Raw genomic sequence first — 144,179 nt, 5'->3', positions numbered from 1 at the left:
TCAATTTTTGAAGTTTGTACACGTTTGTCTTATACACACAAAATAGCATCGAACTAACTGGCTACTATAACCAAACAGCGTTGGCTTGTGTTTACGTTCTTGATCAAATCGAAAAATTACGTCATAAAGTATACATGGAAAATACATTTACAAAATTAGTACATAATTACAAATTCGGGTCCAAAATGTTTGTACGCGTTTGTCATAGACACACGAAATAGCATTTAACTAACTGGCTACTAAAGCCAGCGTTGGCGTTTGTTTACGTCCTTGATAAAACTAAAACATTACATCTGAAATTATACATGCAAATACATTTAAAATTATAAAATCTTACTTACAGGTTGTGGCCCAACAACTGCTGCCTCTGGTTTTAAAGTTGGAACCGCTCCATGTTTTAAAAATAGTTTCTGTGAGAATCCGGCATTGAACTCGTGTAGATTCTGGAAGCTGTCTTCCGTAAAATGCGCAGCACAGAGAGCTAAATTAGGATTGTAATTGTCAGGAACATGATCAAACATAAATTTTAACCATTGCTGACGAACTACAGCGTCCGTAGGAAGCCCGAACACAGAAGACCTGACAGCTGGGTGAAAATAACACCGTTTCGACGGCATGGCTACAACTCTCCACTATAACTCTTCCTCTTCGACAAAGCCGCAGAACATGGCCTTGCCCCCTTTTTTGCATATTCCGGAGGGAGGGGTTTGATGGGTTTTTTACGTATGCAACCCAGGAAGTATCTCGTTGTAGTCCCATAGGAGTCGTTTTTGTAGGCATTAAACTTCCTGATTTTTAAAAGACGATATCTCCGCTTAGGTTGAACTTTCAGCGCCTCAACTTTGCAGATACTGTTCATGCACCAACAGCAACATTACACACTATTTAAAATGAAAAAAGTGAAATCGCAGTAAACCACCCCTTTAAAATATAATCAAGTATTAAAATATATATTTCAAAGTTTTAGCCATTCATTTACACGACAACAGCATTTTGGGGGCCTAAAAAGCTGAACTTTTGAAAAAGGGTTTCAAAGTGCAAGTTTTTGAAAACTATACCAGTATCGTCTCTGTGTAAACTACAGAAATGTGAATTTGTGAAAACTGTAACATGGTGCACATGCCTATTATGTGTTCAGTCTATAGCGTGAGTACTTGACAACCATAATACAGCGTTTTTAGCTATTTTCAACCTACCCCTAATCCTAACCCAAACCCATTTAGTTACCTTATATTACCAGTACTTTCTTAGGTATGTACACTTTCAGTACACTGTAAGTACATGTAAGTACACATACTGTAAAATAAAGTGCAACCGAAATGTTACATAAAGTAACTTACAGTTAGAAGAATAACTAGTGGACTATTGGGGGCGGGGATATGTAACTTTTTTTTTTTTTAAACGTCACCATCTCCAATGTCAACAAATTTGAAAAATAAGAAGCTTTCAATCGAGAATTTAAAGAATTTTGATAATAACATCCACTTTTCAACAGCCCAAAATGTAATTAACTTTAAGTATTGTCCTCTGCATATCAAAGAGAAAATAATCAGCCTGATCTTCTCCGTCACGCTTGTTGAAAGACATTACGAGGGCTTGCAAAAAAAGCTGATGATTTTTCAGAAAATAACCAAACAAAACCTTCTGCTTGTTTTTCTGAAACTATAAACCTCTTGCTAATCATATCTAGCAATATCAAGCACTCAAGACCATGTAAAATGCATTTTTAAGTAGCATCCTCCCAAGGGTGAACAGCTATACTATGCATGAGTACCTGCCATTCTTCATTAATTGCTAACTCTATGACGGCAAGTGCCATCATTAAAATCTATTCATGTCCTTGTCATCACACCTACTGAAAATCAGAATATTTTGTCCAAAGCTCAGCAAAGGTTCTGTTCTCTCTCTCCAGGCTCTGAGGAATCCTACTGGAGGTTTAATTATAGCCTTTAAGAGCTGCGAGATGAAGCTGAATCCGTTATGAGTATCGCTCTGAACCCCCTGTGTCTTGAGAGCAGGGAACCAGTCCACCTTGTTTCCTTCTTTCCGTGTCAATCCTTCTTTCTACAGTGAAATTTATATATCCTAGTTCGATACTCTGACCCTGAGAAATGTGCTGTTGAGGTCAACAGAGAATTCATTAAAGATTCATCAAAAATGTTGTTTCATTTTGGAAAGGTTATCTGAGAGCTGTGTGGATGGGCACGGGCTACTTGGACGAGTCTGGAGTAGCAGAATTGTGAGTTACTGTGGCAATGGAAATGATTGTATTGTTGAGTATGACATGGTGTGATTATATCACAGTGGTATAAAGGTTAAGCAGGTTCTTGTGACTTTAAAGATCAATGAACAGTTTCCTTTCTGTGGTAATGTGAAGGAAAGCCTGGGCTAAAAGGGATATTCAACATAATATATTTTCAACATACTGATAAACAGAGAGAATACTGTAGAACCTTGTATTCTGTGTTTTTGTCACATGTATTGTAGTCGTACAATAATACACTTGTAATGTTGGACTTGTACACTCTAAAAATGGCTGGGTTAAAAATAACTTAACTGCTTGGGTGACTCATTTTAACACAACAGGCTGGGTTCCTTGTATATATATATTAGGGACCATTCGACAGTTCAATATGTATGTTGTTTTTTAAGTCAGTTCGAGCACTGACATGAATTTTTTAGCAAAATATGTTATGTTATGAAATGTTAAGAATGATCTTTTTCTAAGTGGAGAAATATCTGGTTATGAGTTACCAAAGTAAATCATATTTCAGAAGTTTGCATCATTGGTCATTAACAAAAGTAACAGAGTAACAGTTTTAGATGATCATAACATTAATAAAATGTTTAATTTATATAGCGCCTTTCCCAAGCTCAAGGACAATTCACAGTAACAGTAGCAAACAAACAATCATTTCATACATAATCACTTAAATGGACAGTTGGTCCAAGTCCAAGACATGAGCGACTGCAGTAGTAGTGCAAACATCCAAATACAAACAGAAAAACATAACCGTTTTTAAGAAGAACCACATTATGACAGGTAGTACCGGTTAAACAAACTGGCTTTGAGTTTAGACTTAAATTCATGCAGTGTGGATATTGTCCTTAGAGACAGTGGCAAAACAGAGAAAGACCTGCCTCCCATAGACGATAGACGAAATCTCGGTACACAAAGAAGCTCACTTCCAGATAATCGAAGTGGTCAAGAGGGAATATAAGGAGAAAGTAAGTCAGACAGATAGGAAGGAGCAAGACCATAGAGTAACATAAAGGTAAGCAGAAGAATTTTGTAAATAATATAAGACAACACAGGTAGCCAGTGAAGATTAAATAGGAGTGATATGAGCAGGCCGTTTAATGTAGGTTAACATTCTCACAGCAGAGTTTTGAATATATTGCAAATGGGAGAAAGAGTACACTGGTAGTCCAGAAAAAAAAGAGAATTACAGTAATCGAGATGTGATAAATGCATGTACTAATGATTCAGCATCTTCTGAACTGACACAGGAACAGACTTTGCCAATACGGCAAAGTTGAAAATCGTAGCTTAAGTTTACTAATATAAGCATCTAGGGCCAGTGAAGAGTCAAGAATGATACCTAAGTTTTTGACGGTGGCAGATGGAGTAATTGATGTAGCTTCAAGGTCAAGTCTGGGAGCATTAGTTACATTTTTTGTGAGAGTTCGGGGACCAACGAGTATGATTTTTTAGTCAAATTCAAACTAAGAAAACTGGAGTTTAGCCAGGTCTTTAACTCATTGATACATGACGATAGTGATGCAGGCTGGTGAATAGTGTCCGGTCAGCAAGCAATGTATATCTGAATATCATCGGCATAGCAGTGGTACTGAAAACCATGGCAGCAAATAATTTCCCAAGAGGCATTATGTAAATAATAAACAATAATGGGCCGAGAACTGAGCCCTGTGGAACACCGTTTGAGTAAGACAGTGGGAAATTTATAGTTATGCATGGTGATGTAGTATTGTCTTTCTGTCAGATAGGAGGAAAACCAGGATAACGCAGCTTCTGACATGCCAAACTCTGAAAGGTGCACAAGTAATAACATGACAGACATTATCAAAAGCTGAGCTGAGATCGAGTAATAAGAGTATGGAACGATTGCTCAAATCACCAAAAGTAGGAGGTCATTGATAACCCTTACTAAAGCAGTTTCAGTACTGTGATGCAAGCAAAAACCAGACTAAAATATATCAAACTGATGGTTGAGAGCTAGAAATGCAGATGAGTGGCAACAACTGCGATAATTAGCAAAGTCAGTTGGGTCCAGATTTGGCTGTTGAAGAATCTACTCTTAAGAATAGAGTAACAGCAGCAGTCTTGAGTGAAACTGGAACAGTGGCAGAAACAAGAATGGAAACAGTGGCAGAGCTAGGAACGGTTTTCCAAAATATTACTGTTACATTTTCATTTGATCACATTTTAAAAGATTAATTAATTAATTAATTAATTAATTATTAATTAAACATGATTTTTGATTGCAAAAATGTATTTTAACCATTAAAACAGAATCCAAAAAAAAAAAATAATAAAGATTTCATATGGCCCATACACATGCATCTGTTATAAGTGTATTTTATTGTGCATTTACTCATTTGAGAGATTAGTGGCAAATATTGTATTTTTTTTACTGAAAGCATGCAACAGCTGAGGTCCACAGACATTAGGTTTGAAAATAACATTGAATATCCTTTAACATAAAGTCGCACTCTTCTCTTTGCTCCAGGACAATGAAAAGATTCCTGACTTCAGCGAGGGAATGTCGAAGTGGAAATGTGATACAAACCTGTGAGCTGGCATTGGAAACAGACGGCTGGCTGTTATCGAATCCCGAGAGGGTTTGTGCATGAGAGTAGTAGAGTGTTGTGAGGTGGCAGTTTTGCTTTGCCACCAGAACCGTCAGGCACAGCAGAAAGACTATAAAGGAAGTGGTCTACAGGCTTCTTCCCACAAGAGAGAACATACCGACTGCTCTGGAGAGGATGCCAGCTCTATTTTCTGCAACCTTCTGCTTGATTTCACATATTTCATCTCATCATTCTTCTCCTTCCATATTTCTCTCTCTCTTTCTCGCTGTGTCTATGTCACTTTCTCTCTCTCTGGCATCAAACTCCGATCACTACGAACTGGAAGGCTTTGATCACTAAAAAACAGCGCTCGCCACTCAGTATATCAATGCCCTGGAGTCACAGTCCTCTCTGTGTGTGTGTGTGTGTGTGTGTGTGTGTGTGAAAGCAGGCACTGACACTTGAAATATAATGGAAGAGCAGCCAAAGAAGCATCAACTCTGTTATCCAGTGTAGATTACTCATTGGAAATATGTGCTTCCACCTACATTTCTGCAAAGCTCGTACGTCATAGCAAAAAAACTTACCTATGTGTATGAATTGCTGCAGTTTCTAGTTGAAATTAACACTAGACAGACAACTATTCCTTTTCACACATATTATGATTTACAGGGCCAGAGTTACCATTACAAAGCCTAATTTTCACAAAATTCCTTGCACAATACTATGGTATAACTTCAAAACAATTTTAACATACTGCAAGATCTGAAAACTGATACTTGTGAACGTTAACATCACATATTCAGCTTCATTTGTATGGGTTTTCTAATTCAGTAGGTTTGCTTCAACAAAACAACTCAAACATGCGTATAATTTAAAATAGCACGGTTGCATCAACAAATGTATTTTTATATCACTTCTGCTTTCATTAACAATATTGGATAAGTTTAGAGTTGGGTTTGGTGTATGTTATTTTCTAACACAAAAAGAGCATTAAACTTTTAGCGACACTACCCAGACATTTGAATTCTGAACGACCGTAAAAAATACCATATGTAAGCAGTGTAATAAAAATGCCAGTGTATGTGCCTGTGTCACGGACCAGTCAGGCCCTACACTTCACCAATCACAGCGTTCCATGTCACCAGAATACTAATCACGCGCACCTGCACCCGATCACAGCCATCATCAACACAAGTACTTAAACCCTCACAGCAAACACTACCGCGTCCAATCTCGTTAATTGCAACGTGGACTCCTGCCTCAAGAACTAAACTCCCAGAGATATCCTTCTATTGCAAATACTTACCTTGTGTACCTTACCTGCTGTCTCTAACATCTTGTGTTATACTCTCCTTCCAGATCGTCCTTCGTCCGAGTGTGTCTGTCGTGGTGGATCCCCTCATCTCGTCACCCCGACAACACTGTAAAGAGAACTCTGTAACTATCATCCCCATACGCCTGGAAACAATCTCAAGATTGCCTACTCACCTCAGGATCTCCTGCTCACCTCTCACTTGCACCAACCTGTTCAATAAAATCACTTATATTTATCACTTACCCTTGTGTCTGGCCCTGACTGTAACAGAAGATCGGACCGTTTACCGACACGAACAGGATGAGCACTCCAGATCCGTTTCAAGAGCTGGTGGATTCCATAAAGAAGGTTCTACTACAATCGCCCACACCAACGGCACCACCAGCTCCACCATCACCATCACAACCCTCTCACAGCACTACTAGCACTCCTTCACCAATCGTATTCGCCAGTCCCATGGTCCGACCAGCGCCCTTCTCTGGTTTGGCAGAGGAATGCGATGGCTTCATCATGCAATGTACCCTGACGATAAATCTTCACCCCCACGTATTCTCCACAGACCAAGCGAAGATCGCATTTGTTGTTACCTCCCTCACGGGTTCCGCTCTTAAATGGGCTGAAACCATTCTCAACCAGGCTGGACCCGCTACTCACACCTTTGCCAATTTCATTCACCATTTCCAGGAAGTCTTCAGCAGTTCGCCGGGGGACTCTTCCGTGGGGGAGAGACTGTACCAACTTCGTCAGGGTACCATGACTATTCATCAGTATGCACTGCAATTTAGAACCCTAGCAGCGGCCAGCGGCTGGAATGAGCCATCTCTCAACACAGCATTTCGTCAGGGGCTCAATCCTCGCTTATGTCTCATCTGAGTGCATATGATGACACGTTTGGTTTGGAAAAATTCATCCAACTAGCCATCCGATGTTCCAACCGTATCCAATCCTGCTCCATTGATCCATACACAGCCATCGCCACTCCTCCTCCACGCCGACCAGAGACGAATGACCCTCCAGAACCAATGCAAACGGACTCTACTCGTCTATCCTTACAAGAACGCCAAAGAAGAATCAACCAGGGATTATGCCTGTACTGCGGTGACAATGGTCATCGGATCTTGGAGTGTCCCCTTCGCCCTCGTCGAGCCTTGGTGAGTTCCGTACTTCCTCCATTCAATAAACTCAAGCCTCTGTCCACCCGTGCTCTGCTTACTGCCAGCTCCTGTGTCCTTTCAGTTACTGTCTCAAGCATGCCTTCACTAGCGCCCCACTCCTCGCACACCCCGATCCCAGCTTACCATTCATTGTGGAAGTAGACGCATCCACCACGGGGGCCGTCCTATCGCAGCAGCAGGGGAAGCCTCCCAAACTCCATCCATGTGCCTATTTCTCCCGGAAACTCAGCCCGGCGGAAAGAAACTACGACATAGGCAATCGTGAACTTCTGGCCATTAAACTCGCCCTAGAGGAATGGAGACACTGGTTGGAGGGGTCAAAACATCCATTTTTAGTCCTGACAGATCACAAAAATTTACAATATCTCCGCGACGCTAAACGACTCAACCCCAGACAGGCAAGATGGGCTCTGTTCTTCACAAGATTCCAATTTAAGATTTCCTACCGGCCCGGTACTAGGAACGTCAAGGTGGACGCCCTATCCCGTATTCATAACCCAGATGACAGCAACGATGAACCCGAGACCATTCTACCTTCCAAAATCATAGCCAGCCGCATTCAATGGACCTCTCCACCAGTTGCCTCAACCACTCCACCAGCTAATCCGCCGGGCTGCCCTCAGAATCTTCAATACTTTCCCAGAACCCAACGTACTCCGTTAATTCAAACCACCCATACTTCCCTTGGTACTGGTCACCCAGGGGCCAACGCAACTCTCTCGCTGCTACGAGATCGCTTCTGGTGGCCCAATATGGCCAGGGATGTGAGAAGGTTTGTGCGAGGCTGCCCCGACTGTGCCATCTCCAAAAGCTTCCATCATCTTCCAGCCGGCAAACTCCATCCACTACCCATACCTCAACGCCCTTGGTCACACCTAGGAGTCGACTTCATCACAGACCTACCTGCATCGGATGGAAATACCTGTATCCTTGTCATCATTGATCGATTTTCCAAGTTTTGCAGACTCATTCCCCTCATTGGCCTTCCCACGGCACTCCAAACCGCCGAGTTATTATTCAACCACGTATTCCGCTATTATGGCCTCCCGGAGGACATCATATCAGACCGAGGACCCCAATTCATTTCTCGAGTCTGGAAGGCATTCTTCTCCCTCCTAGGTGTGACCGTAAGCCTCTCCTCCGGATACCACCCACAGTCAAACGGGCAGACCGAGCGCAAGATCCAGGAAGTGGGACGCTTCCTGAGAACCTTCTGCCATAGCCGCCAGAACTCTTGGAGCCAGTTTCTAGGGTGGGCCGAGTACTCCCAGAATTCGTTACGCCAAAACTCGACTGGACTCACTCCCTTCCAGTGCGTACTCGGTTTCCAGCCTCCCCTGTTTCCCTGGTCAGGTGAACCATCCGACGTCCCCGCCATCGACTACTGGTTCCGAGAGAGCGAGAGAGTCTGGGACGCAGCACACCATCAGCTCCAGCAGGCAGTGTGCAGACAGCGAATGACAGCCGACGTCCGAAGATCGACCAACCCCAATTACCAACCAGGGCAAAAGGTTTGGCTGTCAACCAGGGACATCAGACTGCGCCTGCCTAGCAGAAAACTTAGTCCCAGATTCGTTGGCCCTTTCACCATCCTGGAACGCATAAACCCGGTCACCTATAAACTACAACTACCCCCACAATATAAGATTCACCCAACATTCCACGTATCATTACTCAAACCCTTCTCTCCTCCTGTCTCCACAGGGCCTGACCAAGACGAGGAAGCCCCTCTCCCGCTCATTATGGATGAAGGAGCTGTCTATCGGGTCAAGGAGATTCTGGAGTCCCGGCATCGTGGTGGAAAACTTGAGTACCTAGTGGACTAGGAGGGCTACGGCCCTGAAGAACGCTCTTGGGTACCCAGAGACGACATCTTGGATCCAACACTGCTCGAAGAGTTCCATTCAACACACCCCGATCGCCCAGCACCCCGTGGACGGGGCAGACCACCACGACGCCGAGGGTGGCCCTCAGGAGCGGGCCGTGGAGAGGGGGGTACTGTCACGGACCAGTCAGGCCCTACACTTCACCAATCACAGCGTTCCATGTCACCAGAATACTAATCACGCGCACCCGATCAAAGCCATCATCAACACAAGTACTTAAACCCTCACAGCAAACACGACCGCGTCCGATCTCGTTAATTGCAACGTGGACTCCTGCCTCAAGAACTAAACTCCCAGAGATATCCTTCTATTGCAAATACTTACCTTGTGTACCTTACCTGCTGTCTCTACCATCTTGTGTTATACTCTCCTTCCAGATCGTCCGTCGTCCGAGTGTGTCTGTCGTGGTGGATCGTCTCCCCGACAACACTGTAAAGAGAACTCTGTAACTATCATCCCCATACGCCTGGAAACAATCTCAAGATTGCCTACTCACCTCAGGATCTCCTGCTCACCTCTCACTTGCACCAACCTGTTCAATAAAATCACTTATATTTATCACTTAGCCCTGACTGTAACAGCCTGTACCAACATAATAAAAATGTGGACATATTGAACACACGTTTTAGTGCCACTTACTGGACAATTCACTTTGAAACTGCAACAAAATGTGCGGTATAGTGATGCAGAAATGTTGCCACAAGTGTGTATTTCCAATGAGCCTGGGTTGAGTGATATGGAAATATTTAGATTTCACTTTGTTAAACACATAAAAACAGACAAAATGGGGTATTTGTCAAAAATCACCTGACCAAACCAGAAAAAAAGGTTTCATCACATTCACGTGTCTGGACTTCCATATTCCACTAACCTAGCTAGTTGTTTTTATTGTTAGCATTTCATTCAATTTAAATATCAGAATGTTATTGAAAAGACCAATACAAATAAATAAATAAAACTTTTACATATAAGTGTGCATATGTGATGGTTATGATCATCTTCGGTATCTCCTATAAAGGCATTTTAAGTATAACAGCTCCATATTTACCAGGCTATTTTAGAGATATCAGTGGAAGACTAGAAACGCCACTTTAAAAAAAAATGAAATGCTAGAATCAACTTGAAATGCATTAATTAAAAAAAATAAATATAAAAGTAAATTAATAAATCACTTTTCAGATTGAATAATAAATAAATAAATAGACAAAGCTAAAACTGTTACTTAGGTTTTAATTTGATATTTAATTTGATATTTTTAATATGTTAAATGCAATATAAATGTAATGCTAAAATATTCATAACTAAATATTTACAAAAAATGTTGTTAAATGTAACAGATTGGCTCTACTTTCAAAATGACTGATAAATAGATGTTAAAACTGTTATTTATTTTATTTTTTTTAATTTAATACTTACTTGACTTGTAATGTAATAATAAAATATGCATTTTTAAATTAAACTTTTACATTGAAAAATGAATTAAACCATTTAAAATTCAAGCATTTATTTGTCAATTTAATTCTTGAATCAAAATATGAATAAATGATTACTTTACTAAAGTAGCACTCATTTTTCACCACCGTCAATAGGTTACAATAAGTAATAGCAAGTAATTTCATAATTGTTTAGCTTCTGTTTTACAGAAAGAAAATAAAAATAGTATGTGTAAGCTTTGAAAGTTTGAGTTTATGACAGTCATATTATCTGTGTGTGTTTTTCAAGATAATTCAAAGATAATTAAATTTCACCACACCAAGACTGATCGACTTCACCCTGCATTGCATGTACCACCTGGATTTCATTTATTAATGAATTTGCTATCCAGTGACATCCAGTATTATAGGAGCTAACAGAAATACATTTCAGGTTTTATGGTGATGAAGAGACGATGGGTACATACTGTACAAGAGGAATCACTGCTCTAATACACTTTTTAACAAAACATTATGGAGATCTGATTAAACATCTGCGTCTCAAAACCAATAAACAAAAGACATCTACGATAATGAAGACGTTCCAAAATAAGCCTGTCACCATCTCAAATCGGTCTTCTACATCTTAAAGCAACAAAGCTTTGATGTCTTCTAGATTTAGCTGCAGGCAAACCCGTTTTCTCAAGCTGGATTAGAGGAGATGATGTAATATATTTCACAATATCATGAATGATGTATCAATTTGACAGCAGGATCTCTGAATAAAGGAAACCCTCAGGGGGAGCTGACACATGATGTCACATGAGGGGTGTGAATTACCATCTAGGGACCACCTAAAACAATCTTTATTCAGATGATGATGCAGTCTAGGCTTCTAGAATCACTGGACAGATTCATTTGCATCAAATTAAGCTCAGCGATCATTTTCCATCACATTATATTACTGAAGTAAAAATGGTCAAAGTTGACATTTGTTTTTCTTTTGTTTTAACTTGCGCTGAGTCTGAATATGCCTTCTTCTATACTATATAGTAAACGAATACAGTATGCATATGTCCAAATTCAAAGTAATCAAATCAGTATTAAATAAAATAAGTATTAAAGTACCCGGACGACCAAATACTTCCACTGAGATTATGCAGCGCACAGTCAATGGACACTTTACTATCCCATAAGGCCATAGAAGATGCATTGTAAATGGCAGTGGAACTATAGATATGTATAAGTAGAATCCACATTCGACCACTCCAGACATGTCGACATGTCCGCCATCTTGGAATGGTCAAAGTGTCATCACTCACAGTTTTCCAATCAATAAATGTTCCAATGACCTTACATACAGCAGCCCGAAGAAACAGCCTCTAATGAGGCATCTATGTATATACCTCTATGAATGAAATGACGCAACTGACAGTGGTAGGTCATACAACAGTAACAACATGGGGGATGTAGTGTGTCCAGATTCATTCATACTATCGATCCACCTATTATCTTTTATATAATATATTGAATTATTTGAATGCTTTTGTATTCAATCAGAAAGGTTTTGCGTTTCCCCAAAAAACTGCATTTTCTTGCAAAGGTTTTGCATTCCCTTGTGTTCACTCATAGAAGCACTGAAATAGTTTTTGCTCCCACCTCATATTATTTCCATCAACAGTTTTGTGAACAAGCACAAAAGTTCTGCCAAATGTAGTACAAAGAGATCCAAAAGAGAAGCCTTAATGTAATCTTCCCAAAAGTATTTAGAGAACAATGTTTTGGTGGTGAATGACTATATGTCAGTACTGAGTGACATTTCTTTTTGAGAGTAGGCCTATTTTGCATACAAGAGCTATTGACAACTGCTGATTTCACAGGAGGGAACGTGTTATTAAAATGTTCCACACATTGACCTCAGTATAAATGTGACAGAATAACTTCAGAGTATATAACTAATAGCTGACAGCAAACACACCCACAATCTCTGGACATCACGTCTTTCGTTCTGTTTTTGTGGAGTTCTGTATATGTAAGTGTGAATGCGGGGGCTAGGTGTGATAATACTTGTGATATAGACAGTTGAAACGATCTGTGGGAGGCCATGTTTTGCTCCCACTGTTTACTTCCTCTTTAAAATTGCATTTTTTGTCTCAGTAAAGTTTCCTTCAGGGAGCGAGTCGTGTAATTAGCCATGATTAACTAGATGTCTAATGTGCATGTAATGACACAAAATAACCAAAAAATGACACTGAAATATTATGTGCTTAATGGGCTCCTGAAGATCGTTAAACACCAAGAAATGTGGGTAACGCTTTAGACTACAACCCGCAACACACCGAGTAAGTAAACAGAATTTACAGTGTAACTTTTCTGTAATTATAGTGTACCTATTCAGTACCTCCGTGTCGGTATAAGGGAATAATATGTGAAGTTTGGGGAATAAAGGGGTAATAATCTGTAAAATGACAAATTATTTCTACTGTAAGGATTTTGAAACTAAGTGGTACCTATTCTACGTGGTATGTAGGCTATACAACAATCTTATATTTGCAAGCGATTTAGCAAAAACGTACACTGTGTAGGCCTACTTTTTAAACACGCTAGGTTATTGTTTCAATCCAAAAGCTCGGCTGAGACTGTTGCGTTAGGAAGCTGACTTGATTAAATCAAATTTGTGTTGATATCAGTAATAAAAGTAACCCGACGGTCCTGGGTTAGGAACAGTGTTGCCAAGTCTGCGGTTTTCCCGGGGAACCCCCCTCGAAATGCTATTGGGCTAGTTTTGAGTAGCAATTGGGTGGGTTTTGTTATGAAAACCTGGCAACCCTGGTTAGGAATGTGGAGGTTCAAACGCGAATGGTTCTGTGTGCGACGAAATCTGTTTATGCAGTGCTGAAGATGGAAACGTGTGGAAAATAGGAAAAAAATTATCAAAGCACAGACGAGGGACAACTTTGAAACTGTGGTCGTTTAAAACTGGAGCAGTGAATGTGGTGATCAGGAACTGGAAACAGCTTGAATGGCGCTTGAGACGAGTTTATCCGTGTTTGCGGTGCTCATGACAGGAATATGTGTCGAAAATACAAGAAAACTAATCGAAGCGAAGAGGAGAGAGATTTTTGACACTGACTGGAATGTGTTTTTTTTTTTAAACTGGAGAGTTTTGTCCAAGTATGTTCTCACAAAATTGAGCAGTAAAGCCGGGAACTGAAGTAAGTCAAAATGGTGCTTGAGGACGTGGATCACAACGGTAAAATCAAAGACGGTAAAATCCCGTCAGTTCGCTATAATACATAGTTTAATATTGACTTTCAGTGTTTACTACTGTGTGTTTATTGACGTGATGGTTTGGCCGTAATAGTTTAACTTCGTCAGTGGGTGAAAAACATGAACAAATTGAACAAAATCTTAATTTTTTTCTTAAACAAACTTTTCAAAAGAATTTGGTTTAACTGTATAAGCTGTATAAGTATGGATTTGCTTTGCTTTTTCTGAACTGGTGTAATACATTTTTATCTTTTATTATTTGTTGCCTGCGTTGTTACTGTTGTCATATTGTGTGATTTTCATTTAAAAACCCAAATTTCAAATAATGTTTGAATTAAATAAAACAGTCACCATGTTTAATGATATATTACCTGATATATAATGTATGACCTACTGTATAATCAATCGTTTTAAAGCAATTTGTTGTAGCTACTTACCCTGTAACTACATGGAATAAGGGGGGAACAAGCACCACTTAAATTTACAGCCCGCAAATGTTGTATTTACACTGTAACTACATGGAATAAGGGAGGAACAAGTTGGGCTTAAACACAGAACAAGTGTATATTTGCACAGTAATTACAGAGAAAAATATTGCACTAGTTTTAATTTAATTGTTTGATGGCCAAACTAAATCCAATTTCTTTTTTTTTTTTTTTTTTTTTGCTATAAAAACATCACAGTATACATCCACTGAAATACAAATGTTGTATCATGCATTTTTTTCTGCAAACAGCTGGAAAGAGGTAAGCTTGTTTTAAGCTGCATTGAACCTTGATGGTATATCATGCAAAGTTATTTGGTGATAGTGGTGTTGGGAAGTTGTTGGTGTGACTCAGCTGAGATCGACGAATAATCTTTCATAAGGTAAACTGACTTGTGAATTATGAATCATAGCAGAAACTCATTAACTAATTTCACTAGATGTCTAGTTTTGTTGTTCAGTAATCATCATGTTAATTTTACAGGTTGTTACCTCTTTATTCCCCAAATGTTGCATATTATTCCCCTATACCTACATTATAAGTACAAAAATGTTACGCTGCAGCTTCAGTTTACTTACGCAGTTCTTTGCAGGTTGCATATCTGGTTGTTACCCCCTTATTACCCAAACGTAACATAATACGTATACCTACACGTACGTTCTTTATAGGTACACCATAATTACAGAAACGTACACTGTAAATTCAGTATGCTTACATACTGTAGTTCTTTGTGGGTTGTAATCTAAACCGTTACCGAAATGTGTATTCATAATGTTATTCATAACCAAATCATTTTTGCCAGCTGATTTTTGAGGCTACTCCAGCAGTCCGGCTACACTGAAGTGAGCCAGTGCCAGGGCTATAAGCACCATAGATATGAGAGTTTTCTCATTTCACAAGATGATCATTGATTGAGTGGATTACTTGTGGATTAGTGTGATGTTTTTATCAGCTGTTTGGACTGTCATTCTGACGGCACCCATTCACTGCAGAGGCTCCATTGCATAGCAAGTGATGTAATACTGAATTTCTCCAAATCTGTTCTGATGAAGAAACAAACTCATCTATGTCGTGGATGGCCTGAGAGTGAGTAATTTTTCATTTCTGTGTGAACTATTCCTTTAATGCTCATTGGTAAAAAAAAAAGAAAATTATAAGAGAAAATGTTCTCTTATAAAATGCTTCTGAATATTCCCAAATTTTACAGTTTGATCTCTTCATGGGATTTGTGATTGTTGACATAGTTCTTATTTAAAAAAATAATAATAATAATTAAATAATTGTCTTTATTAAACTAAAAATGGACAAACCACATAAGCGTGAATCACAAGCACAAGCATCAACAAATCCACAACGATAAGTAAGAACTGTCCATCTTGACTGCACTTATTTCACTCCTTCCCTAACTGAAGCCGCCTACTCTCGTCTATTTTCTAAGCAAAGTGTTTGCCATCTCAAATGAGCCTATGGATATGGCCTTGGTCAGCGCACAAGATGGATTCTCTTGTGAATTTCCAGTGCTAGGCAAACAGCATGTGTCATCTGCACTCAGGGGGCGATATACAACATAAAACAGGCCTATATCCTGCTCCTTTTTTCTCTCCAACAGAGGCCTCCTGTGCAGCTCCCCTGGAGTTTTAACACACACACACCCTGCAGAGAGCACACACTCTGGCGTCTAGGAGTGACCGTTCCCTTAAAGTGCCTCCAATCACCACTGCCAGCCCCCCGCTCAACAGCACCCGAACAGTAAAGTTAGAGAGGACAAAGAGGCATGAGCTCCATTTGCTCCATTAGAGTACTATTTTAGTCCCAGAGCTGGAGATAATGTCCACTGTTCAGGCCAGCTGGCTGAAAGAGAAGCTGTTGAAGGAAAGGCCGGTGATATCTCAGAGATGGAGCTCTATTTATGGGGCGGGGGCAGTGATTTGACCCTGAGTGGGGCTGTGAAGGGTTGTAATATAGTGCTGATTACAATGCCTTCTGAATAACGGTCACCTTCGGCCCCCTCTCTGTTGGGCCTCCATGTTTTCTCTACATCTTCTACCCTGTTTCCTTCTGTTCAGGTGTTTTATTTCCATGTGTCAGTGTGTGTGCTAGCCATGTCTGCTTTGTGAATGAATCTTTATTTTGAACTTGTTCTTTTTTGTGAACTGGATGAACCAGTTCACTAAATTGGACTGAAATGCCTAAAACAGTTTAGCACAGAACTACAAGTCACTCAATCAAAGCTCACTTTTGGACATGCCTGACAGTCACTCAGACTCAAAATTAGCCAAGAACTCAGAAATATCCCAGAGTATGTGATCTTGATGCTGCTATTTCCCCAACTCATTCAGTCCAACAGTTCTCGAGTCACCATGCACTGAACTGAGAAAATAGTCTGGACTCAAATGACTTGAATGAGGGGGCAAAATAGAAGATTTTTATGGTTTCCCATGGTTTATGTAAAAAGGTGAGTTGATTAAGACTAGTTGATTCACTTCATATGCTCTAGACATGTAAATCTGCGTTTCACATCATTGCATGCTTTAATGATGAAAAATTGCATATATGTGACGTCATTGTGTGATTACGTAAACAAACTGGTGATTCAAATTGTCCAAAAGAAGCAGTTTGCTGAAAAATTTCCCATCACTAGCATGTATTACACCTGTGCTTTTGCATGAAATATAAATGTTCTGCTCCATTGTGCTGAGGTTTTGTTGAAACATTTACCAATACATTGCATTTTCCAATGCTGGTTGTAGATGTCACGACGTTGGAGAAATGTCAGATAGAAGAAATTAAAGCACTCTAAAAGTGTTCTGAGCTTGTTTCAACCCAAACCAGAAATGCTCAGTAGAAATACGGGATAATTTGACATGGGTCCTGACACGCATTATGAGAGAGTTCTGCAACAGCTGGAAAATCAGTTGTTGGAACAAACGGAATTGTTAAGCAGCATGAGACAGGAAGACAAGACACTGTGAAACATCGACAACAATATATTGAAGCTACAAACATCAAAACCTAGCGCTGTGACTGAACCAGGAGGGATGTAACATGTCCACATTGACAGTGATAATGCTGCAGGGTATAACACATTCACAGCCCATCAGAATGTATTTACATTTTTATATTTAAACATAATGTTAAAAGTATTTCCAACCTATTTTAATTCTGTAATGTGATATACTAGTGAATGAAACAGAATTTCATTACCTAGAGAACTGAGCATACATGAGCTGCCTTGAGCAAAGATTCAAACTGCATTCTTTTCAGGCGTACTGCAATGCCATTTACATGTATGGGAATGTTAATTGAAATGAACAGAATGTTAATGCCAATGTTTAGTTTGAAGTGAAGTCCTTAGTTTGAAGTGAAATGCCTACTTTTAAAGCAGTTATTTACCAGGGCACGGAGAGCTAATAATCTAATTGTTAGACTAATTGGTGTTATTGCCATAAACAATAAAATACTGCCTTAATAACTGGCAAGATTTTACAAAACAATGCCTACATAGGCCAGGTTGGCCAGGTTGGCCAAATGTGAGTTGGACTTTGGCTCCACTGTTCCGCACAGATGAATCTGATGGTTTGAGGATAAAAAAACAATTGTTAAATAACAAAACATGGAAATCTGAAAAATGTCTTATGAGCAGGTAAGTAACATATATGCCGCTGTTGTTTTGGCTTATTGAAAACAATTGTTTTAAACAGGCCAAAGTATTAACAAGTTTAAAGACTGGCACTGTTACCAACATGAACACTCATTTGTGAAGACAGACAATGTAGCAAACTAAACATTTCTGAAAAGCTAAGCCGTTGTTTCATTGTTTTCCCTTTTTGCTTGCAAACTCTTCGCTTCGAGATTCATTTTTTATGGCTTCAAAGTACTACGAAACCTTCCACTGCACTTAGTAGTAGCCTGACCATTGTTTTTTTTTTTTTTTTTTCGGATACGACATAAACACTCACAGACAAATGACAGAAGTATGCAGTTTCCTTGCTAAATCTGTCCCAACAGCTCTAAAATATAAATAATTACTAAAGGTTTACTGTAGTGATTCAGGTTAAGGCAATAACATGGTTTTGAAGATAGATTTATGATGTCCTCACTCATTTCAATTTTGTCCATTTCAAAGTTACAGACTGTAAACTTACTTAAAAAGAAAAATTTTGTATGAACAATGTACACTGATGAACCATTCACAGTAAGTTCATGTCTTATTGTATATTAACAAGGCAAACAGGGTCCATTTTAATGTCATGTTGACTTGCAATTAGGGTTAGGTCAGTGAAACAAAATTAGCCCCTTTGTTATTCAAAGCTAGACCAAAACTAGCCCAATTGCATTTTTTCCTGCAGTTGTCCCCTCCGTCAAAATAGTGTTCAGGGGCTGGGGGCGATCGCTTTATTTAAAAATGGACTTAGAAACAACCCGCAGCAGCAGCCCGAATTGGCAACCTTGACTTTCCTCTTAAAACATACTACATCATATGTAGTCACATGACTCCGTCCAGTCAGAGGCATGGATGAAACATAAAGAAGAACTCAAACACCGATTCACCTGAGCAAAAGGATCAGCTTAAAAATATGCTTTTTTACATTAAAACGGAAATGTGACTTTTTTCATAAGACGTTTTCATTTCAAGAAATGTTGCTTTGTTTTTAATTGTTCGAAATATTCAATAAATAACCATAGTTTGTGTTTTCTTCAATAATTTTAAAATCACAAATATATAGTTAAACATATGCAATTACAAACATAGTCAGTAAACTATGAGGGCATGAATACATAAATAAATCGTTCATTAATCAAAATTTTGATTTTAAGTCATATCGTCCAGCCCTACAGTTATTTGGAGAGGGATTTTGGATGAATGAAAGTTCACTGTGGTTTGGGACTACCAATCACATTGCCACTGAAATGGAAACCAAGTCACCATCAAAATAGTCATTATGCCAGGTTACCACAGTATTGATTTCCAAAATTGATTATTCCTCATTGTAGTCTCATGCAAGGTCTTTCTATTGCCGTAAGTGTTGCACAAATTTAAAACGTTAAATACAATGAAAAAAAATCCTGCAAAACTCCTATGCTCTCCAACAAAAGCACTGGCTTCCTCAGATCAAACATCTCTCTGAGTGGTTCAACGGGTCGCCATGACAACTCCGAAACTGATGTTATCACAGGACTGTTGGATCTGTCAGAACGACGTCAGAGCCCAAATTGAGAGGTAGAGTATGAAATCTGAGTCAAGAGAGAAAGATTCAGAAAATACAAGAACAGAACAGAGCATGTGCATCGCTTACTTCTGAAATAAAGGGACTGATTGAGTCTTCTTCTCATCAGACAAATGAAACATCAATGTACCGAGGACAATAAAATTGAGCACCACAGAAGAGAGCTACAAACAGCCTGTCCGGAGAGGCACCATCAGCGCAATTAATGCTGTCAACACCCTGTTTGTCAGTGCAGATCGAAGTCAACATAAATAACGCCTGACTGCATCATAACATGATGCACTTTCATTGCAACACTTTCAGATGAACTCATTGAGCCGATACACCCACACACGCTTAAGTTCTAGAGTTTCATCTTGGATGCAAACCACAATAGGCAGCCTCCTTACAGCAGCCTTTGAGAATATAAAATGCAAATGATATGCATATGTAGTGATTCGTTATATCCCGACTAGAAATACAGCAACATATGGCGATGTTTGCTTATAGCTATCGCTCGAATTATCTCTTTATTAACGAATAGATTAGAATTGATATCTGAGGCCATAGTGCATGACTGATTATGTGTCCCAAGAACAGGAGTTTTGTTGGGGCAACCTCTTATAATGGATATTGGATAGATACAATTTGCTCCAGCAACAACAACAACAAAACCTCTCCAATCCCAGAAGCAATTATGTCCCGATTCTCAAGAGAGACCAGCATAGTTATATGCCGTATTTCACAATATTTCAGTTAAAATGATTTTTCTCGAAGTAACCCGACTGCTTTTGAGTGTAGACAATCTTCCAGTCCAGTCATGTCCCTGCCGTTTTGGAAAACCTCTAGAGTCTGCAGGCTTTAAGTTGTGATGGCGTTTGGGAATTCTTCATCCTCTTCTGTGCATACTAATGCTGAGTTTTCTTTTTAAACAGCCCAGATCAGAATGAATCAATCCCATGGTGCAGTCTGTGGTGGCTGGAGCCAGGCTGCCGTGAGGCCTAATTGGCTTTCATCCCTTTAATAAAAAAAAAAAACTTGATGTGTGCCCGGCAATGGGAACCCAAGCAATGCAAACAGACCCGGGACTCTCTGGATCGATCTGGATGCCCACGCAGTATGCTTTTCCCACCATCTATTTAATTATTCACTCCGGCCAGCTGCCCCTCCAGGGCTTTCCATGCAGTGTGTGGAAAGTCAGAGGTACAGATACAGAGGCAGGCCTGCCTATTGCAGGATGTATCACTGCAGCACTGTGGCGGTACAACTCTCTGGAGGAGAAAAGCGACACCACATCACGTACACAGCTAACAGGCAACAACATCATCTGTCATTTTTCACTCACCCATGTCTTTCTCTTTCATCCATGGAACACAAAATGTCAATTTTTGACACTTTTTCGACATAATAAAAGTGAATGGAAATTGGGCCGTCAAGAAGATTCAGTCAATGAATGAATCATTATTAAGGGCTGCATCTGAATCGCACTAAAGTATGTTCAATATACAGTAGTATAATTATGCACACTGTAAAAAATCCAATTAACCAAATGTTGGAAGGGCAAAAATAATTAAGTTGAACTAATTTTATTGCTTGGTCTTAGTTGAGAAGACTTATTATATTAAGTCTGCACAAATATATTTTAAAAACATTAAATGAATGGTTATTTTCAATTCCAGTCAACATGTTGACTGGAATTGAAAATAACCATTCATTTAATGTTAAATGAATTAAAAACTAATAAACTAATAAAACTAATAAAAACAAATCCAGCTAACACCAAGATCATTCTGCACGTGCACACGCCTGAGTGACTTCGTGGGAGAAACAGCGCCGCCATCAAGTTCACGCCTCAGGTAAGTTGCACTAAATAAATGGGGGTTTTTTTAGATTAAATTTAACGAGAAAATCATGCAACATATTCGATTTTTTTGAGTGGACATTTAGAAAGTGTTTTATGAGTTGTATCCAAAGAAAAGTGGATATAAGACAGTTTATGTCAAGTTCAGGCGTCAGGTAAGTCAAGCGCTGTCGTTAGACTGAATTTATCAAAACGTATATTTAAAAGGTGTAAATGTTTTATTTAACATGTATATATTTATACACAAACGTACATCATATATAAAAACATCAAATAAGCGTTGTATTATTTGTATGAGGGAAATTTAAGTGAAGGGAATGTGGTCTTTCACCTTGTTTAATCCATAAAACACTTAATATCAAAAGCTGTGTTACTATAATGAATTTAACCGCAATCTATGAAACACAGTAATGCGCTCATTTGAAGTTAACAGGGGCGTGTTGAATGGGTTTTTGCATGTGTAAACTTTTGCAATTGTCCCGTGAAGTAAAAAGACTACATTAAACGTGACTAACAACAAGCCATGGTGAAATGTATGTCGCTCTTTTCAAACGGACACAGCGTTTCTAGTCTCGTGAATGGTGCTTTGGAAGAGGAGTTCGTTGTTCCGAACGAAAATGAACAACTGAATCGTTTCATAAAGCCGTTCAAAGTGTCTCAGTCAGTTCCCTAGGTAGTGAATCACTAGATCGTGCACACGAGTCTGTGCACAAGGAAGTATAGTGGCTCAGTAAACACAACTGATCAATCAATTTTTAAAACGTCACCACTAGTATTTATCAACAGTGGGCAGAACCGTTATATTTTGATATTATATTTATGCTATTTGAGGTAACTTAGCCCTATAATATGAAATGTACGTTTTATTACAAATCCAGTCAGCATCAACGCTCCCTGTTGTGCAATGAAAAATAAAATAAATAAAATTTTACAGTGCATAGTATGAATGAAATCGGGACATTCATTCATTATGTTGTCATTAGCTATGTTTCCATCCACCTCTTTTTATGTGCATTTTGGAATATCACATAAAATAACCATATGCCAAGATGCGCATAAAAAACATATGCACACATTTGAGTAGGATAAACTTTTTATCCGATAAGAAAAATTGTGCATAAACTATGATGGAAACATGTTTACAGAATAAATTCCTTCATGTGCATCGAAAAAGGCATGTGACTTTGCACTATGAGATGGGATAACTTGACTAGCAGCGAACCGATGTCATTCACAGCATCTATATGTTGTTTTGGTCATTCTGAAATGCCTGAGTGCCTGTGCCTGAAATGCCTGTCTTACATGACTGTATTCCCAAACAGCTGGCATCCACCTCCGAAAGCAATGACTGCATTTATTGTGTTTCGTCTGCTCTCTCTAAGGCGCACGCAATTCAGGATATATGAAAATTATTATATTCAGTGGCTTCTCCTAGTTTTCTTATTGATATTTAGTGCCAATTTACCAGGAAGAGACGATTTTGTTGTCTTGCGACTGGTTGGATGGAAACGGTGCTTTATTCGCAAATGTTTTTTGCGATATTCCAGTTTTGCGTATAAGTTTAATTCGAACCTTTGGATGGAAACATAGCTATCGTCATGTGACTCTGTCATGTGGCATCGCTTCACTGTCATTCACAAATCCTCGCCTGTGGCCTCATAGGATAGTAAACTGTCTGCACTTTAGAAATAGTAGATCATCTGGGTATTTGTGGGATACTGCTTTGAGAATAATGTGAATTCGGACATACTACTCTTTTCACCTACTATATAAAGTAGGTATATTTGCGCGCAGGGTTGGATTTTTTCAACGAGTCAGTCTGTTCCTCTTCACAAAATTGGTGTCAATTGTTCAACCATGTATCCATGATTTAATGATCTGGTCACTGAATGAATCATTCACTGAATTGATTCAGTTTGCAAAATCGATCTAAATGGACTTACTGACTGATTGATTACATAAATTTCAGGCTGTTCATTACACAAAGCAATAGTTTGGCATATATGAAATCACTGAAATAGCAAAAAAGTTATATGGACTACTTTTATGATACGTTTAATACTTTCGTGCTTTTAATAATATACCTTTAATACTTTTAGATGGCCACCGTATTTTGTGTTCATTTTGAATCTTGAGAGTTCACATTCATTGTAATTGCATGGAAAAGAGCGACAAGGACATATTAAAAATTTCCACTTTGTCTTCAGAAGAAAAAAAGAGACACTTTGATGGTCCTTGTCACCAAACCCACTGATGCAGAGCTGGTCATACCTGCACAGCCTTATGGGTCGCCTCACCACTGCAGTTTTGTATGCTTAAAGAATGAGGCATGGGTCACAGAACAGAAGTGCAGCAAAGCATGTGGTGGAAACATCTCTACAACACCTGCCAAGTGCTTTCCTGCACAGTGTCTTCAAAGTGAGCTCCAGCTCTCTGTAGAATGCTTGTCTTGTCTTGTCCTCCAAGATTTTCTTTCCACGAATCTGTTTTAAGGGTCTGGCTGAAGCTCTCTGAGGTTTTTTCTGTAACCCCTGCCCCAAGCTACTGTTACAACTCTTATCTCGGCTCTACAAGCCTGTATTTCCCCATTTTTGCTGTCTCTGTCTTTCTATCTCCCTCTTTCTCACTTACGCACTCATAAATCTATGTCACATATATCCAGCCCACGAGTCTCATTTATAAAACATTCTTGTGAACTGAAATTTCATCTTATATAAAACTCAACAGAAAAAAAGAGTGCTCTACACAAGTGCTTTTATCTGAACAATCTTTAGAGTGTGTGAACTACGCCGCTATGCTTCGGAGGATTGTTGGAGTCTTTTTGTTCTGACCATGACACTGCTGAATCACATTCAATGGAAATGATTGCCAGTGTAATCCTCAGCAAATAGATCAGATCTATCTTCAAATTTAAAGCCAAAGCCACACACCAAAGCCACACACTTGTTCTCTACAGTAAAATGTGACATTTGGTTTTGATGATCATTTTTCCCCACCAGCTTTAACCTACTTAAAGAAAACTAGTATGGAGGCTTTTGGATGTTTTCAATAATGCACATTATATAGAAGACTACAGGGAAACACAAAAAATGAATGCAGTTTAATTTATTCAGTTTCTAAATACAACATTTAGAAATTATAGCCACATATAGTCCAATTTTTAATTAACAGCATGTCACAGATGCTGTAGATTGAGCTTAATAAAGAGCATTCATTTAAATAATTAATGGAGAGTTTGAAGACACATCTAAATTATATATTGCACATTCATACCTTTGTATTCATACCTAAGTTTATAAGTGGACCTAAAGTTCATCAGGTTTTTTATCAAATGCACCATTAATTTACATGTCTCTAGACTCTACAATGTCTTCTAGCAAGAAGAACAAAAGTTACTTTTACATACTGTGTGCAATATTTCTCTCATTTTGATAGGACATTAAAAATGTCTAAGTACATGAAATTTAGAATAAAGAGGTGGCATTTGAGGCTTCAGCCAAGATCCCAGAGCTGTTGATGCAAACCTGTGACTTCAGGCACACAGCAGTCTTAAAAATATGTTCTTCATTGGCATCTATGGTTCCATGAAGAACATTTAACATTCAGGGACCCTTTCTATTGCACTAAAGGCTCTTTATAATGGAAAATGGTTCGTTAGATTAATAAACTGTTCTTCACTTTAAGAAAAAAAATGGCTCTTCACTGTTCACCGAAAGGTTCTTTGGGGAAGCCAGATGGGTTCTTCTATGGTACTGCTGCCTTTTTTTTTTTTTTTTTTAAAACACTGCACTGAAAAATTTTCAGTATTTAGTATAGTATAAGATCTCACAGCGATAAAATCTAGATACTTCTGACTGATGTACTGTAGTGTCACAAATCTAATCTCCATGCAATGGACAGAAAAATAAACTTCTGTCACAGAAAATTCCAACCATTAATTCTTCTCAAATGGCAACAATGCAAATTCAGTCAATTGACTCGATTCATCCAAAAAGAAAAGAAAAGATTTTTGCATGTTCCTGAGCTCGCTGGTGTTTAACAGCTGTACCCAACATGTTTTGCCTTGGCAAGTGCATCCATTCTAATAAAGCAAAACCTAATGGTGCTAATTCATCATCAAGCTAGGGGGAACACAGCGACGGCTCACGTGATGAGGCCCGTCAGGAAACATATGTTGCCCAAAATGAAAACAACCATTGGTGAATGCAGTTTTGCCAGCCAAATGACATGTTTCAACAAGCAGACTGGTTGAGACAACCAGAACCGGCATTTACAGCCTCAACCCCAAAACAATCAATCATTCCAACACTCAATGCTAATGAAGCATTGCACATGTGCTACAGTATCACCTCAGCCCTAAGTTCAATTAGAATATAACATCTGGATTAATCACTGTGTCGTTTTAATTGGATTAATATAAATTACACCAAATGAGCAACTATGACATTGTGTGACATTTAGTGCCTCTTTTTATGTTATGTAGTGAAAGAGACATTTTAATTTGCCCTACTTCAAATATTCATTTTTTAATGGCATATTGCATTACTTAGATTAGTAAAATACTTAGGCGCTGAATATAAAGTGGCTTTAGCTGTCTATATATATATATATATATATATATATACACACGTATGTGTGTGTGTGTGTGTGTGTGTATATATATAAATTTACTGTATGTATATATATATATACACATATATATGATCAATATCACAACAGTAGACGTGAGACCGCAGGCCAGAGACGAGACCGCAGGCCAAGTGCCGTAGGTAATCACAGCGTGCCGATATACAGCCAAATCTCACGTCTACGAGTGTGATATTGCATTTATACAACAGTTCGACGGCATAAGTGTGTAAATATATAAACAACAACAACGAAGTGTCTTTAAAAAAAACCTCTTTTGTGCAAACTACTTCCTTCTGCCACAGATTCAAATCTCAGTTTGACAGCTGAACAGCTGAACCCAAGCCTCCATTACTAATTCCAAAACGTCACTTTAGAACTAGTAACAAAGGAACATTGAGTTGCTTCATTAAAAGCTTATTGTATTACTGTAGTAAAAGCAGTGTATTATGTATAGAGATGGACTGAGCAAGTGTGATTTCCTGCATCTGATACAGCACTCATTCTTCAGCTCAATCTCATATTCACAATAAAACATTTGTTTGAATGTCCGATCTCGTACTATCCTTTCATCTGTTATGGGTGATTTCTGATGACAGCACTGCTCAGTGCATTTGTTGGCTGCGTACTGGTGACTGCTGACTCGGAAAATAGTCTCTTGTCACCATCTAATCACAGAACAATGTAACTAAAATCACCATCATGAACACACACACAGACACAGTGTTTCCTAATACTAAATACTATTATTTATATAAAATATTATTTATTGAATAATAATATTTAATAAACAACATCAGCCATCATAAATGTTGCTGGGCAATTCAGTCAAAAGAACAAAGGCAGCGCTCTGATATACAGCATTGAAGTTACATAAACATGATGAGATTTTGCCAAAGTTATTTGCTCTGGAACAAATAATAGATTAATGAGACCAAAGACATCAGAGACATCAGGGCCAGTGATACATTTTAATATAACTGGCCAAGGTGAGGCTGCTCTCGGCAAGATTATGAGCATGGTTTTGTGAGCCCTGGAGCTCACATCTCTGAAAATGTCAAAGCAAATTTTCAAATAGTTATCTTTAGTAACAAACCGCATATTTGAAGTCCAAACAAGTACATTCTTCCCTAAAAAGCTCTTAAAACTACATTCTCTGACACAAAACAGTATTATTTTTTAAATTATAGTGGATTTGGGGGTCCACTATGACACTCGCTGCGAGAAATACGGCAACTTCGGCAAGTGGGAGTGATACTGTTGGAGTTGGACTCTAATATCAACACTCTTATCAGCCAATCAGATTTGCGGGCCAGAAAGATCTGTTGTGTGTGTATAATTTAGGTGCTAGTTGATTAGTTCTAATAGTATAGAAAAGTTTATTTACACTAAATATATGAACAGGTCAAGATATGGTTAGTTTCTTATTGTTTTATTTGATTTTATTTATTTTTTTAAATATATTTAAATGATACATTAAAATAATTCATCAAATTATTTTAAGAGAGAGCAACCCTATTATTTTAAATTAACAACCCTATAACAACACTGAAATACTTTTACTAAGTTTAAATCAGCTGAACCACATCACTGGTTTTAAACCCAATAGTGTCAAACTCCTTACATCCACCAGCAATTTATAAATTCTGAGACTCATTATGAGACCATCTTTCCTGTATTCCAGACCGGACCTGTCTCTTTGGTGCTCTTGAGGCAGTCTGCATATATAACCAGGTCCCTCTACGCTCCACTAGCTCTCAGTCAGGTATGTGTCTGTGTGTGCAACTGTGATGAGACAGACAGAAGCACAGGGGCGTCCCACTGTCCCACACACATCCAATTCTGCCACCACAGTCGGCATTCTTTTCAGTTTCACGGTCTTCTCACTCAGCCCGGAGCATTTATCAGCTCGAGAAAGAGTCCACGCAGCCAGTCGCGTTTGGTCAATTTAGCCACAAAGAACAGGAGCCAGATCCTTTTTTTGACAGAGAAAGGAAGAGATTCTGCACATGAGTCAAAGCCAGATGGAACGGAGGAAGTGCATTAAAAGCCAATTGGATAGCAGAGAAATAGAAAGTTGATTGAAAGAGTGACTCGTGTTTGTCACAAATTAAGGATGCACATCAAAGAGCCATTAGCGATTAAGAGTGATTAGCACAGACTATGCCTGGAAGTTCACAAGTCATTAAAACTATATTCTCTGGCATAAGGTCTGATCCATTATTCTGGCCAAAAGCCACCTACTCTACTTAGACAGGAAGCAACTAAAAGCCAACACCAGTCACAAGTCTATGGTTTGCAGTACATGAACCTGAAATCTCAACTATAGGTACAGGTAATTATAGATTGGTACACAAAGTTTTACAACAGCAGTCTTCACTTAAAAAGACAGTGCACCCAAAAATGAACATTCTGACATAATTAAGTGACCCTCATGTTGGTTTAAACCTGTATGACTGTCTTTTTTCTGCTGAACACACAAAAAAAGACGACATTTTGAAGAATTTTGATAACCTAACAGTTTTGGTGGCCATTGATTTCTATTGTATGGCCAAAACCACAAAACATTTCTGAAAATATCTTTGTTTTTTCCACAGAGGAACAAAAGTAAATGATGATATAATAGCCTTTCAGGTTATAAAGACACATCAAAGAAGTTAGTAGGTCCAAACTTTTTGACAAATCTAGATACAGTTTCACATTGTTGAAAATGTACCTGTGGGAAAAATTTTTGCAAGACGCAAATATGTAGCGTTTTCGTGACATATTCGATGTGAAATGTCCACTGAGTGGCACTAAAAGAGTGTTCAGTTTTTTCCCTGGAAAACATGAATATACATAAGGTACATTTTATGTGACGCTGGTTTTGTATGTGTCACCCGGTTCTGACTTGAAAACTCTGTTGAATGGCAATATAATTCTAATGCTCCGTGACATTTTAAAATAATGTACCATCTGCACTACACCTAAACCTTCAAGATCATACGAACAAAAGCGAATGTGACGTAAAAATGCAATCATGCTGCTTTAGCTTGTTTTTTTATCTCTCATCTTTCAGCTCTTTCATTGTGAGTCATATGTTTTTCACGGGATCCGTACCCAAGGATTTCGCATCCTAAGTCCAAATCCGTGCCGGCTGAGCTACCGAACAAGCTTGTCAAGTCTGGAAAGCGAAACATATGGAGCTGTAATCATAACTGTGTACGAAAATGATTACAAGTGTTCGCAGTTTTACCACCTCTAGTGTTTATTTCTGTTGGAAACTGCAGTGATATATACAGTACTTATTGGTACGCATTTCGCGTTTTGCGAAAAGAGTTCCCACAGGTACATTTTCGTCATGAGATCAGGTTGGTAATACTGCAATAAAAACTTTTTACAACTCAGGCTCATTGTAATATGTACTTGTGGCAAAATTTCTGCAAGACCGATATTACATATATCACAGTTTCAAAGTGAAACATAAATTGAGTGGGGATTTTATTACATTGCTTCAGGTATGCATTGCGGCAGTTGTCCAGGAGTGTCGCTCGTACTCCAAATACCCCCTACACCAAACTCAACACAAAACCTACCAGATATTCAATGCAAAAGTGATATAAAAATGAATTTGTTGATGCAACAAAGCTATTTTAAAGGGGTGGTCTAATGGATTTTTTCAAAGGCTTGATTGTATTTATGGGGTGCACAGCAACATGTGTTCATGCTTCGTTTTTTAAAGATCGCATTATTTTTCACATATTTTACCTGTATTGTACACTGCTTTTCAGCTAGCATAAAAACAGCCAGTTGATTTCCTGGTTCTGTGAAGGCCCTCCCTCAGAAATACACGATGGGCTCAGATTAGTTAGCTGGTCCAGCGTGTCTAAACATCCCGCCCCTCACCTCAGCGGCATGTGCTCCGGTTGTATTGTAAACAATGGCATCATCTATATTGCTTATCAGTTTGAGCCCGATTAAGACGCAGAGGATATTAGTGAAGAGGATCATGCAGAACAGCTATTAATGGTAGACCTATGTTTTTTGTTTGTTGTTAGATACGCTGTTATTATGCTACTGCTTATGTTAGCTTTTAATATACGGTTTTATCATGATTAAAGCTTTAATACAGTACAGCAACCGCATGCCCAACCCATGTTTAACGCTTGGCATAGCTATGTGAAAATGAGTGTATAAATGGAACAGTTCATTGTTGGAGCAGCTGAGCTGATCTGAATGAGAGAGAGACAGAGATGCAGAGCGTGTGGAGAGCAAGGGACGTGAGGAACAGGGTTAAGAACCGCTGCTTTAGAACATTGATTTTGAAACTTGTGAATCCATCAGAATTGTTAGAAGACAGAATCGCAATTCATACAGTATATGAATAGATTTTTACCTGCACCCCTAGTTTTCTTCCTCTTCTCTAAAGCAGCGCAGCATGGCCTCGCCCCCTTCGTTGCATGTTCCCAGGGGCGGGGTTTATCTGGGTTTATGATGTCACTTACCCCGGAATTATTTTGTTGTAGTCCTTTACCAGCCGTTCGCTGTAGGCGATGCTATGCTAATTCTGTAAAAGACAATTTCTCCCTTTGCACTGAACTTTGAGCTTCGTAACTTTGCAGATGTTGTTTATGCTCACACAGCTACATTTCACACTAACAAAAGTTAAAAAGGTGAAATCGTATTATATGATCCCTTTAAATTCCTTACAAGTTGGTTTGAGCTGTTTTGTCAAACTGTAGTTTCACAGGATAAGTGCAACATAGCTAACATTAAATTGAAAGCTGATTGATTCACTAAGAATAACCAATCATAAGAGTCGTTTGTTTAGGAGTCAGGCATATTGGTCCCACTGTATATTTTTGATTCACTAAAGAACCAGCTCATAAGATTCACTCATTACGAATTGGACTACACAAGAATGTACAGTACTTGTGTCCCAATTAGTGTTGTAAAACAATTAATCGCGATTTATCACATTCAAAATTAAAGGTTTTGTTTACATAATATATGATTGTGTACTGTGTATATTTATTATATATATATATATATATATATATATATATATATATACAAACACATGCATGTATATATTTAAGAAAAATATGCTATGTTTATATATTAACTATATGTATATATAATATAAAATATAAAAATATAAATGTATATACATGTAAATATTTTGAATATATATATTGTATGTGTGTGTATTTATATGTAAACAGAAACTTTTATTTTGGATGCGATTAATCATTTGATAGCACTAGTCCCAATCCTAGAAACCAGCCAATAAGATTTGTTCATTTCAGCCAGTTCTTGCCATCTGAAGAGAATGAAGCCTACTTATTGGACAAAGTACACGGGGTTTGCGGTTCACAGAAGCAGAGCATGTTTTTTCTGCTTTAAACGCCATTGTAAAGAGTGAAGTAGCAAAATATTAAAATTAATATTTGACAACCGACAGTAACATCCAGTGATGCAAACTACTTGAATTTTTAACCTCGAATTTTGCTGTTTTGAATTGAATTTGGTATAATTTATATGATTCATGCAATTTTTAACTGGATGTAACGAGACATGAAACGCTTTGCATTTTCGACATATTAGGCATACAAATAATAGTGAATGTGTGCATATTTTAAAATGATTTGCAAATAGTTCAAAATGATTACTTCCCAACTAGAATTAGACCTAGAATTTCTTACTGTTTCTTTATACTTTATAAAACTAATGTAAAGTGTTCAAGACATGGTTACGGCCTACAGTAATTACCTTGAATCTGGACTTAAAAACTTGGTTAATCAATACTAATAAGGTCAAGCTGTATCTTTAAAAGAGACACTAAAGTTTCTTCAATGGAATATAGAAAGTCATTAAAAGGTCACACCCAGCTTACCAAATAATGTGTTCAATAACAAAAGAATTTAGCTTCCAGTCTGACATGGATTTGTAGACAATGCTTTCTAAAATCACTTATAAGAGAAAACAATCAGTAGAGTTGAGTGGCTCATGAACACACTCGCTAAAATGATTCACAAGAGAAAGGCTCTTCTGCTTCAAATCAAAATGAAGAAAACTCAGGCTCTCTGCCGGCATGGCAACCATGACCGAGAAAATGAACAATTGGATGAAGTTATTTACGGCATCTCTGCCACGTCCATCAGAAAAACCAATGAAAAGCACCAGTCAGCCATACTGAACAGCTATTTGTGAGAGACTGAGGCAAGATTGACAATTGCCATGTGTCTGCACATGTTAGAATACAAGGAACAAGGGTCAGACCTCTGAGGATCAGAAAAATCAATGTTCCTTGTGATCATAACAGCTCAGGCCGGACTAGATCTCCGCTGGGGTTTCCAAGGTTGCCACTGCCTCCGCTTCGAACACCAATCGTTCTGTGATCCTTATCGGCGACGACAACAAAAAGTCTGTTTCAAGAAATCTGTTTTATTCTGTTGGTTTGAGTTTTTTCTTGTTTACTTCCTCGGTGCTTCAGTGGACTGCATCTTCATGGCGGACAGTCTGTTAAATATGTTTTTGTCATTAGAGTGATTGTCGAATGTGGGCAGGCTGTCGACATTGCTCACCTCAAAGACGTCCTCTTTGCTTCCAACACTTTCTCCATTCCTCTTGTTTTTTATATAAAGACAGTTTTTTTTCCTAGCAGCCCCTCACAGACTATCTGCAGAGAGGCTTAAAAGTTTCAAAGCCACCCACTCAGTTCAGTATTTAGCAGAGTGCAGCGTGAACCGAAGGAGATATTAAGGGTTACAAATTGGAGAAGTGGAGCACAAGCAATGCCACCTGCCTGCGAAGCATCATTGTCCGCTGCCCAGCATAGCAACCTGGAGAGATTGCTTAATGTGGGAGAAAATAAATCCAAGGTTCAGGATACTCTTAAGGAACCTTGAACCAAACGGCAGAAGTTTCAGAAACTGTTGCGTAATATGAGGTTCTGTGAGGCGGGAGAATGAAGCATCATTACTCAATGGATCACTTGTAGTGGTGAATGATATCCAGAAAGTTGTTGTTGGTTCAAACCCACAAGGTGCTATCCATAAATCATTACCTTTCAGTTAACCCAGGTTTCTCCAGGGGGAATAAATATTCTGTAGGTATTTTGCATAAAGCATCAGCTAAATCACCTCATTAGCAGGCAGGCTATTAAAAATCTAGCTAGCTAAGCTACAAACCACTCTATAGAAACTAGGCATGCCATTCTCAATATAATATTGAACCGTTCGATACGACAACCACGGTTTAAGACACACTTGTGAATTATAATTTTTTTTCTATTTCTCTCTGAATTGGCTCTGTTTGAGCGTGCCCATGAGTCTATGCCTCCCTACTAATAACGTGTGTTTGAAAAAACAACACATGCCAAACATCTTCCCTTGTAATGACTTGCAATGTGAAAGCATTTCTAAACCTGTTGTCCAAGAGAACATTGTATCATGTTTTTACTCCACAACATCAGTCAGGTGTTTGAAATAACTTCATTTTGTCATCTGATGTGGCGTCTTATCATAGAATGGGGCAGAAAATATATTCTATACTCTATTATAAAATGGTCTGTCTGAATACTCGATTCTGATTGGCTGCCAGGTATGCATTAAAACCGTTTAATGCACAGGTAGTTCCAAGTCAGTGTAATCACTTGTTACTTGTAAATGTGATCTTACTGCACTTTTTCATCTCTGTGTCTGATTTGAAGAGGGCAGAATGCTAGCGCTAATGAGCCGTAACTGATGAAAATAACCGTCATTTTTACCCTTCCGGTCAATTATTGCGCTGCAAACAATATTAACAGCTTTAACTTGTCAATGTTGGCAAATAACCATGCATGGTATAAGTGGGATAATGCATGGCTATCTGTGCAGTTCTCGTCAGGTGGTTCTTGGCCTCCACGTCGTGCATTAAAATCGTTAATGCACAGGTAGCCATGCATTATCCCTTACGTAAAGACTCGATTAGCAATGGATTATACATATACTTAGCTATTATGAAAGATGGCTTGAAGAACACAGATAAACCATATAGCCTACTGTCACAGTTGAGCGTTTATTGTCTTCGTGTTTTAACTTTCAAAGCACTTCTTTCTTCTATTTATCCAGCTACAGCAATAGCTGGTTGCCTTTGTCCATATAAGGGATTTCCTAGAGCGTCATGAGTCCTGTGATGCATATGTGGAGTTTCTGCACAGGGGCACCCTCCGGCTTCCAGTATGAATGAAACAGACATTACCCACACATGTGTTTATAGCACTCAAATAATGCCAACTCCAAAAAAACACTCTGATGTGCCAAGCCATTAGAACCAACCTGAAATCAATGTTTAAAAAAACCATGATTTGTTTTGAACCGTGAGCTAACTGTATTGATGTATCCCTAATGGAAATATTAGCTAAATATTAGTTACTTCACACTGTTTTCATGTTTTATATAGCAAGACGTCATTTAATCAAATTCCTGTTTATTGGCTCTTTCCCTGCCATTCACAAAATTTTTCATCAGACAACGCTTTCCCGCCATTGATGGAATTTTCTGTCTTTCTGTGTTTTCAATGGTGTACAATATGAGGCACTATTACACATCTTCTGAAAGAGTACTGAACATTTGAACCGACACAGTGAAGAAGAAGCATAAACAAGCAATTGTGTATATACTGTAAGTAGATGCATATGTAAAATAACGCGATCATCAAAAATTAAATAGCACATAAATCAAAATGTCACCGAATGAAATGTCGAGTCAAGAAGTGGTATAGGACCGTGTGAGCTTTGAATGTGTCGATGGAAGCAACTGACTCCATCTATGTTTTGATCACCATTTTCAAACACCATTTTCTCATCTATTAATTCAAAATGTTGTTGTTGTTTTCATGACACGTACCCACATCCAAGTGTTGATAAAAAAGATTGCATGAAGCAGTCTTTGTTTTGTGTTCTTTGTTTTGACATATTGCATTTTCAGATATTCATACAACAGAATATTATTGGTGCAATTAAACTTTTGTGAAAATGTTCAAAAATGCTGGCATTGGCCGGCAACTAAAAAAAAAAAAAAAAAAAACACTGTTGGGGAAATAGTTAAATATATATATATATATATATATATATATATATTCTATTCTATTCTAAAGTTTTTAATCACCTTTTGGAGATGTTTAGAATTTGGAATATTATATTATGTTATATTATATTATAAATTATATTGTAGTGTATTGTATTATATTATATTATATTACAACGCAGAACACAGCGGATTTTATGGACATCAAGTGAAGGTCGATAAAGCAGTTTAGTGTTGCTTTTGATGAAAGCATATCTCTGTGATCAGACAGCAATGCTCCTGATAAAGAAAACAGATGCTCAATGTTCCCATTGTCGATAGCGCTTGAAAAATCTTGAACTGCGTGTGGTGTAATCTGGCTTCCGCCTTATCCAGCTACAGTAATCCCAGCCTTATCTCACCCTCCCCGGGTAAGGGTCTTTCTCTGACAGGTTTTTGATGCCTGATCACTGTGACAGGGATTTTAATGAGTCAAACAGTAATTACTCTAAAATCACAGTAATTACATACAAAAGACAGGTCGTAATTTTTATTTTCCTCGGACTCCAGAGAAGAACAGTGAATCACCGTATCTGGGTGATTTGAAGAGCCGACAGGAGAAGGAAATGGCTCTGAGAGATCTGTCCCCAGGTACACGCTGACATTTCACACTGCCGGTTACCTGTATCGTGATTGGCTGCAGAAAGCAATCAATCATCAAATATCACGCCTCCCACAATGCACAGAGAATATGAAAGCAGAGGGGATTCTTTGCATTGTGAACCGTATTGCAGGTATGTTTGCGTTTATCTTGGGTAATAATACTGGTACGGTCTCTGGTGGCAAATGTAGACTGTGCGTTTTAGATGCTAGTGAATCTTATACTTTACAGTATTAACAAACCATAAAAGAACAAAGCAAAAGGGTCTACACCCCAAAGTGCACCTGAAAAACATCACAGCGCTTGTCTTTCTGAAGGCTCTCGAAAGCACAAATACAAATCAACACAAGTTTGATCTTTGCGCCACATCGCTTTCAAGCTTCTTTTGAAAAAGATGTTGAATAATTTAACGCTTGCGATTAAAATCAGGACATGTCTAGTTACAGTAAAAAAAAAAAAGAAATGCTCTTCACAAGCAAGCAACGCTCTTGATCACACAACTATATGGATTGTATGACAAGCTCAAAGTGATTCTTGGTGCCAATTAGAGATTTGTGTGTGTTACATAAACAGAAAGTGGGTGGGTTGAGCGTTTTAGATTATGGGAACATTAATATTTACATTTATAGAAATAACCAAATGAATTGTTAATGTGGCATGAATGTTGAATGAAGAAAAATGGTAACAGTCTCCTGTTTGCACAGGGATTGCTTGGGAAGCCACTGCCATATTATGTCCAAAGTCATCATAACGACATATGCACTGGAAGAACATCTCATTGATAATGAAAGAGGTTAAACTGAAAGACCACCATGTGAACTGCCACACTGGGTTTTCATTTAGTTTACAAACCGCATAACCATCACACAACTAGTCAGAAGTAATGGAGTCTTTGGCTGGACCTTTGAATGCAAACTTGGTGAAATCCATTATAGATTTAATCTGCTGATCCTTCTGTTTGTCACTCTTTGAAAACAGCTCTCAGCTCTATATGTGACGAGAATGCCAATCGAGGTCTCTAGGGTAAATGAAGCTCCTGTTTCATGAAACCAGTGGAATCATGTTGATGCCCCGTCCTCCTGTTCAGACTGATGTCAATCCCCACATCCTCTTTACTTCGAGGCATTCATTCTAACTCCAGGCTCTCAAAGAAAAGAAAATGCTGGTTTTGTATGACTCATATAATAGAAGAGTACTGGAGATTAGCCAAAGGATTTCACACTTATTATTCATTGGTATTTTCACTCACAGTTTATCCTCAAAGGGTTCTACAAATCAATATTGTCCACTATTTATCAATGGCATGTTAGCAATACATGCTGGAGTAGACAGGAAAAGGATAAATGGTCCACAGGTGCAGGCGGTTATAAATCACCCGTGAACAAATGACTTCTCTCTCTTCCTTTATCTGCAAGTACCTTCAAATCAAGACAAATCATCCTGGCACAAATAATTGCACCTATCCACAGAGATTTGTTTTCATTTAAACGCAATTAATCATCTCTTAGGAATCTGCCTCATGTATCATCACTTTTGTACAATGGAATTCAAATTTCATTTTTTAAATAACATCTTTATACTTGTGAACAAAAGACTGCCGCTTCCAGCATGCCACTTTGATCATAAAAATAAATATTCATTTGAGTGAATTTTTTGATGTTTGAATCAGTCGCAATTACATAGCTGATCAGTTTTCTTTTATATTGCACGTTGCTGGAATTGTAGGCTAATATTCATACTGTACTTACAAATCAAGAAACTGGAAGGAAATTTTACTGCTGTAATTACAGTTAAAATCTTAAAGAATATAGAGTTGCCTTCTGAAATGTAATGTACAGCTGATTACAAATTACAGAAATTAATATTGTAAGATGGCAAGATAGTATTATTTATTTGGTGTTGTGTGAAGAAAATTAAGTATTGTTTTTCATTGCATGAAAAAATTACGAAAAATTTTCATCAAAAATTTGTACAATAATCCCAAATAGCCATCCTTTCGTTCTAGTTAGACTACTGAACTAGGCAAAGACTGCATTTCAGCGATATTTTGCATGCGTCTCCTTGAAAGTTATTTCTGCATGTGGTCAAATGAGGAACGAGACAGCTCTATCTTCAAAGTAGCTGCTGGGATCATGTCTCTCTGCTCCCCTTTCAAAAATCTCATGAAGGTCCGCTGAACTTCTTTCAACCTCTGGCTCAGGCAGCTCTTTTAAAATTTAGGGACAGGATCAGGAAAATATGAATTAAAATAACCAACTTGATGTCTGTAGTCAGATTACATAATCCAGATACGGTTAGTCCATTTCCACCCAACACAATATTACAACAAAAATGCATGTTGCATCATTTAAAGCAGAAGTAGCCTAATACAGATGCAACCCAATGCTTCTAATCTACATTCAGTTCAGTTATGAGAGACTGTTTACACAGGCAATCAATCAATGAGTGCAGCTACTCAATACAGCTACTCTTCAACATACAGTATAGACTCTGTTCAGCCCGAATGTTCAATGAATACGAGAGCAGAGCAGCAGAGCATATTGTGCATGCATGCGCCACAGATGTTCCAGCATCTCCACAGAGAAAAACACGTGCATTTACATGTATTCCTTACCAATAATTCAAAACTGTGAACTTTTGCATAAATGAATCCATCTTGTGTAAGTAAGAGTAAGAGAGGCAAATGAGATGTAGAATTCACAATACTTGTTTATGCGTATTCTCTGCGTACAGTACAGTAAATGAGAAATTATTAAACAGTTTTAACACTTTAAACAAGCAGCATTATGTATTATTCATGCATACATTTGTTGCCTGGTAGTGGCCACTGTCCCCACCCATAACCAAAAACTTCCTAATTCATAAAAATCCCCTTGCAAACAAGTACAAATGTACACGCATGCAAATAATCTTACATGTAACGTTTATGCGTTATAAACGCATGCTTTTTTTGTTTTTATGCTCTATTGTTACACGCAACGTTTGAAGATTCTATTCATTAGAGCGCCATTCCCGACAGAATTATAAGTTTTCAGTTAACTTCTCAAGGTTGAATAATCCTATGAACGAGGCTGATCTAGGATTTATTCTGGCAGAGGCGTGAACGCACGCGCATTTTTTCTCCCCTGCTGTCACACCGGTCGCCGTTTTTTTCCTACCTGCACGAAACTGTGATTTCCACTTTGGTGGCGGGGATGTTCCCCGTCAGCGGGTCGAACTCGTAGACCGAAGCCATGTCCTCGAGTTTGTCCATGATGTCTCCCTCCATAAGCGCGCGCGGGTCGGGGCAGTTCCACGGAGCCCCGCGGAGGCTTTCACGGTCCCGCTCGGACCAACCCGGAGTTAACAAGGCCAGGGTATTAATGAAGAGCCCCCCTACAACTCAAGAAACTTGAATGGGGTTAAAGTCGGGGGAAAGTCTCTCAAAACTGTGCTGGAGAATCGGGTGGTCAGCTGCGGTTCATCACCAGAGAGAGAAAGATCTCCTCTGCACATCAAATGCTCTACATGTGCGCTCGTTAAGAGCATCCAGCGCTCTCCAGCCCTACCCTACTATCTCCAACACGCCCATGCGTACTACTGCGCTCTCCACCACACTCAACATACGCGATTCCTTATAGCGCTGCGTGGGGGTTGAGTTACAACTGAATAAAAGCCTAATCTAAATCCTGTTGTGCCAAAAGACACCATTCTAATGTATATATAACATACGGGGCTTTTATTTATTGTTCTTCGGCACTGGTGGTAATTTTTTTTAAGGACTTACTGATTCAGTACTATTATTAATATTTGTTTAAATATCAGCATTAAATCTTTAATTATAAAGAAAATAAATGAAATAATTTCTTATGTCGTATAGTTGCAATAAGGTTGCCATAGCAACTCGTCACATTAACACAGAATTCAGCTGATGTTTGGTCAGGTGGTGGTGGTGGTGGTGGGGGGGGGGTCAATCTGCTCATCCAATCGGAATTTAGAGATGGATCTAGCCAGATTTTTTTCAAACTCGGATCTATTGCTCCCATGGTGTTCGCCTCTGTATCCTCTACATTATTCTGCATATACATTACATTATAATCTGATGCAAACCCTCCACTAATGAGGCTGATTCTGTGCTAAAGCTGATGAAAGTGGTGGAGTACCTCTGTAATATTCACCCCTATTCTCTATTGCACAGGACAGATGTGTAATTCTCCCAAAATACATCCACAATTTTGGGAGAGAGAGAGATAGAGAGACTGAAATAATGAGATTATTTTTCCTTTTTTTTATTATCATATTGAATGCATCAGGGTGTTAAGAAATATGTAGCACTATCCATTGCATTAGTAATCAAAAGCATCAAGTCACTTGTCCGACAAAGATCCATTGTGAATTCCCATTATTTTATTGTAAAAATGCAAAGCTCTGACATATAATTGTAGGAATGTGTGTAAATCCAGCACCACCGATGTGTGGACAGCTCCCAAGAGCCAAAGTGAACAAGTTCAGTATGTTTCCCAAACGGCAAACATTTTGAATCAAAGTTCAACAACAGAAAAGTCAGCTATTATGTGCAAACGTGTTTACTGTTGCCTAAAAGCCCAATGTTCAGTGTTTGTTTAAAAATCTTATGCAAAAATTTTACGATGTGGCTAATCTCTTACTTTTTAATGGGGACTGTAAAAAAGCATGCAATTAACGTGCCCTTTCTTCCTTCTTTTATTTTGACAGGAAGGTAGTGCACATTGTTATTATTTTCAGTAGTCCGACTGCAGCAGCACTTTTTAACCAAATAACCATTTCCGAGAAACATCAGCGCACAGAACAAACGTACTAATGCGGTAAAATCACACAAGTATTGCTATTCTATATTTGTTGCTCTGAGTAGCGGCTGAATCCTTGCAGCCACCTTTTTTCTCCCCCAGAATGCGAGTCTATTAAAAGCAATTGTGTTCATCCCTTTTTCTTGGATGACTTAAGTAGAGTGGTCTTAAGCTCCCGGGTGAGAGGCAGGCGCCACTTTGGAGATCAGTGAGCACGGAAACAGCCTCACACTGGCACCACGACCACCCTCGCCTCCCCTTCCCCTCCGGAGTGAGTCATGATTGTAAAGGCCACGTTAAAGCAAGCAGGCATCCGGATGGGCGTGTGGGTGGACGTGAGGATGCACAGATGTGCTCCTGATTTTGAGATTTAATTGTGGTGCCTTCAGAAGAAGAAGTGGTGCCCGTATTCAACTTTGACCCCGTAGCACATACTAATTACCACCCAGTGCCAACAAAACCACTTGAGGCGATGTGAAGTCAATGCCAGGGTGAGGAGGGGATGCAAACTGGATCTCTGCACTGGTAACCGGGACCAGTAAACGCACCAGATGGGAAGGCAAAGCTGCCACGTAGAACAAAGACAGGAAAAAAGAATGTTTTCCATAATGTCAGCCAAACTGCACCATTCACTGTGATTTGGGACTTTAATTACTGTGTTTCTCTCACATTGCGTCAACGGGGCCAGAAATAGGCCTATTTGGGTGCAATTAAGTGGAGGGAATTGAAGGGGTAAGGTCCAAATGAAGACCCTTGCGAGGTCTTGATAAGATGATTAATACGGGTGCAAAGAGGTCCGGGGGGTCAAATACAGACAGGCTTATACTTGCCATCCTGCTCGGCGTCTAAGCCAGAATTTGTGTGACATCACTTCTATTGTGGTGCCATCTTTTAAATAGGAGTCTAAGATAACAATCTAACAGCTCACAGGTGCTCAATAGGCCATCAGCTGCTGGCAAACGCTCATGAATAAATTACATCTCCACCACCAACAGCAATTTATGCATCTTTTTTCCCTCCCACCAGTGTGTTTTCCAGTCCCTGGCAAAGAATAGAGGTGGTTGAGGACTTTTTCAAAGCAGTCCGTTCCTACGGCCTAATCTCTGCCAAGCACAGCGCACTAGACTAATCCAAGCATGTGCTGGAAGCTGGGGACTCTCGGCTGTCTCCTTTCATGTATTTGATGCTAATACTAGCAGCCCTGCAGGCGGCTGTTGGCTCCTTCTCAAACTCCATTAGAGAGTAAAGGTCACTCTCTGGAGGCTTCCTGATGTTGGGAGAGGAACTTGGACTTCGGTCTTTGATAACATGCCTGCACATGTTATCTCGGCAAGAAGGTAATGTTTTACCTCAGCTGCTGGATGAAAGGTCGAAGGAAGGGCCGTCATTATATCGCGTCCCCCACCGGCTGCGACGCAGTCATACGTGAGACGGCTCTCGAGAGTTGGCACCATGGTAGAGCTAGCTTTCTACCCAGCCGTGGCGCTGATCTATTTCTTCGGCGTGTTTCAGGCGAACAAGGACGGCCGTGTGGATTTGCCCGACAGTGCTTCGGTCAATGTCTTCTGCCTGTTTGTGCTGATTCAGCCGTTGTGTTTGATTATAGGTGGATACACGGGGATGGCCATGTATTTGATTTCTGCGTACATATCCTACAATGCCCTGCCCTGGAAAAAGCCGTCAGCCGGTCAGCAGGAGGATACGGAGAAAAAGAAGAAGAAAAGGAAGGCAAAGACTAATTAAGACACTCTTAATTAAGACTTCAAACAACAGCTTTGCGTAGGCGGGAACAAAGTGCAACTGCGAAGCCATGTGCTAGATATCAAGCCTTTTCCAAGATCGCTGTACTTTTTATGAAGAGGATAATGATTCATTTACTTAAGAAAAGGCTTTGCATTCCATGCATGCATACCAGGATGTTCATTGTTTTTTGTTTTGTTTTGTTTTTTCCTCAGCTGTACATTTCAAACTTTGATATAAAGACATTTGATAAGCAGAATCTCTGCTTTAAGGAGGAACAGGAGGGATGTGAGTGCTGGTCTGAGTTTGTGTCTTGTTGATTGACAGCATTGGATCGATGGACTGGCTGCCTCTTTAAATGCCACATTCACAATGTAGTTACACGCCAGCCTGAAAAGACTCTCTCCAAAAGAGATTGTCATTTGGAACATACTGACGACATCGATTTCTGGTCAAACTGCAAACTTTTTTCCACACCTGACCTGAACTTGTATATGATGAATGTAATTCAGGTTCGATCGTGATTAGCTTGCTCCCTGTATCATTCATGCTTTGGTGCACAACAGTTAAAATCAGTTTGTTGTTGTTCTCTATGAGTCTCTAAATGTGCCAGAATGAACAAAATTAGCTAGTCAGATTTGGATTGTGTGCTAAATTAAAACGATTTTATATATGTAAAAAAGGTTATAAAAGGTTTAACATAATAAAAGTTCAACTTTCAAGTTTCACCTGCATATACTGTATTGTTTGTATTATCCTCAGTGGAAAGTTGGAAACACGGTCAAGCAGTTGGTAATAAAATAAAATAAAATAACTATTAATATAACAAAATATAACAAAACAATATGAAAACTGTGCAAGTTGGCAAGCAGTTGTAATGTAATCCACCCGCCTCCCCCTCCCCCCATTGCATTGTGTGGCCTTCTTAAGCATCAGTACATGTTTTCACCTTTTGTAATAGTCCCTCGATTGTCCTCAGTGTTAAAAGATGGATTTCAAAATCATACAGTCAATGTTGGAAAGGGTTCAAATATGCAGAAGTATCCTGGAAAATCAAAGAATGTGGCAGAGCTGGAGGATTTTTCTGAAGAACAGCAGGCAGTTGAACTGCTTAGGACCAACAAGGGACTCATGAACAACTATCACAAAATATAAAAACAGTCATGGATCATCCAGAAAATGACACATATTAAGATTCAAGGGTATATAAACTTTTGAATTGGGTCATTTTTATAAATTCAGTTATTATTTTGCCTTGTGGAGTATATGTAAACATCTGTTATGTGAAATAGCTTATTCAGGACAGTACTAAATAAAAAATAACATGCAGTTTTCATGATCCCTCTTAATTTTGTTTCAATTATTAACATTTTGTACATTCTGCAAGGAGTATGTAAACTTATGAGCACAACTGTATGTGTAAATATATATATATATATATATATATATATATATATGTGTGTGTGTGTGTGTGTGTGTGTGTATGTGAGCGTGTGTACACATACAGAATATTATAGATTACTATACATACAGATATATTATTTACTATAAATAAATTACTAGAAGTATCTTCATATCACAAATCCATTGTAGATTTCTATTCATTTCCACCATTAGACTAGATAACTCTGGTAATGCTCCAGCATATAACAGATTGCCATCCATCTCTATCATTTGTATCACATTAGTTAATAGTCAAGTCAAGTTAAGTCAAGTCACCTTAATTTATATAGCGCTTTATACAATACAGATTGTGTCAAAGCAGCTTCACAGTGTTAAACAGGAAAATATGGTGTCAATACACACTATTCGATACAGGGTCCGGATTCATGTACATGATATACTGATTCACGAGCACAGGAGCAGGGTTGCCAGGTTTGTGTAACAAAGCCAACCAAACTGATATTCAAAACTAGCACAAGCCAAAACAATAACAGTAAAAAGTAGCCCAATTCCGTCAGTAGTCCCTCACTGCAGAACAAAGATGTAGGGGGCGGGGTTGGATCCATATCTAGGGGGTGGAGATGGTAGGTTAAAGGGGTGGAGATGGGTATAGGTTTAGGGGTGGAGATGGGTGGGTTTAGGGATCAGGGGGTGGAGACGGGTAGGTTTAGGTATATGTAAAGGTGGGAGGAGATCTCAATTCCGTGGGAATAAAACTGACTTGGCAACACTGCTCATGAGCTAGGGAGCTAACTGAGAAGAGTTGTCAAAGGAAAAAAGCAGAATATAGTTTTTTTGCCTTCTTTTTCTTCTTACAATGCCTAACCCTATAGGCCATACCGATTAGGTGGCCTGTGTTGTAATCTTATTTCACTTTAGATGCTTTTATCCAAAATCTCTCCTCCACAGCCTTTTCCTCTTTCACCGTGTTTCTCTCTAACACTCACTCACACTTTTACACTACAATTTTTTTGTTTTACTTCCAGCTTGCAGCTTTGTTTTCAGTAGAGAAGTATCTTCCAAACGGTGTAAAAGCAGGTCATCAGCACACACCCAGCCTAGTACAGAGCAGAGACAACGGTCCCCCTGCGGTGAGCTCAATGAGCCCTGGCCTCTCTGTACCCAGTGATCACAGCGCAACCACGGCACCCACCGCCTCTGACACAATCTCTCATTATCACCCCTCGGCAGACTCCGCAGGAAGCAGTGGTGCCCCTGAGAGCACAGGGAGTGAAGACCGCCTCAGCACCGCAGCTCGAGGGGTTCAGAACCGCGGCCAAGGGGTGGGACCGCCAAAAAATGGCAGATGTGCCTCAGCAAGATACACAGAGATGAATGAAAGGCTTGTGCTAACGTCTGCCTGCATGCGTCATGTCTCCTCTGGAGCATATTAAGCATTTCCTGGCAAGTCAGTCGTAGACTGTAGTCATGTCTTTTAAGCATAGTAACAGCTTAATAGACTAGTTTCCATCTTATTTATTTACCCATATGTCAATCCAAACGAATGGGGATTTATTTTACTCATAGAGCTCAGAATGATTGAGGAATGAGCTCTTTTCATGAACCTGTCAAGCTCTGCTATGGACTACTTTTAGGATACTTTACAAGTGCTTTTTTGTCGCATTCCAAACATTCAGAAGCCTAACAATAACTTTGTGTGGCAAATAGAAAATTTTAAAGTGTCATTTACCTTCTGCATTGATTCAAAAATGGTGACATAAAGTGTTTTTAGTCAATGACCATTTAAATTTCAGTCTGTTCCAGTGTTAATCTCGTCAATCTCATTCACAGATGAAAATGTTTTTTTTTATGTCAGTGATAAGGATGTGCAAAATAAAGCTGTATAAACTGAAGTGCTTTTCTAGTGGGTTATTTGTTGCCTTCACGAGCTATTGAAAATGTCCTACTTACCACTTCTGAAGTCATAATTACAAGTCTGTCGTGTTCAAGTGCTTTATTGTCAGAAAGAATAGGAATCATGGATGACACCAGGTTCATTTCTGACTATTTCTAGGGGAAATCTTATTAAAGGCTGAATGTACTGAAGGTATTCAATCAATTTCCAATGGATTTTGTCTAAAATGTAGTGTCTCATTCGTCCACAACCTTACATTATTGTATACATTCACCACATTATCTAGATAGTCATTTTGCTAACAGTTCAAAAGTTTCAGTTAAATGCTGTATTTACAGAGTAAAATACATCGAATTTACATCAAATTATTATTTATATGCATAAACATTCATGATTGTAACAGTAAGAGAAAGCAATGTAGATGCAATGCTAGTCAGAAAGTCACATTTCAGTAACAGCACATTAAAATAGTGTAAAATTAATTCTCAAGGACAGTTTTCACATGTTGCTTTTATTAAATGTTTAATTTCATACAGAAATTCATCCCATTTTAGTCAAAGTGAAACTATATATATAACATGAAGAAACATTGACAAAATTTGATTGATATTGTTGTCAAAAACTAAATAAAAGATAATGAAATGGTAGAACACACACACACACACACAAGATGATTTAGAAATATACTGCATATCTCATAAATTGCTTATATTGTGCTTTTGTTATCATTTCGGAGCTCAAAAACTAGAGTCCCTGTTCACTTTCATCTCTGTATGTTCTTCAACGTTTTTCCATTTTTGTTGCACAGTGGAAAGCAAGTCATATAGGTCTGGATCAACACAGGGGTGAACAACTCCTTGGGATTGAAGATTACATTGAGAAAGGGAGAGTATGATGGAAGACGTTTGTGAATAGTCTAAAAGTGCACGTACACTTTAGAGCCGTATAGCCTCAATCACATGATGATGCCACTCGTCCATCATCATCCTACAGTCCTCCCGAGGAAAGGAAGACAAGCACAGCCTCGCCAGTTAATGATGAGGATTTACACGTGAAATGAAGATGTATGACTGCTGTTTAAATTGCGTTGGGTTTCTCGAAAGCTTCATCTCCCCATGCGCTCTGTAACAACATCAGGGGTCGTTCGGCTGTGTCAGTTCAAACGCAGTCAATATGAAGTTGTTACAAATATGTTTTTGTCGCCGTTTTGTTTTGCAAAATGCTTTTGCAAGTTCAAAATTCGACATTTTCAGAGACATCCGCTGGGAAACAGAAACCTCGATCAATCCCTACTAGAAATGTCACATCCGAGTCTTTTGTCACCATTAGCCAGGAAAATATCACAGTTTCTGTGATGAATAAGGTTTTTCCCCTGAAGGTTTGTACATGACCTGAATGGCAGACATTATTTGTATCATCTGTGACATGCAAAATAACAAAAACCATCATAAACAGGTCCACATCATATCATTGATGTAATTTTAAATATTTACATTTTAGATTTTACACAAACACACACACACACACACACACACACACGTATGTGTGTGTAAAATATAATATTCTATTATTCCATATAGATAGACAGACAGACAGATAGAAAAATAGTACTTCGATCTATTCAGCAAGAAAGCATCAAATTGGTCAAAAGTGACAGCGACATTTATAATATTACAGAAGATTTCTATTTCAAATTAGAGGGTTAGTTCACCCAAAAATGGAAATTCTGTCATTAATTACTCACCCTCATGTCATTCCAAACTCGTAAGACATTTGTTCATCTTCAGAATACGAATTAACATATTTTTGATGGAATCTTAGAGCTCTCTGACCCTCCATAGACAGCAAGGATATTACCACGATCAACACAGAAACGTAGCAAGAACATCGGTAAAATAATCCATCATTTTCGCCCATTTACAATAATAAAAAAAAAAGTTTCTTGGGCATCATGGGCAAATCAACATATTAGAATGATTTCTGAAGGATCATTTGACACTGAAGACTGGAGTAATGATGCTGAAAATTCAACAGGAAAAAAGTACATTTTAAAAAGATATTAAATGAAATCTTCTTTCAAAAACACAAAACCCTTGATTTTTACAAAAAAAGAAAAAAACATAACCCTGACATTTTGTGCAGTAGGTTTATACTATATATTATAATGATTTAAAATGCACACCTAATTTTGAATGGCTGATAAGTTCTGTAAAATACTGCATATATTATAGAAATATAAAGGCAAATATACAGACATGTAATAATTGCATACATTAAGTTTAGGATGCATTTAATTTTTTTAACTTTAGATTTTGTGGTGAAATGTGAGCTGACAGGTTCATGAGATTCACCCTGCAGTAGTACGCTGTGTGTGATGACAGCAAGCTGGTGATTCTATACGGACAGATCATATCTTCAGGGTCATCACAGAGAGGAAACAGGAAGGAACTCAACCGTAATTCTATCTGAGAGATAAACAGCAAGAAAACATCACAAGAACACTGAGAATTAACTACTGCCATGGGTGAAAATGAAACGAAAACAAACCAAAGATTTTTTTTTTTTTTTTTATTTCTCTGAAGGAGTGCTTGAACCATCATTAAATAAAATCTGTACAGTATTTACAGTCACATATTTTACATCAAGTTTGGTTGCATGCATGTATAACAAAAGGAATGAAACTCTGTACAATCATTTACATTCCTTGGGAGGAGTCAATGCGATAAAAGGCACCTGTAACCTTTTTGTTGGTGTGTGTGTGTGTGTGTGTATATATACACGTACATATATATACACATACATACACACATATATATATACACACACACATACACATACATATTATATACATACATATATATATATATATATATATATATATATAATATATGCCCCGCTGCATTTCACCTTGCTCCTGGAGATCAATAAATTGTCAGCTCAACTTGGTTACAGCAGAACGGCTCTAAAATGACTGATTGTTCTGTCAAGCCTTTAATTTCAGCCTCTTTTTCTCTATTACTTAAATGTCTTTTCTAATCTGCGTATTAATTGCCTACCTGGGTTGCCAGGTAACTAGAAAGCACCCCATTGAAACTCATTTGTTTTTTCCCAAAAAAAGGGATTTAACAGCAGCGTTTTGCAATGGCATGATGTTCCACACGCTGAAAGCGAGGTAAGGCGTAAGGCGTATTGCAGAGCGGCCCTGCGCTTCAAGCCGGGAGAGACAGAGAGGGGCGTAAGGCAGCTGGGGCAACAGTGCCAACCTGCTTACCTTTGGCATCACAGGGGGACAAAGCCACAAGTTAGCACTATGCTGATCAGTAAACAGGTGTCAACAATCTCCCCTGTAGAGAAAAGCTTTAGTTTGAGATTCTATACAGATGCAGAAAGCTTATACAGCATGTCAATGCCATGCATCACAGGCCTAGAATACAAAATATAAGCACCGTAAAGCTACAACACTAAACGTACCACTGGTAAACTACTGCTGTGAAGCTGAATGCGTAAGAAAGATTAACCCCAGAATCTTCAGATACTGTACATTGAAAGTTAAGCCTGCTAAAGAGTGACTTGAAGCTGAGCACCAGGAATTGCAGGCCACTGACTGGCATGGCTGTAAAAAGCATCGGTTTAAGGTGTATTTAAGGTTGCAACTGTCAATCGCAGATGTAGTCTTGTAAACCAATGTGCTTTCAGTCACAATGGAGAAATAACCGAGAGGCTGAAATTATCAGTGTTATTATGGAACTGAATTCACAAACCAATTTCACAGTCTTTAAGTCCTAGCAATACCAAGCACATTTTGACAAGCTCTCTTCCCAAGAATATTACAATTGTACCAAAAATGCTATTCAAAACAAACAATGCTTTTTCATTTCTAAAATGAAATGAGTTATAGACGCACAGTCCTTCGTAATCTCACTAATGAGGGGCACTTATTAAAAAAGGTTGACCCTGTGTATGTATGCATTATTAGAAGAGCATACCGTAAAACACATGATCTCTGAACCTCATTCATTGAAACGAACTGTTGTAGAAACTGTACGGAAAATAATTTGCGTAAATTGTTGCATTATGCAACTGCACTGCAACTCATTTTTCGAATGAGGACTGTTGTTTGTTTCGTATAAACAAAACACCAGTATGAACTTACAATTTTGCAAAGTGATCCAAAGGGGGGGAATGTAGGACGGAAGAAATGTGCAAGTGATTATTTAAATCAAACTTTGGCAACACGTTTGACGCTGTATATTTTGATCTCCCTTTAAGAACAAAACACACAGACGCACATAAAGAAAAAAAAAGATGCAAGATGGTATAAAGCAGCATTTTTCAGTTTTGAAAACAAATGTTCATTGAAGTAGACGCTCTTATCATTATTTAATAAATTTGGCACCTTATTTTAAAAGACTTCACAAGAAAAGATCCAAAACCCATTTCTTTTTACGAGTGTACGACTGTTTCAAAAGACAAAAATGGATCATTTGGTCAAAAAACGCCCTATATTGTTAATACATTCTATAATCATAAACCCAAATATAATCTTAATGAGGATGACATACTGGCTTAATGAAGGTACAGTACACACTTTGTCTACTGACAAATTGACTCTGTCTACTGTATACACTGCGAACCACTGGTAGAAATCTATTACCCTAAAGGTTAAGGAAGCCCCTACTGCATTCTTCCTTATGAATATTTATGTATGTATATGAGCTTTACATTATGCAAATGACTCCAGCCTAGAGACTCATCCTTAGAAATGCAATATATAACCACTCTATAGTAGCTTTAAATGACTGACAGCAGCTTTGCAACATCATGTCGTATTCAATCAAAAAGGGTAACTTGCAAATTTGATAAAAATCTCTTTTGGTAGCTTGGGAATCCTCTCTTTCAGCACTTGATGTGCGTTTATCCATGCTGTGGGTCGTTCATCAGATAAACCACATCTCTGTCGTCTGGAAATAAGAGCTTCCTCCTTACAGTGGCTCGTGTACACGGCTGCGTTCAGGTGGTGAATTGCCAAGGGCCACCCAAAAAATGTTGTACAGATAAGAGTGATAGATATGTTTCATTAAAAAAGACTGTAAATCTAGGAAAGCCTGAGAAGGGAGCGGCGCGTGGCACAGCAAGATTGATGGCGTAAAAATAAATAAAGTTGCATGTGTTCTAGCAAGACAAGCTCGCGACGCCCACGTTCCCCCATCAGGCATGCCGTATCCTCCAATGCAGAGGAGGCTGCTTCCTATTTCATTTAATAGGGAGTGAAACTCAGAGGACGACTGAAAAACACGATGCCTAATTTGACCTACTTTAACACTGCTGTCTTCAACATGCTTGATGCTTGTTCAAAAGTCTGATAGTGGAGAAACATCAATGGCTGATGTTCATTTTGCATCTTATTATGGGGTCTTAAAGGGGTAGATCATCTGAAAATGTATATTCTGTAATAATTTACTAAACTTTGTGTTGTCCCAAACCTGTATGAATTTCTTTCTTCATTGGAACACAAAGGAGAAGTTTAGCACATTGTTCCAGCTGCTCTTTTCCATACTGATAATGTATGAGGCAAAAGCAAGTTCCAAAATGTGCAAAAAAAAAAAAAATTACAACAAAAAAGTCATACAAGTAGTCCACTTGTGCACAATATTCCAATTTTTTTTTTTTTTTTTTTAAGTCAAATGACAGATTTGTGGGATAAATTAAATACATGGATATACACAGACAAGAATGAAAGGTGAAACTGATTATTTTAATTGAAAAAAAATACATTTTAAAAGATATTTTCATGTTTTTAGATTTTTTTATATAGTACTGTTTTTATGTTGTTTTTGGTGCTCAAAAGCTCTTCCTCCATGTACCTTGATTTTATGGAAAAGAGCAGCCACAACAATCTGCTAAACGTCTTATTTTGTTGAAAAAAGAAAGTACAGGTTTAGAGTAAAGAACAATTTTCATTTTTCGGTGAACTGTTCCTTAAAAAAAATATATATATATAAAACTTGGACCAGGCATTCTGTAAAAATTCTTCTGTTTTAAAGTGTTATATGGTAGCCATAATATAGAAAAAAAATTATGTGACCAAATTCCAGTGTTAGATTGTCTGAACTTCTGTTTGACGTACCAGGACTATGTCCAACAACATGAAATTGGGTCCTTTCCTACTCTCCTCAGGGGATTGTTGCCACTCAATCGGATGCTTGAGCCTGAGGTAACATCTAGTTCTGCCTAAAACTGTCTGCTAATGTCACTAAACTCAATCCCCTGATGAGTTGGGTTTATTACATGGGCAGACTCTCAAAATGCCCACTCAGCAGACTCTGAATACTCCTCTATCCACACATCCAAAAGACAAAAAAGCTGGAATCCTGTCGTGTGCAAGAAACCATAATCAGTGAAGGTTTAACTCACAAAATCTAATTTTAAACCTGAGGTAGAAAACATAAAATTCACAGCGGGATGGAGCGAACGAGTTTAAAAGCAAAGGAAGTGTACCGGAAGAGGGCTGTACAGTGTTTGTCTATGGTTTAGGGGAGTTTAAGGAAGCCATTAGTTATTAGAAACGTTCAGAGAAACCCCCTGAAGAGGAAGGCATTGAAAAATGTGGTGGTCCATACTATTGCACAATGTTTCAAGGGAACATGGGACTGGGATTGATGATGACTCTGCTCACATCAGTAAACACAAAAGGTGCCAGTCTTCAGGAAACTGAGAAAAATTGATTCAGTTTCTGATACGACGTCAAAGCTAAAGTCATATGGCTCTTTAGAAACTACAAAAAAAGTGACTCTGAAGCGATTTCATCTTGACGTGATAAATATTCAGAGGTAAAATCAGCAGCTACAGATGAAGTTGTCTCAAGGACATGTTTTCGTTTAGACAGGAAGTGCAGAAGGACACTTCATTGTACAGATAATACAGTTTCGGCATCATCAAAATGGCACCTTAAAAACATCCAGAAGAAGCCCATCTCAGACTCATATGATGATTAGATCATATTCCTCGGATTCGTCTCTAGTTGAAAGGGTTGCGTCTCATCTCCTTAAGGCAGGTCCAAGAAACCGACCTTCTGGAGGGAGACGGCTGACCCATGGACTCTTCACCAAGGTCGGTTTCAGACACCTAAAGCTGTGGTGTCCAATTAGCCAACAGCTCAAAAAGGCTCCATCGATAGCAATCGTTCCAAATGGAGGATCGTCACCTTTTCTTCCCCATCTTCAGATTCCAGATCTTTACTCTCATGTCACTGTGGGATGGAAGAAACAAAAAAAGAGACATAAAATGAGAGGTGGAGGAGATGCACAAGGCCAATAATCAGAAAGACAGACCCACTCGGTTGTCTGAATCTTCAGACACCGTCACAGTAGCTCCTCACATTGAAGAGATGGCACAGACATCAAAACCAAGAGTTCACAAAGCGAACCGCCACAGTCCCCGCTCCTCTCACCAATTAGGCGCATGCACCGCTTTATCCCAATAAAAATCAAAACCCTGCTGTGCAAACCAGCCCACAGAACCACATGCTTGCATCTTAACTAACACACTCCATCTTTGAAGAAAAAGATGACTTTTGAATCGCAGCGTGATGCAAATGAACGGGTCATTAGGTTGAGATAAAGTTCAAATAAGTTCTTCATGAAAAAAATAAATCATTAATCAAGATGAATTAACCTGAGAAGCAAAATTATGTAAGAAAATAAAACAATGTTCAATAATTATAATAATATTCTTTAAGCATTAATCATATACAACTTAATGTGGTTTGCTCAAGAAGAAAACTGCCAATAGGATATGAAAAATGTTTCACCAAGCTTTTGGGCCAAATTTCTAGGTCTTGCTAAAAGCATTGATTGGAAAAGCACTTGTATCCTGGTAAAACAGCACCAAGTCTCAGAGGGCGCTGAGGTAGGATGTATCTTGTGGTTCCTAGACCTTAACTAGAACCAATTAAACAGATTTACGCCAATGGTGTTGAATGCAATTAAAGGTGCAATAGGTTTTTATTGCTCTCTAAAAGATGAGCCACTCGAGTGCATTGAAATGGGGAATAAAAAACTATGCATAGAGTCTAATTAGTACAATTTTCTTTTACTGGCCTGAAGTGAAAGAGCTAAGGGAAAGTTATGTGGGATCAAACACCTGAAAAGAAGTTGGCCTATGAAACGAAACTGGTGCAAAGTATGAGAGAGCTGGAATATGAAGAGAGAGATGATATACAACTGAAAGTGTGAGAAATAACTGACAGCAACAAAATGACACAGTTGAGCTGTGTGGTTTATTCTCAGACATTCTGCAGCTCACGTCCCCTCGAGCACATTTGAAACGCCGCCGCTCGGCTTGTCTTTAACCTTCAGGAACTGTCACGCCTTTGCTCAAGTATCTGCACTGACTGCCAGTAGCTGCCAGAATCAATTTCTGTTTGACCGACAATGTTAAAAATGGCCTGGTCAACCGCTAAACCCAGCACAAACTATTATTATTTTGTTATATATATATATATATATATATATATATATATATATATATATATATATATATATATATATATATATATATATATATATATATATATATATATATATATATATATATATATATATATATATATAAAATTTCCTTCAGTTTTACCAAGCACTGCGTTGCCGGGGGTTTTTTTTCTTTTTTTTTATTCCACTTTTGCAATGCGAAGACAACAACAGACACTGATTTTCTCACTTGATTTAATGAACAAGATCTCATGAATTATTCTACTAGAATACATTAAGAAACTCTCATTCTCTCACTATGTACTCTCATATCCTCACTCATGTATTTCTCCTGGTCTAGTTTTTGGGAGGGACTTTAAAACTTTATTCTTTCACCTTGTCCTCACATTTATACCAAATTTAAGAAAAAAAAAAAACTTTCAGTTGAAATGTTTGCACACTTCCTGAGTATATACAAACGATTGAGCTTGACAATAAGTGGCAAAATGGCTCAAAACAACATTCCTTAAAAGATTAAAATGTCACCTTGCAAAGTTTTTCCTCAGAAACCATTATTATAGCAGCCTGGACTCACTTAAACCTGCGTAAGTTGCGAAGTAGCCAGCCAATCAGATCAAAGCTTAAAGTTTTGGAAGATTCTTGCCACTTTTATGTGCAATATCCATCAGATAATCTGAAACAGCCGAAACGCCCACTTTTATGTGCTAAGTATGCTATCCTTCAGCTAAGGACTTGTCAGAAGGAAAAAGGGAAAGGGGGAAAATATCCTCAAACAGAGAGACATAAGAAGATTAGAGAGAGAAAGGACAGTACCAGAGGGAACCAGGCAGGAGGTGTTTAGTGGAGGCTCAGGGGAGGCTGGTGGCCCGGCCCTTGATGGCCAGGACCCGACGGGGCAGACAGGGCGTGAGCCCGGGGACATAACTCCACAACTTCACCCGACAGTCACTGTGGTTATGAAGCCCCACAGCGCGAAGGGGAGGGATGAGAGCGAGAGACAGAGAGAGAAAGAGAGAGTTGAAGGAACAGAGGCACATTAATGAAGAACAGTCAAACAATCCCATAATCCCCTGCCCGTACCATCTGTTCTACAAACAAGCACCACCGAAATGCACAAAAGTAGGTCTTAAAAACATATTAGTCTGACTGAACATTTCTAAGTAGTCTACTGTCTGGAAAAAGACCTCACAAGAGAGTTAGAGCCTGAACTAAGTCGCAGAAATAGACGAGCAAGTCATAACAGACTCATTGAGCTGATGACCCATTTAGAACCTTTTGAGGGCCGTAAATAACTGGTTATATTATTATTTCAAAATTACCATAGTTAAACCCTGTTCTTCAATGGGACATGAAAGATGTTATTTATCTTGTTTGCCAAATGCACCTGTGAAGTTTTCATTTCTCCTAATTTAGAGATGGGAAGTTCAAACTGCAAACAGGTTCTTTCAAACAAACGATTCAGCTTTTCTTTTATATATATCACATTATGTGACATTTAAATGCACATTAAAACAAATGTCTGTTCATTACCACAGTTAGATTAAGATTAATTGGTGTATTTAGTGCATTTTTATGTGTTCCAGTTCAGTTTTTTACTCCTAGCATAATTGAGATAAATGTTCATGCCATATGAAGTTCTTACCATCTCCTATAGGCTTTTCCCTGCACATTAAAAATGCCTAACAAAAGTTGATTACATTCCTACAGTGGCCGAGAGAGCTCAATGCACTGCAAATGAAAGAAAATAAAACACTAGCAAATTAAGAAAACATCTTCATCAGTTTCACAACACATGTGATGCAAATACTTACAACACAACCAAATACAGAAACGTGCTGAAAATACGCACAGACCACATCAGAAATGTTTAAGGGAACCGCAACAAGTGACAAACATGGCTGGGACATGTTTATTAATGTCTATGCTGAAAGGTGAGATTTTTGTTTATTTTAACATTAGCTTTTTTGTATATTGTTAGCCTAAATAAGCTTACAAAATACACAGTTACTGTAACTGTGAAACATTATGTAAGCTGGCTAACTTACTATTTCAACTTCCCTTACAGAAATTTACAACGCATTTACTGTTGAAAGAAGAAAAACAAAACATGGCCAGTATAGTTAAACCATGGTAACAACAAATTAACCATGGTTTTACTACACTAACTATAGTTTAACCATGGTATTTCTGTATTTGGTTGTGTTGCGAGTATTTGCAGCGCGTTACTATATATGGTTGTGTTGCAAGTATTTGCAGCGCGTTTCTGTACTTGGTTGTGTCGCGAGTATTTGCAGCGCGTTTCTGTACTTGGTTGTGTTGCGAGTATTTGCAGCGCGTTACTATATATGGTTGTGTTTCAAGTATTTGCAGCGCGTTTCTGTATTTGGTTGTGTTGCGAGTATTTGCAGCGCGTTTCTGTATTTGGTTGTATTTGCAGCACATTTCTGTATTTGTTTTTGTATTTGCAGCATGTGTTGTCAAACCGATGATGTTTTTTAGTTAATTTGCTGGTGCTTTTTCTATATGCATCTGTTGCAGCGTGTTGAGCCCACCGTACATTCCCGTCACGTGATGTAGAAATGCAGAAATATATGGCTTTTATATCTTGTGTCAGAAACATATGTATTTTTGTCAAAGAATGTGTTACAACAAACAATGGGTCAATGACCCAAGAGTGTCCACAATAAAGCACAAGAAAGATCTTTCAATAATCTAATTTAAAACAAGAAAATTTACTCTTTGTATTCACGTTGGTTTCATATAGACTTCTCCAATCATTTGGTACGCTTAAAGGTTGCCCCTGCAAACTTGCGTTAATCTGCTATTTTTGAATGCCCACAACTAAAAATCCAACCAACAATCCAAGCATAGAACCAAGTCCTCGCCTTAGATTTTATACTCAGGTTTTTACACTCATATTTACCTCACAATATGGAAGAAAGGATCTGTTGCTACTTCAATTACATTGCAACTATAAGCTATCATTTATTTTTATATATCAGCAATTGGCTCTGTTTACCAGATTGGTCTGAGTCACAAACAAACTATCCAGCCTGATTTGCAAACCAGTTCATTAAAAAAAAAAAAAAAAAAAGACAGAACAAAAAGAATGATTTTTCCATGAACCGTGCATCACTAGTAAATTATTCTTTTCCGAACACTCTCTCTTGCCTGATGCACGTACCTGGATGCTGTAAAGATCTGTTTGGAATTGGCGCAGATGGCATTGATAGGGCTGTCATGGCCCTTAATCTCTCCGATGGGCGTGAAGTTGTCCACGTTCCACACCTTGAGCATTCCCCCCCTGCAGGCGCTGAGGAGCATGGGCCGCCCAGGAACAAATGCCAGAGCACACACCCAATCCTTGTGCGCGTTTGGGATTTGCTGAGGAGAAACAAGTAACATTCCATTTTTAGCACACCTCTGCTCTACAAACAGTGGGCGGTTTAATTCTTCAGTTTAGGGGTTAACCTCTAACCTTACTACATACAAAAATAGTAATAATAAGACAACAGTAATAAGACTGCAAATGATTTCAACAAACAAGCCAAATTTAAGATTTAAAAACAAACCTCTGAGTAATAAAAATATAGATGCTATAAAAGGATTAAGACCTTTATGAAGCTCTATGTGTCACATGATAAATTTAACTTTTTTTACCACCATCTTCGGCTGATTCTGCCAACAGGCCTGTGGACAGAAATTCTCATAAAAGAGAGCAACCAAAGCACTTTATCTTGGCAAATTTACCCAGTTGTGCAATCAGAGAAGGCAAGTAAAGTGTGTGTTTAGATAAACCCACTGCTTACACATTGGTAACTGCATTGGGATTTAAACATCTTCCCATTGAGGCGAGAGGTGGCGTGTGCTGTCAATCACTTAAAATATAAAGGTTTGGATATGTGTAATAGATAAATCTGCATAATGTAAAGACTGACGCGAAGATAACGCTTTAAATAAAGTTGTCTTTCATCTGCATGCCCAAAAACCTGACAAAAAACTGGAAATGTTTACAGGTAAATACTGATTAAAGATCTCCGTTCATCATGACACCCTGGTGATATTTGTCATCTGTGTTGGATTTCAGCATCAAACTGTGCTTTAATTATGACTATTACAATAAAATTTACCAGTGAAATGCATAATTCATATATCCTTGACTTGCAAGAGACTCGTTTTTGTCAAACACATTTTTATGTCATCTTATAATAGTCTAGCATTATTTTTGACCTTTTAGCTCTGGATGATGTGGAACTTTGGCATGTGTTTTTGTCTAATATAAGCAGCTGGAGAAACCATTAAAATTAAACGTATTACTAGCTGTTCTTAGCTGTCAGACTGCGATGACGTCAACCGGCGCTGACAAATGAAGCCATCCTACATCTATTGACACAGGAACAATAGGTAAACGCTGGGTTATTACCCTCTGAAACATCATTTGTCTGTGTATATATTATTTTTCGGTATTGGATATTGTATTTAATTTTGTCGCTGTCAGTCATGTAAGCTGTCTTAACTCTAATGCACTTTAAACTCTTTAAAGCACTTTCAGCTTATCATTCACACAGTTCAGTTTTTCTTTTTCTAGTTCCTTGAAGTAATAATTATGAAACTGAATCTTTTCTTAGTCTTAATTACAGGGGGGAAAAAAAGGAAAATAATTGCCACATGAGGCTGATTGCTTTGACAGTATGATGATTGTACAGATGACAAGAATTAATATTATAACCATGAATAAGTAATACATTACAAGCAGCGTGTAAATTATGTTATGTGACATTATAACATCACACATTAACATAAGACCAAAATACGCTTACATGCAATAGTAATGTTCACCTGAATAAGTTCCTGCTGTCCCAGATCCCATTTCTTAATGCCATTGTCTCGGGATCCACTGAACAGTACGTCGCCATGTACAGCAAGGCACTCAATCCCATCGTAATGAGGGGGCTCGAAGTTATGAGCTGGTCCGATGTTACCCTGGGTTCCCTCCGCAACATCAAATATCTGCATTAAAGAGATCATGAATTGAGAATGAACTTTGACATATAAGAGATCATTGTACTATAAAAGCATACTGCAATTTCAGAGCTCAAACATTTCTTGTTAGTGCAAAAAAGCTTTTATTGAAACCAAGCTGCCAAAACAACTAGTTTTCTACTTATACAGATTTTTATTATGCAATAGAGATGAATACATGGAGAATGCTATATGATTGTTTTGATATGCAAGGACTTTACGTGGTCAGCCGTTCTGTCTCAAAATCATTTATTTCATAGCTAACTCAGTAAATCAAGCCATCGACTGAACAGTCATTTGCAAATTATTTTCTTTTCAGTAGCATGAAAAATAACAGATATTCCAAATTGTTATTAAATTATATACAGAAAGCGAAGAAAGAACAATCTCTTAATAATCACTAAAGCTGTCGATCACTTTAGTTCAGTGCAATTTCTGCAATCTCACCAAATCTCCACAATGAAACTCATTTATATTGTGTCAGCACTTGAGAGCATTCACAAGAGTATGTTAGTTAGCGCTGAACAACACTCCTACTGCATTCATGCATTCAAAACTAACTACAATGCCCAATGCTGCCAAAACAAAGTGCTAAAAGGAACCTTAGATGGAGTAAATGTACTGTAAACGTAAGACTGTAATCCACTCTTTACACGCTTAGTAAAATGCAAATAGTTCATTGTTTCAACAGCTTCACATGCATAATACTTATTTCATATGCAAAGATGTTGCAACTGATCAAACCATAGTCTAAAACAAGGTAGAAAATGGCCATTTTTTTCTAAATTATAACTGCTTTTGATGCAAATATTTTAAGCACAACATGGTACTCAATGTCAATCCTATATCCTAGATGACTACATGAAGAAAAGAGAAATATATAAAAAAGGGAAATAAACTAAAATGGTTAAACGCACCTTCACGTAATGGTCTTTGGATCCAGTGATCACCTGATCCTTGCCTCCTCCAGAATAACCTACTGTAAGACACATGACTGACCCAATGTGTCCAGTCAGCTTCCCAGTGGCCTGCATTCTGCACGCAAAGAATAAAACAGAATATGCACATTTTTATGAACTCTGTACAGCCCGTTCACTTGGTAGGTTTTTGAATTCATCAATAAATGCTAATGACTTTGGAATGAACTATGCACCTGTTGAGGTCCCATGTGCGGACAGTGTTGCCTGCAGCGGCATACAGCACAGATCCAGAGGGATTGAGGGAGATCTGGTTGATCTGGTACTCGCCTTGGGCTGTAGTGATGGTGCGAGTGGTTGTACCAGCACAGGCATCGCCTGAGACCACCTGACCCGATGACCTAAAGATGGATGAGTTGAAATTTTCATGCTAAAATAAAAACTAGGTGCATTCAGATGCTACGGCTAAATGCTAATTGAAAAGATACTCACGTGAATGTCCGGACGCACTTGGCAGAATCGCGAATGTCCCATACTTTAATATATGAGGTGGAAACAGTGAAGACCAGGCCGGAGTAGCTGCAGTATTTGACAGACACAACGTTGTTAGGATGTCCTCTCAGGGTCACGATTTCCTGTCCAGTCACCAGGTTCCACATCTTGCAGGTTCGATCTGAATACCAGGTATTAAAAAAAAAGTGTTACACTACTCATATTGTTTATGATGCCAATCATGTGCATCCTTGAGCCCAAAGTAAAAAACTGAAATATATTTTGCGCTTTAGGCACACATCACCAATGGCAAAAAGGTTAAGCATGCTTTAAAATTACATAACATTTTTTATTTAATTAGGTTTAGAAGTTAATTTAATTATTTAAAAAATGTTCAGTCCCTTCAATCTATTAAAGTCCTTAAAGCTTAAATTTGTACTCAATGTCCAAAAGGTTGCTAGCCCCTCCAGCAAAAACACAAAAACATAATTTGCAAAATGCAAAATATGCATTTATGATTACAGTTTCAGGATGTAATGCTGGCAGCTAGTAAATGAATAATAACTGAAGCACTGAGTAATATATAAAGTTGCACAAGATTTCTGTTGAGCTGCCCATAGTTAGCCTTCTTTACAGCAGTGGGCTTTTGACCTTGAGAAAATGTAATTCAAATTGGCTCATGTGTGTTTATGTTTTCCTTTCACAGGTTCACAGTGGGAAAAAAACTATACCTTTAGAGCCGGTAAATAGCAGCTCGTCCGTGGCATCCAGGCAAAGCACAGGTTTGGTGTGTCCCTCGGCCATCGCCACACACTGCAGAGGGGCCGTCCTGCCCCCCTTCAGCCCACCTGTGGGAGTGATTACACCCCTGCACAAAGACAGGCAGCATTTTAAAACACTGTTGTGAAGTGCGGAAGTCTGTGAGGTTAGTCGAGCAGGTGGAAAGGAGGATGTTGCAACAAAGCTTGTTTGTGTTCAAATACAACGTGTGCCATCTGTTCCACACGGATGGACAAAAAAAGCAGAAAAACAATTTTTTGCATCAATGTGTGAAAGAACAACAGATTGAGGGACAAAAAAAAATTTGAAATCGGAAGAAGGTCCAATCTGTTAACCTAATTACAGGTTATTGTCAAGTTTGTGGAGCCACTGAACAGTGTTTATAAGTAGAGTACGAGAATTAGCGTGTGAGCTAAGCTAACATGCTATGCAATGCTAAGCTAATGCTATACTAACTGTATGCGAAGCAAATACATGGAGTTGTTAGTTGGCAAGAACCTAACTGAAAATCCAAAGAATGATACACAACTGGTAATTTACATTAGAACAATTTTAAAAATCTTAAAGTATTAAACAACATGCGTCATAAAGAGATTTTGCAGAATTTCTAATCAGACATTGAACTGAGTAGTCATTAAAAATTCTTTCAGCCAATGGAGTTGCTAGGTGGACTTGATTCAATGGGCAGACTGAATTGTTCACTGAATTGTTCCGGTGGTTGAACCTTGCACACTCCAGGCCCCCATCCTTCGGCTGCTCTCCCTGGAGTTCATTGTCAACGTGCTGATATTTAATTTGATTTATCAGGCTCCAGCTGTGTTTTCCAGGCTGCCACTCTTCTTCCTCTATGGACTCCATGGGTCATACAGGATACGACCATCAGCCAGGCAGACGAACATGAGTGAAAACAATAGAACAGACTCCAAGTATCGAGCAGGTGCTAATTATATCCTGTTGTAGTGTACCACTGCCAAGCAGCAGGGGAGCCGATACATGTGACGTTGATGTCACACTGACTGCAAAGCCAAGCCGAATGCACACTTGAAAGGGAAGCCTGTTCGACTGATGCAAACTGCAGCCAAGTCCTCTGTGAGTTGTGGATTTTGGTTCAGAAGCTTAAATCCGCATTTCAAAGCCGCTCAGTTGGTCACTGCTGACTTTGCAGGGTGGCACAGAAAGTGGATCTATTTTAAGACATCTTCAACGTCCATATGTTTTGCAGAAGCATGATCGACTCTGGTGTGGTGCAAGTAACATTTATCTCTAGACCCCAAAGGCTGCAATTGACAGAAATGTTAAGCACCTAGGTAACATTATTTAAAGGATTAGTTCAATCCAGAAACCTAACCCCATTCATTTTCTAAAAAACATAAAAATTTATAAACATTTTAACCACAAATGCTCGTCTTGCACTAGTTTGACCTCACGCATTACGCAGTCACATTGGAAAGATCATTCGTGACGCAAGCGTAAGTACCGACCTAGTGTTTACAAGTGTGGAGAAGAAGGACTGTTCAAAAGTTGTATGCTGAATGACACATATTTATATGTCTTTGTATTAGTTTATGGTTTAAAATTGTCCATTTGTGTGTGTATTATGGATGTTAAAATCTTTTGAAACCTAAAAGATTTCTTCCGCTAGGAAAAAATGTGACCTTTCCAATGTGATAATGCATGAAGTGCATTGTAGAGCTAGTGCAAGATGAGCATTTGTCGTTATAAAGTATATATATTTTTTTATTATTTTCAGAAAATGATCGATCGTTTCACTAGACAAGACCCTTATTCCTCGGCTGGGATCGTGTAGAGCCCTTTGATGCTGCATTGAAACTTGCACTTTGGACCTTTACCCCACTGGTCCCTGTTGAAGTCCACTATATGGAGAAAAATCTTAGAATGTTTTCCTTAATTTCTCTTCAACTGAAGAAAGAAAGACATGAACATCTTGGATGACATGGGGGTGAGTAAATTATCGGGAAATTTTCATTCTGGAGTGAACTAATCCTTTAATTATGACATTTAATTCTGACATTTTGGAATGTTAGTACAAGACAAACCATTTGCGTGATTAAACAAATTCAAAAGGCACCTGGACACAGGTCTTTGGAGCTCCCTACCTCGACCACTGCAGTCCCTAATGGCTAATCCTTATCCTGCATATAGAAGTCCCTCGTTTTAAGAATGCATTCTATGCACCACTTGGTGCATGTGACCCTTTGGTGCATACACCCCAAGGGCCCTGGTGTTCAGTTTCTTTTGTCGCATGTCCTGAGGCTTTGAGGCCCCTTTCCATCCTGAGATGATATGCACGAGAACAGAAAGTAGATATGACTTGTTCACGTGTGCTGAGGCAGCACAGAATTTGCAAATGATCGACTGAAACTCTCGCACTCAAGCAGGGATGAAAAGGAACCTACTGCGTCTGAGGATGCAGAGCAACACGGGGCTTTTTAAACTTATTTATATCCACATAAATTGTTTAAAAGACTCTTTGCAGTAGACAGGCAGCACTTCTTCCTCCTGGCAGCCTTATGTGAGAGAGATGGTCCCAATTAGGAACCACAGAGTTTCCCAGAAGCTCCCAAAAGACACTTCAAACCTCTTCTTCACCAGTATGAGCGCCGTCAAACCGCCCGTCAATCATCGAGACCACAGCCCGACAAAGGCGTGGAAGGAACGGTTGCTCTCAACCATGTTGGGAATCGTGTTATGATGTCACCATTTTGTGGTCTGTCTAATGGCTGACAGGCTTGGCATCACCATCACACGACACCTGTCATGGTTGCTCATATCACATCGGGGAGCGAACAATGTTTCGCCTTGGATGGCATCCACTAGCTTTTTCTGTTTTCCCCCAACAATAGCGCAGGCAAGCTGGTGTGCAATTGAAAACCGCAATCTCCACATCCATCGTAACAGCACCACAGAGCCAACTGCAAATGGATGTAACGTTTACTGACAGCTGGCAAGCCGAATTTCTGGTCAGATTTATGATGGACCGCTGCCACGGGCTAAATGAGGGTTTCTATCGCAGGAGAGATGTGCTAAACACACATGTTGTTTTGATGGAAGAGAGGATTCGTCTATAAACTGATCCAGAACTTCAGGAAACAAAAATAAATCTTAAGGTCTCAAGGTCTCAAAGGACTTGTACTTGAGGGACCAAGACAAGTAAAATGACTTTGGGGTTGATCTCTCATCCCTCGTCGTATTTCTGTCTTATTTTCCCATGCTCCCACTTGTGCATTATGTCAGTCATAACAGTGGGGGTGTTTTCAGCTCAGTACTGACCCCTCCTGGAAATCGGAGAAGTCATTTCTTTGAGTAAACAGGTGGAAGTAATCTGTCAGAAGAAAAACAAAATCAAACAAAAGTAGGCATTACTTTTCAAAAACTGACTTCATTTTTTGGCGTCAATTTTTGCTGCCAAGAAAGCTTTGTAACTCCAGTTGTGCCTGCCAATTAGCCTACATATATTGGCAACCTGGCAGGGCTAAACAAGTTTTCCCGCCCCTAAAAAAAAATAATGAGGCTCTTCCCCTTAAGGTTGACAGCGTTCCCGACCAGCCCAGTCTCGGAACGCTCCTTCCTGCCGGCCGAGCGAGACGGAAATGAAGCTGGAGTTTGGGATGAAGGGAAATTGGTCTCCAGTGGGCTGAGATCAGCCTCTGTCCAGCTCAGCGCCTGTGAACTCCTAATGATGGTGGAGCCGTCAAAGCCTCTGTGCAGGCGCAGCCGCACAGAGGTGACAGGAGGATGGCTGATTAAAGAGGAAACTGGGACATCCCAGCTCTCTGAGGACAGATGAAACGCGAGAGGCTGCTGTTGGCACATTTGTGCTCTCTCAAGTGAGAGGAACTCTAGGGAGGTCCGGCGAACAGGAACTGATGGTGATCGGGTTCCGGACTAACACTGTGTGAGGAGTTTAAACATAAGTATCTACAAAGTGTGTGCAAACTTCAATCAAAGAATACTGATAAAGCATTTAACTGAAGTCTGCATCATTATCATTCTAAAATTGTATATGCAACTAGATAGTTTTCCATCTAAAGTAAATCTACACACATGTGCACATGCAAATCTCATCATCATGGTGTTTAGGGTGCTCTAGGTGGTTTTCAGGACACTGTTATCCTGGGTGTTTGCTAATCAATTCAAAATTATACACCCCAAATTCTCTAAATGCTCAAACTTCCTTCATTTTTATTTTTTTGCCTACTTTATTGCCCACCAGGCAAAACGGTTCACAGTTGGGAGTTAGTAATAGTGATGTTTGCCTTGGCAAGCTTCAATAACGAGCACCACATAATTTCTCCACACCATGCAGCTTAATTTTTTGCTCATTTGAGCCGATAAGTGAGGAATTAGAAAAAAGTGTTAAGAGTTAAGGAAAATGCTCACATTTTATTCCTCATTTAGTGCCAATCAAACAAACTCAGCCAATACATGTATAGTGCCATGCTGTGCCATGAACATTACTGCCATAAACCAAAAATCAGTCTATACACACTTGACATGCAAGCCCTGCGATACTAAAAACGCATGAAAGGAAACACTCCATTTCACACAAGTGCGAAAACCAAAACATTACAACAAATGATAACAGCAAATTTGAAAGAAAAATAAATAGAATTGATGTTCTAAAAACCACACCTTCATGCAGCACATAACCAAGGAGTGAGCTCACGGTTCTGGACCCTTCCACTGGGTTGAAAGCAAATAAATCAGATGCTCTGAGAAAAACATGGAGTGTGAAAAGGGGTAAGTGGAGATGGGGGTCCTGTTGCCTCTTCTCCAAGTCTCCTCAGCAGAGAAGACGAGCATGAGGAGGTCAGGATATGGAGTTTCTGTGCTTTTCATGGATAAACGAAGGGGGAGTTGTTATGAATGAACCTTATCTGAACATTCCCATTGCAGGATTTAGAGCAGACCGCTGTGGTTCAGAGAATAAAAGCCTTCCCTACTGACTCACTCAGCTTTACGCTGATCAAAGAGGGTGTTGATCTAAAGAAAAAAAAAAAAGAAAAAAAGTCCAAACTGCCCAGTTACACTGGCTTCAGATAAGAATTTAGCCGAAATACTAAGACATCATAGCGTGAAGTTCATCATCATGCTGTTTTGTTTCATTCGGGGATAGTTTATCAACAGTGGCTCACTTGGTGAACAAGTTAAGCCAGCTGTCTGTGATTCCTCCCTTAAACAGATTTGTCTCTCAAAGGAAATTTGGGACCGAGTGGTTGCAAGCACTCCATGTTCCATCATAGAGCCATTAGCTTCTAATGGTATAACGAGAGCAACTAGAAAGAAACGAGAAAAATGCAATCGTGCTGTCAGGATAATGGGGTGCAGAGAAATCACAGTGTCGCTATATTGGATAAGAAAAGAATATTGAGCAACATACAAAATTGAACCTGTGGGGTTTGTCTGAACCAATTTTTTTTGAGTCTTTACAACAGAGGCCAGAGGAAACTTGTGAAAACACAAATTAGATTACTGGTAGTTCAAAGGATAAAAAGACAAAAATTACTCAACATGTTAACAAGTTCGGTTGGCATCTTACTAGCCAATTTTACAGTCGATTTTCATTTATAAGCTTCATTTACATAGTAGCTTAAGAGTCAAGAGACAGGGCGTCTCTCAGCGGGTGGGTGTTAACCCCGAGTTAAAAGCCCTGCCGACAACTTCTGGACTGCCTAAAAATATTGTTCAGTTGGTGAGGCAGACTCTTGTGGCTTTGGGAGTGACTACTGAAGTTCTTTTCTGTCAGATAGGGTAATTTTGACAATTTGTGACAAGGAATCAGAGAAAAACATTAAAGGCAGTTGGCAGAAGGCATCGAGATTTTGGCAAAAATGCTGGTAGTTGTGACACTCCAGACCAAAATCGTTTTGAGTTGGCTAGTGGGACGCCACCTTTTGATCCCAGTCCAGAGCTGTTGCGAGAGTCAAATAAGGTTTTTAATAGGGCCTTCAAAACAGCTCGGCAGGAAATGATCAATTAAATGATTTTGTGACATTTAAGCAAGTACGTTCAGATCAAAAGTTGTATTTTGAAATCGGTTTTCCTTCCTCTGAACCTTCAAGATCGTTAAAGCTATTCAAGCAAGTCCATCCATAAGGTTCATTCAATTCTCACAGAGTTCACAGCACAGGACGCAAATGGAAAGGGTGCATGCATGCTCACGCCATGACCACACCCGGTGGGGGCGTGGCCAGGCGGGGCAACCAGGCAACAGGAAACAGAATGACAGACAGAGATCTCTACCTGAGCACCTCCGAGAGAGAGGAGTCGCTGTCATCCGACCTATAGGGCAGAACGGCAGTTGGGTTAGGGGAAGGCGGGAAGAGTCAGTAGAAGACAGAGAGGGAGGGAGAGGAGCCTTTCAGGATACAGGCGGGAGCAGGGGGTGGGGCTGGAGCAAAGGGGGAGGAGTTAGCAGGAAGGTTATGCAGAGTTCATTGGGTGGGGTTACTGGTATAAGACTTAACGTTAACAGGAAGAGCCCACTCCAAACCTGAGCTCTGATCCATATTTAGAAGTCTCAGTGATGTATTCCCAGAGCTTGTGTTGTTGTAATGGATACTTCACGTCTCAATTCACTCGGCTATTTGATCTGAGCTGTTTTTATAGTGACCATCAACGAAATGAAACATGACTCTAATAAAAAACGCCAGCGTTTTAGTGAGATGTATTATCAATAAAAAAAATTTCATTAGGGCAGCATCTCTATTGAAACACTATAGCGCTCTAGGCTAAACAGCTCCCACTATTCACAGACACAATATACAAGTACATGAGATTCAAAGCCACATGTGGCAATCATCGCTCACACATTATACTAAGTGCTTTTATGTGAAATCGGATGATTGCTGATGTGTAGAGAATAAAATATGAATGATATACAAACATAAGTGGTTTCCTATCATCAATAGAAATAGGTTTGAAAACATTTTATTGTGCAATTAGTATTTTAAAACAGAGAAACCCTAGAACCAAGTTAGGACACTGTTAAGCTCTGTCAACTATATCTATGAGCTGCAATCGATTAATATAGAAATATGTTTGTCAAAAACAAAAATTGCATGAAGTTTCACACTACTTTAAAACACAGACTCAGTCAGACTAGAAGCAAATAAACTTACGACATGCACACACGCTTATTTGAGAAAACAGATTAATGAGAGTGTGACCAACTGACAGGGCACTTTGATTCGCTGACACCAACACTGATTTGAATGTTGATGAAGGTCTATTAATATTGACCTGCAGGAGTGTCTTGCGTCTGCTGTCCGGTTTTGTTATTCTGTGCTAACCCGAGCAAAGACTTAAAGGCTGTCAGGATTCCAGTCTAATCAAGTCAGTTGGTTCCATTAGGGACCAATCAGTAATCAAGTGGAGAAGCGTCTCATGGGCTACAATAATTAAGGTCACACAACAGCGTATATACTGAGACCGACTGAAAACCTGGAATTGCAGCTGTGTGCGGAATTATCTTCCTTGCGTGGGGTTGTGCGTCGGCACGGCTCCAGCATGGATGAATCTAATGTTTTGAGAAGTATGTGTGGCAGTCAGTCACTGTACCGGTGTGGATATTTACTGTATTTCGCAATCACAGATTCTAGCCTACGTCTTGAATATATGACCCAAATAAGAATTTTCACCGTATATTGCCATCTGAACAAGTAACAAGTCTGCCACGTTTGTTCTGACCGACTGAGGGAAAAAAGCATTACAATAAATCACGCTACCAATGGTAATTAAATCTAACGATCGGTTTGCTCATATCACAAACCATGCAAATTATTATTATACTTTATTCTCAAATTATTAATGTTAACAACAACAGCATTGCGTGACAATGAGTATAGTGTGTATTAGCACTTAGATTTCTAATTCTGCACAGTCTAATCTAATCGTCATGCCATTCGAATTTCATATTAAGAAATTATTTCAACCCAAAAAGCAAATTATTATTCTTTCGAACTCGTTTTCTTTAAAATACAAATCTTGTGTAATTCCAGGCTATCTGTAATCAGAAGCACATTTAAAACTGGAATATAATTTAAATTAATTCACACGTGTTTCATAAACACAATCCTTTCTGGATTACAATCCGCCATCAAAATGATACATTTAATTATTCCAGCTGCTGTGAGAAAAGGCGAAACGATCCGCCAACTGCAGGATCCTCACATGCGATAGCCTAGCAGCCGGGACAACTTTATGTTTACAGACGTGACGCATGACGCAGCAGCATGCTCGAATTTCCCACGAAAACCTATCCGGTACCACTCAAATTAAAAAACATTATTATAAACTAACCGTTGTGAATCAGGCTAAAGTAAGGCGATAGTTTTGAACACTGGCTGGTTATGTACTTGCTCAAATATTGATTTCGGATCATTTTTAATAAAAAAAAAAAATTAAAAAAAGTTACGGACTGCAGCTTTAAGTTCTAAATAAAAAGAAGTGGTAAAGGAGGAAGTTTATTAGCACTGCATGATAATTGTCAAAGTTAATTTCCATATGACGACCAATGATGCTACATCATGGTATTTACTGTCAATAATTTTGTCAATAATAATAATAATAATACCTCAAAACATCATGGATTAGTCAATTTTGTTTTGTGTCTTTCAGTTTCTCTTTTTGACAATACCAAACTTGGAAACAATTTAATTTAAACCCTAACAATTTAAAGAGTCAATGTTTTTGCTACAGAATTTTACCATATTTTTATCATTATTACTTTCCTATCATTATCAAAAGGGGATTTTATCAGTTGATAGTCAAAAGTTTAGACACACCTGAATGAATATTTCTTCAGGATCTAAAAACAGTGGTTCTCAATCAGGGGGCTGCAGGATGACTTAAAATTGTTATTTATTTTTATTAAAAATATTATTAATATTATTTATCATACTACATACAATTTCTTATTACATGTTATAACAGCAATATCTTAGCCTAAACCTAAAGCAATCTTGACAAAGATGTCATATTTGATGACTGATTTTCAATATACTTAACAGAGAAACCAGAGTAGTCAGAGTCAGCCAGCGAGTTCCGACTTTTATTTTGAAATAAAGATGTGCATGTAAAATCATGAAACAAATCGGTAAAAACCTCCATGAATTTTCATGCCAATAGTTCAAACATCTATTCTATTTTTTATTTATTTATTTTTTTTTTTTTTGAGAAATAAGTCTAAAAATGTTTTGAATATAAAAAAAACTGACGGCTTCTCTGTTTGTGATGCAGCATGAACTATATAGCATGCATCCGGGGTTCTTGCAGCACGTCTTTTTGTGTTTGTTAGAGGTTGAATTCAAATCAAATATGGCTCATAATACTTCTGAATATGATGTATACTTCAAAATTATTTTGAAAAGTATGGAAAAGCATGTTTCAGGTCACTCAAACCATATATGGAAATGGAGCACCCTTATATGGTTACTAATAGTGCTGGGTGGTCATCTAGTGGAAAAGTCTGGTACTGCGCCCAAACAAAATCTTACCGTAACCTAATTTTTTGAGATATCAACACATTAAATATTTTTGGTGTTGATTTTCTGGCAGTTTTAGAATTCAACATTTTGTAAAATATATATGCTATATAAAATTACGTTTTACATTTTATGTTTTCAGAAACTTAAACTCCCATAACTTTTTTTTTTCATAATTTTTTTTTTTCATTCATGCAATAATCTGTGTAACAAAGTGTCTTCTTTAAAAATACACCAAACTTAAGTCTGTGCTTCAAAGCATTCAAGAGTTATAACGATTTAAGTAGGAAATGTCATTTTCAGGTCCATGCTCAAAAAGTGGAACCAACAGTTAACAGGTTAACATAACTTTAGGATTTTTTCACCCATTTTAAGTCTAAACTCTCTCTTCAATAGGTTCGCAAGATCTGAGGCAACACATACGCTCACAAATAATGCCGGAAGGGTTGCACCATCAGGGGTTTGTTCAAATCTCTAATTCTAAGTATGAGCTACAGTAATAATGATGCTTGCCTTAGCAAATAGTGCTAATTATGGTAATTTAACATAGAACACAAAATTACTGTTCTAAAGGTGGTTGTATGACTACGAACAGGATAGATAGCAAGCCAAACGCTGTAAACAAACTACGGAATGTTGCGGCCTGGTAGAAATTACATTAAGAGAAATCTACAGTCTGCTACCATATGTGTCCTATCCCACACTCACACACCCGGGAATGCAATATTCAAGGGGTTGGAGAAATAATGAGATAAATCCCTGACAGGCGCATCAAATGACCAATTTAGATCTCTATGGCAATATCAGACACTGCTGATTCAATTATGGAAGGAAAGTGCAAACAAAACCCATCTTCAGAGGGTGGAATAATTGGTTATTCTACCCTAATGTGCCCACTTGTGGTGTTATAATGAGAATTCACAGGAGCCGAAGAACTGACTGTAGTTTCTGCTGTCGGCTTTGAGTTATACTAACCATTCAACTGCAATTAGAGATCGATACTGCCTGCGGCACACACAGGGTTAAAGCTGAGGTACCGAACTAGTGGATTAAAATACTGTAATGAAGCACTCGAAGTAACCTGACCGAAAGCATAGTTATTTACTTATAGCCGAAGGAGAAAAAAACTAGCTGGGTGGAAAAGGAAAGCAATTAAATAAACCTAGAGAACATGTGGGCTTATGCAAAATCCCATGCTCAGGTATGATGACGAATTAGACCCTAAAAGTAAATCAGCCTCTGACGATTTTTTTAATCAAGATAATAACTAGTTCATGCTGTCCGTGTGTGTTTGTGTGCAACTCACTTGTCGAGCGCTGAGCCCTGACTCTGGTTGCTTGTCAGCCGGGAAAAGACGTTGCGGTCGTTGCGTGTTCGAAGAGGAGGGGAAGAAGGAGGGGTGTAGCCTACCTCTGGACTTCTGACATTGAAAAAAAAAAAAAGAAAAACAATACACACAAAAACAGCATGTTTGATTAAAGTAAAGAGTGTAAAAGTATTCTGAAACCTAATATTTCATAACATATCAACAGTTAACCTGATACACACTTCACCTTTAAGGATGTTAAAGGGATAGTTCACCCAAAAATTACAATTCTGTCATTGTTTACTCGCACTGAAGTTGTCGTCAATGGCTAACATCAACTATTGGTTACCAACATTCCTCTGTTTTCAACAGAAGAAAGATACTCACACTTAAGGATAAGTAAATGTCATGTCAAATTGTCCATGTCAAATTTATTGTATGAGTACCATTAAAATTAACATGTTGACTAAAGTAGTTTACAGCATAATATTGATAAAAAAATAACAACATTCATCCATGGACCATTTCCTATATTTTAATTTACAAAGGCAGATGTATACTATATGAATTTATTTGCAAAACTAAATAATTCGTTATTACATTTTTCATTTTAAAATATGTCTAAGAAAATAATTAAAACATCTTGGAAAAATGTCTTTGCTTTTAGATACAAAAAGCTGAAGGAAAACATTTTTATGTAGGAATTATTTTTATTACTGTACTCTTGATTAATTGACTGACTGACTGATTGATTGATTGATTGATTGATTCGTTCGTTTGTTTATTTGTAAGCTAAAGCAACATGAAAACACCACACAAAGATACAAATAAGTACACTGAAAAATAAAAATAGTCGTTTTTACTCGAACAATAATTCTAAGAAATGCATTTGTCTACAAAATAAAATAAGTTAGTATGACTAGTATTAGGGTATGTCTATTTAGGTGTATGTCTGTTTTTATTTTTACATAATTTGCACTTGTCTTGGCATTCAGTGTGGACTGCAAAGAAAGAATTTCATTGTACAGGGAAACTTGCTTTTCCTCACTGTGCATAGGACAATAAACGTTTTGAATCTTTGAATATTAGTTTTGCTATTTTTGTCCTGTCTTTAGGAAGCATAATGAAACTGTAATAAATTCAGTAATAAATTGTGTCTTTCTTCCCACAGATCTTGGTTTGAAACCCCAGCAACTAACCTTAACTAGAAACATTATTTGGCAGATTTCTGGTGATGAAGTTACCTATATGGCTGGCCTCGGTCGTATGACTGCCTCCTTGTTAAGGGAGATGTGTCAGATCCTCTGGACTGCCTTGGGCTGAAACATCAGCATACAAACTGTGTTATGTTCAAAATAACTGAATAACTGTGAGGAGACAGAATCCAAAATTCTCATCACACCCTGATCCTATATAACGGACAGAGCTGGGTAGATTACTTACAAATTGTAATCCGTTACTGATTCCAAATTACATCACAATAATTGTAGTCAGTAACTTAATCCATTACATTACACATTTTAGGTAATATAATCAGATTACTTTTAGATTACTTTTGACCTAACTCGTTTATCACATTGATTTAAACAAGATAATCTTGTACCATATTGATGTAAAAATACAAAGACTGAGAAAATATATTCCTTTCATTGTAATTAACAACACAAAGTGCATTAAACATTATATTACATCAAGGTTTCCCAAACTGGGGTTCGTAAAGGAACTGCAGGGGGTTTGTGAGTTTAATGAAAGGCAAAAATGTAATTAAATCATAAAAATGTAAAATTAAAATAAATCATTTTAAAATAACAATCAAAATAATTCACTTACTACGAAAGAAGAAATATGTTATGTTTACCTGTACGCCTTACGACCATTAGCCGATGTCAGAGAACTGTGAACATGCAAATGTGATACTTAATTATTCAAATATTTATTTTAAAATCTCAGGGGTCATTGATTATGATTTCACTTTTTTAACTTAAGTTAGTGTGCAATGTTGCTGTTTGAGCACAAACAACATCTGCAAAGTTACGATGCTCAAAGTTCAATATAAAAGGGAGATAGTCATTTACAGAATTGCTGATTGACCACCCCTTTAAAGTAAATATATTAGATGAAAGTTGACAAAGTTAGGTTCAGATGACAAAAGTTTGAGAATGTCTGCAAATAAGAAAAAAAAAAAAAACGAGAATTTGTGCATTTTAATGAGTTTGAAAGACAAAAGCCTTTCAATAATACATAATACATGGTTAACCTACTGAGTGATAATTCAAATAAAAATGAATGTGTTCATCAGTAGTTGATGCAATGTTGAAAAACTTCTTAAACCTGAAATGATTTTTGTAAATCCATTGGTCAAATCCTCTGTTGACACCTGACTAATGATGACTAGTCTGTGTGTGAATGTCCACAAAACTGGACTTCTGAGTGTATATAAGCGGTAGACTATTTTAGAAAGGAACATTTAAAAAGATTAAAAAAAGAGGAATTAGAGAGAACTAATACATTATAAATAATTTATTGCTATTGTGTGAATAATATGTAATCAATAAAAAAGTAACTGTAGTCTGATTACGAATATTTTCAAATGTAACTTACTCTAATTACAAGTACTTAATTTTTGGAATCTGATTACGTAATCCAGATTACATGTAATCAGTTACTACCCAGCTCTGATAACGGAATATAATTGATTCCGTTATGAGAGGGTTTTGCCTGATAGTTCCACTCACAAAGTGTGTCCTCTGATAGGCAGGCTGATGGTTCGAGACACCAGCTCTCTGGAATAAGCCTCTTTAAGGACCAGGCCGTTTTCATGGATCTCCGACAGAGAAGCCAGGGACTTAGTGATGCTCTTGGAGGAGAGGTCCAGAATCGGGCCCAAATACTCAGCTGACACCGCCTTCATTTGTGCAGATAGCCGAGGCTCAACCTGTGAGAGGAAATGCAGTAAATATTTCAAAATACTACACTGCCACCTGCTGGTTATAACACACAGAACAGAAATTAAGTGTTGCTTTCCAATGCTGATGAGCCCATTCAATATAGCCATAGCATAAAATACTACTCGATCAACGCTGGCACAAATTTTGAGTTTTACCTTCATCTTAAAGTCATCTTGACTTGCAGACAACTTCATCTGGGAAAAACTGTAGCAGAAAGTTAAGCAGTGAGGTTAAAATTTAGATTTGGTAGATTATTTCATGATAATCATCTGTGAATGTGCTTTAAGAATGTATTCATACCCGCCCTCTGACGCCTGACTGAACTCAGACGCATCCTCATCTGTGCTCGCATAGCCATTCTCTGAGGAACATGTGAAACAAAATGACAAATTAACACCATAATTACAAATAAAGCTGCAAGCAGCGATTACCGGTGTTCAAGCGTATAAAGGCACTTATGCAAATACGAAAAAAGGCATTATCTATTATTTAGGAAGACTGTATCTACGCAAATCAATGATTAAATAGAGCATTTTTGCTAATTGTTAAGTCTTATAGCACCACCTAAAACACAATCTCCATAAAAGTTGGTATGCATCTTTAGAATCATATGCTGCATGTGCTCGCCTAGTTTCATGAAGTTTGCAGTTTTAGTTTGGGATTTATAGGTTTTTGGGTATATTTGGTCAGGCCCATTTTCTAAACGACCTTGTTATATCTAACCAAAGTGTAAAGTTCAACCTTTTTTTGATAATCATTGACCTAGAGAATCCAGAGTATTGTACTGCCGTGGTTTTCTTGAGGGTACGAAAAAAACCTAAGAATAGTTTGCGAAAGTAGGATTTTTTAATAATCTTGAATGATTAACAAATGATTTAATTGACAGCAGTGATTCTTGAGGCAAAGCTGTTCAGAATGAGAAGGCCTATCATATGATATGAATACCGTGTGCATGTTTGAAAAGTCGTGCAATACACTATCGTTTAGACATTTGAAAAATGTGATCGAGCCCCAAGGGCCGATTTCTTTCAAATTTCTCTCAGACCTTCAGGGCCGAGAGTCAAACAGACCCACCTAGTTTTGCTCGGATCAGCCTCTGTTAACCCTGTCTTATAAGTGCTCGAACTTCATTGGCTAGTTGATGTGTAGTTATAGCCTTTCCTTTTTGTTTTTGTCCTATTATAGCACCAAACAGTGGCCAGACTCCGTGATTTTTCTCATATGACCTCAGATCATAGTCTTATATGTGCGTAATGAGTTTGAAGTAAATATCTCATTCTGTTGAAAAGCAATAGCCATTTTAGGAAAAGTGGCCCTGCCTCTTTCGAACATTTTGCCGTGGCGTCAGTTTTTTTTTTTTTTTGATGATTATTAATATTCACTCTCTAGAGGATTTTCCTGCACTGGTTTGGTTCCTCAAAAAACATAGGACTGGTTTACAAAAAAAGGTAAAAAAAAAAAAAAAAAGCCAAAAATTTCCTCAAGGGTGGCGATCGAATCCGTCACATGCATCTCGTTCATCTCCAATGTTATAAGACACTTAAGTCTACAACAAGCGCTTTAGGAGTTATGAGCAATTTCCTACTTTTGTTCGCTGTAGCGCCCCCGTGTGGCCGATTGAGCAAGTCTTGGGGACGTTGTAGACGGGATGAGTACTACCATGCCTCAAAAGTTTTAGGTCTCTACACTTTACGGTTTGGTCTGCCCCATCAGTTTTAGGTCAGAACGCTGATCTGTGAGAATCTTAATTACAATAGAATTACAGTGCTACGCACTTGAACACAGTATACATAGCAAGGTTTTTTTAAATATATATAATAAATAAAGAGAATAAAATCGATCACCCTGTCCCTTTTTGAATGTTAAGCGTTTTGAGTGCCTAGAAAAGCGCTATATAAATGTAAGGAATTAATTAATTAAAAGGTAGAATAGATAGAGCCAGTGTTAGAGGAACATGTTATTTTATTTTTTTTTAATAATAATTAAAAAAAGAAAACAAGTAGATAGAATAGAAATAGAATAGAGTGTGTTAGTGTTAGAATGGAAGAGATGTGTTGTTAGCCATTTCTTAAAGATCGAATCGAATTGGGCAGATCATTCCACCAGCAGGGAAAATATAGATATCGGAATACTCATGACTGATTACTCACCTTGCTGGACATTGTGGATTAGAGCTTGCAGCTCAGGGATACACTCTGCCTTTTCCCTTAAAGCATCCAGGATCATGTGATTTTGGGAAGAGCCAATCACATCTGTCTGCCGCAGCTGACCCTCCAGTAGGCGAATTTGAGCCTCTTTTTGAGCAACTTGTAACCCCTATATACACAAACACACGTGAAACACTACCATTCACACGTCTGGGGTCAGTAAGATGTTTTAAATATTTTTGAATGAAGTCTCTTCTGCTCACCAAGGCTGCATTTATTTGCATCATTACTCCAGTCTTTAGCGTAACATAATGCTTCAGAAATCATTCTAATATTAAAATTTTTTATTATCTACCCTGAAAACAGTTGTGCTGCTTTTTGTAGAAACCATGATATAATTTTTCAGGATTCTTTGATGAATAGAAAGATCAGCATATATTTGAAATACAAATCTTTTGTAACATTATGCCTTCACTGTCACTTTGTATTGTAGCTGAAAAAAGGAATTAATTTCTTAAAAAAAAAATTTAAAAATCTTTCAACTTTTGAATGGTACTGTGTGTATTTGCTCTTTTTTACGGTTTAAATTATAATATTACAATTTCATTATTAATTTAGTTATGAATTAATTATTCTAATCTCCTTAATCATGTATTACTCTGGATGAGCATAATCAGAACATCAAACAGTTTTGTTGGATTTGTCTGCCTGGACTTACCTTGTCAATAGAGGCTTTGAGGAAGTTGTCCAGGAGAGCACGAGCTTCGGCCAGCGAGCAGGAACTGATGACCACTGAGGTGTCCACTGAGTCCAGCTCGTCCTAAAATAAGCACACGATTTGACCAATATCAAAAAACCCTTATGTAAATATAAGTGATGTCTGATCCAACTACATACAATAAGCAAGCAGTCATTTATGAGATGCCCTGTACCTTGGTCTCCTCGATCTGAACGATGGTGGCCTGGCAGTCTGACAGACTGTCACTGATGTAGTCGATGTTGGCATTGAGAACCTCTATCTCCTCGTTCATCTCCTGAAGGAGCCTCTCCTCCTCATCCTCTCTGAAGCCCTCGTTCAGTAACTTTTCTCTCTTGCGCAACAGCGCCTCCTGCTGCATGGACAGCTCCTCACGTTTCTGGAAGCGTGATGGAGACATCATATTTGATCAAGCGTTATGTTCACAATCCTTCTTTATTGCTGAACTGTTACATTGTTAAACACACAAATCATTAATTCACACAACAAAAATGCACAGGGTTTCAGATCACTTTGATGTGTAATTTCCCTTTCACATATAATGCATAATGTAACATGTAAAAGAAATATAAATGCAAAAATCACCTTAATGAGGCGATCCATATCAGCTTCCATATTAGTGATGGTCATTCTCTGCATCACAATATCCATGATCCTTCTCTCCAGAGACTGCCACTTCTGACGGGCTGTCTTTGAAAAACTTGTGCTCGTACTCTTTCGCTGGAACTTTTTTCTATTACTGAAAACAAATTAAGATATACAATGTATAGCCTACAGTTCATACTGTAATGTGAACAGAATTTTCTTAATGAATGTCACCTAATAGATCTAAGAGTAACCATAACATTTCTTAGATTAACCTTTAAAAAAAAAAAAAAGAATGGAATAAAAAAATGTGCATTTAACTTCCAAAATGTGATGCATTTCTGACTGAAAAAAATGGAAATATTGTAATAATTTAAGGCAGGATTGATACATTGGGATTTGTTTGGAGTGATATAAATGGTTGTTATTATTATTATTTTGAAGGTTGTATTTATTTGTAAGTAAATATATCATACCATTCAAATCAATTGTATCAAATGTGAAAAAAAGACATAAATTTAAAAAAGATTTCTGTTTTAAATAAATGATCATTAGAACTTTCTATTAAATCAAAGAATCAAGAATCCTGAGAAATAAAAAAAAATGTATAGGAAAATTATCCAAAAATAAAACAAATTAAAAATAAGGAAATCTTCACTGATAATAAAGGTGCGTTCATGCCATATCACAATTACCGTGATTACGATATACCAACTTGTAAACTTGCAGAACTCACAATTTCAATTAGTGAATTGGGACTTTTCTGAGAGCTACAACTTGTACCACCTGACCACCTCAGATTCATTAGGCACTATGTGCAATAGTTCTGAGTCCAAGGGTGTGAACGTTGTGTGTTGTCATTTCGAAATTACAGCAATTACGACATGGCATGAATACAGCATATGAAACGTTTGAGCAAAATTTACATATTAAGGTCTTTTCACACTGAACGCGAAAATTCATTGATGCTTTTGAATCAAAACAGTAGATCCGTATGGGGCTATTCACACCAGGAGTGATCATTTGCGGCGTGAAAAAGCGACTTTTTTTTTCGTCCTGTGTGTCGATTTTCCCCCCCGTCGCTCCGTGATGAAACGGGTTGTCCAATTAGATTTGAGGTAAGATTACATGCCCGGAGCAGCTGCTGTTGCACAAAAGGGTGAGAGTGGAGGCTCTAATTATATTTTAAGGGTGTATTCACACCTGTCTGGTTTGGTTCAATTGAATCAAACTCAAGTTCGTTTCCCCCTTTGATGCGGATGTTTTGGGCAGCTGTGAATACAGCAATTGCACTCTGGTGCGGACCAAACAACTGTACCAAGACCCAGCTGAAGAGGTGATCTTGGTCCGCTTCCAAACGAACTCTGGTACGGCTGAATGGATGAACCAGTGAATGGATGACCTTAAGCACACGTGTGGTTTTGTTTAGTTTCTGGTTCACTTGCAAAAAGGGCAGTGTGAAAGCGAACCGCAACAAACAAAAACAAAAAAAAAAAAAAAAAAATCAACATTGTATTTGCTCCGGACCAAAGCAAGTCAACTAGCGGACTTGCTGGTGTGAATACAGCCTAAGATGTATTCTTGAAAGGACTATAGATAGTTAGTGTTTCTGGTGTAGAACCAAACTTTATTTATCTTAATTTAACGCTGTTGCTTAGCAGACGATGTGAGGAAAAATGCATTGTTGGTTGGCGCCACCTAGCGTGCAGGTGTGAATTAGCAGATGACGATCAATCGTTTCACGCTCCGTGTGAAAGCACCGTTCGTCTGCGATTCGCATCGCGCACAGTGTGAAACAGCCTTTAGGCTGCTTTCTGAAGGATCACGTGACGGTGAAAACTGGAGTAATGCTTTACCATCACAGGAATAAATTTGAATTTTAAAATAAAAGATAAATTCTAATAGAAAAGTTTTTTGAAATTGTAATATATATAAATGGTATATTTCACAATATTATTGTTGTTTGTTGCTCAAATAAAGGCAGCCTCAGTGAACATAAGAGACTTCCTTGAACAACATTCATCGAGTCATTGGTGTATGCATCACTGACCTGGCCAGGTTTCCTCCAGTCCCATGACTCTCATTCTCTCCCAGGAATCCATTCATTTTGGTATTCCACTGGCGTATGATGCTGGACACCGAGCGAGTGGTTTCTTGTTCGGAGGAGGTTGTTGTGGTGTTGGTGGACAGCTCTGCTCCGGAGTCCACACTGGTGAGTCTGCGGGCCACGCGTCCGGCCACACGCTCCGACATGGGCTTGGCCAGCCGCCTCAGCGCCGTCACTTCCTGCGTCTTCCTCCGCAACACCATCTCCTGCTGACGCTTCTGGGACTCCAAAGCTCGGATCTGATACTAATAGAGCACAGAGAGAGTGAGTAAATAATACTTCATACTCCACAATAAACAGCTGGTAGCACTCGTTTTTAAAGGTTAATCAGCCAAACCTCTTGTCGTCGCTGCTCTTTCTTCAGTTGTGCGATTTCTCGGTTCCTCTTCGCATCGATCATCCTCCTCCGCTGCTGCTCCTCCTTCATCTGCTTCATCAGTGCCACCTATGGGTGGGATGAAAAGCAAGCACTGTGAGAAACTACTAGATGCAACAGCGCCTAAAAGTAAATAACAAAAAAGTAGTCCAATGTTCCCATTCACATAATATTTTCCTTAAAAAAAAAAAAAATTGTATGCAATATTAGAATGAATGTGACCCCAAAAACAGTACATTCCATTAAACAAGAATTTTGTATATGAATAATATTAGGTTATTTTGGTTTTTTATTTACATTTTGTGAACACATTTCTTATTGTTTGCAATATAGGTATTAAAATTTGTGGTTGCACTTATTTCTGGTCCATCTGTCACACTGGAAAGCAACAGCCAATCAAGCATACTGCATTATGGGATGGACTTATTTCATACCTTGTTCTTTGTATAATTTTGCAAATGTTATCTGGGTCCTATACACTACCATTCAAAAGTCTGGGCTTAGTAAGTTTTTTTAATGTTTCATTCTCACCAAGTTTTCATTTATTTGATCAAATAAATACAGTACACACAGAAATATTGTGTAAAGTTATTACAATTTAAAAACTTTTTTAACATATTTTTTAATGTAATTTATTCACGTGATGCAAAGCTGTATTTGTAGCTTCAATTACTCCAATATTCAATGTCACATGATCCTTCAGAAATCATTTTAATATGCTGATTTACTCAAGAGACATCTTTTTATTCTTATGTTCTTATTATTATCAATGTTGAAAACCATCATGCTTTTTTCAGAATTATTTGATCAATAGACAGTTTAAAAGAACAGCATTTATTTCAAATAAAAATGTTTTTAACATTATAAATGTCTTTGTCACTTTAATGCATCGTTGCTGTATAAATGTTCATTTCTTGCAAAAAAAAAAAAAAAAAAAAAAACTTGCCGACAATACTACTTTAGTGCTTTAATGTTTGGAATCAGCTATTATTTTTATATTTTCAGTTTTAATTTTAGTTACATTTTGTGTGTTTTTGTCATTTTTAGTAGTTTTTTATTTATGTGTACATAGTTTATTAATTTTCAATTTTAATTTAATTATTTTAGCACACACTTTTTTAAACTAAACTGAGAAATTTTGCAACAATCTAAAATAAAAAGTTTTTATTTTTTTTTTATTTTATTTCACTTAAAGTTTTTTTTTTTAAGCATTATTATTCAAAATGACGACTTTTTATTATGTTACTTTTAATTTAGTTTAGTTTTACTTAACCATACTAACCCTGCCCCAAACTTTTTGAACATTAGTCTGTGTGTATAGCCACTTTTCCATTACTTGAAAAAAGCAAGTACTTTCCCGCTACCAGCATATAAACTTTCACGCAAACTGGGACGCACACTATGCCTGAGGGATCAGCTACTTCCATGGAAAAAGAAAAAAAAAAAAAAAACCTACACTCATGGGATAAATTGGTACTTTAATTACACTCTTAAAATAAAAGTAGGTACTATAAATGTCTTCATTCTCAATTACAGTCAATTATCTCTGCAGCTGATGAAACCAATTAAATATTTTAGTTTTTCTCCTGATGGCCTCAAGGGGGCAGCATATTTCTAAAAATAAAGCTCCAGCTCTCACCTTTGCTTTCTTCATCTCGGCCACCTCAGACTGCAGTTTCTTGAGCTCTCTCTCGTAGCGGCTCTGGTTCTTCAGCAGACGCGCGTGCTCCTTCTGAGCAGCCTGCAGCTTCAGCAGGTCTCGATTCATCTCCTTCAGACGCTTCTCATAATCTGACTTGATCTTACAGGCTTTCTCTTCAGTGTAGTTCTCCATGGACACTAAAATCACAGAAAATTTTCATAATTTCTTATGGGTTTGGAAAAACATGATGGTGAGTAAATGATGACTGGGTTTTAATTTTAATGGTTAACTAACCCTTTAAAACACTTATTTATATACTTTTGGGCCTTTTGCCTTGTAAAAATACCAGAAATACATCACAAACAATGGAAGCGATTTCTCCACAAATAGATGTGAAGCTGGCAGACGCTCACTGAGGTTGTGCAGCACGCGGTCTCTCTCCAGCTGTGTGTCTCTGATCTTGTTCTGGAGCAGAATCAGTTTCTCCTCATACTGGCTCTTCAGCGTCAGGAGCCGCCGCTGGCTGTTCTCCAGCTCATCGATGAGTCTTTGCTTGATCTCGATCTCACACGTCAGGTCCGCAAGATCGGCCTGTAAACTGACTAAGAGATGAAGAGCCACAGGTTACAAGGTCAGTGTGAATGAAAGGGACTGACTGGACGTTTAAAAACGCATATCAGAATGCACCTTTCTCATCTGAGTCAGAGTCGGAATCCACCAGGCTCTCGTCGCTGTCGAACTCTTCCTCATCCCTGGTCTCCTCTTCCTCCTCCTCCTCCTCACAGCCGCTCTCCCCGTGATCATCCTCCTGAAGAGGATACATGCCATCCTGCACAGGGAGATCAAACCTTAAGACCATCTTTCGCACTCAACAAACCACAAAAAATAATTATGTGCCATTTAAAAACTTTGGTAATACTTTAAAGCCTTTATGTATAATGCATTATAAAGAGTTGTTAAAGGGTATAATGTATTATAATAATTCATAATGTGCGTTGTAATACTTTACATCTTGATTGTAATAATATTTGTAATAATAACAACCGAATTTAAAATGCATAGTGTAACAATGAATTGATAAGTGTTATAATGTATTAACTGTGGTTACAATTATTCATGAGATTGTGGAATGCATAATAAGGTGCATTACAAGACAAAACTACTTTTATATTGCATTATACATAAAGGCTTTAAGTAACATTTTTTTCATATATATTATGCCTAAACATTTGTATCTCAAAATGCTACAGCTTTATTCATGTAATATCTCAACTTAATATTTTTGTGAAAATGTCATCTAGCAATGTTTTATATCTTTATTATGTGTTATATTACAACTTTATTTCTGTAAATTTATGATTTTATTATTAAAACACTACCATATTACCTTCTTTTCTTTAATATTAAGAGTCAATATTACAAATGTATTCTTGCAATAACTTTATTTTTATTAGTGCTGTCAAATGATTAATCGCATACAAAATAAAAGTTTGTTTGCATAATATATGTGTGTTCTGTGTATATTTATTATGTGTATATATATATATATATATATATATATATATATATATATATATATATATATATATATATATATATATATATATATATATATATATATATATATATATATATATATATATATATATATATATATATATACATACATACATATATATATATACACATATATACATACATACATATACATATACATATACACACGCATACAGTATATATTTTAAAAATATTTACATGTCTATATTTATATTTATATAATTTATATTATAAATAAATATATAAACATACAACCCGAATTCCGGAAATGTTGGGACGTTTTTTTAAATTTGGAAAAAATGAAAACTAAAAGAATTTCAAAATCACATAAGCCAATATTTTATTCACAATTGAACATAGAGAACATAACAAATGTTTAAACTGAGAAATTTTACAATTTTATGCACAAAATGAGCTCATTTCAAATTTGATGCCTGCTACAGGTCTCAAAATAGTTGGGACGGGGGCATGTTTACCATGGTGTAGCATCTCCTCTTCATTCAAAACAGTTTGAAGACGTCTGGGCATCGAGGTTATGAGTTTCTGGGGTTTTGGTGTTGGAATTTGGTCCCATTCTTGCCTGATATAGGTTTCCAGCTGCTGAAGAGTTTGTGGTCATCTTTGATGTATTTTTCGTTTAATGATGCGCCAAATGTTCTCTATAGGTGAAGGATCTGGACTGCAGGCAGGCCAATTCAGCACCCGGACTCTTCTACTACGAAGCCATGCTGTTGTAATAGCTGCAGTATATGGTTTTGCATTGTCATGCTGAAATACACAAGGCCTTCCCTGAAATAGACGTCATCTGGAGGGGAGCATATGTTGCGCTAAAACCTTTATATACCTTTCAGCATTCATTGTGCCTTCCAAAACATGCAAGCTGCCCATACCGTATGCACTCATGCACCCTCATACCATCAGAGATGCTGGCTTTTGAACTGAATGCTGATGACGCGCTGGAAGGTCTCCCTCCTCTTTAGCCCGGAGGACACGGCGTCCATGATTTCCAACAAGAATATCAAATTTGGACTCGTCTGACCATAGAACACTTTTCCACTTTGAAACAGTCCATTTTAAATTATTTGCCAGAGCTTTAGTTGGCATCTGCAGATGGCACGGTGGATTGTGTTTACCGACAGTGGTTTCTGGAAGTATTCCTGGGCCCATTTAGTAAAATCAATGACTGAATCATGCCGATGAGTGATGCAGTGTCGTCTGAGGGCCCGAAGACCACGGGCATCCAACAAAGGTCTTCGCCCCGGTCTCTTACGCACAGAGATTTCTCCAGTTTCTCTGAAACTTTTGATGATGATATGCACTGTAGATGATGAGATTTGCAAAGCCTTTGCAATTTGACGTTGAGGAACGTTGTTTTTAAAATATTCCACAATCTTTTTACGCACTCTTTCACAGATTGGAGAGCCTCTGCCTATCTTTACTTCTGAGAGAATCTGCCTCTCTAAGACATCGCTTTTATAGCTAATCACATTACAGACCTGATGTCAATTAACTTAATTAGTTGCTAGATGTTCTCCCAGTTGAAGCTTTTTAAAATGTATTGCTTTTTCAGCCCTTTGTTGCCCCGTGCCAACTTTGAGACCTGTAGCAGGCATCAAATTTGAAATGAAGTGGATAAAAGTGTAAAATTTCTCTGTTTAAACGTGTTCTATTGTGAATAAAATATTGGCATGTGATTTGAAGGTAACACTTTACAATAAGGTTCATTAGTTAACTACATTAGTTAACATTAACTAATAATAAACAGCACTTATACAGCGTTTATTAATCTTTGTTAATATTAATTTCAACATTTACTAATACATTATTAAAATCTTGTTAACATTAGTTAATGCACTGTGAGCTAACATGAACTAACAATGAACATCTGTATTTTTATTAACTAATGTTAGCGAAGATTAGTAAATACAGTAACAAATGTATTGCTCATGGTTAGTTCATGTTAGTTAATACATTAACTAATGTTTAACTAATGAACCTTATTGTAAAGTGCTACCGATTTGAAATTCTTTTAGTTTTCATTTTATTCAAATTTAAAAAACGTCCCAACACTTTTCCTTGCTTTTATATTCATAAAACATTGCAAATAAAAACCTTATTGCAATATATTTTTTTCTCATATTATAACTCATAAAACTGGTGTAAAATGCTATTCAATATTTCAATTTTTAAGACTTAAAAATTAAGACTTAATTCTTGTAATTTTAGAATTTTATTTCTATTAAATCTGTCTGCAATGTGTAATTTATATAATATTCAACTTAATTCAAATAATTCTTTATTCTCATATTTATTCACACTGCCGTAAAACATAATTATTTCATTATTACTGCTTCATTCAATTAAAACATTGCCATGCAACTTTTTCCTCAGAATATTACGACTTCTTTTGAAATCCATCTCAAATCTTTGTAAACAGCAGACCAATTGGAACATAATGAATAAATCTCCTTTCTCTCACCTCTTCAGGTTCATTATCAGAGTCTCCATCTCCATTTTCTCGTCTCTCTTCGTTTTCTCTGCTCAGCCCATTCTCGCCCTTTTCTCCATTTTCCTGAGGATACAGCTTGGCCCTCTTCTTCAAACCTTTTTCTTTCTCAGGACTGAAAAGAAAAATGGTGATCTATTATTAAAGTTCCTACAGACAAATACATGCATAAACAAAGCACTGATGTAATCAATAGGACATTCATCACACAGAGGTTTGCACACTAAAAAAATAAGGGATAGGGCCATAATTCCGACAATTCCACTAATATCGGACGCAAAAGTCATTTAATCGCACCACGGGGACTCATGCAGTGGAGAGATTTATCCTGGGTCTTCTACTTTTTAGCCTTTGCAGGTCAGCTGAGACTTCCAGTAGTAATTCTGTAATGTTGGGTTCACAATTTGCCATGGCCTCTCTCCCATTACAGCCACATTAGAGCCAATCTGAGAGCGGGACATTCCTGTAGTCATATTCATTATAACGGACGATTTACTGAGAGATACTTGTGTCTGTGCCAGCTTGCTGTCCTTAGTTTGAGTCGGGCAGGACATACTGCCATAAATACAGAGATAAATCTAATTCTGGCACATTTTACAGCCTCTTATTGGCTCAGTAACATAAAACAGAAGAGGACAAGCATATTAAAGTCTTCCGAATACACAATCAGTGGAATAAGTTACAAGACCTCTGCTACCATCAGAAGAGTTTGCCAGACACATAGACATGAAGTGTCATGACCACCTGAGACGTCCTGGAGCAGGGTATCTTATTTAATAGCATTAATTAATTCATATATGCTGTGGATATTGTAGTCTGACATCATTTAATTTTAGATGTGACCTTAATGTTCAAAAACACATTTTCATAAGTGAAAATCTTTTCGGACCTATCTTCCATGGAGCATGTGTATTTATCATGGTAAATGATAAATACATGGCAAATGAAATTAACATTTTTTAAATATTTTTTCAAGAAAATTTGAGCAGAATAAAAAAAAAAAAAAAAAAAAAAACTAAATACAACAATAAAAATAAAAATAAATTAATTCATACAAAAATGGATAAAAGAAACAAATAAATAAAAATAAAGAATCAGTAAAAGAATAAATAAGAAATGCAATACAAATGAATAAATACAAATGCATACAAGAATAAAGTAAATAAAACAATTTTTAAAAAAAATCTATAAAAAGAATAAATAAAACAATAAAATAAATAAATAAGTACATATATGCATAAGAATAAAGTTTAAAAAAAAAGAATCAATAAAACAAATAAATAAATCAATCAAATCAAAGAATAAAATAAAAACGAACAAACACTTGCTCCTCAGATCTCACCTCTTCCTCCTCTGATTTCTCTCTTTCTTCTTCAGCCTCTCCACATCTAATTTGGCTTGACGAATCACATCTGTCATCTCTGCATCCATGGAAACAGAGGGGGAGGAGCCAAGAGGGAGTGCTGGAGTAGATGGGTGAGAGGCCGGGTATGGAGAGCGGGCGGAGAGGCGAGACAAACTGCGCCTCAGAGACTCGTTCATGGCCTCACTCTCCAGCAGCTTAGACCTGAGAACCACAGACACATGAGTCATTGTTTTCTGCTGCTCTGATGAGAAATTCACATCCAAATGTGTCATGAGTAGAATATCATGTTACCTCAGCTCTTCGATTTCTCGAATGTAGTTCTGGATTAGATTGCCAATCTCCTCGTTCGTTTCACCTGTTCAAAGTGTGACAGATTTATTTAGCAATAATAATGAAAAGACAAGAAGCATTGATGTTTGTTTGTTTAATACCATGCCGGGTTTTTGGCTATCTTCATGAGGAAAACTATATTTGAGTAATTTAAATTTAAAATTGACACTAAATAAGACAATTTAAAAAAAAAAAAAAAACACTTTCCAAGGATATCAACTAGGGGTGTAGTGGTACATGTATTCATACTAAAAATTTTCAGTATGTGTCTTTTGGTTCGGTATGCATGTGTACCGAACAAATACAGCATCGTTTTAACCACTGTACAAGTGGAACTTCATTGAAATAACAAATAACAATACATGGAACAATAAATGCCATTTTCACGCTCTTTGATGTGGCGTGACAGATCACTGTATAAACGCTTAAGTTCAAACGGCAGCGCGGAGTGTGATCCTCCCTTCCTCTTTACTACTAGTTTTAACGCGAAATAAACATCTCATGCCTCATGCAATCGGTGTTTCAACCACGGAAAGACGTCAATAAAACAACTTGTAAACAAAATGTCATCAGTGTCCACTTTAAATGAATTCATTTACAATGAATTCAGAAACATTACAATCCCAAGAAATAATAAAATAACAGATAAAGGCCTTCAGAAGCTGACTAAACTATGAAGACATGCTGCTAACTACTTAAGCTAGTTTGTTTAGCTTAAAAAAAAAAATTCTGTTTTGTTTTTATACTAATATAGCTGATATATTTAACAACGTATAATGTTTTATATGATTACTTCTAACATATGATAATAACAATATACAATTACTTCTGAGGTGGGTTAGTTACCATAATTATCATCTTTTTAAAAAATATTTTAAAAATACAGTAGTTCTGCAACCTCATGTTGAAAAAAATCTCAAAATTGCAGCAACTCCAGCAGTAAAATGTAGTTAAGCTGTTATTTCATAATATTTCTGTTTTAATATTTAATACAATTCTCTAATTTTAATGTTTCAATAATAAAAGAATAATCTGACATACAATACAGTTTAATATAGCTAGCACAGTCGAGTTGAATAACTATATAGTATCCCACAAAATAAACTATTAAGTTGAGGCATTTGCAGAACTTGTCTACTGATTAATTAAATTACACAGAATTATTTTGCTCTTAATAGTGTTGCATAGAAATGCGTAATTCCTATGCAGCATAAATCAGAGACACTACTGGGATACCAAGACAAAACTGCCTTACTGGCACAGCCTTTGGAAAACTTATTGGTCAAATAAAAAAATGCATTAAATGTATTTAAATATTCATGTTACATTTATATCAACAACAAAATTACACAACATATAATAAATATCACCCAGTCCTCCTATCTACACATAATTCAGTGGTAATCCCCTCTCCAACCACTAGAGGTCTCTCACCAGTCTTAGTGAGCAGCAGGTTGACTCCATTGGTGAGCAGCTGGGTGACTCGAGTGTTGAGGTGGTCGATGGTTTCCTGCATGGCTTTGACCCGCATACGTAGAGTGTCATTCTCTTTTTGGAGCATGGAGTTCTCTTGAAACAGATCGCTAAAACCGTCGGATCCATCTTCGCAGGCCACTCGTTTTCCCTGAAAGAAATCCAAAGACTGTGAGACGGATAGGTAGGCACTGACCCCCTCCAACCCAAGCAACATTCCCCCAATCCTTTCATTCCTCTTTGTCAGGGCGGCTCAACTCTCTCAAAGCCATCATGGCTAATTGCTAACTTCTTCCAGCGGCCGTTTATCATCCAGGTCAGGCCGAGGCGCTAAGCTGCTGCTACGCTCCATTAACTCCAGCGAGATCCCATGAGCTGAACCATGTTATCATGCACAAGCCCACCACACAGGCTTTCTCATCCCCTGGACTTATTACATAAACAGCTAGAGCACCAACTGGGTGGCATTGAAGGAGAAAGGAGAAAGAACAAGTGTAGGTATGAACGAAGGTCAGCTGACTCATTATCTTCCCCAAGTCCTCTATTTGATTTAGTAATAGAGGATGTGTTTAGCTGTTTGATGCTTCAATGTCAGCTCAAACTGTTTCCACTGTAGTAAAATAAACAAGTAATAAGATACCTTGACAAGTCAGTAAACTGCTTCCTGCTGCACAGATCATTCTGGCATGTGTCAAGCGAGTTGGTAAGTCTGTCTCTCAGATTCACCCAAAAATGAAGTCTGTCATTATTCCAAGCCCGTATGATATAGTATATTGTAAATATTGTATGAATGTGCAATTCATGATGATGTATTATGTAAAAACGGTACATCTCCAACTAAGTCCCTTGAGGTGTGTGAGTAGATCGTTCAAAAACGTACAAAAGAGGCTGAATTCATAATTCATATGAACTCGCAACCAATTCATGGCGATGTAGCATTACCACCAAACTGGATGTTTCTGAGCCAGATCCTATGATTCGTATGATTTGTAGGTAGAACATCACCAAGAAGGTCCAACCCTAAACCTAATCATTAAAAGGTAGGGTAGGCAATTTCAGAGAGGCTAGCATTAGCAAGCTATCTTTAAAAGCATAAGATCCCACCCTTCCTGCAAATCACTCTCCAAAGCCACGCCTCCTACAAAACACATGAACGTGCACAGACTGAACAGAGGCTAACCAGCGCCACCATGAGAGACGGCATCGGTGGAGTCAGATTACCTCATGTCTCATTCACCGGTGAGTAAACATTACAGTATGAAGCGCATAATATTACAATAATAATGCCTTCCATTCTCACTCGGTCTGCAATAGCGCAATGAACGCGCAGATCATGTATCATGTCTATGTGGACAGGGTGTGCGGAGGTATGCAAATACATACGTTTACAGGCAGGTAGGACAGCCAATCATAGTCATCGGACCGAACAATCTGATTGGACGAACATTTTATGATCCTACACCTTCCACAGACGATATAAATAAATACATATAAATACATTTAGACCACTTAACTTAGTGACGACTGACGAGATGTTAAGAGACTTTCAACCAGCATAACAAAAAACGTTTTGAACCAAATCGCCTACCCTGCCTTTAAGAGGTGTTTGAGTAGATTTTACAAAAATGTGCAAAAGAGATCATAAGAATTCGCAACCAATTCATAATGATGTTTTACATACAAATAAGATCATACATATTGTAATTATATCATTATATTATATTGTAAGATTATATGAATTTGTACGATTTGTGGGTAAAAAGTCACCATGAAGGTCCAACCCTAACCCGTCCATCAAGAGGTGTGCAACTGGATCGTACAAAATCATACAAAAGAGGTGCTGATGGTTTTGTGATTAATGGGGACATTTTACCTACAAACCAGGTGTCTTTGAATATGATCCTATGAATTCATATGATTAGTAGGAAAACGTCACCATGAAGGCCCACCCCTGAACCTAACCCTCAAAAGGTGCGTGAGTAGATTGTACAAAATGTGCGAAAGAGACCATATAAATCTGTATGATAGGTAAAAAGTCACCATGAAGGTCCGAACCTAACCCCATCCCTCAAAATGTGTAGGATAAAATATCACTATGAAGGTCAACCCAAAACCCTACCCCTAAAACTAAACTCAAGAAGTGTGTGAGTAAATGTGCAAAAGAGAAAATACGAATTCGCAACCAATTCATGATGACGTTTTATGTACAATTCATACATCTTTGTGTAGGATCATATGCATTTGTATGACTGATAGGTTACAAGTCACCATGAAGGTGACCCCATTCCTCGTGAGATGTGCGAGTAGATTGTCCAAAAGTGTACTAAAGAGATTGTACTAATTCATACGAACCTACCGAATTCATACGAATTTGTACAATTTGAATATAAAACATCACCAACTAAACATAACCCTCAAGCTAATATGAGAGTAACAAATTCTTACAAATACTTGTAAAGATACTTAAAAAAAATTGTCAAGAGATTGTGTTGGTGGAGGGCGAGATTTTTAGCAAAGAATTACTTTGTTTCGGAAACTTAGCTTTAGAACACTTGGAATATAGTGCACAAGTAGAATGAAATACTTGTGTACTTTTTTTTTTTTTTTTTTATAATATTAGCCAGGATATTCAACAAAACATCTCTCTTTTTACCACAGAAGAACATTTTTCGATATGGGGGCGAGTAAATGATTGTCCATTTGAATTGTCCACTTGAGGGTTTTTGTTGGCGGGAAAATATGCCTGCTGGTGACTAACTCTTCCCAGAATGCCACGACCCTCCAGGTCCTTCTCCTTACCGCTTTGTACTCCATGATCTCCATCTGCAGGCGTGCGATCTCTGCTCGTAAGGCGCTGATCTGCTGGCTAGTTTTGTCCTGGTTCACCATCACTTTGTTCTTGATGTTGCGAGCCCGATTGGCGTACTTCAGTGTGTTCAGGGTCTCCATGAAGTCACGGTCAGAGGGGCTCACGCAGGCAATCATCACGGTCCGACTAGACAGATACAAAGAAATTCATAAGGGTATTTCACAAACACACACAAGGCAGAAAGATAGAACACAAACAGATGACAGATAAACACAAACACGTTTTCATGGACTGCACATGCTGCCCGCATATTTTTGTGGATGCGGCTGGGATTGAATGTCTTTAAGGAGCGCCTCTGTCTGCAGTCCCTCATGTTTAATTCAATCAACTCCCCCTCTGAACCCACATCATAAGAATATATGGGCAGCCTGTGCCGTCCACTGTGGGCTGAGTGACCTAGCGCTGCGCCTCCACGCAGATTGATGCAGTGCACTGTTAGCATGCATTAACCTTCAAGGCACAATGACTGCACTGTGCACAGCGACGTTTACAAGTGTGTGAACTTGCATGGATAATCTGAGACCTCTAAACAAAGTGTAAAACAAACAGACTCAACAATGACAGAAGTTAAAGCTTTCAAGATATAGTATCATATAGGGACTAAATAATTAGGGCTGTCAATGTAATGTTAATTTACTGAAACTGATGATTTGAAAATACATATTAAAATGTAAAAAAAGTATATATAAATAAAATATTTTTACAAATCTTAAGTAATCATGCCCCCTGTACTGTAGGGTTGTCAATTTAATGTTAATTTTCTGAGATTAATTATTTAAAAATACAAATTAATGATTTATTTATTTATTCTCAATTAAATCATGTCCGCTGACTTATAAATTTTGAATTGGATCCATTTAATGTTTACTGAGATTAATTATTATAAATTAATTTTAAAAAATAAAGATATAAAATAAAAATTTAAATGTCATGATCTTAATTAATCATGCACCTTTCTTGTTTAAATTCGGCAGTAATTCATACAACTATTCCATTATTTCATGTAAATAAGCATAAGCGTAACAATAAAAGTGTCATAATAGAGGTGGGCTTAGAAGTAGTAAAGTAGGTCTGTAGTATTAATAATTATCTTAATTTAACATAAAATGTAAAATGTGCATGTCAAGTTTTGCTGTTTTTGTGTGTACTAAAAGCTACATAAAGAAACCGAACAATGTCTTATTTCACATACAACAATAACAGGTGTAAAATGTGTCTTGTAAAAGGTGTGGTACATTAATTACAACTATAATTATCAGTATCTTAAAAACAATAGAAGTCAGTGGGAGGTCCACAAAACTATCTTCAGTACGACCAGAAAAACATCATAGCTTCATACCAGGACTACTGTAAATATCTTTTATATATCTAAAAATGTCACAAATTAGGGGTATGGTAATCTATAGTAATTATAATTAGCTTCATTTAAGACAATATAGCTCAAAGGGAGTTACCTAGTATGATACAAGAACACGTGTGTGCAACTCGACACAGCAGCTCTGCTTCAAAAACGTCTTTTAATTTAACACAGTGTTCCTAAGAATGCAACACTTCTGGTGTTTGGGTGTGTGTCAGACGTTACCTGTTTCCTCCCAGCGAGTCCTGCAGCAGGCGTGTGAGTTTGGAGTCTCTGTAAGGCACATGGCCTGCCTTCTTACTCTGATCTCCCAATGCACTGATCACATTACCCAGGGCCAGCTGCCAAACACACACACACACACACACACAGAGAGAGAGAGAGAGACCCGGTCACGCTCCATCGCATGCTGCTATCTAAGATTAAAAGCTTTTAAATGGGCTCTCTTACAAATGAGTAACTAGGCTTTAAAAACAATAGAGCTCTATTGGGCTCTGAGCTCTCCGAACAATGGATCTTCTTGGCTTTCTTCCAGTCTTTAGCTCTACTTCAGAACTCTCTCACAATGGAATTACCTTTTCTTCCCTTCATCTACTCGGACAACTTTACCCAGCAAGAGAGTGAGAGTGCAGTAATGAATGTAGAAGGATGCAGAACTAATGCAACATAAATTTCACACCTTAGTTAGCATGGATAAACTTGACTCAGCTAAAAAAACCTGTCACAATTATAATGAAGTGTAGGGACTTTGAAAATCCCTGACGAAGCCAGTTTTGTGGTGTTGAGGTCTTGGCTCAGTGCTGAGAACTTTCTTGGGTGTTTTTATCTACTCAAGGTTAAAGGGACTAGTAACTTAAAAATCTCAATTCAGTCAAATTAAATTATGGGAATTATATAGTAACAGAAAATAAAACCATTTAAACAATCCTATATTTTAGCTTTTAGAAAATTGCCGGTACTGGACTAGACATATACAGACAGTATTTTAAAACAAAATCTAATATAAACACATTTGTATTTACTATAAATATACTTACTAAAATTATCAATTTAGGAAAGAAAGAAAGAAAGAAAGAAAGAAAAGAAAGAAAAATTTACTGACCCCAAACTTTTTATATGTAGTGTATATAGATTTGTATTTCTGACTTGAATGACAGACCAGAATTTAAATAATTCTGCACTCACAGAACATCTTGCATTCTGTGTGTCATTCCATCAAAACACATCAAAACATTGTGTCTTGATCAACAGGGTAATGCAAATCACCTTTAGATGACAGAATGCAAGCAGAAAAATGGCCCTAGGGGAAAATGTAGTTATCAGGGGGCCATACTGGTGCCTAGTTCCTATATCGGAGTTCCTAAAACTCACCCGGTGTGAAAGCAACTATACTATAAATATCACACGTACCAGGCCACAGTTGATAGAGATGCCCTCTCTCGCTCTCTCTCCTGTGGCTCCTGTGCGCTTGAGCCGCTCTGATCCAGCCAAGTCCACAAAGTGAAACTTAGCAGTGAGCGTCTCATACTCGGGCTGAGAGATGGAGCCATCAGACACACCGTTCATCTCTCCGTTCACCTAGAAGAGTAAAAAACAACTTCAGCTTTAAGCTACTAACATAAGCATCTTAAATTACAAATGCGAAATTATGTGCACAACCTTCACCGTTCATGCATTTTCAATGTGCACTGACATGTTCAGTGTTGATGTTTCTAATGCCAGTGGTTTTATATAATTACTCTGTTTTGTAGCACAGCAGTCTGAGCTCTATGAATTTTAATTCTTTAAAACTTGCGACCTGCTTGAACTTGTTAATGGCTTTCTAATCCAGTAGTTTAGGATTACGGCTCTCGAAATGATGTATGCAGTTTTAATTAATATTCACACGTGTTGTCAGATGTTGTTGGCAGCACTGTGAGCATTTAAAGCGGCTCCTGACTGATGTGTTGATGTGCCGTACCTGTGGTTGCGGGCAGACTCTCATCTGGCAGAGGTGGATGGTGAAGATGGCATGAGAGCGGGAGCTCTGGGCGTTCATCTGCGTGCTGGCGGTGGTGCGGGAAAGAGCACCCAGCTTCAGACACTGCAGCAGCTGAGGAGAAAGCACACAGTACTGTTATTCTGCTCACTAAAGCTTGCTATTGTCCTCAAGTCAACAAGCAATAAGAGCCATTTAAAACAAATAAACGAAGTCAACAATAGAATTACATTCACAAAGCATTTCACTTTCATCTTCTGTCACGTTTCTGAAAACAAATAATCAAAGGTAAATAATGTAGGAGTTAACTGTAAATAACTGTGACAGTAGCTGTTGTCAAAACAATGTAGCTTCTCCAGCAACAAGCCACTTTTTTTTCAGTGTTTATATAACACTGTACTCTGCAAAAACGTCATGTTTATGAATAAGAATAAGAATAAATATTGTTAGTAATAGCTGTATTTGTAGTAGTAATAAGACTAGTAGTGTTAAATGTTGTCATCGTTGTTGTTGTATTATTATTAACGTCAACATTTAATACATAATATACACACTAATAATAATAAAAAAAAAAATTATATTATGTCAAAATAATAATAATTATCATTATTATTGCAACCCGAATTCCGGAAATGTTGAGACGTTTTTTAAAATTTGAATAAAATGAAAACTAAAAGAGTTTCAAATCACATGAGCCAATATTTTATTCACAATAGAACAGAGAACATAACAAATGTTTAAACGTAGAAATGTTATCCACTAAATGAGCACATTTCAAATTTGATGCCTGCCACAGGTCTCAAAAAAGTTGGCACGGGGGCAACAAAGGGCTGAAAAAGCAAGAAATTTTGAAAAGATTCATCTAGCAACTAATTAAGTTAATTGACATCAGGTAACATGATTAGCTATAAAAGGGATGTCTTAGAGAGGCAGAGTCTCTCAGAAGTAAAGATGGGCAGAGGCTCTCCAATCTGTGAAAGAGTGCGTAAAAAGATTGTGGAATATTTTAAAAACAAAGTTCCTCAACGTCAAATTGCAAAAGGCTTTGCAAATCTCATCATCTACAGTGCATAATGCAGATGCCAACTAAAGCTCTATCATGCAAAAAGGAAGCCATATGTGAACATGGTCCAGAAGCACCGTCGTGTCCTGTGGGCCAAGGCTCATTTAAAATGGACTGTTTCAAAGTGGAAAAGTGTTCTATGGTCAGACGAGTCCACCGTGTCCTCCGGACTAAAGAGGAGGGAGACCTTCCAGCGTGTCATCAGCGTTCAGTTCAAAAGCCAGCATCTCTGATGGTATGAGGGTGCATAAGTGCATACGGTATGGGCAGCTTGTATGTTTTGGAAGGCACTATGAATGCTGAAAGGTATATAAAATGTTTTAGAGCAACATATGCTCGCCTCCAGATGATGTCTATTTCAGGGAAGGCCTTGTGTTTTTCAGCAGGACAATGCAAAACCACATACTGCAGCTATTACAACAGCATGGCTTCGTAGTAGAAGAGTTCGGGTGCTGAATTGGCCTGCCTGCAGTCCAGATCTTTCACCTATAGAAAGTTGCTAGATGTCCCAACATTTCCGGAATTCGGTTTGTAAACGTACAATATATTATATTCATGCTGTGTTATAAATGCTGATGTTTTCTCTACTTTTATTGTTGGCTTAAATGTAGTTTTCTTGTAGAGTATCTAGTAGAAATTACCTTTTTAAATGATAATTTAATACGAAACACTACATGCACTGATGAATCAATTAATGCCAATGTCTATTTCATTCTGACTTCAAATGACTGCAGTAGATAACCCAGGCAGATATCTGACCTCCTCCTCTGAGCTGACCAGCCGTGAGGTCACTCCGGAGGTGTAGATGCCTCCGCTCCCATCCTCATGGATCTTAATGTTGGATTTCCGGCCTCGAGCCTCAGGTTCACGTGTGCTGTCGAACAGGTCCAGGATCTCCTCGTTATAAAGCTGCAAGACAAATACACACACTCAGTAACATTTAGAGGGCAAAGGTCAAAAAGGCCAACAGGCCAGAGCCTTGCATGTTCGACCTCGGGAATCCCAGAGACCACACAAGCTGATGGACAAATAATGGTAACATGACTCATGAGTAAAACTACGACTGAAGAGAGAATGAAAAAAGAAAAAGAGGTGGACGGCTTTTCCCAGCTTCCCTCGCTTGAGGAAGTGACACAGAGGGACTTGATAAAATCAATTTAGGGTTCAAAACAATAAATCAAACTGCTAACATAGAAAAACAATGCACAAAGTGCACAAAGGAGTTCTGGAAAGGACAAGACTAATGAAATAAGGGCACTTTAATGCCCTATTAAAGCCGCCCCAAGAGACGGCGACTGTTCACAGCCGCAGAACTTGAGACAAATCTGTCGAGTTATTCTCCACGGCGAGCCGCGAATCTGCTGAACAAACAGCAGCCTGTGCCAGACAGCAAGCAGCACGGATCGTTAAAACGCCCCGTTACAGGTTTAAACTCATTACCTAGGCAGGGACTTTACACGAGGAAGGGGCTAATCGGTTTACAGCTACACTGCTGTCTGCGCAGCCTGCCAGCTAAGCGCCTCTTCCCGCCTAATGACTGATAGAGAAATGTGGACTTGGGGTTTTCTCTATTGTCATCGAGAGCAGTTGCCTCTCAATCACACTCAGGTCAAGTCGGTCTAACTGAACTGTTACCAGACGATGAGGCCTGCAACTCCAGCCGCATGTCATCATATTCAATACACACTGCGGAAAAGAGTTTATGAAGTTCATGAAACACTGGAGTACTTTTATGAGAAAATACTATTTCAGTCTTTCTTCTCAGAAACGAGTAAGTATACAGTAGAAGCTTATGTAATAAGGTAATTGTGACTTTATCTTTCACTTTTTTTAACTAGTAATTTATTAATAATTAAAGTTTTTTGTGAGTTTATTACTCACAGTTTGGACTTTTAATTACCATTCTGAAAAAAAAAAAAGTCTAAATCGCAATTTACCTTTTTTATTTTTTATTCTGTGGCGGAAATAAGCTTCCATAACAAACGCATTGAATTAAATGTGAATTTTGTAATTATTTGTGAAATTTACTAGCAAAATTGATTCATAAATTGACTGACAATTGTTTCCAAGTAAATCCTACACTATTTATTTTTTTTTCTTTTTTTCAGTGCAATTCGACTATAATCATGGCAACCCATATAAATAAAAGTTTGGTTTAACTTGATGAAATTGTGATAGTAATATATTACTTTTGTACAGTAGAATATACATGAAAACATTCAAATGTTTTTGTTTGCTTATTAAAATCAATATTTTGATTTCATTTGATTATCAGAAAAATTGAAATACACACAGAGATCATGGCGCCTTATTGTTGTAAAAAATGTAATACATTATTAAGTTGTTTTTATAAATTCGATTGATTAGACATTGAACCATCACGGAATCCAGAAAAATGAAAACATAAAACACAGAATTTGGTAAAAATGAAACAGAATTTGAAAAAAATGTATTTCACAGAGTCCTAAAAGTATTGTTTTTGTTAACCTTTTAATAAATTGTTGTTAAATTGTAAACATTTCATGATTTAAATTAATCAAACATGCTTTTTCAAACTGGGAAAAATAAAAAAATAAAAAGAGAAAAACCAAAACCCAATTTGGGAAAAAACAAAACTGATTTTATTGGGCCCTATAAATGGCAGCAAAATGATGAAGTCTCACCTCTAGGAACTGGGCGCTGACTTTGAATTCTGGCTGGGGCATGCCGGCGCTCTGTGCATCTAGTCTGCGTTTCTGGATGCCCTGGAAGAGATGCCGCACGGCCCGCGGGATGATGCCCTGCTCTTCCTCCGAGATGGTTACATCAAAGCCAGTGCCCATGGTGTAAGTCTTTCCTGAACCGGTCTGCAACAAACATCAAAAACATGCATAAATTACAATGCACAATGAAGAATAAAAATGAATAAAATGCTAACACACAATACACAATCATATATACACAAAAAAAAATAAAAAAAAAATAAAAACACAACTAGTGATTAAAAGGGGCAATTCAATTACAATTACAATTAATTTATGTTTCCAGAGGTCTACTTATAATCATAGTCTGTGTTTTTGTTGTTTTTTTCCCCATCAAAAATGGTCATAATTTAAATATAAATGGTTATTTTCTACCTTGATTTAGACTCTAATATGAATGCTCTGTTGATAGGGGCATGTATGCTGAGACATGAGACATTGGCTAACAGCAACTACGCTACTAACAGACACAGTGTGAAGTTGATCATTTAGTCACTGGTTTGATTCACTAATGCATAAACAGCAGTAAACCATTGTGCGACAAAGAACATCTATACATGAGTACAAACTGTAACCGAACAATATTTAGTCATTGTAATATTATCAGCATCAAAGCTTTGTCAATGGATGACTGTAGTTATGCATTTGTCACTGTTTGACTGTAATAAGATTTTTACAGGCATCTAATCAAACAATTGCAAATGTTAACAATGTAATATCATCAGTTGGCATTTAAAATGACGTGAATATCAAATCTATTGAAATCTTATTTAATCAGATTATAATGTAATTATAATTAATCATTTAATTTAATAATATTTAATACAATATAATAATATAATATAATAATAAATTGGTCATTTTAACGTGTATGCTGCTTTTTGTCCATTTCAAAGTTATTGATATACAATCTGTTGAAGTTTTCTAGGTTTCAAGAACGTTAAAAAGTTTACGACATTTTCAGGCCAAATTTTCAAGCGACAAACTTTGAAGCAACCCTTATAGGAGTTCTTGGGCACGTGAAGCAGCAACATCGGTGCTTAATATTCAGCCAATGATAACATTCAAGAAACAATTACGTATAACATTAATAAAATTAGATACTGTAGACAGAACACTGAACATATTTTGAAAAATGCTGGTAACCAAACAGTTGATGGTAGACACTCGTTTCTATAGTACTTTTTTCCTAACAATGGAAGTCAGTGTCTACTAGCAACTGTTTGGTTACCAACATTCTTTAAAATATCTATTTTGTGCTCGAAAGATGAAACAAAATCACACAACTTGAGGGGGAGTAGATAACAGAATTTTCATTTTTGGGTGAACGGTTTCTTTAAATAATTCTTAAGAGATGTCCATTAGCAGAACCATTCCTCTTAGGTCTTGAAGTGTCCACTCATGCTTTAGTTGGCTCACGTTTACTTTCATACATCATCTAACACAGAGTTACAGTCCGAGCGATTAACCCTGACAATCAGCACTCTAAACGTGAAGAGGGTGTGTGACGAGTGGAACCGACAGGCTCGACTCACAAAGACACCCGGCACAGCTGGCGCATCACGCAGCGCGAGACGAAAAGAGAAAGGTCACAGGGTCACGGCAGATTGACAGTGAAGTGTTGGTACTTATTGAGAGAAATTAATGAGCTGACCATACGGATGTGCAAGCGAAAAGATTTGATATGATTCAGGTAAAGTGTGTGGATCTTCTATCAGTTCTATCACAAGCTCATCTGCCATTTCTGGTTCACAATCAGTGAAAACGTCATTTTATCAGTTGTCCAACTGTAGACAAGTGTGGTAGATCTTACTTGTCCATAAGCGAAGACGGTTGCGTTGTATCCCTCGAGGCAGCCTTCGATCAGCTTGTGAACACAGGCGCTGTAGATCTGATGCTGCTGAGCGTCCAAGTCAAACACAAAGTCGTACGTAAAGGCCTTGTCTTTACCCAAGAGCACCTGGGGCTCCCCGGGAGTAACACAGGTGCAGATGTGACATCCCTCAATCTTTTCCTTTGCCATCTGCGGCCGGATCCTGATGAAAAGAACAATACATAAAAAAAAAAAAGAAAATGGACAACACATTAACAAAGGCAAAGAATTATGGACAAATGCTGCATTCAAGTCATGTGAGAATTACCATATTTGACAATCTGCTCTGCCACAGAAACTACTAAATTCCAAGAAATTAATGGTTCAATGTTTAAAAAGTTGACTGGACAGCTAGCCAACTCTTAAGTCTTAAAAAAAAAAAAAAAAAAAAAAAAAAACACTGGATTTTAAATTTTATCAGAAATGAAGACATTATCAAAAGGGGGAAAAAATAAAAGAAATAGGAATAGACAGATAAAGACAGAAGACAGAAATGTGTAAAGTAGCTACCAAACTATCTTAGACGGCTCTCATTTTTCCCCATGTAATTAAGAGCTTTCATGCAATTTTGTTAAAATGTAATGATTTAAATCTTTTTTTGTTTGTATTAAAATTTAGAGATAAACCTTGTGTTATATGAAGGTTTTTTTTAAATCAATAGATTTTATTGTTTTACTCTTGTCCTAAACAGAGACTTTCAATCTTATACTAGGAAAATCCATTAAAAAAATAAATACATGCTTGAAAGTATCATAATTTAAACAAAGAATGACCAAGCAAAACATTAACACATATTTTAAATAGATTTTTACTTTAATGTGAAATCTACTTAAATGTTTAAAAAAAAAATACAACTGTCCCACAGTTGTGACATCATTTTCACCACACAGAGCAATTTTTAATCAAAATTAAGTGTACCAAGTGTTTAAGGACATTCTCATTGAAGAGTTGAAGAGTATGCTTGAGATGGAATATGCAAGAGATACTAGAAATTAAAGCACGAATCACTATTTTTACTGTGCATCATTTTTTTTAAATAATGAATTTATGTGAAAAACGAAATTGTGTAATTTATGAAATGTAGGAAAAAAAGCTATGAAATTTAGTAATCGGGCAAAGGAGTCATTTCCATCACATTGAATTTGAGATGTGCTGGAAATGACACTGGTGGGTTTTTGCATTACTTTGCATTATAAAAAACAGACTTCTTTTGTGATGTGCAAACACATTGTTAGTGGGCAAATTTAACAAACTAGAGAGAGTGTGAATACTGTGTTTTCAGACCACAATGGCAAAATAGCATTAGATGCCCAAGTAACACCTAATTTGAGTAATTCTGAAATGACATGTATGGGGAAAGGAGGACATTGACCTGGTGCTCACCACATTATTACACCGTAAGGGGCCGTTCACACAGAATGCATTTTTCCATTCCAATGCCATGCTACTTTTCCATTTTATTCTATGTAAATGTGCTAAATGGACATGTATGACTGTTGTGATTGCATTCCGTATCTTTTGCAGCGTCGTGCACCCAAGTGCCGCGTTTTAAAGATGACGTGTCAAGTTAAAAGAATTTCAACTTTTACACGCAGCCCTGCTCAACAACCTTGAAGGCGGGACAAGCGTTGCGAGCTTTAAGTACAGTAGCAAGTTGTCATGGCAACAGTTTTATTTGACAACAACATGGCGGAGGAGCACAGCGTCTCATGTTTTTGCGTTCTGAGTGAACGACCCCATAGAACCATCAACATTCTAGCAGGGTGAAGGAACAGGTTAAAGCACTTTCATTAACAGACAAGTGAATACTTGTCAAGTTAACATCAAGGTTAATTAAATCTCCAGGCTAAAAAACCCACTAATTTATTAAACAATTAACTGAATTAAGTTAATTAGCTTTTGCCTGTGGCATTTCTGATGGGCTGATCCTCATTCATCTCTACTGCAGATACTTACGAATACATTGGTCTCAACTGACAAAGTGAACTGGTCAGCTGACATGATCTTCAACAAATTAACAAGACTGACCTCAAAGAGATCTTGAGGAAGAATCTGCCCTTATCAACTTGCTGTTTCCATGCATCTTTTTTAATCAGTCAAAACATTTTAATGGTTACTTTTAACGGTTTGTTATTTTCATTAAAAGGTTAAAGTAGACCATATCTAGTTTCCATATCTACTATCTTTCTATAATTCAAATCCATTAAAGGATTGTTAGGCTGCATTAATTAGGTCAACCGGAACCAGGAACACTTCCCAAAACACCCGATGTACTTGTTACATCGTTAGAAGAATGGCATCTACGCTAATATTAGTTTGTTTCTTTCTTATTCCAAGGTCACCGTAGCCACCCGATCCAGTCCGTATCCAGATCAGATGGTGGATCAGCACCTAGAGATGACCTCTACAGCCCTGAACGTCAGCGGAGACCAGTAGACCTAGATGAGCCCCAGAGACAGATCCCCAGTGAAGACCTCGTCACCTAGACGGCCATCGGGACAAGACCACAGGAACCAGATGAGTCCTCTACACAATCTGACTCTGCTTTAGCCTAGATTTAAACTGCAGATTTTGTCTGGCCAGAGGAGAATGACACCATTTCGACACACTATTTCCCCGTCTAAATACTGTAAAGCTGATATAAAGCCACCCAGCTTTATATCAAGCTGATGTAAAGCTGCTTTGACACAATTTGTTAAAAGCACTAAACAAATAATAGTGACTTGACTAGACCATAGCAATCACCCAGAAAATTCTTAATAACTGCAGAGCAACATGCTAAAAACCAATAACAAGCACTGGTGACTGGGATGGACAGACGCCACTCATATTTTATTCAGATAATCTAGTTTTAAGATGGTATTGTATAGTAATGACCACTAAGTTGAATTAGATCCCAAGGATCCTTGATGATAACAGCCCTATTGTCCTCCCTCTTTGATACACACAGACTCATAACAAACACACACACACGCAGAGAGGCACGTGAACACTGAGATCATGTTACGTGTGGATGTGTGACCGCCTTCTCTTTTATATGTATTTATATGAATGAGGACACACCACAGGCTTAGACTATTGTTTTTATACAAAGTCATTTCTAATTACAACAGACCAACCCTAACCCACACCCTAACAGAAAATGCTCAGCGTTTTTTGGATTTAAAGGTGCCCCAAGTAATTGTTCTTAAGTAAACGCAATAAAACATATTTATGTAGACAATCATTTGTTTATTTATAAACAATTTATCAAAAGTACTATTCATTTCATTAAAGGGATAGGCCTATTTCACCCAAAAAAGAAAATTCTGTCATTAATTACTCACCCTCATGTCGTTCCAAACCCGTAAGACCTTCGTTCATCATCGGAACACAAATTAAGATATTTTTGATGAAATCAGAGAGCTTTCTGGCCCTGCATAGACAGCAACACAACTAAACCGTTTTATGGCTCAGAAATGGCTGAAATGTGAGGTTTACCATTTTATGAAACTTTTTCAAAGCTTTATTTGAATGCTTCGTACATGCTATTAGTATTAAATAAAATGTTGTCAGTCATGTGGTCATTTAAAATCCAGACATCATTGGTAATGTTATTGCTTTAGTGTTTATGCAAACAAAAAGTAATTTTAGTTATTGTTTGTTGATTTTAAATACAAAACTTGGTGAAATGATTTATGTGTCAGAACTTTTTAAACATTTCCAGCCGCCGTTTGAAATTAACACCCGCCAACCTGCCAAATGCGGGTAAAAATTACTGTGGCTGTTAACGCTGTCAAATCACTAGCCAATTTGGTGGGTTACTTTTCGTAAATTATGTAAGTAATTAATCGCATGATTGTCATGAGTTAACTCGTGATTAATCACAACTTAAATCACATTTTTATTTGTTCTAAATGTACCTTAAATGAATCTAATCAACATGGGCATGGACAAATATGGATGCTTTATGCAAATGTATGTTTATTATTACTGAAACCATAGTCAACATAGAGCATGAAGACTAGACATGTTTCAAAGGTCATAGATGTTTTTCAAAGAACTTGTTCATGTCTATTAGACACATGAAAAAAGAAATATCAGGTTCCCATTACTTCTCTTTCTTTGCACTGAGCAATTTACTTATATACACATATTTTGGTTTGTGTATGTATGTATATATGTGTGTGTGTGTGTGTGTGTGTGTGTGTGTGTGTGTGTGTGTGTGTATGTATGTATGTATGTATGTATGTATGTATGTATGTATGTATGTATGTATATATATATATATATATATATATATATATATATATATATATATATACACACACACATCGTATAAGCGATGTGGCTTGGTAAACGTTTTATTGCCAGTTTAAAGGCTGATAATGGCTGAATAAAAACAAAAGAATAACGATAAAAGAATAATAAGGATTAGGTCTCATACCTGGCGGAAGTGTGAAACGTTCCGTTTCCTTAAACTAGTTTGTCATGCATTTCTTTATTTCAACACATTTACAGGTAAATCCTAGTATTTTAAATTTGCGATTAATCATGATTAGTCACAGTCCATGACTGTGATTAACGCAATTTTAAAAAATTATCGATTGACAGCACTAATATACAGGTGCTAGTCATATAATTAGAGTATCATCGAAAAGTTGATTTATTTCACTAATTCCATCCAAAAAGTGAAACTTGTATATTATATTCATTCATTACACACAGACTGATATATTTCAAATGTTTATTTCTTTTAATTTTGATGATTATAACCGACAACTAAGGAAAATCCCAAATTCAGTATCTCAGAAAATTAGAATATTACTTAAGACCAATACAAAAGAAAGGATTTTTAGAAATCTTGGCCAACTGAAAAGTATGAACATGAAAAGTATGAGCATGTACAGCACTCTGTAAACTAAATACTTAGTTGGGGCTCCTTTTGCCTGAATTACTGCAGCAATGCGGCGTGGCATGGAGTCGATCTGTCTGTGGCACTGCTCAGGTGTTATGAGAGCCCAGGTTGCTCTGATAGTGGCCTTCAGCTCTTCTGCATTGTTGGGTCTGGCATACCGCATCTACCTCTTCACAATACCCCATAGATTTTATATGGGGTTAAGGTCAGGCGAGTTTGCTGGCCAATTAAGAACAGGGATACCATGGTCCTTAAACCAGATACTGGTTGCTTTGGCACTGTGTGCAGGTGCCAAGTCCTGCTGGAAAATGAAATCAGCATCTCCATAAAGTTGGTCAGCAGCAGGAAGCATGAAGTGCTCTAAAACTTCCTGGTATGCGGCTGCGTTGACCTTGGACCTCAGAAAACACAGTGGACCAACACCAGCAGATGACATGGCACCCCAAACCATCACTGACTGTGGAAACTTTACACTGGACCTCAAGCAACGTGGATTGTGTACCTCTCCTCTCTTCCTCCAGACTCTGGGACCCTGATTTCCAAAGGAAATGCAAAATTTACTTTTATCAGAGAACATGACTTTGGACCACTCAGCAGCAGTCCAGTCCTTTTTGTCTTTAGCCCAGGCGAGACGCTTCTGACGCTGTCTGTTGTTCAAGAGTGGCTTGACACAAGGAATGCGACAGCTGAAACCCATGTCTTGCATACGTCTGTGCGTAGTGGTTCTTGAAGCACTGACTCCAGCTGCAGTCCACTCTTTGTGAATCTCCCCCACATTTTTGAATGGCTTTTGTTTCACAATCCTCTCCAGAGTGCGGTTATCCCTATTGCTTGTACACTTTTTTTCTACCACATCTTTTCCTTCCCTTCGCCTCTCTATTAATGTGCTTGGACACAGAGCTCTGTGAACAGCCAGCCAGCCTCTTTTGCAATGACCTTCTGTGTCTTGCCCTCCTTGTGCAATGTGTCAATGGTCGTCAACAGCAGTCTTCCCCATGATTGTGTAGCCTACAGAACTAGACTGAGAGACCATTTAAAGGCCTTTGCAGGTGTTTTGAGTTAATTAGCTGATTAGAGTGTGGCACCAGGTGTCTTCAATATTGAACCTTTTCACAATATTCTAATTTTCTGAGATACTGAATTTGGGATTTTCCTTAGTTGTCCGTTATAATCATCAAAATTACAAGAAATAAATATTTGAAATATATCAGTCTGTGTGTAATGAATGAATATAATATACAGGTTTCACTTTTTGAATGGAATTAGTGAAATAAATCAACTTTTTGATGATATTCTAATTATATGACCAGCACCTGTATATACACATATATACAGGGCCTAAAACTAACTTTTTGCCACACCTGCCAACGGCTGGTGATGTGATCAAATTTACCGGCCAAAACTTTTTTTTTACCGGCCATGAAACTCTTTTTGCAAAAACAGGCAGTTATTACTACTACAATGACTAAACATATTTACAATGTTTTTAATTTGTCCTGCTACTGGTGTCTCTATTAAATGTATTTTTCCTCAATTTGACCTATTAATTATAGCCATTCAACATTACAGTATAATTGAAAGCCATTATTTTTAACATTTAATAGGCTCTGAAATATATAACAACTTTTAATTTAAGTGATTTTAAAACAATCTTCAGATAAACTATAAATTGTATATGCATAAACTAGACAGATTAATCTTTATTCAAGCTACAAAAGTTAATCAGCTAATTTAAGTGATTTTAAAACAATCTTCAGATAAACTATAAATTGTATATGCATAAACTAGACAGATTAATCTTTATTCAAGCTACAAAAGTTAATCAGCAACTAGAGCAGTCCAACGATTTCTCTTTTTCTTTTGTTCTTTGATTTACATCAATGACAGACTTCAGCAGGTTTCACTTTAAAATCAGTGCTGTCTCTTTAAAACCTGATGCACATGACGCGGATCTGACACACATCCGATTTTTCGGTCATTTAAGGCTTTATAACTCATTTAAGACTACGTTTACGAGGTAACTCGCCAAAACCACGCATTTTGACATAATTGTGTGTGTTTTCGTCCGTTGAAGCACTACTGGTGCACTGTCTGTCTGAAGCGGCTCAGCGTATGTGTTCAGCCGAACGAGCAGCCTTTCAAACTATACTTCACTGCACCGTTTAGGCAGCGTAACACCTGGTATGTGTCGCCACATTCTCAGGTTATGAAGAATAAAGAAGGGAAAAATTTATCTTCCAAAATGAATCAGCAAAATCTTCTCAGGTTATTAGAACCGTGTCTAGGGACAAGTGGGCCATCACACTGCTCTGACCTTATCAGCCAGTTTGTATCCTATTATTTGATTCGCTTTTGTCGCTTATAACAGAACAGCTAATCACGACGATCTTATCTTTGGAAAAGATTATTTTATTCGCTTACGTCAGACACAGTGAATCTCTTTAAAAACTGGCTGTTGTTTTCACTACATTGCATTGTTTTATTTCGTAAAAGTTGTACCCACCAACTGGCGACTGACACCGTTACATGTACTCGCCATACCAATTTTAACTCGCATTTGGCGCTTGGCGGATGTTCATTTTAGGCCCTGCATATATATATTTACACACACACAAATTGTTGGCATTTAACAAAGTAACTGACAAAAACCTTCTTTGAAATAAATAAATACATAGGTTTTTTGGACATATTTAACAAATTTCTGGGGACATGTTTGCATAGCCAACTACAAACACACACCACAAACTCCAAAGAAAGTCCTTGTGTTACGAGAAGCAAAACATGAAATACCACAAACACAGTGTAAGTAGCAGACACGTCCAAGCATATGTTAGTCACATTTGAACCCTAATTCTGGGTGTTACATTGATCATTAGCATCTACAGCTGTGACGGATGCACAAACCGTCCGAATGTGGCAGGAAATGAGAGAGAACCATGAATAATCAATTAACAAGAGCACACATGCACAGAACGCAGACTCAATCCCTTCTGCTTCACATACACATCTATCCAAATCTACCCATCCTCCTCTCTCTCTCTGGCCTCAGCTGGGCATTAGCCTCTTTCTTTTATCCCGTCCCACAGTCAGGGGAACCGTAATCTATAGCGCATTGATCAGGAGGACAAACACAACACATGAGGCGCTCCCCTGAGAGGATCACACACTAAAAATAACCCCACGCTGGAGGATTACACATCCAATGCATCCAAACCTGATCCTAGACCAGCTGACGCCACTGAAATCCTGCAAAAGAGTTCTCCAAACTGTTTTCAGATCAGTGTGCATTGAAGGCACATCCTTATTGGCTTGATCTGTTTAACTTAAAGAGCCGTGCAATTTGTAATTTCCTGTGAGATAAAATACTAAATGTCTTGAGGAGATTATTAACGCTTTGCTAAATAATTATGTTGATGTTCCTAAGAACAAAGACATTTCATTCCCACAGGGCCTGGAGTTTTAATAGGGTTGCTTTCTCTAAATAAGGACTGCTAATGCTATCAGTGTCATTATCAATTTTTAATTACGCAAAAAAGATTAACCCCAAACACAAAAAACATCTTCAGATGAGTCAGAGACAAAATCCCACAAAAATACTCAAGTATATCCTCAACTAGCAACCTCTACTTCAAACGCCAATGTGTCAGGGCAATTCAGAATTTGATTCACCTCTGCGACTCCAAATTAGATTCATAAACAAAAATTCAGATGTTGGGCCTCCCATTTTAATATCTGCAGTGATCCATCATTTGTGTCTGACAGTCATGACAGAAACACTCCTTACACATGACGCATCTGTCCGCCTGCTGTCTCTGTGTGTGTGTGTGTTTGTTTGTTTACGTGTATGAAAAAAACAAAAAGGAAGTGTGTCATCAGTCTGCTTTGACTGCACTTCTTGGTCTGCAGAGGGAAGTTCTCACCACATCCTTCACTTAGTGCAGTCTAAGATCAGTGTGAAGCCACCATAACCACAAAGAGTCATTTTCCCCACTTTAAAACCTTCAAAAATAACACCTGTGTGTTAAAGTAGCTTTCTCACAAAATGTGGCATTTTAACGCTAATATACTTTATTCTCGAGGTGCATCGTCCATGTATTGATAGATTTACAACGGGAAATTTTTGATGGAGCAAAACAGAACACCGGAATAAATATCCTCACCATTTCAAAAGTATAGCCATAAGACATGAAACTTAATATGCGTCAACATGAGTCTACTGTTGTAACATTGCCTTCAAGTCTTGTCTATGCAAAGTTATTTCTAATCATTCGTCTCCTGCCATAACTATGCAAAGCCAGAAAACCATGTCACTTTCAAACAGTATAGAATATCAGGAAAGGATATAAAATGCAACACATTTTGGTTTACTTGGAGGAAGCCTGCATTTAAATTACATGCCTATTTACTTATGTGTTTACATATTGCATTACGTACATGCACTACTGCTCAAGTTGTTGGGGTCGGTAAGATTTTTTGATGTTTTTGAAAGAAGAAGTTTTCAGCAAGGTGGCATTTATGTGATCAAAAATAAAGAAAAACGGTAGTACTGTTAAATATTATTGAAGTGTGTATACACACACACCTCAACATTTGAAGTGGATCAAAACCTTTCAAAGTTGTCCTAAAACCAAATTGCGTTCTTGTCTTAGAACAACTTTGATTAACTTTTTTAATCCACTTCAAACGTTGACTACTGTGTGTATATATAGCTGATTTTGGCTTTCGTAACATTATTTTGTAACCTTTCTGTGCTTTACCGTCCAATTTTATCAATTAAATGAATCCTTGCTGAAGAAAAAGTACTAATTTGCTGCTCTGTTTTCTGCTTATGTACCTATGTAACACTTTTATGCAAATAATATAAATTTTTTTTTTGTATAATATGCTTTTTCTTCTTTTTTTACCCCTTTTTGGCCCCAAAAAATAAAAACTGCTGAATGCTTTCTCACTACAATACAAGCTTTTCTCTGAGCTGTGCTGATGCCCATGGAGTACTAGCCTTGGCACACACATCCATGCCTTTTTGTGATCTTTTAAAGAAGTGCTCCTGTGTGTGTTCAACCGATGAGTGAGACGAATACAAAACGTCTCTGCTGGAGACAGACACAAAGCCATGCAGTAGACAAGCGGTCACTCAACTCCTTTGGATTATGGTTTGTTTGGAGAAGAACCTTGCATCAGTTTCATAAACGGGTGCGGGCAATCACATACGTGATCTGGCTGTGAAAGGGTCCATCACGAGAGGAAATGGAGGTCTGTTTCCTGCACTGCCGCCCCTCCCTTATGACCCACTGATCTGTTTTTCCAGGCGCTGGTCAGAGAGAGTGAAAGATGGGAGGAAGAGTTTGCTTTGGATTTGGAGGGGGAGGTGATGATGTCAAAACAATCATTCTTTACTTCCGTTTTACTCTCTTCATAACTCATAAACGTAAGGCCGTATAAACTTGAAAGACTTGGTTGTAACAAAGAGTTTATTGCCAGTCGAATGGCTCTTGGCTTGGGCCCTTTGGACTGGGGCCCAGATTAGATTCTCCATCCATAAACTTTAATTGGCGATACTCAACTACCCTTTTGTGTGGGCGACTTTGCATTAAAGTGGAAGATATCAGACCAAATATTTCCATAAAACTGACAGCAAGTCAAACCAAGATTAAATGCTGTTTGCTGATTAAAGCGACCTCGCCAGAGTGATACAGTTCTGACAGAACTAGACAGAAGTGCACGTGTCCGTGTGTGCGCTCATGTGATTGGATGGCGATCCTCGCATTTTTCTGTCTTTCAGATCCTGTTTTCATCACGCATGTGGCCGGTTGATCGTACCCTCGCACTCTTCAATTTCCTGAAAACATAGCCCAGGAATGTTGGGTGGGCATCCAAATATGCACAGATATATGTTTATCTTGGCCTTGCAGTGAAGTGCATCTATCTTAAAGTGATATGGAAGCTTTCACCAAAAAATGAAAACACTGTCATCATTCCAAACCTGTATGACTTCTCTTTTCTGAACACTAAAGGAGATATTTTGTAGAATCATTACGATGCGAGTCATGGGTTACCATCAACATATTCTTCAAAATATCTGCTTTTGTACAGTAACTTTGTAAAAACAAGCCAAAATGGTCTTTACCGTAACGCACAACAATGGAATTCTATGGGGTCTAAAGAAAGTTAATCAATTAAAAATGCATACAAATTATACAACTGAAAGATTACATTATAATGCTTTGCCTTATATAAGACCTTCTACAAAGATCCTAACCCTATTGACCATCTGCAGAGGTGTATCTCACACACACTGAACACATGCTAACAAAAGGTGATGACATCAGTACAAACCCTGCAGTTTGGCCGCCTTTTACTGTCAAATTCATCATTCAGCAGTTCCAAGTCTCCTAAAAACAAACGCTTTAGTCTTTTGATTGTGGCATTGACTGAACTCCAGCAGCGCACAGAAGCCGTCTGGCTGATAAGATTAACTGCGTCCACTCCATTGAGGAGTCTAGTGGAAAAAAACACCAGAGGACCAATCAAACAAATAATAGGCTTTAAGCTTTTATCTCCTTTTCAGCGCCTGTGTGATGGGAATGGGATAGAGAGAACACTACACACAATCACAGCTTGCAGGTGTGAAAAGCCAAGCGACCCATCCAGGATTTCCTTCGACAGATCTGACTGCCGGCAAAACATTTCTGAATAAACAGAAGTTTTCATATTCAAAACACCCCAGAACGGGATCATATTCATATATGCTACACGTTACCTGTTCTCTCACATTTTGAATGTGTTCATGTTATGATTACGGCAAGAACAGGAAAAGATCGGATCAGGAAGGGCTTTGGAGAGCTGCGCCGAACTCCCATCCGGAGCAGAACTGTCTGTCCGCACTTTTCTCAGCGAGTATCTCTCTAAACCATCAGCCCATTTGCCTGGGGAAGGGAATGATTTGCATGAAACCCTCAGAAGCGTAGACATGTATAGAAAGCTCATTTCCCATGCCATGTTCTTTCGATTTACTAATTTAAATAATTATTTTATTCAAATAGCATCCACCATGGACAAAACATTAACAACTACCAAGAGCTACACACACTTTTTTGCTGAGATCCACTTATGATTTTAGTCAAACAGTCATAATTTAGGTTCTCCCTGACCATTTTCACCCTCTCTCCGACTAAACATGCCATTTTTGACTCTTGTTTTCTGAAGGGTCTAACAGTTTGCACTGCCCCGTTCTTCACTAACAGCATCTTTGCAAAGCTTGTATTACATTAGGACAGCTTCACAAAAAATGCGTCACTGATGTAACCTAGGGAAGCACATAGCAAATATTTATACGTTATGGTTGGATACTGATAAATGACTAATATTAAATTGAATGCCACTGTTTAGATAAACTACCAAAAAAAAAAAAAAGTTTTATATGCTACAAGCAAATCTATGCATTACATATAGAGCTGGAAAAAATATATATATTAATTTTGAAATTTGCTAAATATATAAATATATTTATTTATTTAAATGTAGTTGGTCAGTTTTAAAAATCTTAGTTTAGTGTTTAGTTTCTAATTTTCATTAATGTAACATTTAGATTTTATTTCGGCTTTATTTCAGTTACGTAAAACATTTTTTTATAGATTTAGTCAGTTAACAATAACACTGTAGTTTAAATGTGGTTAATTTTGTGTAAATGATTGAATCTGATGTCAAAAAGTTTCAGAACAAGCCATCTTTGCAGTTTCATTTCAAGAAATGCTCTTTTTGGACTGAGGAGGAAGTTTTGAGTGCTGAAAGCTACGTAATACAATCAAGCTCTTTTCAAGCAAAATTAGATGAAGGAAAATTAGATTCCTCATTACAGGCCCCTTTAAGCATATTAACAGATGAATACAGACTGTAGTTCAACCTCAAACACGCACACACGCACACACACAGTTTAATGTACTGACCACAGTGTAACAAACACACACACACAGACTTGGCTACCATGCCAAGGACAGCAATCAGAATCCGCTTACAGTGTGTGAAGTAAGGGTGTGTTTTTGTGTGTGTGTTTTTGTGTGTGTGTGTGTTATTGTACGTTTTTGTGACAAATGAGGACATGAATTTGTATAACAACAAGGGTATTACAAGGAGAAGGTGACTTTTCAGGACATTACCCCATGTCCCCACTTTTCAAAACGCTTATAAATCACACAAAATGGAGTGTATTGAAAATCTGAAATAGCACAAGGTTTCCTGTAAGGGGTAGGGTTAGGTGTAGGGTTGGTGTAGGGTAATAGCACATACAGTTTGTACAGTATAAAAGCCATTACGCCTATGGGATGTCCCCACTTTTCACAAAAACAAACGTGTGTGTGTGTCTGTGTGGCAGACAGGTGTAGGCAGACACACACTGGCAAACTCGTGAGACATCAGGAACATGTCAGCAGAATTTACAAGCTAATCAATCCTGGTGACTCTATGAGTCAGACGCCCAAACACAACAGTTAAAGGACACTAATTCTTGGCTCCATCACATAAATGACTTCACAGATCAGCATTTCATCCTGAAGGCTTTATCACTGCTCAGACAGAGCAGGCCGGATTCGAACCTACATCTCCCAGATGAGTGACACAGTAGTGCTGGGCGGTATGACCAAAAATTTATATCACGGTATTTTTCAAAATTATACCGGTTTCACGGTATATGACGGTATTTTTTTTTTTCATGCATGACCGGGTGTTAACCACATTTTCTACTGATTGAGGGAGGAAAAACTGCAGTAGACTGACTTAGAATGACCTATTTTATTGTCATGATGAGCGAATATTGTAGAAAAATTCCACACTAAATAGTGACTAAACACGACCCAATACATGTTAACCAGGAGTCACTCTCATTTATAATTGCGACATCGTCTGATAAAATCAACATGCATCTAACGTTACACTAAAGAGCGGCTATGCAGCGCACTGCCTGCGTCTGAGTAACAAACTAAAAAATAAACAAAACAAAAAAAAGTGCATAATATTAACAGACAAACTATGCTCATATTTATAATTCCAAACAGTCAGTTAGTGGCAAGTGCTTGGAAACGCTGTTTTGTACTCATTTACTGACGAATCTGCTGTGGTACGGCCAGCTGAATGCGGTGCTTCTCAGCCGCTCACTGCACAGAACAGACGCAGAGAGAGGCGACACTGCGCCGGGAGAGTCAGACCTCACGCTCGCAGGGCAACACTGGCGATATCTTCCAACTGAACCATAGCTAAGGTTTATCCAAAAATGTCGCTAGGTTTGTCAGTTTGTATATTCTATGGAAAAAAAGCCGCTAAAAGGGTCTAAAAAATGCTAAATATAGTGCTAAAGTCGCGCTCGTGAGTGTGAGACGCGGGAGCTGATGGCAGCGGGCGGTGCATATTGTGGATGAGTTCTTCTGTGTCATCACGTTCTACAGCTTCAGAACCTCCACGCTTAGTAACACCAAAGACTATAGGTAACACATACAGCTGTGTTCTTGCCACAATGCCATAGTGAAAAGAGACCACTCTCAAACAGTGTCGCGTTCCGAACGTTATTTAAATAACACTGGTATTTAGGTATTTTAAAAATTCATATCATAAGAAAAATAAACACCGGTATTCGGTATGAACCGGTATACCGCCCAGCACTATGACACAGCACTATGTTTTTTTTGTTTTTTGGCTTTATTCATTTAGGACAGTGTAGAAGTGACAGGAAGCAAAGTGGGAGAGAGAGAGGGGGTGGGATCGGGATTCGAACTCGGGGACGCCCGTAGCGCAACAGTGCTATATGTATCCACGCTGTCCGGTCTGAATTTCTTTCTTCTTTTGAACCCAAAGAAGATATTTAGCAGAATGTTGCTGGTAGCCATTGACTTCCATAGTAATTCTTCCATAAAGTACTATGGAAGTCAATGGCTACCAGCAACTGGTTACCAAAATTTTCAAAAATATCTTCTTATGTGTTCAAAAGAAAACAGAAGCTCATATGGCTTTGGAACAACATGATGGTTAGTAAAGGAGTTGAAAGAATTTGGAATTATGAGAATGAATTTTAGGAACTTCATTGTTTTAGCTAGGGATGTACCGAATTTTCGGTCGCCGAAAATGGCATTTTCGTTTTTCGGCTGAAACAGAAAAACAATCGAAAATATGAGCCGAAAATATACATAGCATAATGTATATGGTGCCCCACACCACCCAACAGTGTTCATCGTGCAGGTTTCACTCTCCTCGTCATTGCGCAGTTTGACGCTCCACTCTATATTTCGCTTTATGAATGTGTGTTACGCTGATGGAAAATTTATATGTAGTATACAGCATGTATGCTGTAACATGCTGTAGTACAGTTGTACTGGGCAACGCTGGTAAAATGACGCTCTCATGATGCTATGCTCTGCTCACATGCTCTGATAATAATAGCTTTGTATGATTATACATTATTTGGACAATTAGTTTAAAAAAAGTTATATCTGAATCGGTCACATGGAAATTAATAAAAATGTATATATTGATATTAAATATTAAAATGTAATACTTTACAATAAGGTTCCATTAGTTAATGTATTAACTAACATGAACAAACAATGAACAATACATTTATTAATCTTTCTTAATGTTAGTTAATGAGAATACAGTTGTTTACTGTCAGCTCATGTGAATTCAGAGTGCATTAACTGTTAACAAGCACAACTGTTGATTTTCATAATGCATTAGTAAATGTTGAAATTAATATTAACTAAGATTAATAAATGCTGAAGAACTATTGTTCATTCTTAGTTCATGTTAACTAAAGTAGTTAACTAAAGCTTATTGTAAAGTGTTACCAATATTAATATAAATTCTGTCCAGTTTTATTTTATTTTTTTTTATTATTCAGTATCATTAAAATTATTGAGTTAAATTAAAAAGTCTTACAACATTACTTTATATTATTTAATAAAATAAATCATCATTACAAAGCATTTTCGGTTTCGGTTTCCGGCCAAGTGCATCCAGAATTTTCAGTTTCGGTGCATCCCTAGTTTTAGCTTTTGAGACAAGCTTCTTAAAAGGTGCCATAGAATGGAAAACTGTATTTACCTTGGCATGGTTTAATAATAACAATTCCGTACATGGAAATGACATACCGTGAGCCTCAAACACCATTGTTTCCTCCTCCTTATGTAAATCTCATGAATGCAAAAGACCACTGAAAAATAGGCGAATCAGAACATAACACCGACTGTGACATAACATTCGGGATCACTAATATGTATGCCCCCAACATTTGCATATACCCGCCCATGTTCTAGGCCAGTGGCCAGCCGAACCCATCAGAAGTTCTGCAGGTATTGTGAAGAAACAAGCAAAGACAACAGCGATAATGGCAGATCATGGAAATAAATGTTATGTTCCAGGCTGTGCAGGGGATGTGAAGTGCAGGGATGGGTTGGTGTCTGTATTCAGAAAGGCACGGAAAGCAAATAACACGTTCTAACAAAATAACGCGAGCCACTAAAGGGACATGGTTAGCTCCTTACAAGCAGTAGCCTGTTACATTACAGTACATAAGATTTCACTTACCACATAAACAGAGTATGGAGAGCTAACTGAGGATGATGTGAATGATTTACAGATCCTGAGCACCACTGACAAGCATCTGATCTTGTAAAATGTGTGGCAAGTACTGCCGCTCCATAGTATAAACAGAGCACGTGTGATCGTGAATCTCGAAAGTGAAAGTGAAACTAAAACGCGATCGTGCATTTGAAAGCAGTTTCTCCCTGATGCCTGATGGCCTTCATTCATTTTCGGAAAACAAATTAAGATATTTTTGATTAAATCCGAGAGCTTTCTGACTCTGCATAGACAGCAACGCAACTACCACATTCAAGGCCCAGAAAGTTAGTAAGGACATTGTTAAAATAGTCCAAGTGACATCAGCGGTTGAACCATAAATTTTATGCAGTTACGAGAATATTTTGTGTGCAAAGAAAACAAAAATAACTTTATTCAGCAAATTCTTCTCTTCCGTGTCTTTGACGCGTGTTCACGACAGAACCACAAAACATGAAAAAATAAAAATAATAATAATATTATTATTATTAATATTCATATATTTAAAAACATATGTTTTTTTTGTTTGTTTTTTTTACAGATTGTGTTTTATATTTTAATATATTTTATTAGATTTCATTTATAATGGTTTGATTACATTTTGATAATAAAAACAATGTCTTTTCAATTGAAATAAATAGGAAACTAGGTGAGGTAAAAAAAAAAAAAACTGAAATGTAAAAGACATTTCTCAAATGAAAAGAACCACGATTAATAATCGTCACTATAATTTTTGATGAACAGTTTAAACATGATTGTGCAGCCCTATGTTAACCTACAGCCCTAACTAACACGATGTTTCCATCTCATCTGGAGACCATCAGATATGACCTCTGTTGACCCCCAGGACCTGAAAGAGACATGGGTTTGTGCATCCTCAACCACAAATAAGACCTCAGAGCTAGTTAAGAGCCCCAGTTTCACACGCTGCATACGTATGTTTCGGGGTATGAGTGTGTGTGTGACCTCTCATCACCCTGAGGGCCCCTTTTTGAAGGTGGAGAGTCTCTCCAGATGTCAGATCTCCTTCCCACAGTCCGGTTTTCCCACCTCCACCCACACAAAACTGCTTCCACCAACCTTCTCCTCTCTTTTCATCCTCCCACTACAGATTTCTTCAGCTCCTCAATCTCTTATGTCCTCTAAACTGTCCTCTACTCCATCTCTGCCTCTATCCTAAACTCAATCCTCCAAAATGATTCTCATAACCTTCTCTCTCTCCCGAGTCACGCAGTCATCCTCCAGATACAGGCATATGACGCAAATGTGTTCTAGAGATTAGGATTAGCCTGTCCTGTCATGCACATGCGCATGAACACACAAAAACACACATACGGACACACACACACCTGGTGATGAGTGTAAACAGCTGCTGCCAAAAGCCCATGTGCCTTGATTATATCTGCACAAAACACACACACACACACATATCTGCAGCGTTTCATCTCACTTAAAGCAAAATACGGAAGGTTTTGGCATTGCAATGAAGAAATCATAAGAATGTAAACAGTAAAGCACATCAGCCTGTGCGTGTATGTGAGTAATAGAGATAAAAAGAATGACTAAGTGTGTTTGTGGTGTTCTTGGACCTCTCAAGGAAGAGGAGGATGTCTGGAGCTTCACCTCAAACACACACCAGCACCTCCTTCTTGCCCTTTAGAAAAGAGGTTATCAGACCACTGGATTTAACCAAACGGAAAACTCACCAGTGTTTTTATGAGCAAGATAATGGACATGTGAATAAGTCAAGAGAAGAGAAGAAAAAAAAACACTGAAAACACTGTAAAATAGACTCATTCTGCACTGTTTAAAATTCTATGACTATTTAAAAAAAAAAAAAAAAAAGTTCACCAAATCACTGGGTGCAAACAAAGTCTAGTGGTGCAACTAACTTGCAATAACATCAAGTGTTAAAAAATAAATGGACCCCTATATAAATTCAATTATACTACAGGGCCGTTGAATGCTTGAATCTGATTGGCTGACCAACATTCTAAGGTGTGCAATTATTTTCAGGGAAACGCACGGCCAACACAATTCCAGGCAGCTCTTGACCACATTACATGTAAATATCACTTCGCCAAATGATTTCAGTTAGCCTATTTCAAAAGGTTCTTACAGCAGCAAAATAACCAAAACCCACAACGACACTGGCCAAACAAATAAATATTATTTCCATGTTTTGCCACAACAAACGTGATGTTTTATGTTATATTTATGTTTTATGTTATGTTTTATTATGTACGTAAAAAAACATAGGCCTACTCTATTTCTCCTGCTCTCTCTCCCTTGACGCACACACATAGTTTGCACACACAAATACATACACGCTTATGTTGTTAGCACTATCAGTTTTAGCAGTAAAATAGTTTAACTTGACATGACATTTCTCACAAGCGAGGTAACGACGGCGCTGTTCATGAAGAAAATGAACTTAAAGTTTCACTATTAGCAGAGACGCTGCAACACTTTTGAGAGACACACAGACTCACAGGAGGTAATTCACACGCTCTCGCTCTCGCTCTCTCTCTCTAATAACTTCATTAATAGTTGCACAAGTCACCGTTACTAGGTCTAAAATGACGTTTTGGAACGGAGGCGTTGGATGAGATGCAGAAGAAACTAATCCTACTCACAATAGCGTTTTAAGTACAAAAATTGGACGAATGCCTTGAAATATATCATCTGATCGATGACTTTGGGTGTGGCAACCATAGTATAAGCGAAATAATTGACAACGGGCCATTGAATTATTAGAAAAATAATGCCGCATCACCACCTCGGGTGTGCATTATTTTTCTAATAATTCAATGGCCCGTTGTCAATTATTCCTTACTTAATAATGTATGATCAAATGTTTATACATTTAGTTTGAAAATAATGACAAATGTGTACACTCAATATATTCAAGGTTTTTAAAAAAAAAAAAGTTTTACTTGATGGTTACACCACGTGACATTTTTAAAGTCATTAAATATAACTTTTCTTGAAAAAAAAAAATCTAAAAAAGTTATTTAAAACCATATGAAAGCAATATGAATGCCAAGTGACCTTAGCAACTGCAACGTAACGCCTTGGCAACCAGCCACAACACCCTTTCACTTAAACACAATGAAATTAATTTCTGTGGTAATCGACAACAAGCTACAAACACCGTTCATAGACAATAAGCTGAAAATAACTAAGCACATACATAAAATGTATTTATACCATCTTCTGTTTTGAAATATATATATATATAAATTTAGAACCTTTTGAAAGTCATTTGTGGGCGGCAGGCCTCTATTGTTTCACTGACATATATTGATGTATCTCTGAGCAACAACTTGTAAATGCTGATCTAATTTTTCTCCAAGTGGGCCATAAAAAGCTCTTGTTTATCTCAGACAGGTAATGAATAGAAAGCGGACGGCTATTCCGTCACTGCACTTCCTGTCTTCTGTGTTTAGAGTCACCAAGGTGGCTCTGTTTTGACTGCCTCTCTGGTGCCTGCGCAGAGAACAATGCTAGCATGTGATTGTAAAACATGTGGCCCAGAAAGCTGAGAGTCATGTGTGAACCTGATACAGCAGCACTGAGGTGACACCGCATTGATAATTGTCTTTGAAGTCAGAGAATGAGGGGAACTGTTGTTCAGTTCATTAAAGGGCGGTTAAGGAGAGACTGAATGCGATACTGTCCTGATGGGAATGAGTCCATTCAGAGTCAGAGTAACCAGATATTCAGAGCTTTGAATCCTGAAAATAATGTACTAAAAAGGCAACAACAATGACTTTGAATGGTTTCACTGTTAATTTCCATGGGAGCTGGAGGACAGAGTGACATACTGGTGTACTAGTGTCAATTAAAGTTATGTAAAAAAAGACGTTAAGAATAACGGTTAATAGTGCTCAGTTTCATTAAATCACACTGAACAAATTAGTCAAGTTGAGTGCATTTATTAATGGACACAGTACACTAACTTTTTTTCTCTTCTGCTCACAAAGGCTGTATTTATTGGAACAAAAATGAAATACAAAATATTAATATTATGAAATGTCCCCAGCTCAATTTTTTTATTTTTTTAATATTCTTTCTGCTGAACGAAACACATAAGTGAAGAAAGCCAAAATATTAAATGTTATTATCATATATTTACTGAGTAATCCACTATTTTGTAGAGGGGGGTCAAAATGACAATATACACCTGCAGGGGGGTAAAAAATAATTTTATAAAGATGGCAGCATCATTAGGCTATATTATTTTTACACAGAGATTGGTTTATTAGTAAAATCTGTTGACTTTAGCAATCTTTGTTACATTATGTGCCAATGGTGATCATTTAAATATGGACAAAAGCACTTTTTGCAAGTGACCCACATTTGTTTTTTTTAGCACTGAAAATGTGTATAATTTTAAAAAAAATTCTTGGAGCCATTTTTAGATCCCAGTGTCTCTGGAACTGAACCATACAGGGCCTTAAAAATTAAGACACCAAAAGGAAAGTTTGATCAAGCCCAAAACCTAAAAGAGCATGCAAACTTTGGAGAAAAAAAAACAAAACATTTTCACATATTTCACAATTTTGAATGGTCACCACTGGCATACAATGCAAAGTCGACAGATTTTACTCTGTGTAAAAAATAACAGTGATGCTCCCATCTTTCTGAAGTCAAGTCTCCTCTCCTGTTTGGAGAAAGGTGAAAACTGTCATTTTGACAAAATGGTGCATTAGTAAATATTCATCCATGACATTTAATATTTTGGATTTTTTAGTGACAAAATCTAAATTTTGAGGCAGGGAAATTTTTTGAAATTGTTGATTTGATACAGCATGACCCTATTCCAAACACAGCCAACTTTTGTTCTTAAATAATAGTTAATATGACCGCTTCAAAGTGCTTTGGGCCATAAATATAAAGAGTAACATACTGTAAGTAATGCCATAAATCTGTTTTAAAAGGTAGTTATGATGTCGGCTTAATGGAAGTTTTCACCATGAATTATAAAAAAGCAAGATTATGGTCATCAGAGTCCTAAAAGCCAGGCAACGTTTTAAAAATGATTCAGTAAATGGTCACTGAGTCCTCTGAGCATTAGCGTTTCCCTTTGCGAGCCGGTCAATTCCCAATGTGTGCAACCCATTATTGATCACATTGATTTTTACAGAACAATATGAGCATGGAGCTCCAGATCATGGACGGGCATTATTCACAGTATTCACAGTACTAAACCACAAGAGCCAGACAGATTTTTTTTTTTTTTCAATGCCTCGTGGCTAACATGAACTTGACCAAGCATCTACTTTCCACAATGCATCTCAACCCTGTCATCGTAGTGTCCACTTATGCATGGAGACTCGCAGCACTGCAGGTGAATAATAGCCTAGCGTGCAAACATCTGCTACCACAGACACCATATGAAGCTCCTGAGGACCAGAGGAACGGACGCTAGCGGACCATCATATGGTGAAACGGGAGATTCTGGCTTGGTTCTCGAGTCCCTTTGTGATTTTGGCAGACTTTGGGATTTTCAGCTGCGCCATACTTTACCTAAGAGAAAGTGAAAGGACGGGCCGCAGCAGGGATATTGGCCCACCTCATTTATTAAACGAGGGGCAGCTGGGAAAAACAGGTGAGGAAACGAGCGAGTGTGGATTGCCAAGGTTCCACTCTTCCCAGAACAGACTTGCCAGTCATACTGTTGCCAGGATATTCTAAGCCCAGAAACAAAGAACAAGGGCAGACAATCATATCTATAGGGGCTTTATTGTGTTGCAACGCATTCTAGTTCCTCAGCGCATTAACATGGTCTCACTGGGCAGCCTGAGAGTGTAATTGAAAAGCTTGAGGTATAGTATATGCTCTCTCGTTCACTCTCAAGTCACTTTGTTAGATTGCTTAATCTCCATAACTCAACATACGAGTAGCGCCTGTGGACGTCTGCCACTCCCCTGTGCTCAAGCTGGCACAAAAGCAAATGCACACACATGCAAATCCATCTTGTTTAAAAATACATGCATGCAAACGCACCAAGTATAAAGCGAACTGCTGTGCTAACTAATACAATCCATGTATATTCCATGTAAACTCTTACACGATATTCAACACAGTAGGGCTGTGTATTGGCAAGAATCTGGCGATACGATACATATCACGATACAGGGGTTGCGATACACTATAAGCAAGGCGATATATTGTGATAGGCTATTTATTATTTTAGGAATAGGATATATTTTTAGGAAAGCTGTCATTAAGAACACACCACCATATGCAAACCTTAGCAAAAATAAATAAATAAAAATTATTTAACCAGAACACAGTGGGATCTGCATTTGCAATAATCAGTACCTGTAACATTCAACTTTTAAACATTAAATTTGTGTGCAGTACGAGTAAAGGGGGAAAAATTAAAGTACTTGCAGGATTCCTTAGTTAAATGTAGGGCTGGGAGATATATCGAACGTGATATTCATGCGTATGACAAGCTACACAATATCGCATTGATTATCAAAGGCGATTCATCTGCGATAATGAACGCGATATTGTGTAGCTTGTCAGTGATCTACGGCTCTGTGTATTAAATGGCGCTCTATTTGAAAACAGGTGATGGAGATTTACCGCTAATCACGGAACCAGCTTTACTGACGAGATGCGCATGAATATCGTGTTTGATATATCGCCCAGCCCTAGTTAAATGTATATGTATAAAATGTATTTTATAAAAAGACCATATATATTTTTAGACCCTGCTTTAAAAGGTTCACAGTTTAAGTTTACAATTGTAACATACAATGTCAACATTTTGATCCAAACAAAAAATTGCATCTGCTTAATATCAATGAAAAATAAAGTGCTTGCAGGATTCCTAAAGAAAACAAAACAATTGTAAAACAATAAAATAAATATAGATGTTGAACATTCTGAGAACCTTTCAACTTAAATTTCACAGGTTTTTCAATTTGTATTCATGTTCCGCGTGGAATCAGCCTACCGCCCGCCGCACCCCACGCAAAGGCTCTTCACACGGTCCCAGTGGACATTACCACAAAATCCCAAATGACGCCACACTTCAGCTTTGTACACCGAAACGGGAGCTGGAACAATTCTTTCATCCTCCATTACTGGCAGCGAACTAATGCTAACATTGCATGCCCTAATGCTAGCATTTCCTGTCACTGTTTAAGTTCAGAGATTAAGACTGCCATCTAGTGGTCGGGATATGAACTCAAAATGAAACAACCGCCATGAATCTCGTTTGATTTTTTTTTTTAAATATCGATATTCCATTTTTGAGAATCGATACAGTATCGCCAAACAAAATATCGCGATACTCACGTGTATCGATATTTTCTTACACCCCTACAACACAGAGAAGCTGTTTGAAGCTTAGTAAATGGACTTGCTGTCTGTGTCCAATTGCGACATATAAACTCGCAATTTCGAGAAAAGTCAGAATTGTGAGTTTATATTTTGCAATTCTGACTTTGTAACTCGCAATTGCTAGTTTATATCTCGCAAATCTGAGAACTGGAAGATGTAAACTCGCAATTGCAAGAAAAAAAGTCAGAATTGTGACAAATAATTTTATTGTGTATTTAGTGACGGATACGGGCTTCCATAATCCGTGTCAAAGTATCAAGTCATTCGTTTAGCAACAAGCTAACATCAAACTCTATTGGAATCAACTTTCGAGTTGCACTTCACTTGAATTGCACAAATTGAAATTGAATGAACATGAACAAACAGAAGTTTAAATATTGATGTTTTCATTATACAAAGTGATTGTGTCACTTCAGAAAAGCCTTATGGAGCTTATGACTCCAATGACTTGTACTATTTGGGAAAAAACAGCTAAAAACACCTTTCAGATATTATGTGTTTTGGAATTTTGGAATGACATGAGGGTGAGTACATGACCATTTTCATTTTTTGGATGAACTATCCAAATCTATCTATTCAAATGCCGTGGCTCGTTAGATTTTGTAACAAAGCTGGAGGACTTAATTAGCAGAGAGCCCATTTCACCCCCCTGATTAATAGTCTGATGAGTGAAGCAGACTCTCTAAAGCATCTACAACAGGCCCAATTAATGGTTCAAACAGACCTTGAGCTCTGATTCCAAAACTCTCGTTCTCGTCTGGACTACAACTCCCAGAGGACGGTTCAGAGATCCGTAAGGCCTGCAGGATGGGATTACCCCCATTACAGAGATCTAAGAAGGGTTTTGCGCACAAAATAGTCATGTGCTGGCCAGCCGGGGAAGCGCAATAAAAAGCAGTATAACGCTCTGCTGAATAAGAAAGCAGGGACATCAGGAATGTTATGAAAACTGTGTGCATAATCACAGCTACGGAAGTGAGGAGAACAGGTGAACAATTACTCAGCATCTTCATCCAGAGAGCCGTCCGATTAAGGAGCATTTGTGATATGATAATGCCATAGTGTTCCACCTACAAAAAGATTCTGGGTCAATCCTCACCTCCCATTAAAATCAATCACATTACACACGCATTCTCTCACAATGAGGGTGAAAATAAAATAAAATAAAATTAATTAAAAAATAAAATAAATCCCAAAACAATGTTTTGAACAGAGTACTACTTTTACTTTTCCTGTTCTACGTAACGCAAGTATTCTGTATGTGGGAAGTGTTCAGATGACCTGCTAAATTTGCCAAAATTTGAAGACTGCATCCCAAAATGGGTTAGACTTTACCTTTCGTTTCCAGCACAATAAATGAAACCGAAGTAACACCTGCGGTGTTCATTCTTGCCACATAATTTGATCACACTGCCAAAAGCAAATCATTTTTCACACAAAACTGTATTAAAATGGGTTTTCTTGTACAAGATTATAGACAGCATTTGCTGAATTAAACAGATATAATGAAGTCACGTGACAAATGTAATATATTATAATTTTAAGTCATTGTATAATAATGTTTCACATGCAATTTTAATACTAAGCAGATATATAGTATGCACTTGTGCGCAATACGCTGATATTCCAGTCCAAACTCAAACACACATTCATGCAGATGTATGGTTTTAAAAGAGTGATTTTGGCACATCGGTGGATTTCTAGTGGCTTGTCTCAGTCTCTTTTTTTCTCAACACCCATTTCAAGGTCAGCCGGCCCAGTGATCGCAGCTGGGAGCGACATTGAGTGCGACATTGAGCGCGACATTGAGTGTGCGTTTGCGAATGAGAGCTTATTGTGTGGTAAAAATAAGTATATTCAGTGAAGCAGCAGACAGATCCTATTCATGCAAGGAAGCTCTTTTAAAAGGTCACTTCTAATTAATTGTATTCATCAGTTCATTATCTTTAAATAAAATGATGAGTATTAACAGTCATATGGTAATCAACCTCTCAATATGTGTGACATTCATCTGTTCTTATTGGCTCCAAGCATGAATTAAACAAGCAGTAGCTCAGAGCCCAGCGGTGTTTGCTGGGCCAGACAGAAGTCCACGACCCAGCGTGAGTGAATCAGACTAGATGAGCTACTCCCTGCGGTAAGCAAGCTATATGCCATCTAAAGCTTCTTGTAAGCAGGTGTGTGTGTCTTACAGGGGAAAACACACCTCCAAACAAACACAGACGCAAGCTGTTTTCAATCAGGTCTGTCACCATGGCTCAAGAGAAACATGATACAAGTCCAGTGCACATAAAAGGCCATACAGACCGGGACAACACATCTAATGGCAGCACAACCAATTCAGTAACATACAGATCTCATCTAAATAATAATAAGTCAAAATTATTCTATTGTCAAAGATGCATGAAACACCACTCACACAGAAGTCACTTTCAAACCAAGAAGCATTCTGTTGGTCAATGTGGCAAATGTGAAAAATGATGTATAATACATGATTGATATACTGGATTTTGCCTACGAAATTACACCGAGCAATGGCAAACCAGACTGCACCTTTTGACAGTTTATGATAACATTTAACAATTTGTAAAACAAACAAAGAATACTACATTTTTAGATTTTCTGTGATGTTTGGCCATGCAAACTCACTAACACTGTACTAAGATGTTATGGCTATTGCAAATGGTTCATTGCAATGTAGTTGCTAGTTTTGCATAGTTTTGGGGTGAGTGAGATTTTTATTTAGGAATGAATACTTCTATTACACAAGGATGCATTAAATGGACAAAGTAATAATAAATACATTTACATGTGTTACAAAATATTTCTATTTCTAATAAACACTGCTCTTTTGAACTTTCTATTCCAAAAAAGAATGAATAAACAAATACTTTTTTTTTTAAAATAATAATAATAATAATAATCATCATCAGTACAACTGTTGATCTGAAATGTTTCCAAATCAGCATATTAGAATGATTTCTGAAGGATCATGTGACACTGAAGACTGAAGTAATGATGCTGAAAATTTAGCTTTGCATTCACAGGAATAAATTAAATTTTTTAAAATAACAATTTTCTATTAAATTGTAATAGTATTTCACAATATTCCTGTATTTTTGATTAGCGTAGGAGACTTCTTTCAAAAACATTTATAAAAAATTGTTAATTTAAATGTTTTAACGGTAGTGTAAGTCTGCGGGATGCTTCGTAGTACACCAGGTTAAAATCAAAGTCTGACTGCTTAGAAACAACTCTCTTCATCAATCCGCACAATTTTAACGGCCGTTCAAGTCTGCAGCTCAAACAGTGCTGAAGATATACGCTAGCATTTAATGAGCAATAACGCTTGCCTAATATGCCACCACTAATAAGGAAGCAAAAGCAATTTCATCAGAGACCCCAGGACCTATTTAAGCTCCTTACGGCTTAATATACCTAATCACCAGCTGGTCCCTTGGATCCGTTAAATAACTTCTTTATTATCGTTTACAAGCTGTCCAATGTCCAGAAGGTCCCGTTAACACTAGGTGCTCCAAACCCTGGGTGACTGTCCCGGCCTTGGTTCTGTTATGCGGTATGAAAGGAGTTACTGAGGGACCGGCACAAAAGGTCCAAAACCAGAGAGCTATTCACTTAATTGTCCCACAACCCCCAATTCATGAGAGAAAAGCAGGACTATGGGAGGGGGCTGGTGGCTGGAGAGGGCGGCAGGGGGTCAGTCTGATTTCAAAGGCCAGGGTACAAGCTCGTCCTGAAAGCGGTCCAGCATCTGAGCAAGGGGGCTGCGCTCTGTGGCCCTTGGACAGTCCGGCAGGGATCCAAGAGAGTCTAGCGGAGCGTGAAGAAGGAAAAATAGCCCATGTATGTGTACCTCAGAAAAGCCCTATTGAAGTTTCCTGAACCTTTGCTCAAATTTGAATAAGAGCAAAAAGGGCTTCAGTCAGCAAAAAGTTCAGAAATACTAAATGCAAAAACCATGAAGTACTCTAGGTTAATTATTTTACAACCATGATAAGATTAAACACGACCAAAGAGGATACGCCAGGAATTACTTATGCTATGCTCCCTTGATCCCAATTAAAGTTTTGTAACAAAGTAAAAGTACATTACACGTACACACACAAATCCCTCAGCTTTGCATTAACACATTTTAAAACAATTAATCTCTCTTAAAGGGACAGTTCAGCCAAAATTTTAAATTTGACATTTTTATTCACTCTCAAGTCATTTAAAATAGGGATGCACCGAATGTTCGGCAACCGAAATTGTTCGGCGGAAAATAGCAAAAAAAATCTCTTTCGGTGGTCGGCCGAATAAGCGAAAAGACCGAATAAATTGTACCGAACAATGACGTGACGCGATCAAATAGAGGCGCGCACTAATGCAGCAAACACGTCTGCAGTGTGAAAGTATTTAAAACTGTCAGAGAAAGACGCAAAAATAATTCCAAGCACGAAGCACCGACAGTTAGATGCTTAGCGCTGCATCTCATGTCTCCGATGAGAAGAGGAAGAGATGGTTGATGCTGGTTACTATGATGATTGAAATCGCGAAATAGCCTCAACTGATTAGTAAATAAACTGCAGAATGTTATGTTTTCTAATACAAGCAGGGATTGCATGTATTCAAACAGCGCTGCACGAGCTCATGGTGCCAGGGTTCAAAGTCCAAAGCGCGAGGAACATCTGCGTTAAAACACTGTAGCCTACTCGTCTTTTGCTCAGTAACATTTTTTTTTTTTTTTTAAAGACACATGACAATGTGATAAGTGCTACAAACATCTTCCCAAATTCATAATGAGAATCATTTAAATATCTGCATGCTGTTGTCAACAAAAGAAGCACTAAAATCTTCCAGCGGGTTTCTGCCAAAATAAAGTCTAAGAAAAGCAACAACTCCATCAACATTCATAAATGTTAGTATTGTAATTTTACTGTTGTTCTGTAAAGTAAAATAAAAATAATAATAATTACCCTACAACAGCTCTATACATTTATTATAACATTCACAATAGTGTTCAAATTGGGATCTGTAGTATGTTTTAAAAGAATTCTCTTCTGCTCAGCAAGGCTGCATTTATTTGTACAGTAAAAAATACATGCCTGATTCAAGAAGGAGGTCTCAAAATGGCCCAAAAATATTATTTTAGTAACTTATTAATTTTAGTTAAATTTTGCTTTGTTGGTATAATGTCTGATAGAATGTTAAAAAAATGTTCAGTGTTAAGTAAATATTTTTAAATTGTTGTTTTGTAATTTATTTATTTATTTTTATTTTTTGAAAAGCAGGACAAAACAGTAAAAAGCACATTTTGGATATTTAATTTATGCAGTGGTGACAAAAAAAAAAAAAAAATGGAAAAACAGGCCTGGGGAAAAAGAATGCGAAAAACCGTGTTCGGTATTCGGCCTTCGGCCTTCGGCCCAGTGTTCCATTTTGTTCGGCTTCGGCCAAGAATTTTAATTTCGGTGCATCCCTAATTTAAAACTTTCTTTATCTTTTTCTTATAAAAGGAGAATAATTAAAGACTTAAAGCTCGCGATATGATATTTAAAAGCTATCTGTTTGTGCATCTGAATATGCTTACTTGCCTTCCATATAGTAGGTGAAAAACAGTTGTAAATTGAGTAGTAGTATGTCTGAATTCATTATTTCCACCAAGTGTGCATCCAATAGACAGTTTACTATCCTATAAAGAATGTTGTAAAGTTTGTAGTACCTACTTCAGACTAGTACAAACTCAAACTAGTAATAAATTGATGGAAAAAAAAACAATTCATGTAAATACAACTGGCTAACGAGAGGTCTGTAATTTATTAACATAAAATTAGAATGAAGTGAAAAACAAATTCATGTGCATGTGCATGTGTTGTGAATTAGACTGATTTATTGTCAGTAAGAAGTTCTCCTGTGCATATAAATACAAACAGAAAAGAACAGCGTGAACATTCTACAAAGCGTCTCTTTTTGCATTTCATGAAAAAACGATGGAATTTTCATTTTATGGTGAACTATCCTTTTAATAACATCCCTTATGCTTTGTTAAGAACATCTGATGACATCTGTATAGGCTTTAAGGCTGGAATCCACTGCACAACTTTTGCCCAGATTTTTGCCTCAATCTACAGTCTGGAGGAGTTGACGCTATTTGCCAAAAGTCAGAGAGAGTCTGCCGATTAGAGTTGACAAATTTCATAAACTCCAATTTTTTCACTTCAGACTATGAGAGGATATCAAACACGTTTGTGTGCGAGTTTGTTGTGATTTAATGACTTTAACGTCTGCTAGTGTGTGATCCTCAGTCGTTTAGTGTATGATGGACAGTTCTTCCTATTGGAAGTGTATGATGCCTAGCATTTTAAAATATGTTCAGCTTTTAAAAGTCGTGTAGTGTATTCCAGCCTTTATACTCTGCGGACCAATGACATTGCATTATGTGACATACAGCCGTTTATTAGTGCCCCCAAAACACACAGAGTGACCCATCACACGCAAATAATTAATAAATGCCACTCTTTGTATGCTTCCACCAAGAGCTAATGTTGATTTTGCTATGCAGCTCTTTGACACTGAAAGAGAAAAAGACACTTCCTGTTTTCTCTTGCCCTCTCACTCTCTCTTTCTCTCGCCGCCTCCCTCCAAGCCTCTTCCCCTTTTCATTTGAAACACAGCCGGCCTTTTCTTTCGTCGATGTCTACCAGAACAGCATCTAATTCACTCAGAGAGACATTATCAATTGATGCTCTCATGTCAGTGAATCGGGGTCGGTGGGTCTGGAAGGGGTTTTAAAGGGAAGCCCTGAGGCAAACTGACTACTGGGTGCATTTAATAGCACGTCTTCCTGCCTGCCAGAAACTGAGACTAATGTCACAAGTAGTTCACAGAAACATACCTCTGACCCCCTCAGCTATCGCTTCCTGTGCGGTACGTTGAACTTAACGCGTTCAACTGCCTTGCATGGCAAACGATTTCCTGTGGAAACTGCAGGAAGGATAGTCATAGTGAGATTTTCACAACATAGCATGCAATTAGGGTCTTTAATTTAAACGACTGGCATGCAGTGAGGTGCGTGTGATGATATAGTTCATTCACGAAAATGCCAGCTAGGGCATACTGTGGTTGTGAGTTTAAAACTCATGAGACTCCACCCTTCCTGCCCCCCAGGGCCTAAATATTGCATCAACAGGAAGTAAAGAAACAGAGATCGACAGAAAAAGATACGGCTCATGTGGCAGTCCAGGAAGTCATAATATTAGTAAGAAGAAGCTGCTTCACTCCACAGCAAAAATGATTTAGGCCGTCTTGTGCATTTTTGTGCGCCTAAATTAATCCTCAACTTACTGACTTTATCGTCTTATCTGCAGCAGGCTTAACTGGTTATTACTGCAAGTGCAGCTTAACCAAAATTTGTAACTAAATAAACCAAACCCCTTTCTATGTTCTCCTCAAAACCAGAGAAAAGGCCCATACATTCGGTCTATGCAACATCAGGGTTACAAAGCAGGCAGTAAGCAGGCCACCTTTACAAAAGGACAGTGTGCTTATATTCAACTTGCATTGTGCAGGTTCCTTAATAGAGCTTAATGGATGGCCAAATGGACCAGTCTCTATTAGGAGTCAAGCAACTAAGGTCACAACGCATTCAATAAACTATACTGACAATAACAGAGGAGTCAATGACATGATGCTTATGTTTTATTTTTTTGTTCAGAAATATTCATATATTTAAAGCAAAATACATACAATGATTTGAATGTTTTAAATCGTGGAATTAAAATTCATATTGATTTTTGGAGGGGCATAAAGTGTAAAAATGTCAGGGTGTTGCAACTTCTGATGTTATTATAATGAAGAAAAATATATATTGAAGAAAAAACTTCATTAGAAGAATTATATTTTTTGAAAAGAAAAGTAGTTTGGCATATTATTTTATTTATGTATTATTTTTTAAAGCAGTTAAGCTAAAATTTAATTCCTTTTTGAAAAATGTTTATCCACCAAATCAGTCATGTGGTGCATATGGAAGCCCGTTTCTGCCACTGAATAAAAAAATTTGTTTAAAAAAAAGGTTATTGCGACTTTCTTTTTTTCTCAGAATTGCGAGATATAAACTTGCAATTGCGAGTTAAAGGCCAATTGTGGGGGGGGTTGGGACTGATATGTTCTCAGAATTGCGAGTTTATATCTCACAATTCTGAGAAATAAAAGTCAGAATTGCAAGATATAAACTCGCAATGCGGTGGGAAAATCTCACAATTATGACTTTTTAACTCGAAACTGCGAGTTTATATCATGCAAATCTGAGAAAAAAGTCAGAATTGCGAGTTTGTATCATGCAATTATAAAAAGTCGCAATTACCTTTTTTATTTTTTATTCAGTGGCGGAAACGAAATTTCATAGGTGCAACCATGATGCAGGGGGAAAAAACGGAAAATAGGTCAATAAAGTTTCTTAAAAATCTCTGAAGGTTAGTAAAAATGCCATGTGGTAAGTCTCCACAAAACCAAAGACATTTATAAACTAATAATTTATAATATATTTTGACACTTTTAACCTATAAATATTTTTTAAAAAACTTTAACCTTTTAATATATTAAAAAAACTTCTTCGAAAATATGATTCAAGTAAGGAAAATACGTTAATACTTCTTACTTTGTTACATCATAACATTTTTAAGTCATTGCATTTAAACTTTTCCTAAAAATAAATAAATAAATAAAAAAAATAAAAAAAATTAAACCACATGGAACCAACATGAATACAAAGAGGCCATTTCTAAGAACTTGGCGAATAGACTTTTAACAGATTTTTCTTCACACTGTCATTTGTCACTGACCTAGTGATCACCTCCACCGTGTAACTCCTGGGGATGCCAAGGATCTTAAAAGCCCCAAAACGCTTTACCCTGAAGTCTTGGAGGAAGCTATTCTCATAAACGAGGCAATTATGAGTCTAGTTCCCAGGAGCCTCAACTATTAACACAATCCCCCCACAAACCCCTGCATTCTCAGCCAGACCCTGGGGAAAAGATCAAGCCATGTCAGTAGGAAGCAAACTGGACACATAAACAGATCATGCATTTCTCAAACTGTCGAATGCAGGCACTTATCTGTTCATAGAGAAAGCAGAATATTTCTAAAAACAGCTTGCGATGTTAGAAGACTCCCATAAATATGAAATCATCAGACGCGTTATCTCAAGATCCCGAAGTCATTCCTAAGAGACCCCTCCAACCACAGACAGCCTGCCGCCACAGTATGGATAACCTTCTTTTATCAGGCAAGAAAATCATCAGCAGAACAAATTTTCACTTTGTGTCTAATTATAACAGCACTGTTGAGTCAACACTTCTGGAAAACGTCTCACTTGTCTACACCAGAAGGGTGGAGGCAAGGAAAGATGGCCTGCAGATGACATACACCCATGGGACGACACACACACAATACAGATGCAAACTCCCACCCACAGAGGCACAAACATAATCAATCTCTCAACTACAGGCTTTGATGGTGATTAGGAGGAAATGAGGTAGAAAAAGGGTCAACTCATGAGAAGCGAAGCGGAGCTCGCTACGCTGAGGTCACATATTCTCACTGTGGCAAGGACATTTTCTTTCTCAGTTAATCATGGGGAAGTAGTTCATTTCCCAAATGACAGCAATGACGTGACATACTGTAAATGCAGAACAGTATATAATCATGCGCAACACTGTAAATTAGGCTACTGGTAGGGATTTCATCCAGAAAGAACTTCTGAAATTAAGATCCATCATCTCATCTTGTCTGTTGTTAAAGTGGGCATCAGGGAAGATTCTGATTAGCTGATGTCCTCAATTTCTCACCGTTGCAGCCCAATCACATCCTGCCTGCTCTTATCCAATGGCTCTGCAGGGAAATCCCAAAAAAGAACTGCCAATGATGAAATAAATGGCATTTTGAGGATTTCACTGCTTCTTAGTTTTGACTTTATACAAAAATGTGTTACTCCCCAAGAGATTTCTTATGACGACACCTCCTCAAACACCTAAAAATGACAATGAAACACAAGTAAAAGCTATAATACTGTACATTACACAACTTTAGCCCGGATCTGCCATTGAGGCAAGTCAAAATCAGTCTGTGAATTTTGGCTAGTTGGTGTTGACAAATTTCACAAAAAAAACGCTTATGATTTGTGCAGACTCCAAAATTGTTACCATCAAGACTCAAGATCATTTCATCTAGTTATCTAGCATGTTTGACATCTTCTGTCATCTTTAGAGGAAAGACTGTGTCCAAATGTGCTTGGTTAATTATTTCGCAACTTGTCATGATGTAACAGAAGTAGCAACAGATTTTTCCTTTTTTTTTAAATTGTGATGTACACCCAAATGAAACAGATTTATCTGAAAGAAAGAAAAAAATGAAGAGTTCTTGATCAATTCATTGGCTGTTGCTTGGATGGAGGCAGATCTTACGTAATTCGTAATTACAAGTTCCGAGCACAGAAATGACCGAACAAAGTTGTATTTACAAGTGAGAAACTCAGAATTCGAGACGATACAAAAGATGCAGAGTTGTGACGTTGGAAGGGTTGTGTCAATTTGAAACATGGTGGAAACGCTCATCTACAATATAAATAATATCACGTCTATAATTTATATATAGGCGTCGGTAAATCAAAAGCAAGTCTAATGGATGCCATAAAGCTATTCACTCAACTTTCACAGTTTGCTTTATTTAACAAAAATAATATTAATGGGTGACTTATGCTAATTATGATTTGTTTACACTTAACCTCGTAATAACAAATGCCAGACGTGAGAAAGGGGAGGGGTTTATGCAGAAAAAATGATTGGAGAAGTTCAAGAGAAGTCTTGTCATTTCACTGGAAGATCGAGTTATTATACTGCAATTAATAAATAGATTCATCCATGCGTGTTTCATTTTTCACAATAAGATCAGTAACGTGCATTTTGAAAATTTAGTGAATTTCTATTTCATGCCAACTTTAACTAGATTTGAATTAGGTTTTCTAATCATCATCACAATCGTACATAAGCAGCAGTCACTGAGAAGTCCAAGAAGTTCTTCTGGCATCCCTTCACAATCCCATTTTTTCTCTTTCTGTAATACCGTTCAGATCTCAAGCCGCGTTCAAGGACAGCAAGCCAAGTTCATTTACCATCAACCATTAAGACTGAATGGGCAAGCGAACTGACGGAAGTGACTTGTTGTGTGATTGATGCAGACTCCAAATTTTTGCCCTCAAACTATAAATCCATATAGTCAGTTTGATATTTTGAGCCAACTTTCGAGGAAAGACCGCATACAAATGTGCTTGGTTGCACTGGAGTCGCAGTAAGAACAATGACAGCTGCCAAGTGCAACCTCAATTTGATTTTCTAGAATGCTATATCAAGTGTTATGATTCTTCCTATGCATTAACATAAGAGTAAACTGCCTCTGCAATAACATCTCTGGAGGTGGATCACTAATTTTGCCATTTTGATGCCGACTTTTTTCAGACATTGGTAATTATCATTGAAAATGGATGAGTTTTGGTCACTTTGTCGTTGCACATTGCTGTCATTGTGAACACCCCTTTATGTTATTAATCATGTGCAATACTAACAGTGATGCTTGACTGCCCAAGCAACACTTAAGATCGCATGTTTAAGGAATATCAATCCGGTCCTGCTTTGCAAACACTGTAGCTGGATCCAGTCGGGATGTGTAGATAAAGTATAGCTTTAAATAACAGTCCGCCTTTGTGATGTTCAGTGGAACACGTGGGTCCACTTCATTCATTGATGTAATGCTCCCCCCCTCCCATCTGCAGGTGTGACCCAGAGTGAGCAGCAGCCCCAGTAAAGCACGCTCACTATGCAAACCGTGCATCAAAAATCAAGCATGCACCTGCAGCCACACTTCCTAATACTGGACACAACAAAAGATCCAGTTTAATCTTGCATCACTGCAACAGCAGGTCCGTTTGGCCCTTTAAAACAGCACACAATCCATGCTCACCGGAGGGCTTACAGCAAGAAAACGGGGCTACGGGGATATAACACACCCAGACAGTCGATTTGATCTCTATCTTCTTCCATCAGACTGATCTAAGGAGGATCCAGACAATGCTTAGACCACCGCCTCCAGTCATGCTGCAGCCCGCTGCCGCTCACCGCTCCAGACTGCTGACAGGCGCTTCAATTTTACGAGCTCACCGCTAGTGAATAATGACATTAATGTGATTGGCAATTCTGATGATCATTGCAGATGAACGCGAATTGATCTACAGCGATATTAGTTATCCCTAATGTGGGGTTTTAACAAAGGAAATAAGGACATTGAGAGGGAGTGCGCACGCGTCTTTGTGTCATTATCACCTTGCAGACATTCCTGCATCATCTGATGTCCTTCAGCAGTTATGCAAAACTCATAAAGCAATGAAATACACTTTGCTGCACACTTGCACACAATGCAAGACAAAAGCCAAACCTAAATGTAACTTCTCTCTTGATATGCGTTATGCATGTCATTATGCATGCATGTAACATGTATGTGGCGGCACATGGGAACTATAGCTATCGCGAACAGCTGTGTGTTTGGCACTTGCAAGCAATTTTACTCTCTCCAGGTTGCAATATTGCATCTATGTGCATGTGCCCACCCTATCAACCGGGTCTTACCTAGCGCAGCACACACCCAGAGAATTGCAACAGCCCTGTTTGTCCTATAAACTCTTTTGTCGCGGATGCAAATAAACAGTGTAAGATCAATAAATCATATCAAATAAAACGAAGCGCGTTGCACTACAAACAATGGGAAATGATGGTTGCATAGAGGTAACGTACAGATTCAGTCAGAGGCAGATTCTGACAGTCAGGCTTACCTTAAAGAGACCTTGACACAGCAGTCGTTTTGTGTCGCCATGCTTTGTGTTGCTGTTTCACCTCGCCCGTCAAAATGGGAAGCGATGCGCAAAGTTCTTGCAAAGTTTACGCACGAGCTGAAAACACCGTTGTGCGTTAACACGCGCGCCACCGGTCCGGTCCGTCAATCAGCGTTACGCAGCCAGACATCTCGGCTCTCCTCTACAATACTGCTAAAATCAGCAGAGCGGTGTATAAATCGCATGAAAGATGACGGAGACTGGCATATTTTCTTCCTTCGAGCTTGTATCCTGTCATATGTGCGAGTGTACATCCGAAAGCACGCACAGCGTCTGCGTCCTCGCGAGTTCAATGAAGGCGCTCACTGAGAGCGGCGGTGGGCGTGTCCATACGCAGATGATTGACACGCCTCCCGACCACACGTACTGCTGTTCCCGCCCACATATAGATACAATCGACCAATTAGAGCTCAGCGACGGATTACCCTTTAAAAAGCATACTCAGCGGTCATAGATTAAACCAAACTTCAGTCGACACATCTGAACATTGCGTTGGGAAATCCGATTCATTTTCCAAAACGATTCACCGATTCGTTTAATAGCCTACTTAGGGTACTGAGAAATAATTTAACGTGTTATTTTAGTTATGCAAATGTGTTTCTGTTAATTATCACTTATTGTTATCAATAATCATTAGGCTAATTTTTGTTTAAACCTGTGAAATGAACGTACCATGTCAATACAAAATTTATTCATTTTTACACAAATTAGGCCTACTGTTGTGGTGCCATTTCCATCACAACCCTCTCTTTTTTCTTCTTCTTCTTTTGTAAATAGTCACAATGAAATATGGGACGCGCGATTCGTAAGAAAGCAAAGAAACATCAAAGTAAATACTGAACCGAATCTTTTTGTTGTAGCCTACATCATGTCCAGTCAAGCTGTGACTTATATTTAAAAATATTTAATTGCGTGCATTTAAAGCCTTAGAAAAGGAGGAAGGACAAAAGGAGTCTTTGTGTTCAAATCAAACAAAATTTGAGAAGACTGAAATGCTGTGATGGATGTAGGCCGAATTTTGAACGCTGTCAGTAGACAAATAGCGAATCGGTTCAACTGAGTCATTACAAAGAATCGGTTCAAAAGATTTGTTCGCGAAACGAAAGTCATATAAAACACCTAAAGGCTTCAAACGTGGAATTGCTCTGGGTTCAAGGGGCATGATTTACAACACTCCATTCGTCACAGATTATACACAAGAGAGCAAAGGCAAAACAAAATACAGAAATATATTGTATATACATTACCATAATGACAAGCATGCTGATCCTCTCTGTACGGTTGGGAAACACAGAAAGTTTCACAAGGTTACTTCTGCATTAAAAGTGGAACCTTAAACTGTATCATTTTAAACAGTCGCAGACAATTGTGAGGAACAAAAGCATGCTTTATATCCTTTAATTTTTAACAAGACTGGAAACATGAAATCATTTGTCCTCAAATAGAAACCAAATGCAGTCGTTTGAGCTTGTAACTTCAGTCCAACACAATGAAGCAGCTGTAATGGGAGCAACTTTATCAGTTTTTCTGAGTTGAGGAACAGCACTTCGTCCAAATCACCACTAAATAATATCACTAGAATACCAGATTCCCATGAGGATTAGGACATATTTCGCCTGAGGAAGGATCAGTTACAGTCCTGTAAAACATAAAGAAGCTGTTTCATATAAATTAACGCATGTTGCATAACGCAGGCAGCCACCCACAATCATTCTGAACTCATTCAAACAAATGTCAAAACAGTTTATAGGATTAAAGACACATTGTATCAGATCATTCACATAATGCCCCCATCATAAATGACATCTCAAAGGAAGCGATGATTAAGAATATCCGTGGATTATTCACTTATGTAAGTGTTATTCAGGGCATGCATATGAAGCTACCACGCTTGGAGGTTTAAAACATCACATGATGCTATTTTAGAGACTTAGGAGAGGATTGTTTTTGAATTAAAGCCAGAACATAATCTCAGTTTGAGTAAACCGATGTTTTTGAAAACGCCTCCTTAAATATGAAGACAGGCTTTCACCTTTCACCCTAATTTTGTCATAATTAATCATATTTTTGGACCACCAAACCAGAAATTGACAGGCCTACAGCAGAATGACACAGAACGTAATGTGCATTTTCATTTTTCTTTGATGTTTCCATAATCCCTTTTGTGCAGTTTCCTTAGCTATATTTAGTTTTGAGGTCATAAGCTGATTCAATTTCACATTATTTAATCACCCTTTTCTGCTTTCTGAAAATGAATATTATTATGCATCCACTTTTTGCAAACTCATATCTGCCTATGGGTTACCAAAGGACTAATCCTGATTCATTCAACTCTGCATTGTGTAGATGAATTTGAATTAAAGTTGCAGTAGAGTTTTTGATGACAAGCAGTGTGTATTTACAGATCCCAGCACACTTTAGTCTAATGGTTGCCCCACACCAGACAAAAGCTTCCATACAATAGCCAGGAGCGGAGCGGTGCGGTGCGGTTGACTCGTTCAGTGTGTGTGTGTGTGGAGTGTGTGGGGGGCAGATTAACCACAGTCCATGTCTGTTTCTATCCTGTGAATACAGCAGCCACACATTTGGGTAGAGAACGAGGGAACCATAGGAGGGAACGGCCAGGCACAGAGTCAGCTGACAGCTCTGACTTCATCTAGGTCAGTCTGCTGTGTATGTCTGTGCCCCTGGGCTACACACACATCCAACCACACACACACACGATCACATACAGACTCCCTCATCCATCCCCAAATTACATGCATCCTCCCCCCAGCAACATCACCATCTGTGTGAGAAGGAGCTTGCCAAAGCACACAGGTTAGAGCCCAGTGTTCACTTGATCTAGTATAACAAGAAAAGTCAACTTGCAACATGCTGACTGTGTGTATTTCTACAGTAAATAGAGTGATAAGGAGACTCACCCTCCTTTTTTCCAAACCTGCATGCCTTTTATTTCTTCTACAGTACACAGAAGAACAATTTTGGTGCCCGTTAATATTGAATGGACAAAAAAAGACATGTCCTCTTTTATGTTCCACAGAAGAAAGAAAATCACTCACGTTTGGAACAAAGAAGGGTGAGCAAATTGAGTAAACTGAATTATTCCTACTATAGAAATACGTCAGAACATTGTGCTCCAACCTGGGTGCTTTGGTGCACATTTTTGGGTGAAAAAGAAGTCTGCTTAATTGTATTGAATGTGCTTATGTAGTGTACTCAAAATCTTAAAAGTATATTTTGAATTTTTGATATTTCAGATAATGTAATATTAATGAAATAAATGGCATTTTATGCATATTTGACGCTGAATTAATGTCAAATTAAGAATTTAACTTTAAATTATAGTATTTTTAAATCCTTCTGGTTTAATAATCTTTTGTTGTGGTTTACAGAACTACGTTTACTTTAAATAACGCAAAAGGACATTAAGTCCTTGATTATAATTGTAACAGTATGTGTTATTCAATATTAAAGGTAAAGTTAATACATTTTAAATGCACTAAAAGTACTAAACTTCATTCATTAAAGATGTGTAATCACAAATATATTTCAAAAGACAAAAAGGGACATTAAAGTATATAGTTTACCATAAATATATTCATCAGGACACTTTAACCATATTCCAAAAACAATAGAAGTAATTACATATCAAGATGTGCTGTTTTCATACTTTTAGTACTCATTTTACTACTCTTTTTAAAAGTATTCTAAAAAATCTACATTTTCCGCTTTTTATGAAATTCATCATACGTGAAGAGAATGTAGCTGGTTACATGAAATAACAAATGAGGACCAGGCAGAAGAGGTTTAAATGAAGCACTAATCTAGCTATAGCAGCCACTTACCTGACTTCCAGTAAGAACTATTGGATGAATGTTAGGCCACCTGATTAATATTCATGAGGCTTATAATGTGTTCCCAGCACTTTCAGGTAGTTCCTAGTATTCCAACGTTCACAATTTATGTTTGAAATTAGCTATGTTTTTATTATCTTGCCCTGCTAATCAGTTGCTTGTTCAGTGCAACAAATGGCGTCTGGTTTTCATAAAGAGGGGGAATAATTACACCATCGAATGTTGACAAAGGCAAAGATGGTGTGATGAACGCACAGTTGGCGGAGGAGGAAGTCAATGGTCGGGGCGGTCTGGTGGTCAAAAGAGTGTCTCTTCGGGGGGCCTCCATTCTGTGTCGCGTGCAGTTTCACCCCCCTCCCCCTGAATTTATGAATTTCACGCTGGGTCTGATTTGGGTTCGGGATGGTGGGGTTGAGCATAGCCTATGGGATTTGCCCCACTGACTCGGTTATTGATAGTGTTCGTGCCACATGATGGACAGAAAGGCCTGGTGTGTGGAGGGGATGACAGCGAGGTCACTGCGGAGCAGAAAGGGAGGGATTTCTTTTGTCTTGGAAGGGTAAAAAGAGCAGACAAGCCTAAACTAGACCACTTGAAACCACATGAGCGCACATGACAAGAAAGACCATTCATGTATGAAATAAGCGATAGAAACAAAGCCCAATTAAGTAACGCTGTCTATGAAACATAGTAAATCATAAACGTTTTGAATATGTCATGATTTGTGATTTATACTGTGGAAAATTTATACTGTCAGCTGGTCATTATTGCAAAATACACCCTTGCATTTTTGAGGAAGGGCCTATTGATCTTCCAGCAGTTTCGTAACAGACACAGTTTGTGCATTTTGTGCCCTGTTTCCATGGGAACGGTTTTAAAAAAGAAAAGTAGAACCCATGTCCTGACAACAAAAAAGGCTTTTTGTATAGTCTATCATTTAGGATGTCCACAAAGCAGTGTGAATAGACAAACCTCACTTCAACCTGAGGGCGAAACACATCACGGGATGAGCATCTGCCTTTAGCCACGAGGGAACACGACTCTTCTTATGATCTCTGCTCATACCTGATTGTAAACAATAAAGATTTAATTAAAAGGCATCAGCGGTCTGGATTACAGTAAAGGAGAGGCTGAGAAGGTTTTAGGGACTCCAAAACAAGTGGGGTCAAATCATTAGAGAATACTGCTGGTGGAGTGCAGTGCTCATTACTGTAAGTACATCTCACTCGTGGACACCAGCTGTCTGGCCACATTGTGGAAAGACCACACAGTAAATGACCAGAGGATGACATTGCCTGATTGGATGTACTGTAGCTCTCTAGCGTGTGCTATGAAGTTTTATTCATACGAATAAGGTCATGTATACACAGCAAAAACGCGAGACGCAGGGCAATGTCATTGGAAAAAACACAAAACGGCTTTCATAAATGTTGAATTTTAACCTTGAGTTTTTAGAATGTCGTGTGGTAAGATATGATCACATTTACTGTTGCTCTGAGAAATTTTGTGGTCAAATTCTATTTATTTCAATAGGAATCCATGTGAATGGAAGCTTTGTGCAAGGGTGAAAGTTCCCCGTGCAATGTTCGCTCATGATCAAGTTGATCATGCGAATCTGCTGCACTGATCAACAGACAACAACTTCTAATTTTAAAGCAACAGTTTGGACAGGACCCTTTTCTATTCTAACATGACAATGCCTCTGTGTATAAGGCAAGGTTCAGAAAGAAATGATTGATTGAGTCAGTGTGGA

General features: G+C 37.9%; 2 protein-coding genes across 11 annotated transcripts in view; both read right to left on the bottom strand.

The window, feature by feature from the left end:
- cpne5b (copine Vb) overlaps positions 1-39,278 on the bottom strand; it is a 181,157-nt gene extending 141,879 nt beyond the window's left edge. For all 5 annotated transcript variants that reach the window (XM_058791228.1, XM_058791229.1, XM_058791230.1 and 2 more), the window contains exon 1: positions 38,901-39,278. In XM_058791228.1, coding sequence (XP_058647211.1) covers positions 38,901-39,010 — 110 coding nt within the window. In that variant the 5' untranslated portion in view covers positions 39,011-39,278. The remainder of the gene's footprint in view (positions 1-38,900) is intronic.
- An 8,689-nt stretch (positions 39,279-47,967) lies between these two features.
- Positions 47,968-138,910, bottom strand: kif21b (kinesin family member 21B). Of its 6 annotated transcripts, none has more exons than XM_058791020.1 (36): positions 138,510-138,910; positions 101,713-101,935; positions 99,822-100,004; positions 97,918-98,067; positions 96,078-96,209; positions 95,528-95,695; positions 94,343-94,458; positions 92,691-92,886; positions 89,853-90,042; positions 88,380-88,443; positions 88,065-88,289; positions 86,696-86,837; positions 83,347-83,488; positions 83,073-83,261; positions 82,657-82,856; positions 80,979-81,086; positions 80,585-80,886; positions 78,535-78,688; positions 78,125-78,328; positions 77,911-78,012; positions 77,196-77,361; positions 75,346-75,406; positions 75,201-75,249; positions 74,833-75,032; positions 73,956-73,991; positions 73,342-73,416; positions 72,098-72,211; positions 67,550-67,588; positions 61,237-61,373; positions 60,506-60,686; positions 60,250-60,414; positions 60,014-60,131; positions 58,914-59,084; positions 57,259-57,458; positions 54,888-55,022; positions 47,968-52,834 (listed from the first exon to the last, which is right to left on the bottom strand). In XM_058791020.1, exons 1-35 carry the CDS (start codon positions 138,548-138,550, stop codon positions 54,923-54,925), a joined length of 5,043 nt encoding a protein of 1,680 aa, XP_058647003.1. In that variant the 5' UTR covers positions 138,551-138,910; the 3' UTR covers positions 47,968-52,834; positions 54,888-54,922. The 6 variants fall into 6 exon arrangements, with proteins under 6 accessions (XP_058647003.1, XP_058647007.1, XP_058647005.1 ...); XM_058791024.1 differs by lacking the exon at positions 138,510-138,910 and adding an exon at positions 125,244-125,345; XM_058791022.1 differs by lacking the exon at positions 67,550-67,588 and having other exon boundaries at positions 47,969-52,834.
- Between the last annotated feature and the right edge of the window lie 5,269 nt (positions 138,911-144,179).

Source organism: Onychostoma macrolepis, chromosome 11, assembly GCF_012432095.1.
Source record: "Onychostoma macrolepis isolate SWU-2019 chromosome 11, ASM1243209v1, whole genome shotgun sequence".
In the NCBI taxonomy this organism is placed as follows: domain Eukaryota; kingdom Metazoa; phylum Chordata; class Actinopteri; order Cypriniformes; family Cyprinidae; genus Onychostoma; species Onychostoma macrolepis.
Note: the sequence above shows the minus strand (reverse complement) of the source record. Positions and strands in the feature narration are given on the sequence as shown.

Coding starts and splice junctions, on each gene's coding strand:
- kif21b (XM_058791020.1), bottom strand. CDS start 138,550: ATGGCGACACAAAACGACTGCTGTGTCAAGGTCTCTTTAAG. Junction 94,459..95,527: donor TCTCTATCAACTGTGGCCTG/GTACGTGTGATA, acceptor TGTGTTTGGCAG/CTGGCCCTGGGTAATGTGAT. Junction 75,033..75,200: donor AAGATGACTTTAAGATGAAG/GTAAAACTCAAA, acceptor TTCCTCTCACAG/GTTGAGCCTCGGCTATCTGC.